Below are 143,399 nucleotides of genomic sequence, written 5' to 3' on the forward strand. Positions count from 1 at the left end.
CTAGAGGTGAGAAAACATCATTAATAATCACACTGACATTTGTTACAAAGTTATAACTACAAAAAAAAAAAAAAAGCTTCAGGCCAGTTTCAAACCAAATCCAGTGTTGTGGAGAATCGCCGCTGGATTATGCAGTGGTGTGTGGGGTGAGGGTGACAACCTTTTCTGCCCTTCTGCTCGTTTCATATGTATAATGAAGAGCTTTATTTAAAAACAGATATTTTATATGTTTTAGAGAAAACTAAAACTTAATGAAAACTAGATATAGTCCTGATAATATATTGCAAGTATATCCCCATATCCCCCCATATCCAATAAAGAGCAAGAAAGACCTGCTAACATTAGGCAAACCGTTGACAGCATCCAGCTTCCACATTGAAGTGGGAAAATTGGTCAATGATTTGCTAACTCTTCATGCTTATATACTGTAGGCAGTAGTAACAACTCACTGTTTGAGAATAGCTAAGAATTTTCTATCCTTAGTTTGCACGAGGTCACGTGTGGGCCTTGAGGCTTTGATTAAAAACAGTACGTGCCAGTTTATCTCAACACTGGTGGCCAGGGTCGAAGAGACCTATTGCTGCCTTCTTAGACATAATAGATAGCTGGCTGTTGACGTTCCAGTCTGCGTAAACAGACACCTGTGTCTCCAGACTAGAATATGTTGACAATAACACACACAACTCCATGGGTAAAGCCATGGGTAGTAGTATTTGTGGTGTTATCTTGGGGTTTAAAGTCTTCAGCAGAATGTGAGACCGACTCAGGCACTTCTGATGAACTCTGAGAGTGTCTCTAATTCTCCTTGGCCAAGCGTGAGCGCTTTCTTCCCTCCTGACCTCACCATTGACCTTTGACTTCAGCAATTTCTCCACAACACTTTCTACCTCAGCAGCCAACATAGACACTGTAAATTTGAATATCTACATTTTTATAACGAGAGAAACTCCCTCTACTTATCCTGTGATATTAGTAAAAGCTCCAGAAGAGCTACTCAATGTACCTTGTGGTGATATTGTTGATCAACTGTTTCCATGTCAAGAATGAACTTTGATCCTCAGTTTGTTTATGACAGTTTATATTATTTTCGATTCATTAAATGCAAAGTAAAAACTGCTTAAACACAATTATCACATGTACACATGGATGATTATGCAAGTGTGCACAGCACTTAATGTGTGTCGTCTCTGCTAGTGCAGTCTATTCTTCACAACAGGTCAAATTTGTGAAAGATATGAAAAATAAACATTGCTGCAGACAAATTTTCTGTTTGAAATGGGAATATTTACAGACGCAGTGTTTCCCTTAAAGACAGGCAGTTCTAAGAGCCCATTACATTCACTTGATGTTATTGTTAGCTTAAGCATCTCCGGGGTCCCTGTTGCAATAGTATTAAATTGAGCTCCCCACTGCTACCGTTTTCTGGAGGCCATTTTGCATCTCTCCTCACAAGCATTTGCTTTAATTTGAATTAGTGAGGCTGCAAAATGGCGCAAGTGGAGGCAACTCAATATGGAGGATGGAGATTTTGAACCTTAGCCCAGGGGATGTTGTTACTTACCACACATTTCCATATCTTCCCTTTTAGCCTCCATTCAAATCCTGGCAAGTGATGGTAATTGTGCAACAAGCTGGGACTAAAAAACACAGGCTGCGGGCTAGCAGGCTGCTGAAATGTCTGTATTTGAAAGCAATGAGACTTAAAGTCCCAAACCAGACACAAAGTGATAGAAACAGCCTGGCTATAACTTGCACTCGCCCAAAACGTTAAAATCAAAACCTATGTAGAGACATTAGGGCAGTAATAATGTCAGAGTCTGAGAAATAAAGAGTACACTGGAGCTCATATCCCTGGAAGCATCTTTTTAGTGTACAGTAACTTTAATCACCCGGGTACATAGCCCTATGTACTGTACTGTAGGTCCAGAAACACAGAGCATAATGTAAATATTATGGACTGCACCGCCAAGATCTAAAGAACACAAGAGCACAGAGCATAAAAATTGTTTATTGGTGTAAAATAGCTGCACTCACTCAGCCAGTGTCTTAATATTATTTGAAATCTATTATCTTTATGGCTTTGTGTGCTCTGTATGTGTGCAGTGGTAAGTCTGGATTGAGTTGTTCCTCACACAGTAATGAGGGAAACAGAGGACGTTGTGCCAACTACACACTCACACACACCCTCAGTGTAACACTCCACAAAAACATTACCACTATACTATTATATGTGCATTAGAAAAAAACACAAGAAGGACTTCTCCGCAACCTTTCTGTCTCTCTAACCTCTTTCACTCTCATGCCCACATACTCTCTCTCTCTATACATTTGCTGCACTCTGTCCCCAGCACGCAGTGTATTAAGCATTGTGGTGTGGCATGATCATAATAGTGAGCTAATAGGGGAGTAATGGACTGATGCATTAGCTGCATTCTCCTAATATTGCCACCGCACAATGTCACACACTGTTACATTGTTTCCTCGTGCTGTTGATGAATTCACGCTTATTGAATATGCTTGTAATAAAGGTCATTGTTTGTGTGTGTGTGTGTCAGCTGGACAGAGTCATCTTCTGTGTGTTCTTGCCGGCGGACAAGGAGCTGTATCTGCAGAATCTCCCGCTCTACTTCCCGGCTGGTGAGTTGTCGCACAAACATGCATACTCTTGTATACACACACAAACGCACACGCTCACACACAAACACTCGCCTATATACAGTGATGACAGCTCAGCTCAGCTCAATTTAGCTACATACACAAATAGAGACACACACAATGGTGTGATAAATACCCTGGATCATCCATTGTGTGCTATTTGCACATCCAGTACATTCACACATACTCACGACCATTAGACACATCGTACTTTGCATATGTAGCACACTTAATTGGGTTTAATGACATCATATAAACATATACTTTATTCCCTATCTCACACATACTTACATGCAGCACTTAAAAAGCCACAGTGGCTTAAAAACACAGGTATGTTTTCTCAAATGTTTTTAATGCACAAAAGCACACACAGACTTACAGACATACAGTAAATGTGACTATAGATTGTGTTTATTGAAACAGCCTTCTCCATAGCTGACTAACTGCCTTGTTATTTCATGCTTCATGAATTTATTTGATTTAATTAAATCAATTAAATATATTTGAACGCAAATTTGGTTGATTGATATGGGGTTACACATGTGGCGTGTAATTTATGGTCTGGAATAATTTCAGTCCAGGTACAAACAGAACAAACAAGACTGCATGCACAAAATATTTTCTCTGAGACACTTACTCTCCTTTTCTGGTGTGTTTATTATTTATACAATCAACATAACCAGTTTGAGGAACACAATTAGAATTGAAAACATATTCATTATCGTCAGTAGGCCGTGTTGTGATTCAAGGTGACAGTACAGTCCCCTGCGGTACTACCGTGCTGTTAACCAGCCAATCAGACACACATCCCTTCAGCCTCGCAAACTGTGGTCTGTCCGTCAGGTAGTCAGTAACCTGGGTGATTGTGGAGGTTTCCTTCCTGCATCACTGGCTGCTGGATTGTGTTAAAGGCGCTAAAGAAATTAAAGAACATGATCCTCACAGTGCTGCCAGCATTATCCAGGTGAGAGACAGAGAGAGCTGAAGCAGGTAGACTATGCATCCTCACCACCAACTGGACAACAGGATGTCTTCCACAGCACTGGGACCTTCTCCAGCAACAGGTTAAGGTTGAATAGGTGAAACCATGCATAACTGGTCTACACAGGCCATCAGGACTCTGGGGCTGATGCCATCCAGACCTTACGTTCTGGTGCACTCTCTCCAGCTGACTTTTCACCTGGCTGCTGAAAACCAAGTGGCTGAGTGAGGTGTGCGAAAGTGCTGATGGGGAAATGTCCATTGTAGGAGTCACTAGTCCTGATTACAGAAAACGTGTGAGAGAGAAGCAGCTATGAGAGCAAGGAGGATGCATGGCTAAGGGAGGGGTGAACTCAGGGTCCTGTAGGCTGTTAAAAACACATTCAGTTCATTGGCTCTGTCAAGGCTTCCCTTAGTCTGACTACTCCTCATCTTGAATCCTGTGATAGTCTGAAAGTAGAAGCTCGTCCTGAGCTGTTTCCAGGTGGTTGGGATCCTTAATGATTCTCCTAGCCTTATTTTTGCAGCCTCTGGTATAGTTTTTTTTCTTTTATCTTTTAGACAGGGTAGAGCGCCACCTATTGTACATTGAGCTGAATGAAAAACTCTTTGCAGGGCCTTGCAGTCTTGTTCAGTGCCAAAAATTTAAGGGTAAGCACAAAAAAAATACACGAAGAAGTTAACTCAACATAAGCAGATATACTTATTTACTTTCTCTTTGAGAGTCGACTGAAAAGATCAATACCAATTACATGTCTGTTTGGAGCTGGAGTCAGGCTCTCTAAATACTGGAAACTGGGCAAAACAGCAAGTTTGACAGTTTCAGACGAAATCTGGTGCTGAAAATGCTGGTTTTTCTATTCATTTGAGTTGCTGGTAGTGTGTTTTTGGATGTGATGGTAAAGCCACAGGGTGTGGTAAAGAAAAACTCAGCGATCTGCGATGGAGAAGTTGAGCCAGATTCAACGTTTGGAGAAATGCAACCAAATGTCACGCTGCGGCAGCCAACCTGAAATGTCACTAAAACTGAGGCTATCCAGGTGGATTCATGGCCTAAACTTTAATACTCTACCTGCTGGGTTCTGGCTTTGCTCATTTCATGTAGCTAGATTCTGTGCCCGTGTCTGGCTTGCAGTTTATACTGCAACATATTGACAGAACAAAGTTTCCTTTGGTTTGTGTTTGATGGTTTAAGAGAGAAAGGAAGAGAGGAAGAAATGGTTAAGTGACGTAGACAGTGAATGAGGATAAGGAAGTGCTAGTATTGAGAAAGCCAGTTAATCTGTGAAATTAAGTTATTTTCATAGTGGTAACATTCAGCACAAATAGACATACCCCCAGCACCCCACCTTAGCCGTAAAGCTCACTAAATAACCTGCGTTGTATCTCACTTGTTTAGCTTGCATATTGGCATAATTATAAATATTGCAATATTGTCTATTGGAGTTGTGCGCTGTAACTAATAAATTGCAAGCAACAGTTTATCCATCCAGCCAATACTTCTCTGCTGTATCTCCAGCTATATAGTACAGCTGCTTGATTTTGGTTTTAGTCTCAAGATTTGGCACAAACACATCACCCACGTCATGCTCAGATTGGATAGCTTTAACAAAAAAAGAAAGAAAAAAGATGAAATCTGATTAATTTTTTTTAAACCATTTGAGCATTTGCTGTATTCCAGCTGAATGTTTTTCCAGCAATGCTGAACTATTCGTTTATTACTTGTATGACTAACCCTGTTGTGAGCAGGATATGAAAAACAGAATGTGAGTCTTTGTGTATGTTCTGCATTGTCCATGTACAGTCTGGTATTTAAGGACTGAATGAGATGTTTCTTATTCAGTCATCTGTGTTTTACCCTCATTTTTTTGTCCTTTAGCCTGACCTGTGACAGCAGCTTATTGTTCAGGTAACCAGCATGGTGTGTAACAGTTTGGTGTATCAGCAGGAATAACTACATGTAGTAGTAGTAGTGTTTGAAATGTAAATGGTGTGTTCATCAAGAGAGGATTTCCTCCTCCTATCCGTCATTTTTGGGAACTAATTGGCAGTGTTTGCACCTCAGTTAAATAAAAATGTCTTTTTGTATTCTTTGCATTCCTTAATATAAGTCCTGGGCGCTGCAGCTGGTGAAATGTGTCTGATTTAAATGGAAGCAAAAGAACTTCTTTCAGTCTTGTCTCACTGGCTTTTCAAAATGGGCTAAAAGGAAAGTTGTTTGCCGTCATTGCAAATTGATCTGTATGGTTAAATGAAGTTTAGTAAATACGTAAATTTTATGTTGGCCGGGGCTGTGACATGATGACTTCACCCATTTGTTTTGATTGCGCTTGTGATTGATAGCGTTATAATGGCAAGCAGTCTGGGCTCCTAAGCATGATCAGTCATTCACTCAATTATTCAAATTAAGCATTGGTATTACAACTGCAGCCTTAACCTCTAATGTCTTGCTTTACCAGTGCTATAAATCAAACTCACCTCTCGCCTCAAAAACATCACGCTTTATGCTTTTATAAAACAGTTATTTTTTCATATGACTTGGCACACAGCAGCTGCAAAAGCCAAACTAAACAGTCAGACAGTGGCTGAGAAGAAATCCTCCAATTTCTCACATCCACATGTTTTGTTTAGCTGCTCAGTCCTGCATCTAATACAGCCTCGATTATACATTTATCTGAAGCATTCAGATGGATCAAGGTCACTTAGACTCTATATTCTTAAAAGTATTTTCCATACACAGGAAGAAGTTGCTGTTAACTGTGGGCCTGAGGAAGTGTTTTTACAACATGCCTCTCTGTGTTGCTTTTAGACCTTCCAAAGCAATTAGAATAATCTGACTTACTATTATTATTTTTCTCCTTAACAGAATCGTAAGTTAACAAATAGAGGTGATAAACAAATTGAAATGAGAAAGAGTTGACACCAAAGACAAACCTTCACTTGGCAGCATGAACAACAGAAAGCCAACACTGTGAAGCAAGGATGACACTGAAGCCAAAGCAGGGAGTGTTGTTTTCAATTTTACATGAAAGGAGAAATTTCATCATCTCAGTGGCAGTAAAGTCAAAGCAACAGAGAAATGCCTCTGGGGATTAAATGTATCACTATGCAGAAGATTAATATGCATTCTGCTCAACAGTTCAAAGCAATATATATACATTATGTATACAGTATGACATTTAATGTAATGTTTTTACCTTTATAATTCAGAGTTTTGAGACATAGCAGCACACTGCTTTACATTAAAGAACAAACACACTTAAATACATAAAGTGAATAATATTATGAACTGAGGCCTTAAGGGCTTTTACATTTATGCTCTGACGGACTTCAAGAAGAGAAAGAATGAGCAGCCTATTTAAAATAAGAGCAAAATCCAATCAACTTTGCAGCCGTATCTCTTACATAAGCTTTAAACTCAGACAAGACTCTTAATTTTTTTTAATCTTTTTTTCAGGCAGATCTAACCAGTAGAGGCTGATACCAGGAAGATTTTCTCTCACATTTCAATGAGGGCCTTGGGGAAGATCAATTGCTGAAAATAATGGGATCTCGACTACGATGCCCTTGTACTCTTCACAAAAACCTAAATATGTACTGTAGGGAGTGTTTTGTAGATAAAAATGTAGCAGTGACTAAGCAGAAATAGCACTGACACACAGTATGAGCTTAAAGGATAATGCTGGTGTTATTCTGTCTTTTTTTATTGCCAACAAATCAAATGAAATGTCAATGAATTGATCTGACTAACAAGTATTTCCTCTGTAGCCAAAGCCTGAAATATCTTATTCCCCTGTGTCATAGAGCTCCTCTGTTCTCATAAAGTATTAAAAACACATGACACTGTTGCTCTGGGGCAACGTGTTCTTTTTTCACATGATCTCAGGCACTAGTTTTTTTTTAATCAATTCAACGTACACAGTCTTACTAATCCTCACTAGAGCATCGAGTGTGTATTAATCCACCGCTGAAAGTAGTCCATAATAAATATATTGTTTCTAAAAAATGTCAGTGCCCAGCTGCTTTAGGAAATTATTTTGGCCTTAAAAAATACAACTATATATTTTTCGTGAACTGTTTTTAAAGATTTATGTCTTCTGTGGGAACCAGTGCGCTTCGGGCTGAGTGCCACAGACAGGCAAGTCTGAAAGTATTGACAGATGGACTATTGAATTGTTGGTTGTGGTGTTTTCATTAGATTTCTTGACACTAAGAAAAATATAGACCAAATTAGCTTTATTCTTTTACATCTTAGTTTGTAGCCCAACCAGAATTTGGGTAAAATAAGATGTAAAGTGTTGCAGCAGCAACACACACACACACACCTTAATAAATGAAAGAAAGACAAAGTAAGAGATCTGGTGAACGTAGTGGAGCATTCAGCAGATAATGTGCTAGATATTTCCCTCATGAGTTGGTGGAGTAAAAAAGACTGTGGATATTAGACTTGTATTCATCAGGTGGCCAAAAACTACGCTCCAAATGAATTCAATCAGTTTTATTTATAAAGCACATAACATAACATCATCACAAAAGTTATCTCATGACACTTTCCATTTAGAGCAGGTCTACACTGTACTGTACTTCATAATATTATGCACACAGACCCAATAATTCCCAGCATGAGTAAGCCCTTACCGATGGTTGCGAGGAAAAACTTCCTTTAATATGCAGAATGAAGCTCATTGGTGGGCGGGTGTAAATGTGTAAATATGGGGTTGTTTGCTAATATGTTTGCCATAATGATATTAGTGCTGTGTTTACAGTGTGTTCATCTGCCCTCAGCTGGCCACAAATCAATTAATGCTGCTTTAATGGCATATATGTAATATAAACTTTGATTTCATGGTCAACTTATTTTATATAATGAATACTGAACCCCGAGTCTGTGTGTGAGTGCTTTCTTACTTATGTAATGAGGCAAACTCTGAGCTTCCACTCCACATGCTGCAGTTTCAAACTGTGACACAGCATCAACTCTTCACTTGAAGCATGAACTCAGCACTTTCACATCTTCACACTGGGTCGGGTTGACTAAAGAGGTTATTTTCCGAAAAATGCAGGTGTGTCCCTTTAAAAAGTCTGTGCTAGCTGTTGGTGTCGTTCTCCTCTAATGGATGTGCAGCAGATTTTGTAGCAGCAGTGAGCGAGCAGTAGCGGTGCTTGGCTGGTAGATGGACCGGAACTGTCTGTCTGTGTGACAGAGCTGCTGCAGGCAGGCCTCCAACTCTCCACTATAAACCTTATGCGTCTCCAACACCTGGCACTACCCACACTGGCTGTCTGTTTGATGTGTGTGTGTGTGTGTGTGTGCGTGTGTGTGTGTGTGTGTGTGTGTTTGCATGTTTTGAGTGTGTCTTTAGCCATGTTGGACTGAAAGTGACTAATCCTCGCTAACAGATCCCTCTGAAGCAACCACACGTTTCAAAAAAAGCCCAAATGCTATTAACCGCTGCATGACCAAGGTAAAATGCCCTCCTCTCTTGTTCTACAAGTTTATATTAATTCTCTCTCTCTCTCTCTCTCTCTCTCTCTCTCTCTCTCTCTCTCTCTCTCTCTCTCTCTCTCCCTCTCTGTCTCTCTCCCAACTCCCACAGAGGCCACTGTCAAGAGTAAACTCTGAGAGACTGGATTTGTCAGATTTGGTTGCTGTGGATACACACCGCTGCGCTCAACATTCAGATTCCTCCTCCTCTTCACGGATCAAGACCTTCTCCAGCAGGAAGATAACTCCTAAATGGATAATTGCTTATTTTGAAGTGCATGCTTCTGCAGTTCCTCTATTCTTCCCACTAATGGTCTCGGTTAAGAGAGGTGTTGTGATGAAGGTGTGAGAAGATATTGATAACTTACGTGAAAAATGTATGTGTTTGTACACAGCTGCACTCTTACTTGACCTTTATTGTCTATGATCAATGGTGGCTTTGCTTCAAGCTAACAACAGCCTATGAGTTATGTGTTATTTGAATTCCGTTGTGTGCGCATGTGTGTGAGACAATGACAAGAGCTTATTAAAACGAATCACACAGGCTTCTGGTGTGTGTGAATTGATTACTTGTCGAGATGCGATATGAGTCAGTGAGCTGTGGCATCACGAGGTAGCACTTTGCATAAATATTTCCTTCTTAGTTTTCTATATGTGAAGAGAGAGCAAAAGAGACTATCTGTCAGCAGTGGTGGAAAGTAAAGTAGATTTACTTTAGTACTGTACTCATGTGAATATTTCTATTTTATATTACTTTATATTTATAGTTTACTACACTTCAGAGGATAATACTGGACTTTTTGTTGCACTATATTTATTTTATCACTATTGGTACTAGATTCAGACACCCAAAACTCCTTGTATGCTTCCAAATAATGGATTGTTGGATTAAACTACACAGCAATGTGTAAAGAATTGATAATAGTGGCATCATTAGAACTGGGTCATGTGGTTGATATCAGTATCATGATGTTTATAGTGTGTGTAGTGTTTTTCCAATAATATATCAAGTGTATGTAAATTAAAATGATACAATCAAATAGATTTTCAGTGTAAAGAACTGAAGACAAAACTGCACACCTCTAAATCAAGAACTTCAGGATGTTGTAGTAGTTTATGATTACAATTTATAAACATTAACTCAGTCCTTTTCATCACAACTTACTATAAACAGTAATAGTTTGACAAAAATATAATAATATATTACTCTCAAAGACGTAATTCTGTCACACAAGACAGGTTACTTTTGACTGCAATAACTGATTTTTTTTATTTTTCTGCTGCTACTGTGGGTGCAGCAGAAACAAGTTGTGATCACAACATAGTCATATCATCACTTTATATAGTTGATATCTAACATCCAGCAGTTACCAAGCAACAGCATCATTCATTAATTCAGATCATTTATCTCCAAGTGAAATTTTTGGTCTTTACCAAAACTATGTTCACTAGCCAACTGTGTCTGTGCTGTTTGGTAGCGTTCAGTGGGCTGCAACTGAAACCAACGCTAGGAGGGCAGTGATAGTGAACCAAAACAGTTAACCTTGACCTGAAAGTCTAGAAAAGTCTAGAAAGCTGAGGTTGGCTGCAGATTTGACCGCTTTCAGAGTCATGTGATACATTGGTAACATAAAAAAATAGCAATTCTAGACGTACATTTATAATAACATTATAACATTTATATTCTAATAATACTTATGTGCTTTTACTGAAGAAAAATTTTAATGCATATTTTTTTACTTGTATATCATCAAGGTACTACTTTTACTTAAGTAAAGGATCTGAATGTTTCTATAACCAAAAATATTGTTTTCTGGATTTTTTTTTTCATTATATAGCTGCACCTGTTAATTTTTAACAACAATTATCAGTCCTCCCTTTTTGCCTCCATGCTGTCCAAATCTCATCTACCCTGGCTGCCTGTCTGCCTGTCAGAGCACACCATATGTGTATTTATGCAAGCGCCATCATGCTTCTCCCTACAGTGCATTTGCATGAGTTTTTAATTGTTTGTTGCAGGATGTAGCCGTCACGTGTCGGCGGGACGCAGGCGGTGATTTGTGTGAGGCGAATTGAGTGTTTAGCAAGCCATCGTCCCGCCCCACGACTTTCATCTGCCAACAACCATCTTTATTGATTCCAAACAATCTGCCACGGTGGCGCAGACGCACAGGGAGGAGGGGGATGTTGGGACAAAGGGAGGAGAGGGGTAGCAGGGGAAAAAATAAACTACAAAGAATATAAACAGGAAATTAGGAAAAAGACCCCCTTTTTTTCTAAAAGCTTCATCTGTCACTGTCTTTGATTCCCACCCTGCCTGGGCCTCCATTTCTTCCCTTTCCTCCTCCTCATCTCTATTTCTTGCTGTTTCACGCTACAGGATGGTGGAAAAAATAAACAGATGGAAGAGGGAGGGATAAAGAGACAGAGAGAGGAAGGATGTAGGAGTTCAAACTGAGAGAGGGGGAGGAAAAAAGGTGAAGGGATGAGAGGATGCAGAGCCGGCGGGAGGATGGAGAGATAGAGGGAAAAGAGGGGTGGAGAGCCTGATGAACTCATCTAAAGGCGCTCTGGGTTTTTTAATAAGCAGCAGACTGTGAAGCTACTCTCCGACCAGTCACTCTGAGTAATGAGAGAGAGGGAGAGAGAGAGACAGAGGATGAAAAGACAACGCAACTCATTATCCTCCGACCAATTTTCATCACTGTCCCGTCACTAATCTCTGTCTCTCTCTTTCTCTCTTTCCCTCTTTCTTTCTCTCTGGGACTCAAACAGTCCACTGCTCTGTTTGAGATGACGGATGAAGACCAATTATGCTAACTGTTTCGTTAACTTGAAGGCTGAATCCCTGCCATCTTCCAGAACATACACAGATAATCCTGTTGGCCCTGGAAATTACTCGCTGCTCACGGCCCTCAAACACACCTGTGTGTGTGTGTGTGTGTGTGTGTAGCCTCAATACCTTCAATAGTTGAGACTTTGTGTGAAGAGTGTGTGAAGGAAAGAAGTGTGTGTTGAAAAATGTCCACTCCTTGTTTGGTTGACAGTACCCGACGGCAGTGAACTCTCAGGTGTTTGATGAAGAATTATTTCTGGCTGATGACTGCTGTTGCTGACTTTGTTCCTTGCAGTCTAATAGGTTACTGCCTTGTCAACATTTTCTTGGCACTTGGCACACATATCTGTGCGACTCTGTCTGAGTTCCTCTCAGCAGGAAAACAGAGAATAAACTTCAAAATTGTTAGTCTGTCTTTTTGTTTATTGCTTTTGCATTGTGTCATTTCAATCTAAATTGCTCTCATTCAGAAACTGTATTTCTGTTCGGCTGCACTGTTTCTGCTTTGGCTATAATGTTCTTATGGAGGGAGGAAAAGTCTGCGCTTTCGCAATTTTGCTGAATGTTTTTTTTTTATTGTAGCGAGCTCTCTATGTGGTTTCCATCATGCTGTGTCTCAGCTGTTCATTGTGTTGCAGGCCTGGGCAGTGCAGTTAATTGCAGTGTGTGTAAGCTACTTATTATCTCTATGTTTTCTCATTGCCTTTATTTCACAGGACTGCTGAAGATAGACAGGAAATGTTATGCGGCAAGGGACCACAGACTGCAGTCAGACCCGGGTTACTGCAGCAAGGACTTAGACTTTGGTACATGGGGCGCATGCGCTACAAGTTGAGCTACCAGCACACCCCTATATTGCACTTTTTATGACAAAAGAAAAGTCCGACCTGATAGCAGCCATTTCGATTATATAGGGTGGGAAGTATTTACACTTAGTATTGGAGCCTACCTTAATCACAAACACACCCAAACTGAACCCACACGTCATTTCAGTTACTTCATCAATCACTGTGCATTGTTCCATTTGTGAAATGTATACTCTTTAAAGTTAAACAAAACAAATAGTGCCATGTGTTGCGTTTTACGTGCAAGTGAATGTTCACAGGTCACGTGACTCTACAGCTCTCAGTTATGATGATGATTCATACACTAAATGTCCACTATCTATCTAAATCACTTTGTGGGGGTGCACGTACAGTATGTGCTCCATTTGATTGACATGTCACTGACCCTTCTGTTCAGCTTTGTTGAACCAAAGCTGACAGAAGAATATAAAACCGTTATTTGTACATGGAGTCAAGTGACCTTGTCTTTTTTCAGCTTAGCTCCTAAGCTGATCTCTAACGAGACAATGATTGAAAACACCAGCGTGGGTGTGCGTGAGTCAGCGATAATCTCACTGACATAAAGAACATGACATCATGTGAACATGTGCACTTTCACGTATCCTTGTTCAGACCGATTAATGAATTAATTTATTACGAGTAGCTGAATGGGGAAAAAAACATTTCAGCCTCCTGTTTGTACTTTCAGTTTGGAGATATCTGAAATATCTGATGGTGATGATGAAGGGAACTACACAAATGTCAACAAACTGTTGGCAAAATGACAGTTTTTCCATTTCTCCCATTTGGCAGATGGTGCATAAATGGCTACTCCATATAGAAGTCATGAGGTTCTCCTCTATAATGCAGTATACTGTATGTCCTAAAACACTATCTCATATATACCGTAAATATAAATAGGAATATCAACCATTACAGCATTAATAAGGGAAACAATAACAGCTGTCAACAGTCCTCCTCCAGTCCTGCAGTGCTTTGTGTGACTGCCTGTTGCAGACGTTTCTCTGGCCTTCAAGCCTCTGAATCTGCGGTTGAGGAATATTATCTCCCTGGAGGGTCTCACAAGCCTGCAGCCCGCTGGCTGGCAGTGGGTTATGGCTCCCAATGTTAAGATTCAGGTCATCACACATTCAAGGTGGATACCATTCAAACCTAAGGGCTAAGCTTTAAATGAACAGCTTTATAAAAGTGACAAGAGGAGGCATTATTTCAGCTGCAAAGTGCACTAAACCACAAAATAAATGGTGGTTTAGGGCACAATTAATCACAATTACTTAATCACACTTAATCACAATCATAAACACTGCTACAAAGGTGGCTCATATGCATTAGAAAAAATGCCAATTAGCAGTGATAATCACCACTGTGGGATGCATGGTTTTCAAGCAACGTAATAAAACTAATGGCACTCTAGAGTTTTACATGAATGTCTCAAGAAAAGGCGTGACAACATAAAAAGACAAAATTTAAACAGCTTTTTTGCACATTTTTGCATTAACTGGAGATAATGGACAGTGTCCAGTGCAACGAGTTTAAACAAATCCTGCCATTATCTGGCAATCAAACTAATATACCTTTATCTAACATGATATCTAATCCATCCTCATTTTTAATTCATAGTAAAAGTAGTTTTTAAGGAAGTGTTATTTTGCTGGCCACAGTGCGTGGAGCAAACGCTCTGTAAGCTGAAGTTGTTCTTGACCTCAACAATCTCACCACAAGCTCCATTAGGTAGCTGTTGAGGTAGGAGGTAGGTGAGATTTTAATCACATCACATGATCATGATTAACAGGTTGAGTTTGTCAGATGTTCAAATTTCCTTCTGTCTTTGGACATCTTGTCCATGTTGTCTTTAAATATGAGCTTCATTGTGGACCTTGGGAAGTTGAGAAACAGTCCTAAGACAAGCTTCATATTAACAATCTGTAACTGACTCTTCTTATCCCTAAAGATTCTTCCTGTACATCAGCACACATATACTACTATTCCTTTAATATAACACTAGTCAGTGCTCAAATAAGCGACAGTATACATACTGTGTGCAATTATTTGAACAGTGACTCATCTTTTGGCTCTGTACTGTAGCCAAGTACATTGTTCTGAAATGAAATGACTATGAAGTTTAAGGCCTCAACTTTCAATTATAAGTAAGAGTTTGTACATTCATAATGAGTCAACAATGTAGGAACTGTAACCATGAAAATCTTGCTGTGCTGTCCAAAAGTCAGGTGAATATGAGCTCTTAACTTCCTGCCTCTGTTTCACAAGTGTTCTAATATATCTTATTTTATTTGGATTGTTTAATGTGCAAGAATGTGCAGAGACAGGCTGATTTCTACAGTTTAACCCATACAGATGTGACCTTTTCAGCAACTCTTTCCTATCAAATGTTCTCATATGAAAACAAAACAACAGAAAATGTGTCGTTGTCTATAAACAGACTGCTCTCCGTATCATAGAGACCACAGCAGATGCTTCAGTTTCAGAACCGTAGTTATAGAAACCAGTAATGGCAAGTTACATTAAAATGTCAACATACTGTATAGCTTTTCCTCCAGTCTAGAGATAAATGTCAGATCTCTCAATGTTCCGTGATATGTAGTTATCTTGAAACACAGCAGCATCTCTGGGCTGCTTTTTTTACTTTGTAGCATTTCCCCCGGATTTAAATACGGCCTCATAAAAATGTCTTAGAAATCAAATTAGGAAACTGCTAACAAAGTAGTCCTACACATCTCTTTGTAGTGCTGATGTCAAACAAATAAAAGTTAAATTAGCCCTGATGTTCCTGGATTCAGACCTCTTGGAAACAAGTCAATGAGCCCTGCTGGTTGTGGAATAGCCCAGGTAAAGGATACAAATGTGTGCAATTGCAATCAGTAAGTATTAGTGAAATGTTTCAGGCCTTTCAAGGTATTTTTCTTGTAGAAAAATTGAGTCTGCAGCAAAAAGTGGGAGGAAAACAGCGGCCGGCACTCAGGGAGGATGAGAATCCAGCAGTTAGGTGAGATGGGTGATGTGTATGGATGAGGCCCTGATGGAGAGAGCGAGAGAAGAGGGAGGAGGGCGATGTTTACGGGTGGGGAGGGGGGTAGCGAGGCCAGTAAACTGCTTGTGAAATGAAAATGGCTCTTTAGCAGAATCCAGGACACTTGGGCGCTGCGCTGGATCAATGTCTCTGATTTACTGTCTGAAAGCCTGTCAGAGAGAGGCAGAGAGGGGGGAGAGACAGAGGCCGGAGGAGTGGGGGGGAGGCTGGACCAAAGAAGTTAGAGCTTAGAGGTAGAAGAGTCCTTTAATGGAAGGAGAAAGAGGAGAGACAAGGAGAGGTAGGGATAGAGAGGGAAATTGTCCATCAGAGTGACAGTGCTAGGAGGCAGAATCAGAGGGATTGCTCCTCAAGTCCTCATGGACGAGATACAAAATCAATCTGTCAAGGCAATGGGGAAGGGCAATCTTGTTTTGTGCAGGGAATTGGTGCGGCCATTTGGGGTAAAATCAATAGGGGGGACACACGGTGCTTCTTAAATCCTTACTATGCCACAGAGGCCAGCTGTATTGACTAACAGGGGAGTTTACGTAGGAGGTACTCGGATCTTTAACTTGACCTGCCTGGAAGGAATCTGTATTCTGTTGGTGGAGTCAGGTGAAGGTGGTGATTTCTGCTGTGCACTCAGGAGTTCATGCAAATGATGAGAAGACGACTTTGAGGTAGAATAAACTGTCTTCTACTGATATTGATTAAGAGTCTACAGCCATGCTAGTAGCTCTGTGAGGCTGTATTTGTGTGAAGTGAGTAGTGCTTTGAGTTAACATGAGCTAACATGCTAATGTTCGCCATTTTTCCAATTTATGGAACAGTACAGCTCAGCCAAGGAAGAATTAAAGGTTTTTACTTGATGATGTCGCTAGATTTAGGGGGCTCTGTTTACAGAATATGGCAAATATGAATACAATATTCATAACTATGTTTTCTGTAGTGTATAATCACCAAATAAATAAATAATTATGTTTTTATTACCTTAGAATGAGACTTTTATATCTACAGACAGTCCCCTTGATGGAGTCCACCATGCTGAAGCACCATGTTTCTACAGTAGCCCAGCACAGACAAACTAAACACCGACTCGGCCATCGTAGGTCCCTTAGGGGGTTTCAACAACTATCCTATTAGATGTCACTAAATCCTACACACTGATCCTTTAAAGTTAAGAGACAATCAAAGTTATTACCCCTGATCCTGAAGGGTAAATTAATGTGCATGCCAAATGTTGTACAAAACCACCCAATAGTTATTGAGACAGTTCACTCAAAATCACAAATGTCCGACGTGCTGGTGGCTTCAGAGCGATAGTCGATAGAGTGTAAGTCAGAGGAGCATCAAAGTAATTAGGATTAATCATCTAAGAACCATGAACGCTTGTCCACAGTGTGAGACTATTAATTTTGTAGTGATCAATTAGGCGGTTCATAGCTCTATCTATCTATCTATCTATCTATCTATCTATCTATCTATCTATCTATCTATCTATCTATCTATCTATCTATCTTTTGGCCGCTCACGTCAGTGTTGTTTGTCATTGTGTGTTTGTTACAGTTTGAGTGACAGAGTGTTTAAACTGTATCAGACTACACAAGTGTGTGTGTTTAAAAGGAGTGTGAGTTACTATGTCTGAGTCGGTGAAACACACACACACACACACACATACACAGGTACAGCTCTGGGGCCCAGGACGACAGGCCGAACGTCTCGACAAGAGTGTTTTCCTGCACCCACGAGACACAGGGAGTCAGGGAGGAGGAGGAGGAGGGGGGTTATTTTATTTTTATTTTGAGTGTTTAATGTATTAAAAGGGGCCGGGGTAATGAATTATAATCTTTAATGCAGAAACCGATCGATACCACCAAGAGAATAAATCAGCTTTTACTGAGAGCGTCAAAGCCCCTTAATACACTAGGGGAGAGAAAGGGAGTGCATGAGGGAGGAGGAGGAGGAGGTGGAGGAAGAGGGGGGCAGCAGGGACAAAGTGTTAGGAGAGGAAGGAAGGAACACAGAGAGAGAGAGAGAGAGAGAAAGAGAGAGAGAGAGAGAGAGAGAGAGAGAGGAGGATGAAATAGACGAGAGAGGGGAGTGTGGGCCTGCGGGGTAAAGAGGAAAGGATGGAGGGGTGGACGGAGGCAGAGGGAGGGAAGTTATAGATGAACAGACTCACCTTTAGGCTAACCTCATTGAGTAAAAGCCCGGTGAAAGCACAGAGATTTTGACAGTTTTGTGAGGAGACGAGGTTGCAGGGTCAGCCGGTGTGTGCGTGCGCATACACTTCACTTTGTTATTTTTCCACCGAGTTGTATTGTGTTCCCTGTCAATGATCCCCTCCCCGACTTCTGTTGCCTGGAGCAAAATATAATTAATTGAATTACACCACCACTTCTCGATCAAAGATCACCTCGCCGTTCTCGTCTCGGTGCCTGCCCAACCGGAGGCGTCTGCTGGGAGAAAATGCCTAACAACAGTCCGTGAATTACAACTTTTTTATCAACCCAACGTGAAGTTTCTGTGGTGTGCGCTGATTCTAAATCAGACAGACTGCAGAAATGAGCCTGGGAAGAGTCTAAAAACTTGATTTGGATTCAGTTGCTTATCACAGAGTTTCATCTTGAAGCAAGCACCAGGGCTAAACAAAAATCTAATGCACCTCGAAGTATTTAGGATGCCCAGCCTCTTCAGTTAGTGGACTAAGTGGTTTAAGCGAGGATTTTCAGTCGCTGTAGGCTCTTTAGTAAGACACAATCGTTAAAATTTGATCGCTCAGGCAAGGACTGGAGGCAGAGGTTCAGAGGGGGTTGATGAGGAAATGTATACATGGAAAACGTGAAGTGGGTTCTCTTAGAAGAAAAAGATCCCAATACCTTAATTGAGGAGGATTAAATAGAAAGTGTTCACAGAGAGAGGAGGAGGAGGAGAAAGGCTAAAAAACATTGAAAAGGAGGGATGATGTTCACTGATAGTGTTACACCCCTCAGGTGCTCAATAATTAAGCAGCTGAGCAGACTCTTGAGATCCAACTGTGATGTCAACCAAGGCAACCATCCATCATTCATCGCTTTAGGAATCAGGACAGAGATGGCACTTAATCACTCATTTTGTGCTAAGACTTACAATTTTTTTTCTCCAAGTCTTTTTTTTTTTTTGACTTATTCATGCTGCTTTCTGGAATAAAATGCTTTTTGTCAGTGAGAGATCTCTCTGAATAAACAAGGATCAAATCACATCCGTGTTTTTTAAATTCATCCTCCTTTTCAAGCGCTCATCTCATCTTTAAGAATCTTTTTGATAATACGCAGAGGTTTATAAATGACACAAAAAAAAAAACACCCCACAAACCTGTGAATGCTCTTGCTGTGTGCGTAACCAAAAGGCTCCTCCATTTAAAGCCTTACCCTTCACTTTTTGTCTGTGGGAGCTGTTTGTCTGTGTGCCTGAGGGCATGTGATTGTTGCACTGCACTCATAATAAGCCTCTGAGTGACTGGCAGAACCAATATCTTGCTATCGCGTTGCCCTGCGCTCACTCAGGCGGCTCGGTGTGCAGCCCCCGTCATGCATCTCAATTCCACAAACACAATGTTCGGAGCCGAGAGAAGGGGCCTGCTTTTTGATTAATGTCACCATGACAACTACATAATTCATGAATTGTATTAGCGATCCATTTGTCATTTGCAAATCATAATTCAGGATGTGTGTTTGGGGAGGGCTGAGAGCTACGGCCTGCCATTATCCTTAGTGTCGTCTTCTGCACACACACATACAAACACACACACACACACACACATACACACACACTCATTCACACTCGAAAAACAACCCCTACCGGAAATGCTGACATATCCTCATCCTAATCTGGGAGGCAGTGGCTCTTTGGAAGCTGCCTGTCTCATAAGAGGGCCCTTTTAGCTTCATGATGAACTCTCAGGTCTGTTCATTTGAAAAGCTGCATGCTAATTCACCCCTCTTCATCCGACTGTCTGTCTGTCTGTCTGTCTGTGTGTCTATGTGTCTGTCTGTTGGCAGCGGCCTGGTCGGCTCTACACTGACACCGTTTGGCGCAATAGTGAAAGGAGTTAAGGAGGATTCTCATTAAAGCACTAGTGCAGATCATTTGCCATTAGATCAATGACTGGATTTACACAGGAACCCTAAAATGAAAATGGGATTTTCTACCATATGTGAGCCAGATGGTGGGGTTTCTCAATGTTTATCCTGCTGTGCGCAGATCAGATCTGAGGTTTATCATTAGATTTATGTATTTATTTAGCTTTCTGCATCAATACATCGCTCAGAGTGATGCCACACACTGACTTCAGATGACATTTTCTTCTCTTTATTTAAATACTATTTCTGTGGCAGTTTTATTAGATGTGTCAATTCCAGGTATTTTTATGCATTTGATGCATTTTATTACAGCATGAATGTTCAGCACCACTGTTCACTGAATATTTTATGAGTACCTGGTATCTTACAGCTTTTTTTACCTTGAAGCATGTCTTACAAATTTTGTGATTAGTCCTTAGAGGTGATAGTCTTTTTGACTTTCAGTAAGGCAACTTAAAGAGGAGGTGATCAGAAGGAACAGCAGGAATACAGAATATTTTTAGTTAATCCTTTAAAGGTTTATGGCAGACGAGATGAAACACTCCTTTAATGCATGAGTGAAATTTGCATATGAGGGCTTAAGCTTCTACCAGTTCTGCCCCACTTGGGTTTCTACCACCAGTGACTTACATATACTGCCTTTCAAATATTGTATATGATGTTTCTAAACTTAAATCTGCTTCTGTATTCTTGATGTCTTCACTAATAATCAGTAATTTAATAATTCCATACAAGATGCAGAGCTGCTGTGGTGGGTCTCTACCGAAGCATTTACAGAGCCCTAAATCAGACAAAATGTAACAAAAGTACAGATCAATAATACAGCTGAAAACATCAATAAATAATGTTGTTAGTTAATAATTAAAATGGAGTGTGAACAGGAAAATAGATGTATACTTTTTCTTCAGCGAGTCCTTGAAGACAAGATGCTTTTCATGCCAGTAGTGTTACCTAGCTACATTTTTAAGCTTGTTTAGCTTGTTGGCTGAAATGTTTCAGATCAATAGTATATTGAAGTGAAGCAGCAGCAGTATGCAGTTCAGTATTTTATGTGGCGTGGCTGCAGTAGTTTTATGACTTAAGTTAGCTTCAGCTAGGTAACATCAGCTAAAAAGGCTGGTGTCCAGCATGTAGCTAACAGTGTCTGATGTAACCAACTAGTCCTTCAAATGAAATGATAAAATACATAGTTTGTAACACCCCTGCATAAGCAGACACATCAGCCTGTGGTTGAAAGATCATGGTTTAAAACAATATTGCATAGAAACCTTTACGATTGAGCACCCCCAGTTTGTGTGCAATCGTAAATGTGGACAGAGGTATATATTGGTGTATGTTATGATTATATTATGTATGATCAAAAACTAGCGACTCAACTTTGTCTCATCATAGCAGCCAGTAAATATTAATTACTATTCCAACAGCAAGAAGCCCAGCTCAGTGTCTCTCAGCCTGTTATTACATAAAGCCTTGCTATTTACTCTTGCTCAGTCACACTTTTCTCTTCTTAGCTTCCTCTGTCAGCGTCCTCTTTGGTCTCTTCTCCTCTGTCATTGTGTCCATCGTCAGATCCAGTCTTACCAAAATCAGTGAAATGGTTGTTGGTGTGTGACTTGACTGTGAAGCATTATGTACTTCTCACAAGTGATCCAGAGCACAAACAGATGTACAGGGCGCAAAGTGGAGATAAAAGACAAACCATTCACCTGATTACTAGTCAGTGTGGCATCAAAATGAGTTTAAACCTGTTATTTAAGAAGATGAAAATTTAAGCAATGCTGCTTTAAATTAAAATTACTAATCTGTTAAATTTTAGGGGCTCCGTTTACAGGATATGGCAGAAATGGAAAATATGCATAACTATGTTTTCATTAGTGTATCACCTGAAAATTATAATTGTTTTTGGTACCTTAAAGCAGTTTCTCTTTTAAACTAGGAAGCAGGGGTGAGGTGATGAGGTTGCAACTTTGGCACTTCAGTAGATGCCACTAAATCCTAGACACTGGTCCTTTGAGGTTAGGGTGAGTGGGTGATCGTGGTGATATGGTTAAAAGAAACTAACTTTGACCTGAGGTAGGAATGGGAAGTGAACAGTGGTGTTAATGCAAATGTTGCGTGGGGAAAACGGAATAGATAAATTATTTAATTAAGACCAAAAAAAAAGGAGGAACTGAGAAACTAGTAAAAGATAAATGTATCAAAATTAATTATAACATTCTCACAGCACTAATTCAAATTCTAATCATGTTTTACAACACACGTTTGCACACTGGAGACTTTTACAACTCCCCGGAAATCACTGATAGAAGGATTTATTCGTTCATATATTCAAAAATACTAGTAGAATATCATATTTAAAATAATCACATAAAAAGCATCAAAACAGTGCCAGGAGCACACAGTATAAAATATTTGTTTTTTAAAATGATGGTCGACTATAGCTCTTGCTCAGGCCACTGCGGTGTCATCACTGGAATGTTGATTGTCTGAAAGACAGAGAAGATAAGAGTCTAATAGGCACATGCATGTTTTATTAAAGAGAATATTAGCTGTATTTTGAGTGTTTGTAAATGTTACGACCACTCTCGGAGCACAGTTTTACTCTGCAGTCCAATTTCTATTCAGCTTGACATTTAACTTGTTACCCTGTAGACCTTTCACAATGCTGTGCACATCTTTCAAAACTACAAACACTCCTTTGGGACAATTCATTTCATCAATCATTCAATAATTTTCTTTTTCAAGATTTCTCCATTATCTTACATAATTTGCCATTACGCTTCTTTTAGGGAAAAAATGATTAATGACTCGTTAGTGTGGACATCTTCCGCATTCCACTTTCTCCTCACCTCTGCCTTCATCCTCCTCGACACTCTCCTGATTGGTCAATGGTGCATCCGCTGCCTGAGGTGCACTTGTTTCACCTCTTTCTCCCTCCCAGAGGACCGTGGAGGCGTTCTGGTTGGAGCGCAGCCGCAGGCGGGGCTGTGTTTTATGGTCACCAGGACTGAATGACTGGGAAACTCCAGAGCCTGCTCTAGCCAACCCAAGCCCCCAGCCATGACGGGATCCCAGCTTGCGACGGCCCCCAGAGCCAGAGCGCATGGCTGGAGTCCCGGGAACCGAGATGTCTGGCTCTGCTTTTCTTAAAGGAGAGGGAGAGACCGGAGCACTGCGGGGGTCTGAAACAGTATGAAATGAAATCAAGGTTATTATAATCTAAATACCATGTTCATACAAAGGCTATGGTTGTATGTAGGTGATAACATCATTCAGAGATGTGAGTATAATCAATGTAGAAGCATAATGGTTTTGGATTACTTTACAGCGCAAAAACCAGGAAGGTAGTGTCCATAAAACTTTTCTTCCATTGCAAATGCAGTTTCTGGGACTGGCAGGTGCAGAAATAAATTAAGGAAATGTGATGAGCAACACATTAAACCCCGGAAATTGCTCCTGATGGCCAGGAAGCTCTGCCAACTGTCGGTCTGTGAGTGTGTGAGAGTGTGAATGAGAGGCATTGTGAAGTGTTTTGTTCTGCTGAAGTAAGAAAACACTAAGTGCTTAACCCTATAAGCTGTATATAAACAATTAAACATACGTACTATATAATGTAGTTGAGCACATATGTTGAGTAGTAATCCATGCTTTTGTAAACTAATTCACCTGCATCAACAACTGTGTATTATTTATGATAAAAATGTAAGATAATAAGAGAAGTATAATTGCACATATGGATATATTTTAAGTGTAACATTTTCCTAGTTTAATTTTACTTTAAATGTATGGCATTTCAGATAAATATTCCCTAATGTATGAAGAAATGGACAACGAAGAAATGCTGCACACTATCAACATTAACATGATTTAAATGTGACATTTAGGACAGCACATAAATAAATAACAAAATAACACAAAAAACAACACCTTTATACTTGTGACAGTGTTGTAGTACTTGAGATTGGTCTTGAGACCATTTTTTGAAGGTCTAGGTCTCGTCTCTGATTTTTACTTGGTCTTGTCTCGGTCTAGGACTGCAATAGTGTTTACTAAGATACTGTAGCTGGAAATGTGCTCAGTGAGTTTAGTGCCTCGACTTTTGTTGCACTTGAAATGAGAATTATAATCATGACACTGAAACATTATGATGCTGAGAAAGCTACATTTTAAATGTGCCTACAAAATATATTTTTCAAGTTAGACTAGAGAGGTTAACAAGTCAGACCTGCTGCTGTGTTGTAGTTGGGGAGTTGGAACACCAGCCGTAGGCTAAAAACTGTCCTGAGACCAGTGGTTAAGGTCAAGTTAACCTGCCACAAAGCAGGTCAGTCTCAGGGTAAACGTAGGTGTTGCGGGAAATGTCACCTCAAACATAGAACATAGAAAGGAGTGAGGTTTGTGGGAAATGTCTTGGCTGGCTCAAACACAAACACTGTCTGCTACAAACAAAATAGAACGATTCAAATGCATTTTGGAAAGATTTTCTGTTTCTCTGGAGTCAGTTGAGAGATCGAGTCTCTCTTTGGGATTCAGGTACAATAAAAAAACACAGATTTTCTTGTTGAGGAGCAGACAGAGCCAAGCCTCCCAGTTGAGGTCCTGTCAAAGTTTAGGCAAGCAGGGTTTTAATGGGGAATAATAGAAAACACAATGTGAGAAGAAACTGTATTTAAATGGGGACAATGACAGCAGGTCCAAAAGAGAAGAAAAAAAAAATCATGAGTGCAGGTTGGGGCTTAAATTTTGGCTTTGAAAATGTCTGCAAAGAGAGTTTTTCTTTACCTCTCTCAGTCAGTAAATTCATTCAACATTCACGGTGCATAAAAAGAGAATAAAGCCTGAATCTTTTCCTTTCAACATGTGGTTAGCAGAGAAAGCCAGACTCAGTAAGTCTTGGCACTCTGCAGGGAGAGATCTAAGGAAAGGAGAGTGGTATCAATGCTGACCACACTTGGTAGTCATGAGATGATTTGTATGCATGCCTATAGCCCTGCTTGATGGGGTGAGCATGTGAGCATATCTTTGTGATCTTTGTCGGCTGGCGTTTCTATGTGTGTGTGTGTGTGTGTATGTGTGTGTGTGTTCTCACCAGAGTGAGGTGTTGTGTGTGTGTCTGATGTAAATTCGGTGCTGTCGGCCAGGTTTTCCACGCTGCCCGCGGCGGTGAAGAGGGCGCGTCCCTCTCTTCCTCCTCCTCCCCGGGGTTTGATTAGCTTCTTCATCCTGTCTGCAATCCAGTTAGATTTCCTACGAGGACACAGAGGACAGGGACCATTTAGAAAGAGGGATGAGCTGAGAGAGTATGTATGTGTGTGTGTGTGTGCCCTGATTTTCCAGAAAACACTAAAAGGATGCCAAGTGTCACGCAGGCTGCATTTTGTTTACAAAAATGTAATTGTGTTTGTTTCCTGACATGGAAATTCAGAACAAAATGTTCCTCAAGGTGCCAACTGTTATTTGTTATGCCAAAAAAAGCACTTTGTAACATAAATGAAAGTTGGAAATGTTATAATTAAAATGTCATCACATTAATTCATAGAGAAAATTGAAATTGAACAATTTGTACACAATACTTATCAGTCAGATTGGGTATTTTGCTAAAGTGACAACAAGTTATGGACTGAGACAGCTGCACTTCAGAAACACAAAAAAATCTTAATACTATGAGCTCAGTTGCCATTTTATTTTCTTATTCTGACTCATTTCTGTAAGTCTCTATGAGAGCACCAGAGTGGTATTCTCCTCCTTTTATAGAGCGGTACCACCCTCAGTTTTGGATACTCACATTTTAAGAAAGCAGGGCTTTAGGGATAATAGAAAACACAATAGAAGGAAAATTACATTAAATGAGGGCAAACCCATACTGAAATAGAGAGGGAGAGAGAAAAGCAGGTGCATGCAGCAACTTCTGTTGCCATAATGAACAATAATATGTTGTATAATAGAAAGTTTCAGTCACTTTTTGTTGCACTCTAAGCTCAAATCCCGCTCTAAACCCTAAACATCTTTCAGAATAAATTCTGTGTACAAAGTGCAAAAGAAGGCAGAGATCCAGAACACTGTTTGAAGCCCTACTTAACAAGAACTTTTAAACCAAAACATATTCAAACTACAAGGTGAGCCTGAGGGAGCCAAACACTAGACAAAACTAAAAAGAAAGAAAAAATAGATGTATTCTCTGTCTCTGAAACTGTCTCAAAGAAAAGCCTTCGTAGTAATGAAACATGTTTCAAGGAAAACTCTTGATTTAATCTGAATAATATCAGCAGATAGGCTACTTGTTCATACAAAATGTAACAAAGAGGGCAACGAATAATAAAATGGTAAACTGAAGGTGAACACATTGGCATTTCTTTGGATGAATTTCCTTTATTCAGATAAAAATAATCGGATAAATAATGATGCGTTTAGCTGCGGAAAGCTCATCAGGAAAGCTCATCAGGTTCATCTGTACAACAATGACGTACAATGGCAATATGCTTATATGCAATATGTTTATCATATTATACATATCAAGTTTTTGTTGGCACTGTGAAAAACGTGTTGACTTAATCTGAGGTTACAGAGGTGTTTCTAATATTTTATACATACTTATTGGAGTAAACAAAACATTACTAACATCTTTTAATATAATAAAATTAAAATCTAATTCACCTCCTCTCCAACACATAACTAAACATTACACCTATCTAGAATTTATAATTTATTGTTATATGAACTTGAAGTTATTTTTTTTATTTAAAAATTATCCATATTGCACCTTCTTGCAATAATTAATGGTTGTAAAATGTGCTGCATAAATACAGTTGTCTTTACTTTTACCTTAACTAACAGTTTATTAATAAACTGACAGCTTGGTGTGTGTGTGTGTGTGTGTGTGTGTGTGTGTGTGTGTGTGTGTGTGTGTGTGTGTGTGTGTGTGTGTGTGTGTGTGTGTCTCTACAGTACTTGGCCTTGCTGGCTGGAGGTTGCATGCTGGGCTCGAGGACTCTATACTGATCCATGATCTTCTCCACCAACTTCTGCTTCTCCCGACGGAGCTCGCTCAGCTTCTCCCTGAAGGAAAACATATGATGCATCAGAACAAAGCAGCTTAGTGGAGGATGAAGGGGAGGGTGGACTGAGTAGGAAGGTCTGTTTGATTCATTTCATGCATTCATTCTCTGTGCGAGAAGATGAGATTTCTCTGGAAATGTGTATTACATCGTGGCTGATGAATCAGCCCACTCCTATAAACACACTACTGAGAAAAAAAGCCTGCTGTGCTACTTGAACTGTATTCTCTTTAGTTTGTGGATGTTAATGTTCACGTAGAAGCAGAGGGTGAGGGGTTCTTTGAAAAATAGGCTCTATACTCTGTAAACTCCTGATTGAAAGATGGCTCAGAATAAAAATACTGTGACAGTAGGAAAAGATCAGGAAGGTTATTTAAAGATGAGCAGCAGTCAATATCAAGGCCTGTGTACATTTTTAGTCATGCCAGCAGCTTGGCTCTGAAGATGGCGATGTCAGCTGGACGGTTGTTTGGTCAGTCCACCGCTTTGACCCTGAAATATCTCTACTCAAGGATTCAATAAAATGCTATTAAATTTGTCAGGAACAGTAACAGTAACAAAGCAGGCTCGGCTCTGAGAGTGACCCTGTTGCACTACACTGATTTATAGCAGATTCATGCTTTGCTGTTGTAAAGCAGCATTCACGGAAAGCACTTAGCAGATATTGATGAATTGTTATGAATTTCTCTGATGTATCTTCAGAAACTGAAACACAGGGTCAAGAGTACAATCATGTGTTGGACGAGGAGAACAGGTCATCTTAGCACACAGCACTGGACATAAAGTATACAAAAAGCTAAAGAAATGAAATACAATACAATCAAATTTTAAGTAAAGATTGGAGTAATAGAAATAAAATATAACAAAATAGAATAAGAAGAATATGTAGGTAAGTGTACTATACACTGCAAAAGTGAAAATTTTGTGTCAAGTATATTAAAGACAAAATAAAGTATTGTAGAAGTATCACTGTATAAACTGATTAAACAATAAACTATATACTATATGACATATTACATGATTTAAAATACATAAAAATCGAGGATTGTTACTAAGAGTAAAGTGACATGTGAATACAGGTGTATCAGTCCTGTTATCGTGGCAGCTGTCATGTTTAGCAGCATTTTTACAGCCAGAGTAAGGTGACACATGTTTGCAGAAGTACTATACAGAAATATCCGGGCACAGTAGCAGCACTCAATGGTTGCAGACAGCTGTCCTATTAGATTATGAGTTATGAAGTCTGATGGCCTGGTGGTGAATACAGACTGCTGTACTTTTTGTTTAGTGTTAATTATCTAACACACTGACCTAAGATGAACATTTTACCTGCTTAGCATCCTTACGTCAGCATTTAGCTCAAAGCACCACTTTGGCTGTGTAAAGCCTCGCAGAGACTCCAGCATAGCTTTAGACTCACCATCCTGTTTTTCAGATTTCAGATCTTATTAAATGTTTTCATAATGTGGCCATCGACTCGGGTTATTTCTGTGTCCTTCAGATCTGTTCTGTATTACCACTTCAAAATCCTCCCATATCAGCCTGTGTATTAATTACAAACCAAAGTATCAAGCTTTCAGCAGAAAATATCCAATTAGATAAATATGTTTAATGAAGCACTTTTGAAGGCCACTTCTATTTAACAAAAGCTTCCTCATGTTTGATGTTTGCTCACTAAAATGTTCCCTGACATTAGTTTGGAGGGGAAATGCATTTGAATGACATGAATCTGACAATCTAAAGTGTATTTTCAACTAAAAGATTTTAAATATACTGTATACTGCCAAACACTTATTCGGGGAAAATAAAGAGATTAGATAATGAAGCCTAGATGTCTGTAAAGTGTATTTAGTCTTTAAATCTGTTTTTTTGAGGCAATTAATCTTACAACTGTATTATTTAAATGTATTATTTAAATCTAAACCAGGCTGGACATGTGATATTTGGTGCTTTTAGCATTTAGCACATCACATAGACTAATATGTAGCACATTCATTGGACTGTTATGTCATCCTGTTTGTAATTTTTATTCCCCACGAGGAACATAAATAAAAAGCTAAATATGAGCCTCAGTTTGCCTTCATTTATTTTATAATGCCTGCATTTCTAAGCAAGAGAAACACCTGGCTATGACATCCACCCGCCTCCACCCCTGGTACCTTCTTTGGACTTATCCAAATAGGATAGTATCCTGGTGTTAGTTTGGATTACATTCATTCCTGATGAACCACATCACAGTTTACTTGGCTCAGGACAGAGACCTGCCTTTCCTTCTCAAATCACCAGAACTGCAGGAATAAACACTCCAATTTAAATAAGCTGCTCTAAAAATGCACTGCTGGCTCTGAACTTAGGATGCTAATACCTCATCAGATAATTCTGAAGGGAAACGACAGATCAGAGAGTCTGAAGACGTTAAAGTACCTGTACTTGTACCAATAAACTAAATACTCATTCATGCACAAAACAGCACTTGAATGTATTTCAATATTTATGTTTTTGCATTTGGTAACAGTATTAGTGGATTGAGTGATCGAGTGAGTGAAATGGTTAGAATACAAACTTGGCAGTGACACCCTGAAGGTCACCCCTGGAGTGATACAACAGCATCTTAAGCAAGTCCTGTCTACAAATGTGTTTCATATTAGCAGCGCCTTAATGACTGAGTCACTCTGGATAATTAAATTTCGGCAGCTACCCAACGGAAACAGATTTTTAAGTAATGATGACTTTTAAACAATCACGTGTACACAAAAATAAATAATGGGTATAACGGGTTAACTTTGCAAACAGTTGCTTATTTTCACAGCAGATATGTAACCTCATTAGTAATCATGTGAAATCATCTTTCTTAATTAACACAGATTTGGCCTTATATAATAATTCTTGTGCAGAGATAGACTTTGAATTTTTTCACAAAAATGCATTGTGTGCATTCTTATGAACAAATAAATGATTTGAACCTAACTCAACTTTTACGCATAAAACATATTTTGGTGTATTTAACCACATTTACAAGCTTGAAGTCTTCATTTAACCTTTTCCTGGTGCATTGCTACATTTTGTTTGGTGTACTTTTGTGAACTACTCTGGATCAGTGAAATATATACAAACAAAATAAGAACCCATTCAACAAAACATTTCTCATAGCGCTAGTTAACCTTGAATATTACCCTAAAAATGATCATTAACTACCGTTAAAGATAAAAATCTAACATTCAGTATGCATCTCTTATTAGTCAGACACAAAGATCCATTTTTCTATCTTTACAGCACTGTTAATTTTCCTGTAGTTATATAAGTGTGAAATACATTTCTGTGGGTCTGAACAGCACATGTCTGTTAAACTGCATTTCAAATAGAGACCCACCCATGTTACAGGTGTAAGAGGCTACAGAATTCACATGACAGGGTGCTGAACTAAAATGTGCCGTGAAACAGTTTGAAATGTGAAACAGTGACAGTCTCAAAAAAGAAAAGAAAAAGTAAAACCTGTGTGGAGAAAAAATATGTCATCAAAGAATAAAGCTTAAAGTGAAGCTACAAAAAGAAATTTGGTAGCTTAAGAGAAATTTGGCTCATTAAACATAAAGGATGAAGCCACCTCTGCATGCTTAGTATTAGTTCTGGATTAATCTGTTACCACCCTATTAGTCATTTAAAAGGACGACTGCTAAGTGCTGTTGGACTGTGAAATTGTTGTCTCACAGTCTCAACCCTTTACATACACTACATGCTTTTATAAGAATACACTGTATTAATGCCTGTAAAGTTGCATTTCATACAGTTTGCTCCTGCTTTGTTGCTGTAATTTAAAGAAAAGCTTTAAGATGCTTTGGTGTGAGGAAACCTGATTTACCCTTCAATGTACTTCTGTTGTCTTGCCGGTAATTCCCAGCAAAAACAATTATCTAAATTGTGTGTGTGTGTGTGTGTGTGTGTGTGTGTGTGTGTGTGTGTGTACTCACTGGTACTCCCTCTGCTGTGAATAGTGCTGGTCACGGCGCTCCAGGCTCTGCTCCATTAAGGCCCGGTTCTCCTTTAGCAGACTCTGGTTCTGCTCCGCTAACTGACGGTTCTCCTCTTCCATGTTCCCCTTCAGCTGGGTCAACAGCTACACACACAAGATTGTAAATGTCAGTCAAATAAATTGTTTGGTAAATCAGGTCTTTTTCATCTGTATGCACACCGTGTAGCCTAATTAGTCTTTATAGTCAAGTCCAGTCAGTTTTGTTTATACAGTCCAAATTTACCTCAAGGCGCTCTTGAGGTAAATTTACAGCATACAACACCCATCCTTAGATACTGGATTTGGATAAGAAATAACTCTGCATAAATAAACCTTTAATGGGGGAAAAAAAAATCATAATTAAAAGTACAAGCATGCCTCATGATGTGAGTGTGTTAGTGCGCAAATGCATTTAAAGGGAAAAGGACAAAGTAGACAAGAACAAATGTAAAATGGAGCTGCAAGGACCTCTATACAGGTTAATTCAAATCCGGTTAAATAGCACTTGGTACCAGTATTGAATGTGTCAGCCTTGAAAAATGTGTATAAAGTGAGTGAACATACAGTGTAAGAAGATACCAAAGGCACTTGTAGTATGTAATTTCTGCTGCTAAGATGATGTTGTGAAGTGATGTGGGATCATAGGAGTTGTTGCCTTATTGATGAAACTGTATCGGACATGACTGAGGCAAAAATCATGTTCACCAGTGGAGCTGAAATTAGAGCAACTGGAGGCAAGACGCAATACAAGGACACAGATTTCTCTGAGTTTGAACATTTTTGGAAACGATTGGTTCAACTTACTTTTAGACATCTTAATGCAGAAATGTTACATATTATACCTCTACTCAAACCTGGAAAGCACAAGGTCAGCTCTCACCAACACTGACTGACTGAAAGGAACAGCTGCAAACTTACAAATTAACAAATAATTCAGTTTCATAAAGGCAGAGAGTTAACCACATCCCCACCTGATCTTTGAGGATTTTTCTACACCTAAATAGATGTTAAGCTTAGAAAACTTTCTAAATATAACTTCAAACCACAAGTTCTTTCTAAAACACGTATTATGCAAGAAGTATAATGCGAACGTATGCTCACACCTTTACTGAACATCTCTCCTAATTTCCTATTTGTGAATCTGTTTCCATTTTTTTTTCTTTTTTAGCCAGTCCAATCCAATCTAGCTCCATCAGTGAGCACTCTCCACTTGTCTATTTTCCTTCTGCAAAACAGTATAATGAGAACCTTGGGTGTCTGATTGAACTTCCTACAACAGAGCATTTTGGAGGTCTGAATGAGGCACCCAGTGAAGCAAATGGAAATGCAGATACATTTTTAGCAGTGTGTTTTGAATTAAGGTCTAACTTAAGAGGCTGAACGAATGATCCTGTAAGAAATAAGGTAAAATCACTATCACAATTACCTTTAGACACAGCCAGGCAAACTTTTTCTAGTCTTTATGTTAAGCTAAGCTAACCTGGCTCCACCTAGATATATAGACATCACAGTGTTATCCCCAAATGTCTGATTCCTTTAGTTTCAACTTAAGTGAAAACGATGCAAACAGTTGACAGTGATCCAGAAAACATGCTACTCTATATATGTCTTGAATCATTCAGTGATTTTGTCTATCTGTTCCTTTTTGTACTAGATCTCTACACACATATCAGCAGGCCAAAAGTCCTGTGCCAGCTTTTACAGGACCAGATGATTCAGGATTGGTTTCATGAGCAGCTGGATGAAACAGCAAAAGGTAACATCTGCTGGTTAGCTCAGTATAAGAAGTCAATTTCCACCTGTTTTATCCCTCAAACTACCACTGGCCACTTTCCTGCCTGAAAACCATTTTCAACATTCAGCTTCTTTGACAGCATTAGCTAATTGGTATTCATTTTCTGTTTGGAGTATTATATCTCGTTTTTTCTGATATGTCAAGATAATATTGGCTTTAAATCAAGCTATAGAAATCATCCACTAACTGTTCTCCACTGATGATGATAGTTGTTCCACAGTTATGTAAACTACTCTCTAAAACCTGCAATGAAGTCCTAATATATTTTGTTTAATTGCCCAGCAATGCTTTAAATAAATTTGTTTTTTTCATTTCGAGTGGGTAATGTATCTTAATGCCCCCACTGTGAAGCACTAAATCCCCTTTTTGCATGTCAATGGTCAGCTTGCAGTTTGAAAACAAAACAACTGCAGGTGTGTAGATACATTTCTGCGTGTGTGTCCGGTTAATACCTGGTACTGGCTGGTGAGGCGGGCGCTACTGAGATCCAGGCTCTGGTTGGTTTCCCTCAGGGCGCTGAGTTCCCCCTCCAGTCGTGTTCGCTCCAGCTGGGAAGCACTCAGCTCCCCCCTCAGCACTGAGCCCTGTGCCAGCAGCTCCGCCTGTGACGCCAACCATTCCTTCTGCTGGGCCTGCAGCCTGCAACACCGACACACATGGGCTTTACTCATCGCTGTCACTGTTGCGTGTCCTGTAAAGTGCCTTCTATCTGAAGCTCATTATTATTTTATTACACAGCATGATCAGACCTCACAAAGCCAGATAACAACCAACCGAAAAGTCCAACAAACATTACCTCAGACACAATGGTTAAAGAACATTTTATGGTTTTAGACCACTGCTTACAACATATTAGCATGATTGAGGTAAGCAATCATCTTTGTTTCATTTTGTAATGAGAACTGTAATGAGATGAGATGAAACTCTTAATGATCGCTGTGGGGGACAGTTTGTAATATTCAGTAATAAACAGCACACATTTTATGTTCCATAAATCCAGCGTGGATTCAAAGTGTTTGGGAATTAAACTTTTAGGACGAGTTTAGTTAAAACCAGTGTTCAAGCAACATTATGCAACTAAAATCAGACCTTCAAAGTTATTCTAATGTTACACTGACACTCATTTGCACTCCCTGTTCCTGTTCTTCCATTTTGTGATTTTGGTACGATCTCCCGCAAGAGGTGTGTAACACTTTATGGCAATAAATCATAAACCATCAATTATGTCACTGACTTTGGTGAAACCGGATCATATTTTATGCAGAAAAGGTTTTCTAGGCCTTTTAATGTCACACTGTTGTAACATTGTTGCGCTTAATCAAGTCTCAAAATGGTTTCAAATGATTGACTAATGTGCTGAATATATAATTTGGTTAAAATATTATATTTTGCAACAGATCTAAGAAGCATTTTTTAAATGTACTGAAAAGCTTGTTGTATATCTTAATATGGTACTTTTAGTTGTGCATCACTTCAGACAGTCAGTCAGCAATCAACTGCATCAATGTGATGATGAGACCTGGTTGATTAACTAATTATGGTATCTTATGATCATCATCATTATACCCAAAGATATCAGAAGTAATCAGAACTGTTGTAAACCTCAGATCTGGGATGAATATATTTGATATATCCAAAAGTTTTTGGATGTTTTTGGAGTTGAGCTTGTAAAAACATCTAAACAAACCTTTATTGTTGCCTGTTTTTTTATTTTCTGCGATTATGTTTCAGTCCATTAGCATCCTGTGTGTTCCTGTATGACATTTCAAACCAATTTCTGTGTTTAATACTTTATATAGAAGAATTAATGCTGTGAGAGTGGAGATAGGAGAGGTGTGAAAGGATGGTCAGATCTCATGAATGTGATGCTGAAGAAGCTGACAGGTGGCCGTATTTGTTACCTCTCGTTGTCTTCTTTCATTCTGTCCAGCTCTCGTTCTTTCTCCAGTCTCCTCTGGGCCTCTGCCTCCATTTCCTCCCTTTCCATTTTCATCTCCCGCTCTCTCTCCTCCAGCTGGGTTTTACCTTCCAGGAGCTCCTTGTACCTTGAGAGTACAAAGACAGCATTCAAAAAAAGTAAACGGATTCAGTTTTTATTGGTGGATTTGTTTTTTTTGTTTTGTTTTTTTTTGTTTTTATTGTGTATAAAAGCTGACAATGCAGTCAGTATTTGTTTGTACCTGGTCTCCAGCTCTCTGTGCTGGGCCTCCAGGCTGCGGTTGTTGCTCCTCAACTGAGAGTGTTTGTCCAGCAGCTCCTCCAGCTCCACCTCTTGCCGCTGCTGCAACACCGTCATCCGCTCGTGGTCCCGTCTCAGAGCCTCCATCCTGGCCACTGACTCCTCACGCTCCCGCGCCCACACCTTGGACTCGGCCTCCAGAGCTGCACACCTGGCCTCACTCTCGCTGCTGCGTGCCAGCACCGCTGCATGCTGGGAGCTCAGAGATGCTTGCTCTACCTGTGTGTTTTGTTTTGTTTTTGAGTATGTAGTACACACCAGAGAGATCATGTCTCTGTACATTTTATGGAAAGCCAACAACCTAATTCAGTTTACTATAGTTTTTTTTTAACCTTTTACCTAAAGTAAAACTGCTAATACTATGAAAAATGTCATTAATATGAACACATAACATATAGTATGTTGACAGATTAGACTCTTTTTAGGCATTGACACTACCATCCAGAGAGCCACAACAACAAGCAGTGGCTAGAAATATGGTGTCTCTTTACATTAAAGCAGTAACAATGAAAACTTTGTCCAAATCATTGTCTAATGATCAAAACCTCTACATTACAAGTCAGCCATAATCATGCTCTCTATCTGTGTGTTTGGTCACCTGTAGCTGGGTGTTGAGTGTCTGTAGACTAGTGCAGGACTCCTGCAGGCTGAGGGAGTGCCGACGCAGAGCCTCCAACTGCTCCTTGATGTGCTCGCAAGCCTCCTGGGACTGGGACAGTCGCGACAGCAAAGCCTCCTGGCCTGCAACCGCCACCGCTTTCTAAAGGGACATATTGAGAGTGAAGCCACGTACAGTAGCAACTGTGTCAGAGGCTGTGTTTCCTTTGGTGTCAGACAAAGCTCAAAATATCAATATATCATTTACACTTTGACTGAATCTATAGCTGACCTTTCAAAGCGCTCCCAGTCAGGTGGCAGCTTTATATGACGTGTGTGTCAATCTATAAATACAGTGTGTAACTGAGTTTTCAAAAATGCACAACATAAAAGTCCACGTGTGTTGTTTACTGCAAGATTTTACTGAGTTGCACAGGAATTTATAATCCAATCAACAAATGCGGAAATTCTTGACTATGCGATCTGCTCTGATAAATGAAGGAGTGTGTTGATTGGGCATCGTGATGGATAGGTTAGAAATTAAAAGACAATGCTGTGATTTGTTAAATTTCTGAAGGTATGAAAATTGGTGTTTTTGCGTCTGCAGAAAACAAAAACTAAGCTTCCACTGAACAATGTGAATTTATTTGAGCAATAACACATTTCATGTGTGAGTCATCTGGAGGGTCTACTGCTCAGTCTTGGTGTGTGGCAAATATATATATATATTTTTTTTTTCATTTTGGATTCTTTCACATTTCACCACCAGCGCCTGACTGAATCATACTGCTACACAGGGGAATCCTACTTTTTTCACCAGCTCTTTTAGATTTCCTGCCTTTTCTCCCTGCTCCTGTCAGTTTTGGAAAGTAACTATGTACATTTGCTCCAGTACCAGTGGTAGTATGTAACAAAGGATATTTACCCAAGTACTGGAGTACTGGAGTCTTTTGTTTTTGTGCCACTTTCTACTTCTACTCCACTATGTTTTGACAGTGAAGATTTTGACTTCACTGTAATTACCCAGTAACCCAGTATTATTTCCAAGTTTTTCCAAATTTTTGTGCAAAACATTTCCTTTAAATTATTTAAAACATTTTTACGATGCAGCATTAGTACTTTTACTTAAGTAAAGCATCTTAATACTTCCTCCCCCTCTATCCAGTACTATAGTCAACAATATATAATTGTATAAGTTTGTACTTAAGTATTTTCATTGATGCTGCTTTTAATCCACATTTCAGAGGAAAATATTGAAGTTTTTGCTCCGCTATCATTATTTTGTGTCTATATACTTATTTACATATAGATTTACATTATAAACTGTTTTACATTAATGAGAAACTTTGTTAAAGATTACACCAGTGGTTCCCAATATTTTTTGGCTTGTGACCTCTTACAAATATATATATATATATATATGTGTGTGTGTGTGTGTGTGTGTGTGTGCGTGCGTGTGCATTGATGCAGGAAGTGTTCTGAAGGGGCTGCAGCACCATTATAAAAACCATTGGTTGATAAGAAAGAAGTGTGATACAGAGAGAGAGCGTCTGAACATGTTGACATGCTATAAAAACGTGTTTGATCGTGAAGCCTAATGTTACTATGCGGCTCTGGTTTATCAGCAAAGTGTATGAACTGCGCTGCAGACTGGAGTCTTTGTTAACAGTGACAGACAGTTATATATGCTCGCCTCCTCTATGAAACGACTGCACTCACTGCAATGCATTATTATAAACTATGATGAATTGGCCGTGGCGCTCTCCATCATCTTCGTCTCATCACCTTGTTGTTGACTGTGTGGTTGTTTTGGCACACACACACACACACACACACACACACACACACACACACAGTATTCAGGTTTGCCGTCTGCTATATTGTAAAACTGTTGTAAATAGTTTTTAATAACTATTAGATATGTTATCACACACCATTTAGTATGATGTCATTTGTAGAGACTGTCTGTCTCTCGGCACCCTAAACTGTGACGACTACAGCGTCTCTGTAAATACTTTCTTTTTCTTTCATTCCTCTCACATTAGTCATCTCATGACAATCAAATTTATATTGTAACATTTGGAGTGGGATGTTTTCAACAGTGTAATATTAGTACTTTTACTAATAAATGATCTAGTACTTCTTCCAGTAATGGCCGATGTGATCAATGAGTGTGCTTGTATGTAGTACGGGTTAGGACCCAACCCTAAAGGTGTTTCTGCTGTACCATGCCTACTAAGCAATGGATTGAATAAAACCTCCAACCTTGGCAGCACTAGTGCAGCCCCCCTTTACAGCTTGATGTTAGAGTTAATGTGTGTGTCTGTATGTGTGTGTCTGAGAGCGAGAAAAGGAGTAAGAGCTACAGCACGAGAGCAGCCGAGGAGATAAGGAAGATTAACAGTAGCCGAGGTGACATTATAAAAACTGATGAGCAGAGATAAAGCAGTAGTTCTGGAAATGAAGTGCTGCACTCTGGGATGTGGCAGCGTACTGTTAGTTGATAGTCGTGAAGCATCCCTGGAGCAAGAATTTCAACATAATATAGATCATCTCCGTCATACAGAAACTGCACTGAGCCACACAGACATCCTGTAAATGAGATTCTCACACATCACCCCCACAAATATATTCAAACACACATACACACCTCTTTTTCCAGCTCTGTCAGCCTCTCACTTAGCTGCCTCTCTGTCTCTCCCGTGGCACAATCATGGGTAACAGAAAGGTCATGACCTTTGCCAGCTTCAGGGGGTTGATCCAGATGTGACGCCTCCTGGGTGTGTGTCTGACAAATGTGCGTTTTGCTTGAGGGGTCTGAATTTAAATTAGATGTAGCATCCACGTCTGTACTTGCTCTTCTCTTTTCCAGTTGGAGAAGGGATTCACTCTTCTTAAGGCTCTGGGAGAGCGACTCGATCCTCTCCTGCGATTGGTTGAGAGTAACGGTTGTTGTCTTTAGTTCAGCCTCGGCTTTTTGTAGCTTCTGGCTCAGACGTTGGACTTCAGTGGACAGTTCTTGAGAACGTGCCTGCTCATTGGATAGGTCCTGACAAGAGAGGGATAAGAGGCAATGCAATGCTCAGAGATTATAACCTGTGGAAAATCTTCATTAAGTTAAAGCTCATTCATTTTACTGGTCTATCTTTATAGGTTCACTTTAATACTATAGTCGTGGTACAACTCTGTATACTATATTAAATAGAAAACTGTGACTCTGGCTACAGCCATTTAACTTTAACTAGAAGAAAGCTAAGTGTGCTTTGAACTTGTCTTGTTTTTTTATAAATTGAGATTTTGAACACTAATCATCATTTTGTATCATCACTGACAGCTGTTGCATGCTTAAAATGCAAAGAAAAAGCCTTGTTCATGCTGTGGATTATTTTTTATGTTCTATTGTGTGAATTACTGAGTATATATTGGACACTATATAGTAAATACAGATTTTGGACACAGCTATTGTTTTCCTGGGGCTGTTTTAATTTTTAATTTCCACCTGTGAGCAGTCTCTCCATTTCCCATGTGCATTGCATTGAGAGCACAACACACTGAAAAATCCAGAAAGTTCAGTATGAAAACTGCATTTTTATAATATCCTGAATATTTGATATATTTTATTTATTAGTTTATTTAAAACAGGGGCAGTGTGATATCGATGTATTGCACCAGATATAGCACAGTTTCTGCTGTCTAGATAAGGTAAGAAGTTTACCCTCCTCTACATCCCTGCAGTGGTGATTACTGTCAGTGACTAAACTACCACGTCACACACATACACACACACACACACCTGGGACAGTGAGCTAATCTTGGCCTGAGCATCTGCGGACAGCTCCTGCAGCTGCTGTTTACCCTCCTCCATGCTGGTTAATTGACTGCGGAGCTCTTTCTCCAGGTCCTGCAGCCGAGCACAGAGCTCCTTGGACTCAGACAGCTGCTGACCCACACGTCTGCACACACACACACACACACACACACAGGTCAGACAGGTTGAATAAAGATAGAGTTGACATTATAGATAAATGCATGGTGCAGCTAAGTAGCTCTCTCTGATGCCTTGTTAAGTTAATTGCATTCCTTAGCTCGTGATTAAGGTTAAGTGTGAGAACACGAGTTTGTGTACCTATATTCAGTATCCAGAGCCCGAGCTCTCTGGTTGCTGTGCTCCAGGGCCAGGGTCGTGCTCTCCAGCTGCTGCCTCAGCCTCGCGGCCTCTCTCTCTCTCTGCCTCCCCTCCTTCCGTTGCCCGTCCAACTCCGACTGACACACCTCCTTCTCCTGTTCCAGCCTCGAGGACTCCAGCAGCGCCTGGTCTCGTGCCCGGGCCAGAGACTCAGACTCCAAGGTGGCCTCGCGGAGCTCTGACTCCAGCTCCACCTCCCGACGCCGAGAAGTCTCTAAAGTCCGACCTTGTCGTTCCAGCTCCGTTCTGAGAGTCTGAATGGTGAGCTCCAACTGGTCTCCCTGGAAAAACAGACAAGATGGATTATTAAAGCTGCCCTGTGGAGTTTTTGACCTGTAGTAGCACTATGGAGAAGTCAGCATTTTGTTTATTTCATGCATAGTAAGTATCAGCAAAATGTTTTAAATTCATTTCTTTCTAAATTGTAGTGAAGTACAACTACAGAGTGGCAAAAAATTCAATCCATTCCAAAGAACCCACACAACAACAAGGAAGCAAAAGGAAGAAAGAGGATGTAGATCAGGTGTAATTTCCTATTTGGGCTTTAATCACAACAGCAAGTGTTTCATTTAACAGACACTCCATTAATTCTTTGCTTCTCATTCTGATGGTCAGAAGAAAAATGTTTTTTGGGGAATATCATCGTGTTGAAATGAACACACTTTTATTCTGTGCTTTCTCATGTTATTTTATTAGTGTGTGGATTGTTAAAATGTTAAAATATTGTGTTTTTACTTGAACATATATAAGCACACTAAAACCATATCCAAGGTTGTTGTTGCACTTCTATTCCATGGTTGCAACTCGATGTATTAAACCCAACGTCTTTATATCTGTCTGTGATTGAACCCATTTTCACAGAACCATATAGAAAGAAAACGCAGTGACAGTTGACACCTGTCTAAACTTGAAATAGTGTGTGTATTATAAAATATGTACAGTGTTGGTTTAGTGGATGTACAGGTATGCACAATAAAGATTGGATCCTCTCTATAAAAGGAGGGCGGGTAATACGGTAGAATATTACAACATCAGAAGAAGGATTATGTACGACTCTCTCTGAATGGGAGGTATTCATGAATCCCTTTTATGGTATTTTGTTAATGCTGACTTAGCATTGCTCTTTTCCTTAGCTTGCAAATTCTCTGATGTCTTGCAATTTTACTACAAATAGCACATTAAACATGGCATTCTGCTTCACGTTTTTTGGGGGGGGGTGTTGTTCAGAAAATCTCAGACGCCTACATCCTGTAATTAAAAAAAAGTAATTTTCATCTTGTTAAAGGCCTTAAATAAGCTGTACTGAAACCTTAACCTGTGATCTCTCCTCGGGGTGTGGATGGATTTCTTGTCAATATGTGAATATCTCAGGTCAAAACAGACTCTCTCAATACAAAGTGTATGAAAACATGTTTTTTCACTGTGAGGCAGCAGCTTGAATCATCTGTTTCACTTCATGCTGTCAAATCCACCTACTGCTGGAACATAATTAGATTCCAGGTATAAATGCATATAAGGCTACAGACAGGTAGAGAACAATGAGTGTGTAATGTAACCGAGTATTATTTTTGAGAATGAGATTGTTTTATTATTTGAGAGATTACAGAGTAATAAATTAAGCTACTGGGAGTTTATCTTACATCATGAAAATACTTTTCTCTGCCCCTCGTCCATTTTTTCTAAAGTAAAATGAAATCTGCTGTGGTCATGCAATGTTTGGTGTCATAGCTACATGGTGTGTGTGTGTGTGTGTGTGTGTGTGTGTGTGTGTGTGTGTGTGTGTGTGTGTGTGTGTTGTTGCATGTGTACTCTTCAACCTTGCGTTGGGCAGTGCGCATGGTGTCCATGGTGCTGCGTAGTGTGTCCCTTTCTCTCTCCAGTGCGGCCCTCTCTCCCTCCAGGGTGGCGATGACCGTGGTCTGCATCCTGTGGAGCTCTGCTTGGCTCCGTAGGCGGCACAGCTCCTCCTCCATAGCCAGGCCCTCTGATTGAAGAGCCTGAGGAACAACGGTAGGATAATGAACTATCCGTCTATCTATTTATACAGACATCTGTATATAATGTACATGTATCAACATGATAGAAATAAACATCGCCAGCAAGCATTTCAATCCTCACTTGATTTGTACGGTTTTATTTTATGGCTCACACAGTTTCCTATAAATACTTGGGAGAGGAACTCGTATATAACTTTCACAGGAAGGTCCCTGGAGCTTATTATAGAGAAATGGAGAGAGTTGCAAAATTTAAACTTCCAGTTAATTTATTTCAATATATTCCGAGCATAAAGAGCCTCTTGGTTATGCACAGCAGGTCAGCAGAACAGGCAAACATCTGAAGTGTGTCTAAAGGCAAACGGACATCTATGTTAGCAGCTCCATGAGGCTATACTTAGGCACAGAGATGCTTTCAGCTAAATGCTAACATCAGCATGCCAACATGCTCACAATGACAATACTGACAGGCTGATGTAGCAGGTGTAATGTCTACCATCTTGGTTTGGTATGTTAGTGAGCAAATATTTGCTAATTAGCACAAAGGTCCATCTGAGACTAATGGGAATGTCATTTATCTTTTGGTCATAAATTAAAGATAATGGTGCTAGATGAACAGTCATGAGATCTCCAAAGTCGCTACAATTTCATACAAGTCCATAAGAAATTTTAGTGGATAAACTTTAATGATAAATGCAGGTCATCACCAGATCAATAGGCTTCATTGTCTGTACCATATTTAATGGCAATTCATTCAGTAATTGTTGTGGTATTTCAGTTTGAACCAAGATGCCACTGGTATGGCTTAAAACAAGTTCTTCTGTAAATACTAAATCAAATTGAATGTCTCTCTATCATTAGTGCCAAATCATTGATGTTTCTAATTTGTAAATTTTGTGGTAAAATTAATCCATGGAGTTGCTACCTCAATTATCACTTGAACGTACAAATGCAATTTACATATCATAACAGCATATTAACAACATATCATCACCTGTTCTTTCAGCATACATTCACTCAACAACTAAACATCCATGATCTTGATATCTCTATTACCAATTCACTCCACCTCCAACTTAACCACCCATCCATTGGTCTGTCTGTCTAACATCCATCCATCCATTCATCCATCCATCCATCCATCCATCCATCCATCCATCCATCCATCCATCCGTCCATTCATCCATACCTCTATCTGCCGGCGGGCTTCTACCAGGCTCTCTGCAGCTTTCTTCAGATGCTGCAGCTCGGCTTCCAGGACCACCAGCCTCTGCTCGGCCTCCCAGGTTTTTTTGCTCTGCTCTCCCAATTTGGTGCGCAGGTCTTGGGCTACCACTGCCTGTTTGTCTGCCTCCTCCTGAGCCTCCTGGAGCCGGTTTGTGAGAAGCTCCACATCAGGACCAGGCAGGCAATGTACAGCCTGGTCTGTAGCTGTGGTCTCTGTATTATCTTCTATGATGTTTGGCAGTTTTTGGATCTCAGAGTTTGTTGTAACTGCATTCTGTTCTTCCTTTGGTCCTGTTTCCTGTTTCTCTCTGTCTTTCTGCCCTCCCTCTGCCTCTCCTCTCCTTTTGGACTCAACTTCCTCATCGTATGGTTCTCCTTTTCCTCCTTGAACATGGAGAATCTCTTCTCCAACTCCTGCCTCCCTGTGGGTCCCAACGATTTCTCCTCTTCTCTCCCTCTCCTCTATCATCCTCACCCTTCCTTCCCCCTCTCCCCTGCAGGATTCAGAGCCCTGGACTCCTCTCTCCACCTTCTCTTCTTCTCTGTTTGGCTTCTCCACTTTTTCCTCCTTTCTTTTGTCTTCTAGGTGTTGCAGTTTAGTCACAAGCTGTTCCAGGCGCTGCTTTAAAGTGTCATTTTCATTCTTCATGTTTTGAAACTGAAAAGGTATAATACAAGTTTATTAGAAATACGATTTCAGTGCTTTTCAAAGCTTTTTTTGTCCTTCTACATATTGAACATGACTTCTGTTCTTGCTCACAATGCATCCAGGTTCAATACAAGGTAGTAAAAAAGTAGTAAGTAAAAAAGAAAGAATGATAAATGCCAGCAAGAAAATTAGAGATTGATTTAAATGATTTTTAGTTTGTTATAAAAGTCTTAACTCAACAAATAGCCAGCCTGAAGAGGACGACAGGCAGCAGCCATCATAAATAATCGCACACCACAGAGAATATACTTACTGTACAAAAAATATCAATCATATACCATTTGAGCAGCTGCACCATTGCTCTTGTTTTCCATTGCATAATTAACAGTGAGGTAGCTTTGATTGACAGGTGGCTGCTGTTACAGGCAGCTTGTTTGAGCAACCAGGCTTTATTCAGCCCGCCTCAAGTCCACCCACAATCCACCTCTTTGCCAATTTGTAGATTAGCTGCGAGCTGGCAGAAGCAGGACTGGCAAGATGGCAGCACTCTGAGCTCCACAACGGCTCTTCAGAAACTTTTGTGTAAAACACAGACGTCACAGATACGACATCCATGTTTTACACTGTCTATATTATGTACAGCTATGACACATACCCATGCCTGACTCCTATCCCACCCCTGGGTGGACACGACATGTTATTCTCTATGTGACTTAATGAGTTACATTAAAGCATATTTTTTAATTATTGTCTCTGCACACGGCACATAGTCTTTAGAATATTTTCTAACATAGTCTATCTTGTTTGATTCAAATACTGTACAGCAGATAATATTTGAAGTAATGAATTACTATCAATTCAGCTTGTTTCCTTTGTTTGCCAGCATTTATTATTTTATTAGTCTCAAAGATGATGTACTGATGTACCTGGTCCTATTTACATATTAATACATAAGTATGCTTAAGAAATAGCATGAGGCCTGCTGTCACTCCACAATGTGTCTGACAAAGCAGGTCTGCCTCCCAAAAACCTTTCATATTTCATTCATATCTGCTGAATTCAGCATCTTCAGCAGCCTTTTATTACCATCTCAACTCACCTCTCTGAGCGTGTTCTGGTGCTCCATCTCCAGACAAGCCAGCTCATCCTTTGCATCTGGAGAATCAGCCTGCAGCGAGAGGAGACGAATGTTAAACTCCTCCAACTGTTGCTTCCTGCTTTTCTTGGTTCATCTCTGTCTACATACTGGAAGCCCAGATAGCGAGGAGCTTCATGTCTGACTTTAGTAATGCCAATTTGATTTGAATGTGAAGGCCTATGTTTTCATTAAATATTATTGACTGAAATCGCTCCCTGCACCAAGACGTGATGATCATATCAATCCAAAGTCACTAGGGGCATGTCACGAGTGTTATTTACTTTACATATCAATGAGTGCAGACAACCACAATTATCTTCTGGTATATATGACATGCTCTAACCTTCAACCAAAGCAAACTAAACTGTTATAGATTATTTCTGTGAATCATTAGCCCTGAACCCTGACCTCCTGCTGAGCCTGTAACTCCTCAAGACGTCTTTTCAGCTCCGCGTTCTCTTGCTCGGCTCCCAGTAGCCTCAGCGTTGAAGCCTCGCCAACTTCCACGCTCAGCGGCTTCTGATCTGTTTCTGAGGAAGAAATAAAGAATAAAGCAGGAAAAAAAAGTGGAGGCAGATAGGCAGAAAAACAGAAATGTCGAAAAAGGAGAAATGGATATATGAAGAGATTCACTCAGTTATTGTTGGCTGATAACCTGTAGGCCAGTATTACCTCAACATATTTTCTCTTATCAGTTAATTAAAATGTCAAGACAAGGTGTAGAGAGGCAAGTGCTCTGACCAATCAGTTCGCTCAGCTCCTCGTCAGAGTCCAGTTCTGACTGGAGGAAACGTTGGTGAACCGGAGCGGGAATGCTGCCATGCCTCAAGTCCGCCTCGAGGCTCATGTTCATCTCCAGCAGCTCATCAACTCGCTGCCTCTCGGTGTCCCGCTCCTACAAAAACCACCCCACACACACACATTTTATTCATTCATTACAAGAAAAACAGATTTTAAAACATGCACAGATATTTTTTATTAAATGTTAACTCCATTAAAGTACATGTGCAGACTCATACCCAGATCGTAATGAAGAAAGCCATTTCCTCACATATTAAACAGACACATATGTATATCCACACAAATACAGCCAATAACACAAAAACATGTACACACTCAAACATTTAATTACACCCACTGTTTCCACGTCTATGATTCTCTGACGCAAAAGAAGATTGTCCCTCTCAAGCTCCCTTAGCGAGGAGCAGCGTGACCGAGCATCTGCCAGCTGTTCTTCCAGAAGAGCTTTGGTCTCCTGCAGTGCTCCACACAGCTGCTGCTGCTCCTGCAGGGGGCACCGTGCACAGACAGACAGACACAAGTGAAGTCGTCATGTCAAGTCAGACCTTAGGAAGGTTTGCCAAGTGAATCACATTGTTTATTTATGTGTCTTTTGCTGCTGTAGCCCTAAGAGTTTGATTTTTGACCCACATCTGTCAGCTTTGGCTTCAGCCGAGTGCAAAATCTTCAGTAAACACAGTGATTACGCACCTGTAATCTGTGAGAGGGGTTAATTGAATTTAGTTTGTTCTACTTCATTTAACCTGCTGCACTACCACACATACATTTTGATATTACCAAGTGAACCCTTAATGTTAAACATGCATTACTGTAGATAGTTCTTGATCTCCTACGTTTTATTTTTGCATTTATTTACAGCTGTACAGCTGCTTGTGCTGGTCGGTGGTTGTCACTGCAAACCCAAGCTAACTGTTTCCCCCTGCTTACACTCTTTGTGCTAAGCTAGACTAACCAGCTGCTGGCTGTAGCTTCATATGAGTGGTATCAATCTTCTAATTACGAGCTCTCAGCATGACAGTGAATTAAGAAAGTTGGTATATATACAGCCCTAGTCATGACCTGCTGTATCAACCATTATTACTTATGGCTGCTTTGCATTCTGGTCTTTTCAGAACCCTGATTCTGTTTGACCGCCACCAAAATTAAAAAAGAAAAATACAACTCCCAGCAACAAAATGGATTCCAACATATAATATATGTTTAACAGTGTTTCAAAGAACAAGTCTAAGTAACAATTTGTTTTAATAGATCTGATCAGATGTTCTCACAGTTAAAATACTAGTGCTGAAAACAGGAAACACAGCAACATTGCTATGACAAAGTCAGACAGGGCAAAAAAAAAAAACACAAGCAATCAGATGATCAGACGTGTAATAAACAATGTTGTCCTCTGGGTCATTTGGACCTCAGGACACCAGGAGGGTTAACTCAACAACAGAGAATACTTTCATGTAAACAAAGTCTATTCCAAAACAAATGGGAAAAATTGTAGTAATGGGTTGGACTGAAGTAAAACTAAAGGTGTAACACAGAATTAATTGACAATCTATACTTTATGCTATAAATAAAAGGTAAAAACCCGGCGGGGTCATTTTGACCCCAGAGGACAAAAGCTGTATGCAAATCGGGAGGACATTACAAGGATTAGGCCAGATTTGTCTGACTGTGTTTTTTGTCCCCTCAGCCGTCTTAGTGATATCTCCATGCTCCAGATCACTGCAGTTAAGTTGTTATTAACAATTAAATTAGATTGGATTGGAAACTATGCAAATAGTGTGATGTAACAGAACTAATAATTAGTGTCTACTACATGTAAATGTTCAACATGACCTTCGCTGGTTTTTAACAAGAAATTGGAAAAATGTTTTATAAACCCAAACACAAGAACAAATCGTTATAGACCGCTGGACAGCCCATCATAATTTGGGCTGTCACATGGATGCAGTGTGAAGGCAGAATAAATCAAATAAGACTGAGAAGGTGACAGTGAGGACACTGTGAGGTGTTTTACAAGGATATGAGCACATTTTCTGCCTCAGAACAGTTATACTACCTCAGAATAAATCTCATTTGGGTGTAAAAGCTCCAATAACTGAAGCCATACTCCTGCTCTTTGTCAATGAAGCAGCTCTGGGCTGTAAATCCTGATGACATCACACGGGATAATCTCATTCTCTGGCTTTGAGCTTCAGAGCTGTTCATACTCCCTCTTGATTGAAATGCTCGGGGCTGTGCAAGTGTATATATGGCTTTTCATATTAAGTGGTACTTCTTTTTTTTAAAAATAGCTACTCTCAGAGAAAGGTTAAAAAGGAAATCTTTTGAACGTGACCTGTGCAACACTCACATGAGGTCTTCATGTTGTAAAAGTGTGTGTGTGTTTGTGTGCACATATAAAAGCACTGTTAGTGTAACTTACTGCCAAAACAATTTGAATGTATTTCATGGTGCCTGTTTTCTTTCTGGTTTAAATGACTTATTCAAAAGTATGTGTAATGATTTGTGTAGTGTCTGTGTGTGTGTGTGTGTGTGTGTGTGTGTGTGTGTGTGTGTGTGTGTGTGTGTGTGTGTGTGTACCTTCAGCTGAGTGCGTGTGAGCTCCAGGCTGCGCAATCTGTGTTTACAGCTCTGAAGCTCAGTCTGGAGCTGCTCTGCCCGTGTAGCTCGCTCTCGGGCGCAGTCCAGCTCATCCCGCAGTGCACGCATGCCCCTAACCTCACCCTGCAGAGTACGGTTCTGCAGGCACATATAGACACACACACACACACATTCATGTACCAGTGGGGATGAGGTCAAAAAAGGCTGTGAACAGATCGGGGATGTGCAGCAAAGCAAATGTTGACAAAGTCTAATACAGGATGAAGGAAAGATGAGAAAATGAGAATATGAGAATGAAAGGTCTTCACAAGGATAGAAAGAAAAGGAAAGTATGTTTTATTTACATGAAGGTGCCTCCTGTATTATGTTGTGTCCCCAAATGTTGTAACCTTTGAACATTATTTGAAACACAAAAAGTGTTTGCAAGTGAATTTACCAAAAAAATTAAAAGTGATTCGAAGGAGGCTCCTTCTCTTCTTATGACCTTATGTGACCTCTGGTCATGCCTGTAGCTTTGTGGCTAGTTCAGCTGAAAAAGAAGTTTAACAGCAATATTTGTCTGGACAAAACTGTAAACTGTAACCTGAAAGGGATCAACTTATTGGCTATTAAAAGCCACCTGTGTTTTGGCTGTGCTATAATGTTTTTCAGGCCTAATATACAGTCTATTATAATCGTTGCCAAACTAGTTAAGTTTTATGTGTGATAAAGTCTTTCTCTGTATCCAAAGCGAGGATGTCTCTGGCAGTACGAGTCAGGCTGTGCGTACCTCTTTCTGAAGTTTCTTGAGCTGTTCCTCCATGGTTTGAATCTCCTGCGTATAATCCAAAATCTGATCACCTTTATCTTCCCTAAAAAAAACAAGTCAAACATAAAACCATCAGTGCCAAAAATACAATTACAATTTTTCAGAACAGTATTTTACTTTTGTTTTTATTTTGTTTCATAACATAAGAAGTAGAAGTAGTTTTTTTTTTTTTCTTTCCATTTGTACATATGTGTGTGTCTATATATGTGTTTATATGCAGCATGTATAAAATGTATTTCCTTGCCTATTCTTGTTACAAACTGTGTGTTTGTTTGGGGTGGGAATTGGTCAGGGATGTTTGGGTCTAATATCTTGATACCTTTGTTACTGCTCTACTAAAATAAAATGTGTTTTCAAAAAAAGGAAGTAGAAGTTGAAATATATGTGTATATCCAGAAATAATAATTTGCCAACAGTGACCTTTATGATATAGTCTACATTTAAATACACTGTGTGAATTGGATTATGACTCTGATTCCCTCCTTATTCACAGAGCTTCATGTATTGTGTATAAGTGTAACAAAATCATTTGCACATTTTTCATATTGACCTTTATCGCAACTTTTCTAAAGGTTCTTTTGAGTTTTTCCATCACACACACACTCACAGTTGTTGTTTAAGGCGGCGAAGCTTGGCCTTGCTGTCTGCCAGCTGGAGTGCCAGACCTTGGGGTGGCTCCTCACTGCGACCACCCAGGGGCGCCGTGGTTGCGTCAGCCTGGCCCTCCCGCTCCCGACACAGTTCTGCCATCCTCTGAGAGAGAGAGGGGGAGATGGGGGTGATGGATGTGGCAAGGGACAAAGAGGACGAAGGAAAAGAAAGATTTGGAGGGAGATACAAGATAAAGCATTACAGGAACTAAGAAACATTAACAAGTGGCAGATGCTCAAAAGCCTAACAGACAGTTTGGTATAGTAGTAACGTCTGTTAATTTTGCAGGTACAAAGTCACAGAGTTTGTACACCTCATGGGTTTCAAACGATTGTTGTTCATAATTTAGTCTCTGTGGTCTGTGCAACTTCGACACAACCGCAATACAACATTCAGTTTTTATGGAGTTACATGATTCAAACACAGGAGAGCCAGGTGAACAGCTTATATGAGTCAGTGGAAATTATTTGATCAAAACTTAATATCTTTGCTCTGATCTCTTATTAAGGTTGTAGCAGAAGGTTCAGAATATTATTCACTATTTAAAACAGGTGTTTTTTTAAGAGCTAGGATAGAGTTAAATTAAGAAAATAAGTTAATATATGGGGTAATATCTCAGGTCTTTGTGTTTCATCTGAGTATATCTCAAAACACTTTGACTATAGTCTTTTGTTCAGACAGTGGATGAAACTCCAGTCCACTGACCAATCTTTATGTTAAGCTAAGCAAACAGGCAACTAGCCTCATATTTTATCTTTATTATTTATTATCCAGCACAGACAATGTTCTCATCTAGATCTCAGCAGGAAAAGCAAACAAACATATGTTCCAAAATGTCAATTGTGTGATCGTGTGCACCTCCAGGTGTGTGTCTCTCTGTGCCAGCAGGCTTTGGATCTGTTTGGCCATGGAGCTGAACACCAGCTGTAAGTCTGCTCCATCAACCTCTACCAGCTCCTCCCACCGAAGTGGCAGCACCACGCGAGGATCCTGAGTCACCTGCAGCAAGGACAGTATCTCAACTCTCTATGATAAGATCAATGTACATCTGGGAAACATCTGACACAAAATGGCAGATCTGGGGGACAAACAATCCAGGCAGTGTGAAGGCTGTGTGAATACCAAGCAGAGAGGCATCTGTGTACAACCTGGAAATAAAATCTCACATTTGTTAGGACATGTATCTGGTAGGGAAGTGTGTCCAAAAATGCCTGACTAATGCATGCAAAACTAATGATCATGTAGACAGGTTTGAAATGTCCTCGGGTGGAAGGCATATGAACAGCAAGCAGGGGGTGCATCCATCCACGCAGGAAGAGTACCTCTCACCTCTATGATTTATGAGGCTGAGGAGCCTGGCACAAAAAAGGCTGGTGGGCAACACGCTGTTACTGTAATTCAGACACGCTGGTATGCAGCATGCTGCTTTTGTAATGCCGACAATTATTCATGGGGGGTATTTTTAAAAGAGTACAATTTGCTATTTAGGCTTTATTGGAGAGGAAAGTGGAGAATGACAGAAAATAGATGAAGGAGAGAGGATGATGTGACAGAGGTGGAGGTGGAGAGGTGGACATGAGGGGTGGAGGATCCATCCTACGGTGGCAGCAAGGGGCACCCAGAGGTCCTTCAAAGGCTGCCAGCAGAATAACAAGTAGCTCATTTTCACACTCACTTAAAGCCCCAGTAGAAGGTATAATACGTTCACTCTCTCTGTCCGCGGGCCAGACAGTGAAGAAATTCTTTGCTAAATCATATTTAGGGATAGAAATCCTGTGTCTCCCCTGGATAATAGCCCCTCACAATGACAGCCAGTCGGTAAATGCCTTTTATATTTCAAGGGATCCTTGATTTGATTAATACTTCAACATACCTCCTGGATACAGCTGGCAATGCCTGCCTGGGTCTCAATGTCCAGAGACTGGATCTGCTGAATGAATGTCTCCTTGCTTTCACACTGCAGACACAGAAAGATGAAATCTATGTATGTGTATGTGTCACAAATTTCATCTGTAACTATTTTGATAAGTGATTAATCATTTCAGTCATTTTTCCTGCTCTTTCATTGGTTTATGCCTTTGTAAAGTAAATATTGTTTTGGGCATTGTCATGTGCATCGTACATTAAACAATGATGACAAAAATGAATCAGAAAGTATATTAATACTGAAAATAATGACTAGACGCAGCCCTACAATTATCCTTTTGTTGAATATGAAAGTTAATGTTGCCAACACCCCCAACCTAAAAGCAATAACAAAGAAAAATCGAATAATAATTAATAATAATTTTCACCCTGACAAGAAGGAAAAAGCAGAAAACACAAAGTCTGTGACGCACATTGCATACCAACAAAATAGTTTTGATGGATAGACAATTAACTTTTTTAGTGGGGCAAAAAAAAAGGGTACAATTTGTCCTGAGGGTGGTGCCAGAGGAAAGTCTGCCTTGTTAACTAAATATTAAATGAGACTATAATCTTTAAAGACTCAGCTTTACAGAGTCGGACTTGGATCATCTTTTACACAGTTGATAATGGTAATAATAATAAACTATGAATGAACTATAGCTGACGTAAAATGTTAGATAGAATAAAACAAGTGAGTTGTGAGACTGTCCAGGCATCACAAAGATTTCATTTAAGTCATGACATTAGTTGAATGCTTAGCAGTGACAGATTTAAATAATGGCGGGGTGCAAGCAGTAATTGAGTTCCCACCAACTTGAACCTTGTTAGTGGAAAAGGATAAAAAAGTCAATATGCCTACTGTGAGCAATAATGAGCAGGCCAGAGTGACATAATGTTTAGCATGCTAGCAAAATACTTTTAGAGCATTCATTAGACATTTTGTCCACAGCATTCACAGTCATTTGTTTAAAGCCAATATGTGTGGAAATGTTCAACATTTGCCCCCTGTTGAAATATTAAATGCATACACTGCCTAAAATGTATTAAATCCCCATGTTTTATTGTGATACAACATTGTCACAGTTGATTTAATCTGGCTTATTTGAAACTGTCTTCACAGTGAAAGTTTTAATACTGACCTGACCAAACGTTCCAGTTGGTGCCTGAAACTACACGCAGGTGAGCTTCATTCAACTAATTATGTGACACCAACTGTCTACACTCGTGATGGATATGGTGTGTCCTGTTAAAGGGTGTGAATACATGTTTTTTTATTTTATATGATCTGTTTGCAATTCGACATTAATGCGTCTTTAACCGTTGATCAGCCACAAAAAAGACTGTAAATATATTATTTACACTGTATATTTACACTGGGATTGTCTATAGATTTTCTATAGTAATTTCCCATTACCATTAGATAATTTGAAAGATGCCATAATGAGAGATATCATGTGTGTTGGGCCTTGATGACCACACACACTAGGATGGCTAATGGTGTAAAATACTGCACATCAGGACAAAATACGGATTGCCCACAGGTCCAATAAAATAAGATGTGTGTGTGTGTGTGTGTGTGTGTGTAGGTGTGTGTGTGTGTGTGTGTGTGTGTCGTTATCGACTTTAAAAAAGTGTGACGGTCATTTGAGTGTGTGATCACCTGCACAGCACATCCTAGTATGAGCAGCAGCAGCCGCCTGAGCTCTTCCACGGCTGCCTCTGAGGACAGAAATAATTGTCATCATCATCATCATTATCATCATCATCTTCCACCACCACCATCCTCCCTATCATTATCACCTTAATGTGTTTTACAGATAGCAGAGATATGGACTCGTATATAAAGTATAATTACTTTCTTGCAGCTGGGAGACATGGCACTGATAGGATCATATTGTTATCTTGTACCTGTTAAGGGGTTCTGCCCCAGTATGGCAACATTTGGTAGAGGCATCAGGATCAACTGCTGCATGTCTTCCTAAAGAAAAGAATAAATGTTAAAGAGTTAAGTGAAAGAAAATCTCAAGTGATGGGCTGGCTCATCCTGTCTGTCTGCCCTCAGTGAGCTTGGATAAACAACAATAGAAAAACTTTCCACCAGCCTCCTGCAGTTTGTGGTGTAAACACAGAGCTCATAGACGATAATAATAACTTTTATTATGGTCTCCAATTCAAGGAGGTTTTGTACAAGTTACATATATTATATATATAGCTCATTCACTGTATTCTAAAGTAAGAAATATAAAAATAAAATCAGATGAATGAATAATAACCCTGTAACAAACTCCCTTTAGTGTTTCTATTGTTGCCCTTATGGTTAGAATAAAGGCATAATATGGGTAATGTGACAAAGATCACATTTGCCGTGACTAAAACCAACAAACCAAAGGCTGTCGCCAACAAGCTTGAGTCTGACCTGTACGTGATCATGGCCATTATAATGGATAATTTCAGCTTGTCACAGATGCCTCAGTACTGGCAGTACACAAATGGTTTGATAAAATTTAGTAACCTTACATTGTTTATCCACCACAGAGTTTATGTTTCAACTGTAAAATGTCCATCTTATCTATCTCTTCACAATTCTTTAATAACCAAATTTAAGAGGTTCAGAATATTAGTTTATAATATGTACACATTTCAAGTCTGACCAAATATTGTTCACTTGTAGCTGCCAAAAAAAGACTTCATTGCAGATGCTTAGTTCAAGTTAAAAAAGCAAATATATATATATATTTTTTCACTGGTGATAATAATAAAATTAATGTCTGAATTCACACAGGGTCATTTAAATAGAACAGAGTTTTATTAGTACCTGTGATTTTCCTCCTATTACAAGTCAAGATGTCTCCAATGAAAAGGACCTTTTGGCCAATTGATATCTGATTTTTGTGACTAAGCTTTATAACTTAGTCACATTTTTTATTTAAAGGCTTAATCTCAGCAAACATGCTTAAACCTGGACCAGCTTAGAACAGATTTACTGAAGCTTTTGCTAAATTTTCACTCTTCTGTGGACCTGAGCTGTCATGTATAATATTTCATAATATAATGTATGACCAGTTTTACCTTATCATTAATTCAGTCAACTTGTTATAAAATGTTTAAGTATCTAATATTAATCTGATCATTCAGGCTATATTGGTTTACTGTAGTTGTGTCAATAAAATGTTAGTTTGTTTAATACAGTGGTTTTGATGATAGTAATTTTGAATGCTCCATTTAAATAAATATCACGTAAAGTTATTATACAAACACAGTTTTAGCTGGCATTGTTGGTTATAGTCACGTAGTCACTGATCTCACCTGAGGGTTTGTGTTTAATACAAAAAAGCTGTTTTGTTTCCAAATTAAAACATAATTTAAATATTTACTAAAGCTATTCTTCTCAAAGATGAGAGGGCACATAACCTTTCAAGCTAAATGGACTAAAACGGTCCAATATCCTCTAAATAAGCTCTTAACTGGATATTTTTTTGTGTGTGGTTCTGTGCTGAAAAAGCATTTATAATATGTTAAGGAGGGATTTGGGTGATTCAGGAGCAGCAGAAGGCTTACCAACACTGTGGTCAGTTTGTTTTAGCAAGTTGTAATTTACATTTTGTGATTTTGGACAGATCTTCTGGCTGGATTATAAATGAAGATGAATACGCCTCAGACGTTCCGTGTCCAGAAACCTGGCTTTACAACAACAACATTTGTCATGTGGACCTGCAGTGCGTTGCTCCTCAAGTCACGTGCCTGATGCTTTATTAATTTACTTACTTAAACTCAGAAAAAGACCAGAACAACATCCCTGTTAATTAAAAATGTTTCTGTCAAAGAGCCACACACTGACGTTGTTGGACAGCTCCTTCAACCAACTGCTCTGAAAGCCTGTCCACATCCTCCTGCGATCCACTAATGCAAAACCACCAGAGCATGCGCATGTAGCAAGTCACAACTGACAGCTCTCTCTGCTGCTTACTGTAATTTATAGACTGTACAGTGAAAGAGGAAATGTAATAAGAGGCAGGCACTCTTTTCAGTAACCCCATCACCTGAAGTTTCTGTTTAGGATATTAGCTTTGTGTTGGTCAATGTACAGCTCGTGGTTCATGATGCCAAACAGACTGCTGCAAGAGATTAGCCTTGAGAGCAATTATATAGAAGCTGCTTGTTATTGTTGGAACACTCACTTCCTCTCCTCAACAATTCCCCCTGTAGCATCGCACAGCCAAAATACATATCGGGTGGTGTTTGCTCAAATCCTTCCAGTGCTATATTTTGTACATCATCATTTGGTACAATTATATACCGTGCTTAAGTAAGAGCTTAACAATATGAGTAATACATGGTGCAATCATCTGTGCTATGCTATGATTTCCAGGCCAGTTCCTCTTCAGATTTATTTCTAGAGGACGACAACTTTTTCCAGTGAGTGATATTTTAGAGAAAAACAGAGAATTAGCCTTATATCCCTCAGTGAGTCTGCCTCTGAAAACAATCTAGTATTGTTAACAGTACTCCTGAATTTGAAGTAACATTTTTCATCACACTGCTAGCTGCAGTGGTGAAGAGGATTAAAATCCATCTGCAACATTATCCTTTCTGTCAATAATCCCACTTTATGTTGTTAGGATTGGTGCTGGTTTCCATTTTACCCACAGAAAAAAAAAACCTGTGTCTTTATGTACGTGCATGCGTAGACCAGCTTTAATCTGAAGATTTTTATGTTAATTCAAACATCATTTATTTAATGTAGAGTAGCCTTAAAAATATCACGGTTCACTGAGGACAGACATCTTTACATGAGGAGGAGGTCAATAAATTAGTGGGCAGGAGAAATTAACATTTAAGATCCCATTAACAGAAGACTACTGTAGGTGTCACCATTAAGAGGCATTAAAGGCTTTTAGGGGGATAGAATAGAATAGAATAGAATAGAATAGAATAGAATAGAATAGAATAGAAAAAAGGAAGGACAAGAGAACAAACATAGAAGAACCGAACAGGACAGAATAGAATAAACACGATGGGATAGAAGACCAAAGAAGGGAACAAAAATAGAAGAAGCAGAAAACAATAGAATATAAAACTAGATTAGACAAAACTATACGATGCAGACAACAGAAAATATTTGAACCTAACTCACCCTTCAATCCCACCACCAAGTGAACAAGTAAAATAAGGTGAAACCATACAACCACACCCCTTGTGCCAATTACCAGAAATTAAAGTGATCCAGCTACATACACACCGAGTCGGAACCGGGTCGCTGCAGTAAAGATTTAGCTTTTCATATGTGGGACTCTAAGGCACCCCCATTTATGAGTATTTTCTTATCCACCTTTTATATTGTGAATTTCCCCAGTGTGGGATCAACAAAGTTGATCTCATCTCATCTCATTTTATCTTATTCTATCTTATCTTAAGAAACGAGAAGAAACATAGACTAGAATCACACAAATGGAATATAACACAGAATATAATAGAATAACCTAACTCTATAATACAACTGAACAAACAATAGAATACAACTGAGTGGAGTTCAACTGAAGCAATATACAGAATAGAATAAAATAGAACAAGGACACATGCAGAACAGACTGGAATAGCAGCAAAGAAACACAATAGAAGAGAGAAGAACAAACAGGATACAATAGAAGAAAAGAAACACAATACTAAGTGACACTAGTGCTTTGAGATGAGACTACAGGATAGATGAGTGTGCACTGTAAATAGAAGACTGTTGCTGTGGCTTACACTCACCACACACACTATCAATGAACACACACACACACAAACACACACACTCACACATACATACACTCACAGAAACACATACACAGCAAAACCATGTTAAAAAAAATACAGTGAGAAGTAAAAATAAGTAAAACTGTTTAAACCAACATGGAACTAAACGTCCACAGCGACAGTGGAGTCTATTCTGAGAGCACCGGGTGAAAGTCTAGTGTAACGCCGACTGATAGAGTCTCCCAATTATCGCCAGTGTTTTTTGTGCTGTTTTGAGCTTTCAAGGGACATCAGTGATTCACTGAAAATTAGGAAGTGAAACCTTGTAGACTCGTGTTCTGTTATGCTGTGTGACAAGCAAAGTAAAGCATGTTCAGTCCACCTGACTGCAGCTTGGGGAGGTTGTCTTTGCTGAGAACAGAGGCTTCTGAATCATCCTCCAGGGAAAGAATTGTGTCATTTCCTTTAATGCCACAGGCGCCCGCAATGCACATTATGAAATGCATGATACTGCTATTTGATAGATTTTTATTCACGTTCCTTCCTCGAGCCCCTAGCCACAAATGTAGCTAAAAAATTCAGCTCACCACTCCTCTGCTTTCTCTCACCCCATTTGGCTGATAATAAGCAGGGACACGTCTTCTGAGGATGGAAACATTTTTTGTGTTTCAGCTCCTCTTTTGTGCAAATGCTCTGCACCCCCTGCATACACTTTAAACTTTCTACAATATCCTCAGGCAAAATATTTCTGTGTTGAGACTGATGGTTAAGGTTTTTTTTTTTACTACGTTATAGCAAGACAACAGCTTCTCCAGCCATCCTTCATCACCACCTCTCCATCACCATTTGTTGTGGCCCTGAGTTATGTTTTAGGTAGGGTTTTTTTTCAAGATGTTTTTATTTATAATGAGCTGCAAGTCATTTCAGTTAATCCCCCCAAAAAACCTATTACACCAGTGTTTTGTGGAACTATTTAAAACTATGCAAGACTTTTTACAGCTCAATCCAGAGTCAGATATTTTCCAAATGATTGCGTAGTCTGTGTCAGAGGTTTGCCTCAGTAGTTTACCTCTCTGTGTAATGAGTTTGCCTTACTGCTGAGGGCTTGTTCAGGTCTTACTTACAGAGACAAAACTACAATAAACATGGCTCAAAGGAATAGAATATCAGATGAGAAACTTAACATTACTCTCACATCTGTAGACTAGGGTAAAGCTAGCAACTTAGCATAAAGGCGGAAAACAGCAAGCCTATTAAACGCTCACTAACTAACACATTGCACCTTGTTAAAAATGTAAAAAAAAAAATTTAAAAGTTGTAGCATTTATAGCTTGTTGCTATTTTCTGTACTCTGACTCCAGAAAACAAAATATAGTGTGTTAATTAGTGAACCCCAAAGGTGCTGGTAGAAGGTAACTGTGCTGTGCTATGGTAGCCAACTGCTGGTTGTAGCGTCATAACTTCTTTCTGCAAGAAAGTGATTAAGCATATATTCCAAAACACTGAAAGTACACGTGAATGCTGAGTGTGCCTGACTGGATCACAGACCTCCTGCCTACCAGAGGCAGGATGTAAAGCTGGGGAAACATGCCTGTCAGCACCGCACCCCCCACGGGCAGTGTCCCTTCCCCTCTGCTCTTCTCCCTGTATACCAACAGCTGCACCCCAAGTCATCCGTCTATTAAACTCCTGAGGTTGGTGGATCAGACCACCACCACTGGGCTCACCTAGGATGAGAAATGAGAGTCTGCCAACTCAGACTGACTGTTTGGTGACTTGGTGCATTCACAGCAACTTGGTGCTCGACACTCTAAAGGCAGTGGCAATTGTTGTGGACTTCAGAAAGAACCCAGTCTCTTTCCCCTTCACCTTATATGACTCCCCAATCAACACTGTGGAGTATTTCTACTCTGGGAATACGTCTGGGCAGCATCATTATCCAGGATCACAAATTGGAGCCAAACATCAGCACCCTCATCAAGGAAGCTCAGCAGAGGATGTACTTCCTGCGGCAGCTAAAGAAAATCAATCTGCCGAAGACAATGAAGACTTCTACACCTCCATCATTAAGTCCATCTTCACCTGCTTCATCACCATCTGGTGCGTTGCTGCCACTGCCAAGGACAAGGCCAGACTGCAGCATTTCATTTGCTATGCTGAGAAGGTGCTACAATCTTCCATCTCTTTAGAACCTGTATGCCTCCAGGAGCCTGGTGCGTGCAGAAAAAACTGTGGCTGACCCCTCCTAGCCTGGACAACCTCACACCAAAAGAGTTTTTTCTCGACTGCAGCTGGCTTCATCAACAAGGCCCAGGGCCCCCTCTGACTCTGAACTGCACCCCCTTATAGGGTAGTACACATTATATTAAAAAATAAAAAAAAGTATTTGCATATTTATGAACATCCTAATCCAGAGATTTCTCTGCTCAAACATACACATCACACCTACTACTGCCTGTGAGCACTGTTGCACTGTTATGGCAGAATAGCCATGAAGCATGTATGGGAATGAATACAAAACAATTCAGTATAGGACAGTATAATATATACATTTAGCCTTTTCCCTGATGGTGTGAGTATGTTGCTAAAGTTAGTTGTATTTAGAAATGAATGAATGGCTATATATAAGCTAATACGCAACTGCTATAAACAAACAAAAACATCACACTGAAAAGCTCTAATGGTCTGAGGGTTAGGGTTAGGGTTGCAAAGTTGGCTGAGAATTCTCCATGGGTGCAACACCTTTCACATTACACGTATCCGTTAGTATAAAAATACTGCCTAAAATAAAATATGTAAAAACTGCACAAGAAGGCGTTTAAAAAGAGATCAAGGTTAACAGGAAATTTTTGTTACATCCATTGTACTCATAAACTCATAAACAAATTCTATCTCAATAATTAATAACAGTGAGCAAATAGGCTGAAAGCTCCTTATATTACCAATGTGTTTCATCCATTTTACAGTGGAAATGTTTAAAACTATTCAAACCTGTGCATGTTCTATTGACTCTCACACCACTCCTGATTTCCCTCCTTTTGATCTGATGTAACAGCTCAAAAATCATCCTCCTCCCCCTCTAATGACAATCCCTTACCTGGTAAAAGGCTCTGAGGTGTCGATTTAATATAGAAAAATTCTGGACTCTCGGCATGGGATCATCTCTTTCACTGTCGTACAGCCGCTCCATCTTGGGGTTGGGGTCTCTGAGATGAATGCACAAAAAAAAAAGAACTGCGGTGAATTTACTGCAGCTTGATCAAACAGCCAAGCACCACATCTCATCAGATGAGAAATCCTTATGCAACAGTGCATTTAAGCAGAGAGTGAATAAAATTTTAATGAGCCTGAGAAGCAGGCAGTGTGAATCCACATGCAATTATTTGTTGAAATAACGTGGCTTAGGTCAGGCCAAATCAATCAGCTGTTCAGCAAATACTGACTAAGATCTTGTCTTGCCAGTTGAGAGAGAAAAGTTTTTATCCTGCTGAAATTTGAACATGAAGATAATGAATTCATTAAAGATGATTAACAGGCTGGCACATATGCAGAAACCCATTTCATGATTCACTGGAAATTAGTGCAAATCTGAATGAGTCATATATTTATACCATCCTTTCACACAGGCTGCAAAAAGCGGGGTTACAAAAGGGATGTAATGAATGTCACATCAAATTTTATTCAAGCATCAAAAACAATTCTGTAGCCATGCAATGACAATAACAATGCTAACATGCCACTGTGAAGAAGGTATGTTTACCATGTCTACCATCTTAGTTTGACATGTTAGTATGCTAACATTTGTTTTTTGTTATCAGAAATGTTAGGCTATCAGGGGATCACCAAAGTAAAGGCAATCAATCATACAGCTGTCGAGACATTTTGTTAGAAAGTGCAAACTTATGTTAGAGGTTAATAGAAAAGTAGGATAGTAGTAGGGTTTATCCTCTGAGGACCATGAATATCTGTACAAGATTTCACGGCAATCCATCCAACAGCTGATTTTTCGATGGATCAGACTGGCATCCCCAAAAGCACTCTGCTCTATGGCTAAAATGTCATTGCCACTTAGACTCTAGTTGACATAAGTCACTTTTTTTGACAACTTGCAATTTGGCTTAACAGAAAATACATGGCTTAAGACTCGACTTGGACTTTCTGACAGACTCAAACATGAAACTTTTGTTGTTTGGTTCTATGTCTGTGAGGCCTGATGTTAGCTAACATGAGCCAGATACAATCTAATGTCTCATAGCTCTGTAGCTAACTAATCTTGGCCTGATAACGAGTGATAAAAAAGTGACCCCAATGAAGCACTCGACTTGTCTTGACTTTACTTGCCCAAGAAATAAAATGACTTGGTATTTGCTTAGAAAATGGGCCAAATGAATTCTGCTAAAAACCAAGTCATACCAAAAATTGGTATTTTAGTTTAATTTGAGAATGGGCTGTGGGCTCATTGCCCAATTTTGATTTTCCACATTTAATTTTTCCACAATTGACTGAAAGTTATTCATTAATAATTAGTTAGATTTCAATAAAAAGGGAAATGTCCTGACATTTTGTTCATCACATTAGTTCTTTCCCTTGTCCAGTCGCACTGCTGCAAGTCAATGAAGCCAGAAAATGTTGATCAATCTTACATGACCCTCATGACCTCATTGAGGAAAATTCCATTGGTCAGCCTCATGTAGCCATCCCGGGCACTCTGGGAAGTTGAGTTTACTTCCATGTATTGGCTGTAAAGTGGGATGCCGTCCTCCCTCTCCACCATCTTCTCAAACAGCTGAACCTGTGAGAGACAGCAAGGGATTATGTTGTGTATGGATTGAGTGTGTAGCAGGAGGTGGACACAGACTAGGTAGACAGACACGGGAAAAGAAAGTAGGTACAAGACAAGATAGAGGGAGATGGAGAGATGCAAACATTTTCACACAGGAAGCCGCTTGAGTCGGCCCACCTGTCTGGACAGGTGGGATCTGTGCTCTCACACTGGGAAGCACTTCACAGTGACAGGCAGCCAAGCAGGACCGCAGCCAAGGTCTCTCTCTGCTAAGAAGAGCTGTGCCAATGTAAACTGCAATATAATGAGGTTTATTCCCACCTGCACCTTCTAAAAACTGCACTGTCGGTAAACAGAGTAACAAGCCGAGTTGGTTCAGCTGATAAGGTGAAGCAAAGCACTTGGAGACCCTGGGTGACAGGGTAAACACAGAGAGCGGGTACAGTGGATGTCCTTCAGCATTGTGTAAAGCAGGGTGAAAGTTCTCGCATCAGTGAATAACCACCCTGCTCAAGTGCCCTTCAGCAAATGCTAACCTCTGGCAGATGCAGGCTGACTGTTGTACCTGACCTCTGACCCCCCCCCTTGCAGGAGGGCTACAATAAAGAGATTTACCCCTTTAAATACATGATCACATTATATCATTAATACTGTTCATTGACCAGAAGGGGGAAAAAACAATCCCCTTGGGCTGATTGGTTTCCCATGTGGAAAACCCAGCTGGAAATCCAGTCTGTTACAAACCCAACAAATCTCGAACAGATTTCACTGACTCTATTCTGTTGAACACACACAGTAGATAACTTTGTATTATTTTCAAGTCAGAGACAGCCCAAGGACACGGAAGTTTCAAGGCTAGGAGAGAAAAAAAAAAAGCTGGTCATTAAGTGACGAGGGAAGCTGCCAAAAGGAGAAGTGGGGTGTTTGTGTTGCTGAACACAATAGCAAGAAAATGGTATCTAGGCTGTTATTTCAGTGTGTTTTCAACTCCTGCTTTTATATTTATTTGAGTGAATAGTAGACTGCTGTAAAGGATGCCGTGTCATAATTATTTGTGACTGGAAATATTACTGCAAAACTGATCCAATCCAATGCAGATTTCTTCACATTTTCAACAAAATCTGCCGGTTTTCTTCTCCCTTCTCTCTCTTTCTCTTTCTCTCTGTCTCTAGAAATGATGACCTTTTCTCTAACTGAAAGTGATAAATGATAAATGACGTACCCATTGCGCCAACGCACTTTCCATGAATTCCTCTATTATCTCCATAATGTTAGAGTCCATTGTTGTGTTAGGAGAGGTGTGAAACACTACAGAAGACAGCTAATTAAAAGTATTATCAACGCTATGGGTAAAATGAATCAAAGAGAGAGAATCCATCTTGTGTCAAAGTGAAGTAGTTTGACATTTCTGTGGCCCTTCCCCTCCCTCCACCTCTCTTGTCTTCTTCCTCTCTCGTGTGTGTCAGTTAGTTTCATTGCAAAACCACACCGGAATTTTCAAAACGCACATTGTCTCTCTCTCTCTTTACATAATCACACGCCCTCCACACGTCGGTTGCACACAGAAGTAACACATACAGCGTGACTACAACTATAGAAAAACTGACTCCAAAGATATATCACCACAGGACTCAGTATGACAAGTCATCTATATGTTTAAAGGCTGCCTGGACATGCTTTTATCTTCCATTGCAGACACATGTTGCATGTGTGAATTGTATGTTTCAAACAGCATGTTATCTACATGAACCCTCCTCATTATTATAGTTGTCAGCGCTGTCACTGTTGCTCCAGGTCCTCATTAAATCCAATTCACTGTGCAATAGCGACCTCTGCTGGTTCACACTTTAAGTTCCTGTTTATTTAAAAATGCATGACATCATTTTCCAAAAATCACTGAGGGGAAGTGTAAACAGCCCCCGCTCGTATTTTTGGTCACTTCACATCCTGTGACGAGAACACGATTTTAAGATATGATGTCTGTTTCTGTAGATTGAATGTGAGTTTATAGTTGTATACCATTATTTGTTTTTATTTTTATGTACCCATTCGTGAACCCAGATGGTCAATAGATGTCTTCTTTCACTTAATTAGTAAATCATTTTAAAACCAATACTGAAAAATGTGTCGGCAGATGTATCTTTTTTTAATTTGTGTTTGATATTCATTTTTGTTCTGTTTTTAAATTAAGAAACCATATGTATTACTGTAATATTAATCATAAAATGTTAATAGGTAATCTGTATGAAGGATGTGCAGCCTGAATTCAAATGTTCAACCTCACCCCTCTGAAAACATTTTTTAATTAAAGAAACCGCTGAAATCTGCTAGTTATGAATAAAATAAAACATTCATTGACCTTATTCTGTGATAGAGTTTTATTCAAGAAGAATGAGCACACATTGGAGATACCTGTAGCTAGGACAGATCACCATGATATAGTCTTTGCAAATAAAAAGCATTTAAAAACTGTTTTGCTTTATAAAATAACCTCCAACATGTTGTGTCAGTGTGCTGTTGAGTGCGTTCCTGTGTGCTGTCAGTATGGCTGATATTGCTTGTGCAGCAGTCCATGGATTAACTATTCCAGGATTATCAGATTGTTTCAGAGCTGCCAGAATAGACAGGATGACAGCTTCATATAGGGCATCACACTCTCTCACACACACACACACATACAAACACACACACTTAATCCAACCCTGCTTACTGAACTTAGGTAACCCATACTTTGAATTTGCTCCTCTAAAATGTTGCATGTACAAAAAAAGGCAGACTCTTCTTAGCAGTTAAAAACTTCTACTTTTAATATATGATTAATGTGCGTTGCCATTCTCAACAAGTTCCTAAGCATTTCATTGCAGTTTAGTACAAACTCTACAGTTGGGAGATGAATAATACAAATGCAAAAGGGATGAACATCGAGCATTGTTACCAAATTTGAGCCAAATGTCAAAACATTTTTACTGTTTACAACAAAAAGTACTACGTATACATCTCCTGAACAGGTTCTCTGATGGTTATAAATTCATGACGCCATGCACTGAGGAGATGTTTGTTTTGTTGTCTGTGCAGGGTCTGATAAAATCCCCTATGTGTTGCCTTGTTTTGGCCATGTGGCTGCTGCATTGGTGGAGTGTAAATCAAGCCTAAACTCAACAGGTGTTCTCCCAGCCACCAATCAACTCACACAACCAAGAAACTTTGAAGACACACCCCCCACCCCCTGCATTCATTCCTCCATTGCTTATATTCCAATAATTTCCCCCTCTAGCTGGCAGGAGTTGGGGAAGCAGCCTTCTCAGTGTTATCAGTTGTTTCTGCAGCCTGGTCAACCTGCCCGAACTTAAGCAGGGTGAGGATGTTGGTTTTGATTTCCTCAAAGGTTTCCTTCACACCCTTCTCCAGGAGATAACCCTCAGTGTCTTCCTCTGGGTTCTCCAGAGCCATGGCTGCTTCCACAGCTGTCTGCAGGTACCTCAGGCTCAGAAACACTGATATCTGGACAGAAAGATACAAAAAAGATGCTGTAAAAAACTGCATCTAAAATCAGTCAGCGTGCAGTGTGTGTCATCAAATCAGATGGTCAAAAGGATGTGACAGGCTCATAAAAAACTAAAGAGAAGCAGACCGATATCATGTAAAGGAAGTCTTGATGATTTCCTGCCACAAATGTATTTAGGTCATGATTGTTATGACCTTGATCACTAAGTTATAAAGTGTACATTGCTAGCCTTTGTGTACTTTGTGAACCACAAAGACACATTTCCATTGCCTTGCAACAACAAAGATATTTTCTGATTTGAATTCAGTAGTGATGTTGACTTTCGCCATGATCACATCTATAATTTCATTTTTCTGCAAGATTGCATGCATGAAGATAAGTCAGTTTGCTAAAAATATACTACAATATTCATATAATATATGAATATTATTGCATGTGTGGGGGCTGTCAGTGAAGGGAAAGTGTGCACTATTTATTTATTTATTTATGGGGCTGTTGTTTTTTTGTAGAAAATGGTGTGTGAGATTATTTTTCCATCAACATATTCATGTTAAATGTTAGGGTTAAAGTTAGGCTACACCATTTTAAGATGTGTTTTTTCTAAACAAAAAGGAAAAATAAGGGTCCAATCCACCATCCCAACCCCAATTATTTTCATACAGTCCCTTACATAAAATAGGTTCACATCCCCAAACAATAAAGATGAACACTGCTGCAGTTCAAATAAAAACAAATAAATTGGTTTTGAGACAATCATTGTTGTATAACTTCATTTCATTCGTCTTGTTTCTTCTTTTGTTTGGCTCCATGATTCAAAGCAGGTTTTGGCTTTTGCTTGAAAATCCTAGACCTTACAGCTCGGCTTGAGGTCTTGTTAACTCTTCACATGGTAACCATAAAAAAAACACCATACTGAGCTGCAAGTATAGGATGTGTGATGAGCTGTAGGCGGTGTGTAATGATGCACTGTTAAACATGTGTATGAGTGTCCTGTTCCAGCCTGAGGTCTTGTTTGTTATTTTGGAGAGAATGTGCCATCAATAGTGTTATTTGACAAAGGACTGAATGTGCATGGCCATTGATTAGAAAGACAGAAATCAATGTGTCAGTCAGGGTTTCATCTGTGCGCCTGTAGACAACATTTATTTGAAATACTGGGGATTTTGTCAAAAATTTTCCACAGCAGGTGCCTGGAGGAGCAAACATCACAGAATTTGAAATATTCAGACCAATCAATGCCCTTACCTACCCTATTTTACAGTGCTCATCATATATCCTACCTGTATTAAGATGACTGACAGCACACCAGGACCAGTTGAATTCATCAATTCCATGTAGTAGTCGATCAGAGCCTGCCTGCAGCCGCGCTTGTGCAGGTTGAGTTCCTCTGATTGGTAATCATAGCTGTGGTGGGCGCTGTTATCCGTCAAGTGGTACTGCAGACAGGGACGGGGGGAGGCCGGGTTACAGCAGCTGAAAGGAACTGCGTCCAAGAGGTAACGACCATCCACATTACTCCGGATACGACTAGAGACAGAAGAGGGAAAGGATAGCAAGAAAAGAGACGAAACGGATTAGAAATGGGTGAGGAGTAAGAAGACAGACAAAGAAATGAAATAAAGAAGAGAAGATAGAAAGTGAGTACATTTTACTGAAGATAAAGCACAGAAAATATTATTTTCAGACAGGTTAAAGGCCTGACTTTTTCTCAACACACACTTAACATTTGTGAGAAATGAGCCGTGCCTCTACCCAAGTGTCATCATGTCATAACCCTTCTGTTTTCTCATTCCTTTTCACTTATTTAATCTTTGACCAACCTTTCTTTGCGTGCTTTATAACCAACCTTTCCATCCATTTCTGTCATTCTATTCAAAAGTAAAGGCCAGATCTATTTTTAATACACTCCACCTCTACCTTCACATCATTCTTTGTCTCCCAGTGTCTCTCCATTCTTCCTCTATAACATATCACTTGACCTTTTTGGATGTGAAGTCTACTTATCTGTCATTCATCTTGACCTCTCTTTTCTTTCCTGTACCATAAAGCTCCCATCAAGTATAATTTCTTCTCTTTCTAGTTCATCATCTCATAATCTGCTCATCACTCACTCCTTGACTTCCTTGGAGGTGAAGTCCAGGTATCTGTTGCTGACCCACTGAACTTCAAACCAATCCTTGAAGTTGTTATTTCCACAACACTGAAACTCCATCTGCAGACTGTCGATGGTCTCTTTCTGAAAACAGCGGCCAGGTACATCTGTGTCCTTGTAGAATCGAATACCATTCCTCAGACCCACCTGACAATGGAGAGAGAGATGACAAGAGGAAGAAGATGTGACAGCAGATGTTTTGAAGAAAGGTTTTACTGCACTGTATGTCAGAAATCAGATGTTTAGTCTAATTTGTGAACTATTTTAATCAAATAATGTCTGATTAGTTTGGTCTAATTCCTATATATTGTAAATTAATTAATTGAGAACCTTTAAAGATTTACAAACGTTTGATTTTGAGGGCTGGTTTTATTGCACTATTTAAAGAAAGTGAGAGCTCCAATCCTCACTGTATTGTTGGTTAAATGTTTTTTGAAATACATTTAAAAGAGTGTTTGTTTAAAGACAACAGAACATAGTGAATGTTTCTAACAAATGCACACATTTTATTCTTATCTGCACCCAAAGAAAAACAGAGCAAACCCTTTCTCTCTCGTCCAAGCCCCCTAAACTCTTTCATTTAGACAGCTGGCTGGTTATCTCAACCACAGCAACTTAGGAAGGAGCAGGTTTCGGTTTGTGTTTTGCTTGAGGATCTGAAAACACCATCCTGATAAGAGACATATCTCTTTAACACACTGCAGTACTGAAACCTACTCTACCATTTGACTTGTCACACTCTATTCAGTACCCAACTTAGTGACCCCACCTTCAGTGACTCCTCCAGGCTTCCTTGCAGGGCATAGCTGAGCACCACAACGGTGATGAGCAGAAGACATATCAGTACCGCTACCGCAAACCAAGCCAACAGGAGAACCTTCCAGCGGGGGAAGCGACTTGCATCCAAAGAGTCCTGACACACGCGTGTGGCAACCCAATTTGTGCCGATGGAGGCCAGGCCCACCATCATCAGGATGTTGGGTACCACATGGACCTCTGTGTTGTCCATTACCTCAAAAAAAAAAAAAAAAGAAGAGCACAATCAAAGATGATAGCAGCCACATGAGCAGCAGCCAACTGCAGTCATTTCCTCTACCCACTTTAGTCATAATAATCCTGTATTCAATTAGCCTCTATCTATTCTACAAATGACCTTGGCAGCCAAGTGATTCAATTAGCTGCTGATATACTGGATGCAATGACTAGTATGGAAATATGATGAGCAATTTATTTTAATGTCTCGGTAACAGCAAAAGTCAATTAAGGACTGAGTTTATTATTGGCTGAAGATTCAAAAGCATGCCGGTCATAAAAAACACCTTTGCCCCATTGTTGTTTTAAAATGACCATTAAAAAGACTCGTTGTGTGATATCTAACCAGCCAAATGTAGATTAAGACAAATAATTTAATAAATTTCTCGTTGAGAAGAAATAATTTCTGCTCTGTGTAGAGTAATCTGTTATCAACTATTTGTACAAGTTAAGTAAGAAGTTATAGGTCTGCCTAACAACTATACAAGAGGGTGCTGAGATAGAATGACTATACTCTCCACTCCTGTGAATCAATCTGTACGATCCTTTAGCTTCCTGACACGCAACTCTACACTAACTCAATAACACTTTGCTACACAATTAAGAGATTGCAGAATCTGGTTCTCTCACTGCAGATCAATAAATATCTAAAGGCATGTGTCCATGGCCTGCAGCTTTCCTGTGCAGCACTCTGAATATCAATGCATCTGATCTATCCAAATCAATCAGTGATCAATCCAACCCAGTGACTGGTTGGGTTGAACAAATGTACCAACCAGTCTTGTAAAGGTCATGACCTTCACCTGTTGGTCACGTTACCTAAATTCAATACATACACACCACATTGACTTTGGAAAAAAATGTTGATTTAAATACACAACATTCTCATGACTGAACACACATGAGTCACTGTGTATGTTTACATTAGTATTTTGTGTGCTGGGTGTTTGTATTTGTAAGCTGTTAGGCTAAGTTTGCATAAAAATCACTGATAAGCAACGGGCGGCAGAGCAAACTCGGTAAACAACCACGAGCAAAGGCAAAAGTCTGAGCATACAAACAGTGTTTTTAGACTTGGCCCTCCAGTCTTTATAGTAACATTGCATTCATTTGTTTGTTTGTGTGTATGTGAGTGTTTTTCTCTCTCTCTTTCTACCTCGGCCCTGCGGACCAGCTCTGTCTTAAGGTAAACCCCCAGACAAAAGACGAAGGTCCCAGACATCACTGCAACCCAGGACAGCAGCCACAGGCCCTGGGCCAAACGCACCCGCTGCTGTAAGGTGAAATTCTTCTTCAACAGCACCATGGTTCACTACGTTGCACCGATCAACACAAATATGCGAGAGAAAAGCAAGAGAAAGAGAGCAGAGGGAAGAGAGAAGAGGGATTCAGTAAATTCTCAAAAATGTGTTAAATCCAGAGGAGGCAAGCAGCTTGTAAAGAAACAAACCCTACAGAGGTCAGAGGTGGTTTCAATGTTGCAGAAACACAGTGGTCAGTGAAGGCCTTGCTCGTGTTATTTAGTGAGTTATTAGCAGGTTGAGCTCATCAAAGTTGTTCCAGGTGGAGGGGATAAGCAGGTAGATCCCTTAGATGGTGAAAGGACAGTCGACCTCAGAGGATAATCCAAAAGCTTTCACTTGAATGCAAAACTTGTCCCAAAAAGAAGTCTTATAATCCAAATCAGGGCAGCAAAACCAGTGGAAAATGTGAGAAAGTTGTCAAATAATGAAGTAAGGAAGAAAACTGATATTCCTTTTTCCAGAGATGGCAGGTTTTCCCCTCAAGTTGATCAATCGCACCACTGTAGCCCCCCCTTCAAGCTGATATTAATGATTTCTTCCTCTTAATGTGATGCTGTCTTTTGATGGCACCCCTATGGGTCTGTGCATGTGCGGCGCCCCCCTAAACCCCTGCACCCATGGTTGGAGGACACAGAGACTGGCCAAAGTCGAGAGTCTGGAACCGTAATCCCCCAACAGAGTCTCTGGGATCCTATTAATGTCCAGGGGCCAATGGGAAAGCAGGCCAGTGTCTGATCAGCAAACTTGTTTTGATAGACACTTAGTATGGGAGGGACTGTTGAACTATTTTGACAGGTGGACTTACCTGAACAGTGATCAGCACAGGCTGAGCACTATGGTTGCCTCTAGACACAGTTAGCAGAGGCTAAATGGTAGCATGAGATATGGGAGTGGGGGCAATAAGCAAGCAAATATATTTTATCGTCAGTAATATTAAATGTTTTGTCATATAATAAGGCAAAGATACAAAACAGGTAAAAAAAAATTAAGGAAAGATGAGACAAGATAACAAATGTAGATCCTTCCGCTCGTGCACTACTTGATACTGTCAATCAAATGATATACAATCATGCTCTGTGGCATGTATAGAAATGTTGGTTTATAACAAGAGGAAAAGATTTACATGAGTTTGAAAGAGGGTTTATTGCTGGTGCACAGTTGGCATGAGCTTTAATCATGAAGACTGTTCAGTTGGTTATGTTTCAATAGGAGCAGTGACTGAAGTAACATCTGCATAGATATATGGGAAAGACGTCAGTAAATAAGGTCGGACATTGTTGTCGACCCTGTGCCATATGTAAGGACAAAGAAAAGCAACTCTATCTCAGGTGACTGAGAATATCAGTACAGGCCAAGAGCTAAAACAGTCTGGTGATAATTACACAGAGAACATATTATAATAGGGTTGCAGTGCATAAACCCCTCATTACAAATGGGAATGCTCATTTGAAGCACTGGTCTACAGAGGTGTGGACGCAAGTGATATGTTCAGATGAGTCATCCTTCACCATATATTTAAGAAGTGGGCGAGTGCATGTGTGTCGTACACCAAGAGAACAGTACAGGCCTAAATAGTTGACCTATAAATGAGGGGCTCTGTTATGCTGTGAGGGGTATTTTTCTGGCATGATTTGGGTCGACTTGTCCCCTTAGAGGAAAAGGTCACTGCAAATTCAATACAGAGTTGTTCCGATTGATTATCTTTATCCTGTTAAAAAACATTTCTATCATAATGATACTGGTCTCTTCTAGGATGACAATGGCTCTATCTATAAGGCATGATTGAGTATGAAAATTATGTGGATATAGGAGATTCTGTAAGCAACGTGTTAGACAACGCTCTTCACCACCATTATCAAATTCGTTTGAAAGAATGGTTTATCACTGAAGATGTGCTGGTGGTGAAGAAGTGTTAAAGTCTCATCTCTTTGCACAGAGGGGAGTCATTATACAGTGTAATGGCAGCGGGCAGGAGTGCGTTCCTTTTTAACAGAGATTCCACTGTAAAATGCCTTCACATCACTCTGTGACACATCTCAAGAAGGTAGATAATAGGTATAATGGACTTATAATAGTTAACTGGACTGTTTCTTCAATAAGAATAAACAAACTGCACAGATGTATGTGTAAATACTTTTGTTTTGGTTTGTTTGTTTGTTTTGTACATTTTCCTTTTCTTAGTGTTTTTTTAAATTCTATTTATACTGCAACTTAAACTTATCTACCTCATGTCTTTATATATACTATAGTAGTTGTGTATGCGTGTGTGTATTAATGGATAGTTTTGCCTCCTTGCACCTTGAACGGGTATTTATATAAAATCAACTGAGAAGTGTGGAGGATAAATGTCTCTTTGGTGAACTGCTAATAACTAAATACTTAACTATGCTTATCAAATATATGTAGTGTAAAAAATACAGAAGAAATTGCACTTCCCCCTGAATGTAGTAGAGTAGTATACGATGGAAATAAATTAAGTACAAGTACCTCAAAGCTGCACTTAAGTACTGTTAGCGCAGTGTAGTACTGGACTGTACTTATTATTATTATGTACTTGTACTAAATGAGTCAGCTCCAACTAACCAAAAAGGAAACCCTACAATGACACTCATCTGTATATGTGACTGTATGAATAACTGACAAAAAGAGAAATGAAGGTATCTCTGGTTTATTTCTTGCAAATTGAGTACATCACACGATGATGATTAACTTTAAGACAGCCCACATATTCAATGATTCATTGACTGACTTGAATTATGTGAATATTGTCCCTTGAAATATTTCTTGTGGAGGACAGTTAAGCAGATCATGTAAAGTGAAAGTATGACAAGGGAGATGATAGTAATGCTTGTATGGGATTATGAATACAGTGCATTAGGGAGGGCGGTCGGTGGGGCTGCATCAATAGGATTAAACTGTTATGAGTATTTATGACAGCTTGAGTCTGAGCTATAGTTAGGATGAAGCCAGTCTTGTGTCACCAGCTCTTATAATACACCAACAGGAAGCTAAATCAAACTTTCATCTCATGCACTTGTAAAAATTGTCTATCAGTGTTCTTTCGCCACGCCAGCTTTAATCACATTTCCTGTTATTTCTGGAAGGATTTGCTCATATTGACATATTGACCAAACTTGGTTGCCCTCTAGTGGCAGAGATGTTGGTACCGGTAAATTGATCTGTCTATCCATCCATCCATTTTCTGTAACTGCTTATCCTCATCAGGGTCGCGCTGGGGCTGGAGCCTTTCCCATCTCTGTCTATCCAACATTTTGCTAGGAGAAAGATGTCTTAACAACTACAACAAAATGGATATTCAAGGCCTTCAGAGAATTTTGGAGGTCATAAAATTTCTTACTTGCACCAAATTAAGGTTAAATATTACATCTTTAGCATAGCTAAGAACAGCAAAATCACAAATAATGAACAGACATCTGTCATCAGAGATGTTACATTAATTTAAAATGATTATTTTATTGGTAAAAGAGCTGAAATGACACAGTTACATGTTGAATTGATGCAGACGAGGAGTATTCATAATTGTATAATACAGAGTAGTGTACGTTGATGGGAAATGGGGGCTATAAAGATTAAAATAACATTGTTATGTTGCTGCTGCACTGTATCCGGTCTACATTGTCACAGTGCTTTCACATAAACTTCACGTCTGTTAACTGTACATTTTGGTTGTGCCGACTTCATCAGCTTAAAACATCAATCCCATAACATTTCAGAACAAAGGGAATTTATCATATATACACACATACACAGTCAATAAATATTTACACAAAGTAATACATTTCACATGCTCAGTTCAGTTCACATAATCATATCAGTAAATCACTTTTAATATTTCCCTTCACAGTTTAAGGTTCTTCACAAATCAGAATCAGAAATACTTAAATAATCCAAGGGGGAAATTATTTATGATATACAAATATTGAAAATTATTAATGTAAGGAAACATAAATAAAATCATGTCTGTATAAAAAATCCAAGAGGTATTTCTGCCAGGTTGATTTATTGTTAATAAAAGTAGAAATAAACTTTTCACTGTTGAATGATCGCCATGAACTCACTGAAGCGTGTCAGAGCAGATGCACTGCTTCAAGAGGTAAGTGAGACCCACTTACCTCAGCACTGAAAAGGTTTTTTAGTTTCATTCTTCCAGTAACATCAAACTTTACTGTTAAATGGCCATTGAATACTGAACATACTGAATCATACCAATGGACAGCATGGGCATCTCTCATGAAAATCCAGTTTAAAAGAAAAACTGCTGTGACACAAGGCCACGATTGTTGAATAATATATGCTGAACTCAAACTTGTATTTTCTAAGCACACAACTGACAGAAGTTTTTGAGATCTCCTACTTTAAACCTCTTTCATTGTACAAATAGGTCTAAAGGTTCACTATAAATGAACGGCAGCTTCTATCGAAAAAAAAAGATTCATTTATCTCAAAAGAGACTTTTTTAAAAGATCATTCTTTACATCTTTAAGCTGGTTTCTGCCTGTTGAAGGTTTTTTACTCGCCACAATCGCCATGTGCTTGCTTGTGGTGGGAATTGTTTGGTCTCTTCAAAATAATATTATAGAATTAAGAATCTACAGTCTAGACAAGCTCTAATCACTTCTGGCACTTAATTAAACACAGAAGCCATTTTGATTCTCATTAATGTAACAGTGACAATAGAGACTTTGTATGCAGATGTGATGCTCTGTTACAGGCTGAAAGGGTTAAGAAATATACAAAGTGAATGACACATTATTAAAATGACCACTTAATGGAAATATACACTGAACAGCCACTGCATACACTTAAATGCCTCCCTAATACTTCAATACTTAAGTTTTTGTTAACACTGTAAACTACTTGGAAATAGTCTGCTATAAATCTATTTATCTTCTCTATTTATTTATATATATATATATATATATATTGTTTTTCATGCATTCACTGCACGATTAAAAGTGTTTTTCTGTTTTTGAGAGTAAACTGGTTTCCCAATATGGTTATTGTGTGTGTGGTTGTGTACATCTAATTTTGGCTCAATATCAAATTTTCTTCCTTTTCCTCTGTGAATTCTTGTTTCTAAAATCATTGGAGTCCCTAAAAGTACATTATATACAAGCTAAAAAAAACTTATTTCTCCAGCTTCAACTGAACTGAAATCTTGGGGATACAAAGTTTGCACTGACAGCAATGACATATATGAATAAATACCTATTTCAGTGCCATAAGTTGAGAATATAGGTTAATCCATTCATGTGTTTGGGTGACATTTTCAGTCGGCCAATTTGCCTCTATGTTCCGCTCCACCCACCCACTCATGCCCACCCTGCTGCTCCTTCCCTCCACCCGCCTCCTTATGGGGCTGCAGCTGCTGCAGGAACTCATCCAGGATCTGCTGGGCTGACATGGAAGTCACATCCACAACGTCCTGCTCCAAAAGCGTTACCTTTACCTCTCCTTTCCCACCCCAGCTGTCACCACCCACATGAGTGTCCTGAAGGTTCGGAGGGTTGTCAGCTTGGTTAATGCCCTGGGGAGGCTGCTTCTGTTGGCTTTGGGGATAGAGAGGCTGTGGTCTGGCAGCATAACTGGCAGCCATTTTTTTATAGATAGCAGTGCTGATGTCAGCTGCAGATAAAGGAGGGCTGTGCCTGGACTCATTCTGGCCTGTGAAACTGCCTTCAGTATCTGCTGTCGACCCCCCTTGTTTAAACGGTATGAAGGCTGTGGCCCTCTGTGGACGTGCGTCTGATTTAATCAACCAATCATGTGCTGCTTCCTCCATTTTGGGAACGTGGGACTCACTGTGTGCTTGTGAAGAGGTGGCAGAATGGCTGATCGGAGCAGGAGTCATCAGAAATTTCTGTATGGCCTCAGCTGAATTAAAATGCTTTTCCAATAATTCCTTTATCAAGCATGGCACCTGAAGTTGAGACACCAAACACAGAGCATTAAATCTATAAAAAAAAAGGAACATAGCTCTGCCCTGTATCATTCATGGTTGCTCTTGATCTTTTTAGCAACATTAGCCTTAATGTTAATCTGCAAAGGTTAACCACATGTAATTTGCTGCTGCCCATTACGTCATATGACAGTCTTGTAAGAGACAACACAAATTAATTTAAGCCAGTGGTTCTTTACCAGTTCTACTTCAGAGACCCATGAAAAGTCATGTGGTTCAATTTATCAAATATTTCATAAAATGGAGAAATGACAGATGATTTTCATTTTAACTTCTGGTTTTCTCTTCTTTTCAACCAGCCAGACATGGATCAGTATTAACAGTCTAATAATATATAATATATAATAATATATAATTCACATACATTTTACTGCAGGTACTTTTAGTTCAGTACAATTTTGAATGTACTCACTGTAATGAATTATGCTTTCATATTTCTACTTTTAATTAAGTAAAGTAGCACTGACCACTACACTACACACTACACAGAGTTAGTATCTTTAGTACTTGACAGTTCTCTTTCCAAATATTATGCAAAATAATATAGGGTACTTTACAAGATACGTGAAAAAAAATGCAAATATATATATTTTTTAGAGCTAGTTCTAATTTTCCAGTAAGTATATTTAAATTATTTACTCATTTTTGTCTTATGGTAGCTTAAGTGAGCTACAACTATACGTTAATATTGGAAATCAGAAGATCAGGAAAAGACCCAGACCCAATATTAGAACGTACTCAATGATCAGAACAACCCTTCTTTTGACTGAGCTCTTTAACTTTCCTATGAGAATGTTAATAATCTCTGATACCAGACACTTAAAACAGCCTTTAGGGGTCACACAAATGCTTGTGCCCAGTAGGCGTCTTCAGTAATTAATTCATGCTTTCAATCAACAAAAACAAACATTGTCTTAACTTGAGTATGATAATGCTCAAATTGTTAGGAGGAGCAGTGCAAAGGCAGGATTCAACACATACTAGATTTGTGTAGTTTCATACTTTTGAATTTCAAATATTACCACGAATTAAAGAAGACCAATCCATCCCAAAACATATATATTAAGTACAACGTGTGCTATCTGTTGTTGTCTACTGTATGTTGAAGTGTGCATGGATGTCCAGTAGATGGCACTATGCTCACATTGATGTTCTCCATAGCTGCTATGGTCCTGTGGGCGTCCTCCAACTCTGAGCTCAGCTGGGACACACGGCCTAGTAGGAACTTCCTCTCACTGCTCAGGCTCTCTGACTGCACATACACATGCAAAGACATACAATAAGGTGACAGTAACATGACAGTAGCGTGTGGATTGTGAATGCAGTGAGACAAAATCTCCTTTCCCCATCTTTTCTCCATGCTGGTTTTCTCACCGCTATATGCAGGTGTTCCCCGAGCAGGTTATTTGTCTGCTTGGTCCCAGTGTGGGTCTCAAGAAGGCTACAAGACAAAGACCATAAAACATTATTCATACACACACCACTCTATCACCATGTTATTGTCTTTTACACAGGGTTAAAGACAGTTGCTTGTCAGGACAAGTGGCAGCCACAAACTCTCCTCATGAATAATGTAACAACTGACACCAAAATGGAGTCTAGTGTGAGGCGACCATTCATTCCAGTTGCTGTAGTTTGTTGAAGGAGGTATGGTATGTGACTGTGGGGGAGCAGCTGTTGTTTAAATACAGGCTTGACAGGGTTCAGATCACAGCAGGACTCTCACTGGTCAGTGTGAAGAGACAGAACAGATGCCTTGTCTCACTTGGTCAGGGGAAATGGATCACACCCACAGATATAAACAGGCTTCATGCAGTATGTTCCATGGATCAATTAATCTATATAAAATGTTATGTAAAGCTATAGGTTGGCTTAATGAATTGTTATTGATCTGATTTGGTTTTGCAGTCAATACGTGTGCACATATCACAACATGTCACTATGTGTAGGAGCATGTCCTTTATGTATTGCATCATCATACTTGCCCTGTTCATGATCACAAACCTTTTATATTTCTCCTTAACATGGCTGAGCTCGTCTCTGGTTCTCTGCAACTCCGCCTCCAGGCTCTCGATGCAAACCACAGTCTGCAACAAGTTCTGGTGGAGATCAGCATTCTCCTCCTGCAGCGCACTGAACACAGAGGGATGATGAAATCACACTTAATTACTAAACCTAAGCCAAAATTATATAAATATCTCATGAACAAGAGCACAAAATAGTCAAGAATCAACAAGATCAAATTGACTGTAACAATCTACAAGACTGTATTAGAAGCATAGTCTACATTACACATATTACATATAGGTTTAAATGCTAATGTTATTTTGTCCTACTTCCCTTTAGTTTAGTTGTCACAGATACTTATTGGTAACAAATCTCACAACTGCATCTCTTCCTGTTAAAACAGGAGTGGAAGTTCATTAGTGTGATCAATAATGGATCCCTCAAAATATAGACACAGAGAGGAATATACGGAAAGCTGTACACTAAAGTGAGCAGATAAAAATATACAGTATGTCAACAGACTTACTTAAGGTGATCAGCATCACATGGTGTGTCCTACAAACAGAATAAAAGACAGGTAAGATACAGGAGACCTTAGGATATAATAATTGCGTAAAGCGCAGGGAGGCATGTTATGCAAAGTATTTGAACAGTCTTGTTTTGACACTGTACTCCAGCACATTGAATTGAAAATGAAACAATGACGTACAGCTTGAATTCGAGGGTGTTTACATCCACATTCGATAACCTGTCTAAATCTACAAAGGTATTCGTGGTCCTTTTCGTGTAATGGGCAACAAGTTGTTGTGTGGTCACCCAATATGAATGTGAACCTCATAGTCATGAATTCCAGTGTGCTGTAGTCAACAAAGCGAAACACGTCACTGTCCAAATATAACGTGCACTGCAGATATTGCGGACTGGAACTTTCAAACAAAGCCATTTAAAGTCACAGAGTATGTTAATCTGCAGCAATATTAGTAGTTCAGGGCTGATTCCAGGCTCTGTGCTGCAGGCAAGAAAGCACCAATGAAGACATTATTTCCATGATACCATCCAATATTTCTTTATAGAGATTAGTTATGCTTTAGGGTTATGGGAGCAGGAGCATGGTGCTGCATGTGTAAAAAAAAAAAAAAAACTACACCGATGATGGGTTGTCAGTCCATTACTGAAGACATGCCGGATTCCATGGAATATTGAGTTATGTCAGACCTAACAACAGATACTCTTGTGTACTTTCTAAGTACACAAGAGTGTAAGCCTGAGCAGATTCTTACATAAGAGCAACGTGATACTTGCTCTTATCCAACCAGCTCACAGTCACATTTTGCTTCATGCTGGATGCTACTGTGAGATCATGTGAAAGCTTTGTCTCAGCTTTGTGTGATGTGTATTGTTACTTTGTCTGTGTGCCTACAGTCTATTCATAGAACATACAGCAGCTCAAGGCTGATCCTTGAAAATAAAAAAAACAGTACACCATTTAAATTGATAAACCAGGTGCTTTCAAATGGAGTTTCCCTTAAAAGCACAGGCCTATCATCTGCTGCATTGCTGAAGAATGACTCAGCTTGCAATGCGTGGTGTTCAACACATCCCACACAGCCTGTGACTCAGCTATACTTCCTCTGCAAGAGAGCAGCAACACTCCATTTGCTATGCTCATCCTGTTCTTTCTACAGAGTCATCTTACCTTCAGTGCAGTGTTATGCCTTTAGCAACTTAATTACAGACAAATTTTACAATTAGACTGATGAGTCATCTTACGCACAGGATTTCTTTCTCTGGAATCTGACTCATGATACCACGCAGATACATTATACACAGACTATAAGCATTAAGGTTGCATAAATTTGGTATATGTGACAATATTCTTACACATGGCTCATCCCCTTGTTCAAATGTATTGGTTTTATTTGTAGAACATTTCAATATTACCACTACAATTAATATAATTAATATTATTTGTCACTTATTATGACTTATTGCTTTGATCCTCAAACACTGGCAAATGATGGTAGAGAAACAAGTTTATTAAATCAAACTATATACATTTATATAAACATGTATCAATCTTTATAAATCATTCCTGCCATTAAAGGTTGTGAATTTCTGTAGAGAAGTTTATAACACTATAATAATCACAAGTGCATGTGTGTTTAAAGCATTTTAATTATCAACCAAAACATGTTTTCATTCATATTTGTTTTACTTTTATAAACTCAAATAAGGTTTGTGCGCATTTCATTTATAGATTCATCATCTGAAACCTCCTTCACTCCTGTTTGTTCTGTCTCATATCTCTGTATCCTCATAAAAATAGCAGAAATACTATTAAAGTAAACTCACCTTGTGTTGTTTAGAGTGCCCTACATGCTGTGAATGGTGTCGACCACCCTGCTCTGAGCTGTGACTGGTAGCTGTAGAGGCCCCTGCGTCTCTGACCCTGGATGAATCTGATTTTGTGGATGAATATTCAGATCCAAGTCCTGGTTCTACAGCAGGTCCAGGGTGCACCTGTTGAGGCTGATGCTGAGGGACGGGCTGGGTATGTTGACTGTAGGAGGCAGCGGGCTGCTGTTTGCGGTGGTGACGTTGTTTAGGTTGGCTAGGCTCAGAACTGGTGCTGGTGCTATCTGTGAGGTGAGGGCCACATCTACCATATCTGTCCCCTGACATAGAGCCCCCTGTGGGTGACATCTTTCTGTCCTTACGGCTGCTTCCATGGTGAGTATTGTGGCTGGGAGAGTAGGGGTATTGATGAGGGGGTGGGCTACCATGGTGGTTCTTAGCCGTATATGAGATCAGGTTATCAGGGTTGGAGCTGTCTGAATGTTTCCGTGAGCTGCTGTGAGCTGATTTCTCATGTCTGCTGTGCTGTTTTGGGTGCTGGTCTCTCTCCTCCCCGAAGCTTTCTCTATGCTTTTTGGGTGGGAGTTGAGGCTTAATTGGGACAGGTGTTTGGACTGAGGAAGATGTCTTCCCAGTAGTTTTATCATTGTTCACACCCAAGATGTTGAGAGCTGACGGACTTATAACCTGTTTTGTAATCTCATCTAGGAAGGCTGAGAATTGCACCTTTCCTTGCACAAAATTTGCCTTGGCTTGTTCTATCTCAACTTGAGTGATCCCTTTTCCCTTCTGTCCACTGGGATCTTGTCCTTTGGAAACTCTTGGGGACAGCGCCTCCATCGACCTAGCCTTGCGAATGTCAATATGAGGTTTCTTGTTTTTGAGAATGCCTTTGGTGGGTAGCTGACTGGAGGACACTGCTCTCTTGGGGCCATTGGGGACCCCTAACACAATGTCCGCCTCACTAAAAACCAGGCTTCGATTTAGGCTAGCTGTCTTACACAGAGGTCCATAGCTCATGTGCGGTACCCTGGATTGTTCCCCTCCAAGATCACTTTCATTGCCCTGCAGAAGGCCTTCATCGCTTCTGCTGTGACTTCGGTCAAGAGAAGAAAAAACATGCTTTCCCTTCTTTTGTGAGTTGCCATGTGTCTCACTACAAACACTTCTGTTTTTGCCCTGTTTGATGGTGGCAAAGACAATGGGCTCACTGCTGTCCAATTCCCTAAAGCCTCTGCGCGCATCTGCAATGTTGGAGCATGACAGGGAATGCTGTGGGTGTGCAGCATGATGAAGAGAGAAGGGATCATTTGAACTTGCGTCCGTATACCAGGAAGAAAAAGAGGTAGTGGAGGAGGAGGAAGAAAGGGAAGAAGAAGAGGCCCTGGAGAGAGTTACAAGTGTTTCATGGTCGTAAAGTAACTCGTCTTCTTCGCTGTGATGAAACTGTTGTGTTTGATGGCGATGGTGGGCATTGTGTTGAGGGTTGTCATGGAGATAGTGACCATGCTGCTGATGATGGTGGGGCCCTTGGCTTTCATCTGTATTTCTGTCAGTGTCATCAGACATTGTGTACCTACAACACAAGGACATAGGAACATGATTTCTTTGTATCCATCAGTCTTACATGTGCACATACATAACTACTTTAAACAATTATCATCTGTATGTATCAGATGTAGATGTTGCTCAGTATATTCAAATTTCAGGATGCATGTGGCTTTTATTTTTTAATACCTCTTCCATTAGACCTAAACACATCCCTGGTAGACTGTTACGAACCATCCTACCTGTGTGACTGAGGTTCTTGGTGATGGTGATGATGGTGGTGGTGCTTCCGCACCTTGATCTCGTCTGGTCCACAAGGGCTGTGGACAGGCTTAAAAAACTTCTCCATCACCTGTCTCCTCTCTGGTGATGTGTGGATGCCGTCCTGGTTACGTTGACTATACAAGAGGGCACTGGTGGTGGGTACTTAGCTGTCTCCTCTAGCTACAACCTGTCTGTTGATGTCAGCTGCACCAGACGTACTGCTGAAATAGGTACAACATGTGGTGAAATATTCTGAAAAATAAATTACATTCTTAACTAGTTAATAAAAAGTCCATTGCCCAAAAAGTTTGCTCACAATACAGAAAATAAATCCCCAGGTGTTTTTAGTGATGTATCCAGTTGCTGGATTGTTTCTACCTATAATAAAGTATCTCTCTCATAAGAATAAGTTTGTCTCTCTCAGTGGCTGGCTACAGACTAATGGAAACACTGCTCGTGAGCAGGAATGTATAAATTCCTGCATGGTGGCTTGATTTTGCATCACGCCTGATGTAACAGCTGGGCGCTTATTGAACCAGCTGAAAGAGCAAGACCTTTGTCCTCATACAGGAGGCAATCGAATTAAGCCCTCTGGGACAGGATCTATACCAGTGTTCATCTAACCCACTGATTTGACCAGCAAAAGTGGGGTTTGCCCGTATGTTTCTGCTGCCTTGCACTTCAACCTCATTTCTACATTCTTGTGTAACATTTTTGTTTACTTTGCTTTCATCACTTTTATTAAAACGCAAGTATGAGCATCAACCAAAGATATTGAACTGCCCACAGCTGACCCATTGATTTTAAGATTTTTCCTGTTACCATCTGGCTTAGACCTACATAATTACATTTACAAGGGGTGGGAGATATGACGATATATACCATGGGACACCATGACATCTAAATTTGTCATTTATAATTTGCCATCAGAGACTATTTCATATGATTTGTGCTGTGGCAGCTATTCCTTTAGTGTCTCTGGTTGTATCCAGTCATTTTTGGGATTGATGCAAATCAACAACACTGCTTATAGTCATATTTTTGTACAAATGTGATTCATTTATCAGGTGTTTAGTTTGTTGGGTTTAATATAGCCATCATTTTGTATTGCCCAAAACCTCTCAGTTATTAAGCCTATCACAGTTTAATATGTCTCACAACTTCCAACAAGCCCTGTGTCACTCAGTGCAACCTGAGAACAACTCCATAATGACTTTGATTAGCAAGTAAACAGAGGTCTTGATTAGTCTCTATAGCATAGAAGACAAAGGTGTGGCATCATTATCATATGAAAGAAGATGATTCTTTTCTAGTGAATGTGTGGCTGACTATATCCTATCTAATAACCATGACAAATATCAATTCATTGAGGTTGGGAGGGGCTGAAACTCATGGCAGAGGAAAACAATCCACACCCTGTTGTTGATGATCAATTGCATGGAGCTTTCATGAGAATGGTTACATAAGGGAAGTTGCCCAGACATGCCCGGGATACTGTAATCAATGTTGAAAACCTAGTTCAGGAGATGAAAACACACATGGGGGGGAAGGGATAGAGAAGATTTCATGAATTCACAGACGTGACTAATGGCATGTATTTTCACTGCACCCTCTGCTGGTGAACAAATGTACTTCTCACTTTTGACCTTCTGTGCTGGTAATTTTCCACCTCGTCACAGCAACACACTTTTTGACGCTGTATTTTCTGGATATTTCTAGTTTTTTTTAAATCACGTACTCTGTCCACACAACACTAACAAAGTGCTTAAAGCCTAGACTAACAAGATGAAGGCTTGTAAAACGGGTCAACCACACGATACCATGATATATGTGATAATATAAGTAGTACATGCACAAGCAGCTTTTACAGCAGCTACTAAGAATGATACCAAAAGGAAAAACGCATTATTGAACATAGGCCATGCAAGTTAAATGAGATGAGTTGGCTGTTTTCTATTGTTGGTCAATCACAAACAGAATATCATTGCGGTACAGGGGAAGTAGATCCGGCAATTCAACCGTATTCTAGTTTGATCCGGTTTGTCGGGCCGTCTAACACACAAGTAAAGATCAATCCGCGCCGACCGTTCCCGTGACGTCAGCTGTTCTGGCTGGTTTTCATGGGTGTAATATGTCGAAAATGTGTCTTTTTTATGTGTTTTACCTCACTGTTTTATGGTCATAAATGTTCAAATAGTGAATATAACTAACAGTAACAACACAGACACTCTTTGCTCACTCACTATCTCACCGCGCCCACTTTTAATCATGAAATACCCCTGCAAGAATTAGTGCTGTGTTAAAGTGTGCAACATTAATCGTTTCCCCTCATATTGACTCGTTTATTGACTTTCTGTGTTGAGCTAAATCCTAAAGCCAAAATCGGCATTTCTAATGGTCATCTGAAAGTGGGACTGCTTTTCCTCGGATGAATAACGCCCCTTGCTGTAGCCGAATCACTCAAACAGTATAAATACCGCCAGGGACGCCATTTCAACTCACACAGCACCGATTTCGTCGTGATTAGGAGGCGTCGCAGGTTATATCGAGCTTATTTTTCTTTGTTTTAAACCTTCGAGATTTGATCTTTATTGATGAAGATATGTAGACTTGTACTACCTTACTTGATATTTGTTATTTATTCCAGTTTAACGTGCTTTAAACAGAGTCAGTGAGCGTTAGGCTCTGTCTCAAACGAGAGTAGCTTTGATATCAAGATACGCAGTTAACCTGCTCTTGTCTTTTTCTTTTTCTGGAAGACTTTTTGTTATCAAACCTTTTTGTTTTATTAATAACGTTTCATCGGCAAAACTCAGCGAGCCTTGATCGTTATTTTTTTTGTCGACCCTAGTTAGCTGTCGAGCTAAAGACAGGCTAAGTGAGCCAGACATACGGTCAAGATAAAAAAAGCAGTCGTTATCTCAACGTCCGTCGTTTTTTAAACTAAGACTTAAAATAACTTGAATATCAACAGATCAAGAACGTTATGTGTTTTTTACTGAACCGAGTCCAGTTTGTTGTTTTTCATGCCCATAACGGTAGTTGGCCCAAGATGGGAGCCGTGACGTAGCAGCCTGCAAATGTTGGCTATTGGTTGATTTTTGAATAAAAACGCGTGACGTAGCAAGACGCGTTGGAAAAGGGCGTGGCCAGGCTTTTATTAGCCGCTAGGCTAGCACCGTGCACGGGGCTGTACCAAGCCACCGAGAAGTATGACGTTATCCTTTATAACAGACGTTATAAGACAAATAACAAACATTTAATGTACTGTTAATTTACTATTGTAAACAGTAGATGTTATTTTGAAGTCAAGAAGGCAGTAAAGAGACGCTGACGACGCAGACCAGAGTCAACTGACGTGGTCTTGACGCAGTCTCCTAATAAACAGGTCAGACAGCAACTAAAGCAGCTGTTACACTAAAGACCGACTCAGGAGTTAAAATTAAATCAAACCGACCCTTTTAATGTAAGAAACTTGTTCGTTTAAAAAAAAAAAAAACTTAGTTTGAGCACAGACAGACTCTAATTAGAGCCTAACTAAAGTATAAGCCAAACTAAAAGAGCATTAAAAATTAAGTCTGATTTTAAAAAAAAAAAAAAAACTAAAGTCTTTAAAGTGACTTTTCAGCTAAAAAAAAAAAAAGCCTAGGCTGTGTTTGCAAACCAAAGAAGCAATCGAGAGAATTATTTTTTATGTTTTGAAGATTACATTATTTGAAACGCAGTTATAATTTGTTTTGGTATTCTCTGTACTCGACTCATTCTATTAAGTGTTTTTTTGTACTACTGACTTATATTGAGTAGTAGTTTCCTTAAACTATACTTAAAAAAAAAAAAAACTACAGTTTTTAAAAGTAGCTTGATTTTTATTTTACCAGAGCTTTAGCTCAAGGAATCACAACAGATCACAAGCTCAGTTGATTTTCTAGAAGGACCTTTTGTTTCCAGTTATCCACTTCAACTTTTTTTTTTAATTTCTTAGAAGATTTTTTTTTTTTTTTCGGGGGGAAAATGGACTGAGTAATCGAGGGGAGGAATGGACTTAGTTATTGTGAGGAAGAATGGACTTAGTTATTAGAGGAAGATCGCAGGACCAGCGTGGAACGAGGCCGTGGGACACGGGGAGGACCAGTGTGGAGCCAGGCAGGACAGGACCAGAGGGCGTGGGCGCACCAGTGTGGAGCCAGGCAGGACAGGACCAGAGGGCATGGAGGGAAAAGCAGAGGGGTCCCAAATGAGCAGCAGCTGTCGACGAGTATACACCAGAGGGAGCCAGAGGCGCAGGGGCAGGGTAGCAGCACAGAGTGGTCATCGCTGAAGCAGTGGCAGCAGCTCCAGAGCAAGCAAGCAAGCCAGCCAGCCAGCCAGTGATGAGGGTGGGGAAAGGGCGCACAAGTGTCTTCTAGCTTCACAAGTCCAGTTTAAGAAGGGCATTGGTTTGTATGTTGGGTAGAGGTATCTCTAACATTCTCAGGAATTTAGTTTACAAACCACTTTAATAGCAACAATTGTTGTAGAACACAATTTCTCGCACAGCTCTCTCTTCCTCTTTTCAGGCAAGCCGTGTAAAGCGTTTTGTACCGTGGTCGCCCCTCCTGTTGTGCGCTGACATGAGTGTGGTGGTGTCTGCTGTGATCATGATGAATGCCTTGGTAGTGTGCTGGCGAGAGGAACATCTTATCGGACGTCTCTACCCACTGCAATCAGAAGTAGTTCCCCCAGCCGGAGGGAGAGGCAGTCCATTTGTTGTTCGATAGGTCTTCCCCCAAGAAGTTTTCAGCATTGGAGTGTGAGAGTGGATGGTCTCCTGTGCGGCCGCTTGATGTGTATATACAGCAACCCTTCAGTGCTTCATCCGCGCCTCAATGGTACAGATCAGCTACATCTACCTCTTAACCCGAGCAGTGAGTTAATGCATGAAATGTACATGTGGGTGTAACTATCCTGTACATGAACTCATCATTGCCTGTCTAGTATACAGTCATTTTTACAATCAAAATTGTGTTCATCATGGCTAGTAAAGATTTATTGGGCTAAGGGGAGGGGGTGGGGGTATTTAAAACGTGTTTCGAGTTCTTCTTTTCACAGGCCCGGCCCCCTTAAGCTGATCAACGAAAGAATCCCCCTGTGCTAGCCGCTCGGTACATGTTGAGCTCATCTTATTTACTATAGTGCTTTGGATCGGGATCATGTGAATCCACTACGGTTTAAAGGAATGTAGGAAGGTATTTGTTGTTGTTCAATAAATCCACTGGATTGTGTTTATTCATTCTATACCATTTGGAACGTGTTGTAAATGGGATTTCATGCACTTTATTATTTTTTGGGGGTAATGGGAAGGGTGGGATGTGGGGCGTTAATCAGTCTTTTCCTAGACTTCACAGCTCCGTACTACCAGCACAAAATGGCTTCAATAGGCAACATCCAGGCGCAACCCCCCCAACAAGATTCAAGTGGACACTTGGATAGGCCTCGCAGGATAGCAACTTCAAAACTAGTCACCTGATGTAGCAAGAAGCTCTGTTTTCCCAGGGAGTGTGGTAACAAGTCTCTTTACTAGAAGTCATTGTAATTCTGAACAGGCTTCAAGTTGCTTTGTTGGGGTTGGGTTGGGGCTATGTATTTGTGACTCTTGCAGATTAAGTTGTATGGCCCACCCTTCAAAAAATCTACATTCAAGCCCACGTCTACAGTTCATAAGGATGGAATCCTTCGCGCTCAGTCTTGCGGTATTTAAAACGCTTCTTCTGGAAATTAGTTCATCTTTGTATTGTATTCAGTCATACAGCTGTGTCCTTACTAAGGCAGTATTGTAATGCCATACTTGTCTTGTAGTTCTGTACTGCTTTGGATGGGTATTGTGGGGGGAGAGGCTTTTTTCTTTGCATTTTTTCAGTGTGCTGTGTCCTGTGCGCTTTCCAATACCCCGAGACCATCAGGAATTCTCCTAACTCATTGTATGTACACGTTTCCTTGCGCATCGAGCATCACGTAAGGTCACTAAATGTGTCACATTTCTCTTTAACATTCATTGTCTGGCTAAATTCCTCCATTGCAATTCCTTTGCAATTAGTTACTATACTTTGTATTGACAATACAATGAGTGAACTATCTGTAAAGGATTTTCTTATTGCATAATAAATGCATAGCTTGTTGTGATTGAATACAGTTTTGGTATGCATTTGTTCTTTTTGGGGGCTTGTGTGGGGGGAGCTTTTCTTGTGCTTTTTCAGGTATGACTAAAGCTTGGAGCTTTGTAGAGCACGGATGTGACCTGCGCTCGAATGACATCCTTTTCAAAGTGGAAATTGAAGGCAGATAAGTTGAATCCATCAAATATTGATGTTGGAAAGCAGAAAATTTCTCAACCCTAGAGGGGTTGCTTATCTTGAAATGGGCACAACTGCCCTTCATTGTTCTTGAAATGAAAGCAACTTGCTATACTTGACTGTAGAAATAGCACTGCCGTGCTTTCTTAACAAGTCTCTTGTGATAACGGGAAGATTTGATGGACCCTCATTGATTCTGACGTTATCTGCAGTAAAGCATTTGGGTAAGGATAACAATAGTCAGTTCTACGATACTGTGAGGGGGGGGGCGTAGGGGTGTTTCTTCTCTGCCTCTTTGATCTTTCAGAACAGTCCAAAGGAAGAAAGCAGTTCACCTAGGACAACACAGGAATCATCCTGCCCTTTGAAATCAACCAGCACGCAGTTTGAACATGTGGAGTCAGGTTGCTTTTGATGTGTTTATCGATTTAGAGCAGTTAGCCCTCAGCTGCTGGCCATTGCGCAACTGTGCAAGTGGCAGACTGGTCACAATAAATTTCTCGCAATCGCGCAACTGTGCGAAGTTAACTAAATTCAGTAGCTGGGGAAAAGCTGTGCATGGTGCAGCTTAAAATTTGGTCTGAAATGCAGCGCAACTGTGTTGCTTTAGTTTATGTTGTGCATTGGTTTTGGTTGGGTGTATCCCTACACTTCTTTTCACAGATCAGAGTGCAAGACTGGTTCAAGCACGAGCGAAGTCCTCTAACCTGGAGCATGTAGTAAGATGTTGTAACCTGTCAAATCAACTTCTGCAATGTTGTAGTTGACATCTTGGAACTGGCTTTATGTTAACCTCAAATCATCAGTAACAACAATGCTTTACTAGCATATTCCTCTTTGGCCACAGGGCCCTATTGCTTTGCATCTTAAAACCATAAGATGAGTACAACTCGAATCTTTGAGTATTGTGTGGTGGGTGTGTTGTGTAGATCACTCTTTGTTTCAGATCATTCTCGTCTGTCCACTCCGATCTCGCCTGCCTCTGAATGCAAAGCCATCTGTGGAAGCTGTCAGCGAATATGAGTGTGGCCCCCTGAATGAAGTATCAACCCCCCCTGTGCGCTTGAGCTTAAATCTGAACCCCCGACGTCCTTCGCAGAAGCCCCGCTCTCTGTGTTTGTGTGTGCCTTTCTTTTCCCTTTTTGGTTTCTCAGGTCAAATTACCTAGAAATTCTTAATTTGTCATCTGGGATGGCCTAACCTGTGATGGAACACTGAGAATCCAGTCACATTAAGATCAAGAGCTGCAAGCTTGTCTCGCTAATACTGCATCACTTCAGTCTCATGGGTGCTAAGTTAAGTAATTTCGGTTCCCTTGATTCCTCTTTAACATATCATGGCTTTAATGTGTAACTCCACTTGTTGCATGTACATCAGCTCTGCATAACATTTTATTTGTAAAACAACATAATGTTCGTGAAGTTGATGTGAAACATTGCAGCAGTATTTGGTCCAGGGGTTTTTTTTTTTGGGGGGGGGGGGGGACAACACCTCTTCTCTCTTCCTTTCAGATTTCTCGTTCAGCTTAACTTGATACTGAGCCAGGCGACTTAAACCTCTGCAGTCATTGGATGACTTGGTACAGCGCGCCTCTAGGGTACAATCTCTTATACTTTGAAGAATTGAGCATCACTGAGGAAGCATAGCCGTGGTATATTCTGCTACGCCAGTCGCGGTAAACGATAACCATATTGACATTTGGCATTTTTGGATGAGTATTGGTACAAGTGTTGGGTTAATGTGGGAGGGGGGTGGGGAGGCTTAAATTGTCTGTCTTTTTTCCATTACAGCTGTAAACTTCACTGTCCGTTTTGACCTGCAAGTCCTGCTGAATTGCAATGGGAAACGGCTTTGAGTATCGCCAGGGACGCTGGTATTGTGGCTTTAATGTGGATAAAAGGATATCGTGGAATCAGTCATGCCAATACAGTGTCGTGGGGGAATGCTGGGGATTGGGGAAACCAGTTGTCTCTTTCTTCTAGTTTCAGCCTCGTGACCAAGAGAAATCCCCATGTGGTGACAAAATAGCAGCCAGGTGTTCAGGGGTTTTCTTTTCCTGGAGGAACAAACTTCAGGTTTTGTTCCTCCAGGTTTTGCTTTTGCCCTTCTAACAGCAACAACAAAAAGCAAAAGACTCCGGTGGTGGCACTCCTGACTCTGTCGGGACAGGGTTCAATCCCCTGCGGTGTCTTGCTTTTTTTTTTTAAAGTGTGCTGCTTTAGGAAAAACTGGCATTAAGTTACACATGGGTTCCACAGCCATTGTCCCATTTTGAATATCTCAGGCCTAAAGGTGATGGTTATTGAATGTTGGGATATTAAGCTAGCATGTGTACAACTCTACTTTGAAGTTCAATATCTAAGATGGTGACTGTGCTAGACACTGACAGTACAGTTGAAGGTAACACTGTTATGTTTGGAAAATAATCCTTTATAACATTTGTTAGAATATAATAAACTCTTCTACCCTCCTGTTACCCTGACTTGTTTTTTTACTCAATCACAATACTGCTTGTTTCACTTGTATGTAAGGAAAATTCACTTGTACTCTACAGGCAAAGCTGTTACTGACATTAGCAGTAGAAATGCTTCATCAACAGGATCTAATAAGCCAAAGTGAAGAAGGAAGGATCCAACAGATTGAAGTATCTGGGTTACCTGCAGGTCATAGTCTTAAAGTGTTATTTCAGTTCCCTAAAACAAGCTTTGGGAAGTATTTACGTCTAAAATTCAATTCATGCCACAAGTAACACTTGCTCATTGTTGGGAGTGAGTAAACTGCAGATTAGACCAGGTTGTGCATGCAGCAGGCTGCTAAATGTGTGGCCTTCATTCAGACATGTAGAAAGCTCTGCCAGCCACAGTAACAGGAACCTTATCTAATAAGTGTTTATTTTAGCTAAGACTACAAGTCTTTTCTAACTGGATCAATGCAATAATTTTCTGATGCTAGTCTGTGTCTAAGTCACATTTATTGATAATTACCTATTAGTATATAACTAGAAATTGTTATATACAGCTGGGAAGTACTGGCAATAAGTACCTATAAATGTGTGTACTTAAATGATTTTGGTCCATATATATTTTCTTGAACAGTATGAATGTGAAGAGCATTAAATCACATTTAATGTCTCATTTTGGTGAATATATATCCTGATACTGTACTTTGTAGTTTTTAAGAAGCAGTTGTCAGTGTTTGTAGTAGTAAAACAACTAAATAGTGTTAGATGCAAACTGACACACATAATGTGGGCATGTGGGTACAGTAAATAGCAAATAATTATGAAAATAAAAATAGGACAGTGGGCACATTTTCATCCAGCCTCCTCCCTTTCAACCTCCTGCTGCAAGACAAGGCAGTATCCAGATGAGAATCAGTACAGACCATCATGGGCGACGCCAGGAATTTTGGGCCCCATGACAAAAAAATCAAATTGGGCCCCCTCTGTTGTCACCACATCTCTCGGACTTAACTATCCCATCAAAAGCTTTACATAACTCTAATCAAAGGCTTGCAACTGTTTTGCGTCCTGTAGTTCAACACTAGTACTAGCACAATATTTACTGCTGGTGATTTGTACATGCATGCAAGTCTGCATTCAGTATGCAGTGCAGTTCACTATTTGATGCAAGATTAAAAGCCACAGTAAAAATGTGCTAAAGGCCATTTCAATTTAACTTTTACTGCCCAAAACACGTAAAAAACAAAGATATAATTAATTTCATTATTATATTTGAAATATATATACTCAATGATGATGGTTTAACAATTTTATATTGGTGTTTACCTATTTTTTGGGGCCCCTGTCAGACGTGGGCCCTTGAAATTGTCTTAACTTTTCCCCCCTATATTTCGCCCCTGCAGAGAATACAAACATAGCTACATAGCTACAAGGTGCCTGTTAGATAGTGAACAAAGTCACAAAGGCAGGCTAGCCTGATCTGATCTGGGAAATCCATGAAGCAAGGAGGATGGATGACAGCGTGGGCCCAATATGCTGAAAGTAAGAGTCTCAGACCTTATAGAAAGCATCTATTTTGGAGTGAAGCATGCACGCCATGTATTCACTAGGAATGCAGTCCATAACAATGTTGTGCCATGACTTTTTTGTTAGAGCAAAAACATTTTCGGTCCAGAAAAGCAGAATGTTCTTTCTCAGCAGCAAAAGTGAGTATATTGAAGAAGAATTTTTAAATAAAAACAAAACAAAAAGATTCTTATTTTCAGGTGATTAAACATGCATGAAATTATACTTATGAATATTATATACCATGACTGCCTTATTCTGAAAATAAAGGGCCTCAAATCTTACACACTGGACCTTTAAAAAATAATAATCGCGGAACCAATGTGCAGAAGGAACTTTTACACGGAGCCATTTGACGTCCGTGTTCGTAGCTATCTCGGTTAGCTTCTTCTCGCCGCCTGTGCAGTCCTCCTGTTTGATGAGGTGTGGAGGAAAGAGGAGATGTGGTCCTTTTTTGCCAGGGATCCTGTCAAAGACTTCGCTTATGAGATTCTGCCAGACACCCAGGAGAAGTCTGGAATATGGACTCTCCATCGGGGGAAGCGAAAGGTAAAAGAGGCAGCCGGCGAACGTCACTGATCCTCGGCTAGCGGTGCGAGTTGGCCCCGCTCCGTCCTGGAGGCCTGTCAGTGTTTGCTCGGCGCTTTGATTCAGCCTTCAGGCACCACGTCCTCCAACATGTCGCTGTTGTCAGTGTCTTTCTCATCTTTCTCGGTGTTTAAATGTCACTCTCTTTATTTATTTTTCTCCCCCTGTGTCGTTAATTGTCGCTAACAGGGCGAACTGTGGCTTTGTTTACTCCGAGAAACAGACACGTATTTCTCGCCACGTCACCCCGTTTTAGCCGCGTTGACAGCTTTTATTATAAACGTGTTCAAGCTTCATCACGTTCATAAAGCTTCAGCCCCTCATCACTAACGGGATCCCACATAACCAGCTGTCCTCTTTATTATCACTGAAACAGCCTCAAAGCAGACAGTGTCATCACTACAGGGCCGGATAATGACAAGCAGGCACCAGCCTCCTGTTTTCATCATGTTAATGTGTTTAAATCCTGTTTGGTGATTTGATATTTATGTGTTTGACTCATCAACTCTTTGGTTATTCGATTACAGAGCGGATAGCATGGTAATGGTTTAAATTAAAAGTCAAGTAAAGGGGTTTTGTTAGTGCACAGTGTTTCACCGAGGACCATAAAACATAGTGCAGACAGTAAAGTGCACACACATTACAACACAAAGTGCAGAATACATTTAGACAAAAAACAACAGACCCTCCCTAACAGGATGTGTATGTATGTTTGCATGACTACATATGGATGTCTACAGTACGGCTGTGTTGGGTATATGCAGTAGAGAGAGGTAGATATTGAATAAAATTTGAGTAGTGGCAGATAAAAGGTGTAAGCGTGCATGGATATAGGTTAAAATTTACATTTTATTGTTGTTTAACTGTCTGTGGGAATAAACTCTTCCCCATCCTGGCAGTGTTGGTCCTTTTAAACTGTGCAGCCCAGAGACGAGTACATGGGAGGGGTGTGTTGGATCATCCACGGTACTTCTGGATTTGCGCAAGCATGTTGTAGATGTCCGTGACAGAGGAGGGAGATACCCCCGATGGTCTTTTCAGCCTTCCTCACAATCCGCTGTAGGGCCTTTGCGGTCAGAGATGGTTCACTTGCCAAACCCTTGCCGTGATGACCCCTCCTCTCAATAGTGCCTCTGTAGAAAGTGGTCAGAATCTAATCACGTGTCAATTTATATGAGTGAATTATTTCACCCCATCCTGTCTCCTCAGACCAATGCAGAGCCAGTGTCGGTGTTTGTGTACGAGGTAGCACAAGGAACAGAGCTGCAAACTCAGCTAGCCAAGGCTGCCTTCAAACGTATGAAGACCCTGCGTCACCCTAACATCCTGGCTTATGTTGACGGATTGGAGGTGAGTGATTTGTGCACCCGTCTTTAGCTCTACACACACTGCCACTGTTAACAATGTTGAAAGGAACATAAGTGAGTGATCATGAGTGTGTGTCGTGTAACTAACATATAATTAGTGTCTCATCCCCCACCATCTGCTTTCCTCTGCATGTTTACGTTCAGATAGAGGTGAGTGTGAATATGGCACTGTTATAGTGAGTAGTGCACTACATAATGTAAGCTGATTCTTACAGTGTTTTCTCAGTTTTGTGTGTGCAACGACATTGATAGTCCAGTTATGCTGTATGCTATTACTACTGTTATACACAGTGAAATACATCAAGAGAAATCTTAAAGATCATTACTGGACAATATGCATTCATAGTTTTCCTCCTTGTTCATGTTTGTTGGTCATATATTCATAATTTTCTACAAATTTTCATCATCCCTGAAACTGAGCAACACTGGTAAAGTTGCCAAACTCCTTATCTCAATATAATTTCTAACAAATCCCTTTAAAATGATAGTGTGTAGGTCTGGGTGATCATTCATTATTTACATTTATTGCCTTTTAATAGAATTTTGTGCTGATACAACTATACTGTTTATTATAAAATGTTGTTAAAAACAACAACACGCACATAAAGTAACGGTTGTTTTTTATTTGGGGTTGCTTCACAGACAGAAAAGAGTCTGTATCTGGTTACTGAGCAGGTGACACCCCTGTCAGTCCACCTGAAGGCCCAGGCAGACAAAGGTGGAGCTGGGGACCTGGAGGTCTCCTGGGGACTGCATCAGATAGTGGTAAGCATAAGAGCCATCTGATACTATCAGGGGAGCCATAGTTTTGTCACCTGTCCTCTGTAAGCTCTTATTCCATGTCTGCCATTTTCCTCCTCTCACAGAAAGCTCTGAGTTTCCTGGTCAATGACTGCCACCTGCTCCATAACAACTTGGGTCTGTGGTCTGTTTTTGTGGATCGAGCCGGGGAGTGGAAGCTCGGGGGCCTCGAACATGTAGCCCCTGAGCAGGGTGACCCAAGCGGGGTCTCACTTCCTGCCCCCAAGACTGTTTACCCAGACATGGAGAAATATGACCCACCAGAGATGTCCAATAGCAGTGGAGAGAAATGGTAAGAGAAACCGAGAGAAGCAAGTCAGAATAATAATAATATGTAACAGGATGAAAGGGTGGTACCTGAGTAAGGTGTTGATGTGATATTAAACTTGGCCTTTTGTTGGAACCTTTGTGTTAAGCTGTGTGCTTATTTGTTGCAGGGCAGGGGAGGTGTGGAGGCTAGGCTGCCTGATCTGGGAGGTGTTCAACGGGCCGCTACCTCGCACGTCCTCCCTTCGTTCACTTGGAAAGGTGCGACAAATATATATGATATTATGATTATTTTGTTGTTTATTTTACATTAAAGAGCAGAGGTTTCACTCATGTAAAGAAGAATCAATGTGAGAATCAGACTCATATATTCAGGTTCAGTGACACTTTGTTTGTGACATGGGAAAGTGATGTTCATAGAGCTGTGTCCTCTTTGTGCCCACAGATCCCCAAGGCCCTGGTCCCTCATTACTGTGAGCTGGTGGGGGCTAACCCCCGAGCTCGGCCCAACCCGGCCCGCTTTCTCCAGAACTGTAGAGCCCCCGGAGGGTTCCTCAGCGGCAGCTTTGTGGAGAGCAACCTTTTCCTGGAGGAGATACAGGTCCACAGACTTGCATAAATATCCATCTTTATTATGTATAATAATAGTGTTTGTATCAGTGCCAACATCAAGATAGAAACTGATCAAGTTCTAATGAACTGTCCTGTCACACACATAGTTTAATTTGATGAAGCATGTCCCTAGAACCCATGGGTTAGTATAAGAGCTAATTGATAATAATAATAATAATAATAATAATAATAATAATAATAATAATAATAATAATTCAAACTTTCTCTCCAGATCAAGGAGCCAGCTGAGAAGCAGCAGTTCTTCCAGGATCTGAGTGACAATCTGGACTCCTTCCCTGAAGACTTCTGCAAACACAAGGTCCTGCCCCAGCTGCTGACTGCCTTCGAGTTTGGCAATGCAGGAGCTGTAGTCCTCACACCACTCTTCAAGGTGAATCTTTACTGCCCTGGGCAAGTTTCACACATAGTTTAATATCACACAGTATACTGCAGCCTCTCCAACCATCTCTGCAACACATAAACATACTCTGTCCTACTCTACATACTTTGTCCAAGCAGGACATGGTGACACTGGTATTAATATCATCTGTCTGTCTGCCAGGTGGGGAAGTTCTTGTCAGCAGAAGAGTACCAACAGAAGATCATCCCTGTAATTGTGAAGATGTTTTCCTCCACAGACAGAGCCATGAGGATACGACTGCTGCAGCAGGTAGGTGTGACAAGACCTTAAATGCTCTTAAAGGGTCAGAAAAACATCAGTTGCTGTTTGTTCTAACGTTGTTTCTCCGTCTCTCTGTCTCAGATGGAGCAGTTCATTCAGTATCTGAATGAGGCAGCAGTCAATTCCCAGATTTTCCCTCACGTTGTTCACGGCTTCACAGACACCAACCCCGCCATCAGAGAACAGACTGTTAAGGTAGTCATCATGCTTAAACACAACCCTAAAACCAGGAGAAGTTATTAAATATTACTTGTGCACCGGATGATGAACTCTTCCCTGTTTTCCTCCTCCAGTCTATGTTGCTGCTCGCTCCCAAGCTGAATGAGACGAACCTGAACCAGGAGCTGATGCGTCACTTTGCCCGGCTGCAAGCCAGAGACGAACAAGGCCCGATCCGATGCAACACCACAGTCTGTCTGGGCAAGATCGCATCCTACCTCAACGCCGGGGTAAAGTACACACCTATACCACTTAATGTCAACGTTTAATTCATTAATGCAAAAAACACAAAAAACGCTTAAACCAAAGTTTTGCAAAGAATCCGTTTAAATGAAAGAATTTTGTCATTTCTTTCTTCAGACTCGACAACGTGTTCTGATTTCTGCCTTCTCACGAGCCACTAAAGACCCTTTCCCAGCTTCACGCTCTGCTGGTGTGCTGGGCTTCGCCGCCACGCATAACTACTACAGTGTAACAGAGATCGCCGCACGCATCCTGCCCACCCTCTGTGTCATCACGGTTGACCCCGATAAGGGCGTCAGGGACCAGGTACACATGACTGATGGAGATCTGTGACAACATGGTGATGTAGTTGCTCAATATGTAATGTAACTACATCAAGGAGTATTTAGATTGTTATTTATTAGCAGCCATATCAAGATGTCAAGATACAGTCATTTGATATGACTACTCTTATGTGTTACCGTTTGTTTGGCTCATGAATTCAGCTTTGTGTACGTATGTTTAACTTCTGTAGACCTTTTTTTTGTTATCTCTGGAATATGCTGATGTATTTCTGCTTAGGTTATCCTCTCCTGTTTTTTCTCTCAGGCATTCAAAGCCATCAAGAGTTTCCTTTCCAAGCTTGAGACTGTGTCAGAAGACCCCACCAAGCTGGCTGATATAGGTATGTAACACACTGCACTGAGCCGCTGTCTGCTCAATTTTCTCCATTTCTGGGGAAAAGAAAACAAACACTGACTAAAAAATTGAGAAAACTTGAAATCCTCTCTCCTGTCGCCTCTGCAGAGAAAGACGTAGCATCATGTGCTCAGCCTGCAGGGGCCTCTTCCAGCTGGGCCGGCTGGGCTGTGACTGGCATGTCCTCGCTGACGTCTAAGCTGATCCGCAACGCTCCAGGGACAGAGGGGAGTGCAGGAGCTGACGGCACCGGGCCTGCCAGCGACACCAGCCCTACCAGTGCCACGGACGAAGCACCTGCACCTGGTAGGGTTATCACAGTTGATTTGCTTGGCTCCTATAATATTGTTGGAGGATGAACAGTTTTAAAAGAGCATCAGAATCGAAGACGACATTCTCTGGAGGCATTTTTCAGACTTGAGTCCTGCCCAAAACATGCAGTAATCTCCTTTACAAAGTCCTAAATATGCCATCACAGCCTTTTCTGTTTTTTTTTTAAAATCACAGGTGATGAAAATAAAACTCCTCAAGCCCCTCTGACTCACCATGCTGCCTCTAGTCGTGCCAACAAATCACAGGCTCTTGAAGTTACAGACAACGACGACGAGCCGATAGGAGACCGCTGGGATGACGAGGAGGACTGGGGACGCTTGGAGGTAGGATTTCACGACTTTTTAATGAAAGAGAAAAATGCCAAAGTGAGAGTGAGAAATATGTATATGTGAGATTATACTGTGACATAAATGTCATTTCTAATCTCATAAATTGTTGACTCTCTCTCTCATGTAGGATCCAGAGAAAACTCACACAGAGACAGATGACTGGAACAGTGACTGGTCAGGAATGGCATCATCCAAAAAGAAGGCCAGTGACAGAGCAGTATGAGCCCTTTAATGTGTACCCATTACACAGTACTACCTTTAGTGCTAATACTACTATTTCTAATGCACCACTGATATTCTTTAACGCTACTACTGTGAGTAATAGTGTCTCTACATAACAACACCCATGTATAGTATTGACAGCAAATGCAAACAAAGCACAGCAGATTCGTTTTCTGTGTTAAGAGAACCAAAACCAAAGAAATCTGTAGTTTTTTTTGTTTTTTTTTAGCCTTTTATATGATTTGAATCCTTCTCTGTTTTTAAAGCATTTATCATCTCTCTGATATCTAGGTGGGCCGGTCCTCTGCAGCGGTGAAAAAGCAGAGCTCTGACTGGAGCAGCTCAGGCTGGGACGCCGACGACAGTTGGTCAAACGAGAAAGAAGGCCAGGGTCAGAGCTCTGCGGGCGAAGAAGGCTGGGGCAATGACTGGGGAGAGGAGGACACAGACACAACGTTGACCAACACGACACTCCCTCTGCCCGAAGGGGTGCGATTAGCCAGCGATTACAACTGGGAAACAAGCTCAGCCAAAGCGGCCAATCAGAATGATCTGTTCGCCAGCGTGTCCCAGAGAAACACAACCAGCACTACTGCCACCACGGTGAGGACGGAAAGAGGCAAAAACATAGAAGAGCAGAGATAGACTGATTAAATTAATGTTAATTATATTTGAAATTAAAAAAATGTCAAAAAATGTGAATCCTGACAGTAATGAAAACTTAATATTAATAGGAATAACACATTTTACATCAAATTGTACATCAACTGTAGACTTAAGTAATCATCAGATGTACAAATGGAGGTAGAGGGATAAGGGAGGAGGGAAACGTCGATGCTGTCGTATTTTAAATTTGACTAAAGGTCAAGAAGACATGAGTGTGAAATGAGAGAAATAGTCATGATGTGTGTTGTGATTTCTCCTCGTCAGGCTGGAGATGGCTGGGCTGCAGAGGCAACAGGAGAGTGGGGGGCCGAGGAGAGCTGGGAGTCAGTGGAAGGAAACCAGGGGGGTAAGTGTCTCACCAGCCCCTCATATCAGAAATATGAACCTTTTATTTGCTCCAAATAGTGCAAATATAATGATACTTTATTATACATACTCTGGTGTTTAATAAAGATCCAAGCTTCTGTGCATGTGTAATGCTATGTTACTTCAGTGTATTCCCACTAAAGCTGTTCCTGTGCATTGAATTGTCTTTTATTGTCTTCCAGGTCTCAGCAAAGCTGAGCTGTCCAAGAAGAAGCGTGAGGAGAGGAGGAAAGAGCTGGAAGCCAAACGGGCAGAGCGCAAAGCTGCTAAAGGTCCTCTTAAATTGGGCGCACGGAAGCTGGATTGAGCGGGGACGCAAGGATTTGAGGATTTAAGGGCGGGGATGGAGAGTGAGGAACATGGACCACAGTGACTGGACCCGGAGCAGTGGTTGGAGGATTGACATTCCACATACTTAAGGACCAGAGAAGAAGTGTTAGCAGTGAAGAAATGACCGTGAACAGCAATCACAATGAAGGCTTCTTGCTGGTTCAGCTGAGGAAAATGTTGCTGTTGGTCAGACGGTGACTCTCTGCTTCTCACAGATGCAACAGTCCAGTGCTTTACGGATAGAGAGGAGACAGAGACAGAAAAGAAAGACATGAAGCAGCACTCCATGCAGCAGAGTTCACACAAAACGTCCCTCCCCACCTTTTTTTTTTTTTTTTTTTTTTAAATACATAATTCATAAAGGTTCAGTTGTAAAGTCAATGTATATAAATGTTGCATCTTGTCTTAAAGTGACATGAAGAAGACACTTTTTAAAAAATCACAAGTATATACAACAGAATTCAAACATGTATTATTGTATTGAATGATTCTCGGTACACACACACACACACACACACACACACACACACACACTCTTACAGTGGATATGAATGTTTTAGTTCAGCTGTCACTAACTTACAGATTTAAGACTTAAAATCGATCCATGCATGCACTTGTGTATTTGTGTGGCCTAACAAAAGCTTTCGTGGCAAAGTACTACAACCGTGTTGAGTCTACTTTGCACATACAACACTGTACTGAACTGGCTGGAGAGCTGACACATTTGACTGGTTTCAGATCTGTTATTGTGTTAATATGCACTGCAGACACATGACGAGAACACGAGTAGTGCAATTGAGGCTGGAGAACTGGTTTAAGTGTATGGGTTGTACATGCCTTTGTCATATGTGGGGTAGTGCTGGGGTGGTGGAGGGGTTCTCGTCGGTCCAGGGTAAAGAAATTCCCTAAAAGTTTCTTTTACTCTTTTTATTTGTGCCTTTTATTTGTCGGATCACTTTCAAGGTTTATGAGAACATTTTAAAAAGTGGACCTGAAATGTCTCCCACCAGTAGATCCCTGTCTTCATGATGATCCTCCTGTCTGTGTTGGATGTGGCATTGCTTGGTTTGTTGTAAGATGCTGCATAGATGAAAAGCTGACACAATCAACAGCCATCACCACTGGAGCTAATGTCCTGCTATGGGGTGGTCAAGTCAGGTGAAGAACTATGCTGTGTTGGTGGTAAACTGAGGGAGAGTAGATGCAACCTTTTACAGTAAATCCAAATCATGTAGCATGTGAGCTATTCTAAAAAAAATAAATCTAATTAAAATACTTGTATGTTTCTTCTTTAAATTAAAAAGATGTCGTCATATTCCTCCTCAGCACACGTATGAGCCAATGATTCACCCTATTTCTCCATCTAAAGCACTCAAGATAGACTTTAATGATCCCATTTATCTTTCATCCCTTGATCCCTCAGCCCTTCATCCCTCGTCCCACCTACAGTACACCATCTTGGTTCATTTTCATCCACAATATGTAATATACCTGTCTAAATCTATATCCAAATTGGTGTGCTCTTAAATATTTTTTCATGACAAATGGTTTTGTGGCCTCTTCCTAATTTGGCACGACATCTGTTCAGTTGCTGTAGAGAGACAGAGCCAGTGTCTCACTCCTAAAGTGAGAGATGGGTATATGACCAGGCCTTCAGCATGTTTAATACCTTGTGCACCCTGAGAAGATCATAGGTGTCACATTCAGAGAAGTTGCAGAGACGGAAAGAGCATTGTGTTTGAGGTTTCAAAGTGAAAGTATTAGTTCCTTCGTTTTTCTCAGAATTCAGTAACAGAAGCAGGAAGTCAAACCAGATGAGACCAGATTACGTACTTTACGTTGCAGCCTCATTCGACTACAAGTTGGTTAGGGCTTAAGGACAGAGTATTTTCAGTGATCAATACGTTAAATAGCCTTGTTTTTTTGTTTAAAATATAAAGATGGATGATAGGATATCTATCATTTTCCTAATATTACAGCTCATTGTTGATACTCCGTTCATGAATTCAATGGAAGACCCACGATGGACACATGGACGACGGGCCACGGTATGATGCACTTTTGTATTTACAATTCTTACAAGAGACACACACAATATAACTTTGTTTTAATTTCTGACTTCAGGGTGTGAACGAGCATGAAAATCTGCTGGAAAGATCATGCCAAGGGGAGGAGTATTTTCAAGACCTGAAAAAGAAGGTATGTTATTCAGGGTTTAAACGACAACAGTGATAATAATAAGCAAGTAAACATCAGATTCTTCCCTAAAGCTGAAAGATATATTATTTTTAGGAAACAACTGATCAACCTGTGCTCAGTACCATTTTTCTCATAATGTACACTTTTACCACAGTCTGTAGAGTTGCTAATACACATGCTGTGTACAACATATCTTTGTTATAAAAATTAGGATTGTACTGGGCTGCAGGTGTTTTAACTCTTAGTGTATGTGTGTTTTGTCTTTTTACATATCTTGTGTACTCCCCTTATCTAGCATGTGTTTGTTGAAGCTACCTGGGAAAGGAAATTTAAAAAAATGTTCAAAGACATGAGAAACAGACTAAGGGAAGTGTCATTTTGGACAAGGAGCATAATGTTCATTACTAAGGGGAAAGATGTGGGATTAGTGGGAAGATGTTCGAGACAGTCCATTTTGAATGAATTGTATAAAAACCACCTGACAGAGCTCCACAGGGAGCCTTTTTCTGTGTAACCCTCTTGTGTGTTGCACTGTTAAATGCTCCTTCTTGTACAAGAATGTTAAATTCAACTTAAACTTTGGTACTTTGAATCCAGTCCTCCTTATTCAAAGGTTCTTCTTAAAAATTCTCATGACAATCTTCATCCAATAAATCTGATTCATCCAGTTTGCACACGTTCATAGAGCAATGACAGAGATTTCAAGATCTCCATGCAACCTGTCAAGATGGGGGAGGGATATTAGCGATACTACAGCAAAACCTGCAACTGCAATATGTAATAAAGCTGGCTGGTTTTACCTGCAAGCTTAACTGAGAGCTGCCATCTTACATTTCGGATGTAAAATTTCAAAAGTTAGAATGCTAAATTATCCTCAACTGTAGGCTTCATTCATTCATCACAGATCAAGTTCATTATCAAATCAAAAGATTACATTTTACTGTGATCAACTCTATTTCTATTTATTGTTGTTTTTATTATGATGTTTTTAGCTCCAGATGTTGTGAGGAACAATGTTCTGCTTGCTGATACACTTACAGGTGAAACGACGAATGTTGTCGAAGTCTTGTCCCAACATCCCGTCAGAACTCGATGACTCTGACTTGAATCCTTTGAATGAAAAGTGGAAGAGCATGGATATTAGACGAGACTTGAAGAAGGAGTCTTTCGAAGACGTAAGTGAAATGTTGGACAAAGATCCTAATTTTCTTGACACGTTGTACAAACGCTTCATGAAAAAAAAAAGAAAGACCCCTGCACTACTTATCTTATCTTCATTCCTCTGCATCAACGTCATGGATCATGTCTCCTTTTGATTTAAGAGACTTCATGTTTAATGTATAATGAATAATGATGTTATCACTATTAATTTTCACAGGAGTGACAGTCTGTTGTCTAGGTTATAGACTCCCTTTAGCACATCATTTTCCAACAGGATGTCACACGTGTTAACCACAACTGCCTAAAACAACACACTCCCCCATCAACACAGCCTTTAGGATTGTCTTGTCTTGATTGTCAGGGCTGCTCCATTACTGTTTGATAGAGCTGAGGTCAAGTTTTATTTGAAATTGAATTTTTCTTTAATATCACTAAACAAATAACTGTTTGCACAGAACACTGACCATCATCTCAGTGGTCTGTTCATTTTGTTGGTACCCTTTAAGATCTGAAGTTGATACCATCAATGCAGTGTATAATCATCACTCATTAATCTTGTAATTCTTCCTGAAGGTCCTCATCTGGGAAACAGGCCATCCACACTGGAATCAGACTCACTCGAGGATTCAACATTCAAAAGTATGTTACAAACATGCTCTATTGCTAAAATATAAGTTTTCTTTGTTTTGTTGTTGCTATTGGACGAGCCCATGGTCAGATAATTTCCAATTATTGTAAATACTGGATTCACTCAGCATGGCCGTCATACCATCTGTGCCTCTGTATTGTGGCATGCTGAGGTATGGCAGCATGTTATAATTTAATATTTCAGGTTTATAGCCTACATTTAATTTAGGTTTTAGATAATTTTGAAGACCAGATCATATTCACATGCAGGGCTACACTAAATGTACTACAGGCTGTGTAATCTTGTAATTGGCCTTATTATTATTATTATTATTATTATTATTATTATTATTATTATTAGTAGTAGTAGTAGTAGTAGTAGTAGTAGTAGTAGTAGTAGTAGTAGTAGTATGACAGATGCAAGGCCCTGTGTGGTCGCCCATGCAGTGGTTCTGCATTCAGATCACAAATGTCCACAATGAATGTGTGAATCTTCAAAAAACATATTTATAAATTATAAGGATTATAACAAATTATATAATAAATATTCATAGAAGACAAAAAGGCAATCTCCATGCAGCCTGTCAAGACGGGGGAGGGATATTAGGATACAACAGCAAAAATTAGAAAACCTGCAAGCCAAACTGAGAGCTGCCATCTTACATGTAGGATGTAAAATTTCAAAGGTTAGAATGCTAAATTAGTCTCAACTGTAGGCTTCATTTAAATGAATGACTATCTTTCAACACAGTGATGCTCACTGTTTATCACTAAAGTTTGAATTTGTGTGAGATTGTGTCCTTTGAGGTTAAAAGAACCTTCGTCTACAGTATGTCTGTTAGTCCCAGAAGTTGTAAGGGACAATGTTACAAACAATCTGTATTCTGTATTGTAGACAGACTTGTATTTTAAATTTGAAATGAATGAATGAATGAAATTTTAGACAACAATGTGAATTTTCTTGACACATTGCACATTCGCCTCATTGACAAAAAGAGAAAAAACTGATGCCCGACTGATCTTTTTTATTCCTCCGCATCGACGTCAGCAGATACATCCTGGTCATGGGCACCAAATCCCAGCTGAAGTCCTCCATGCTAATTCTAGGGTGCGAGACCAGACCTTATATCTGGGTCTTCATCCAATAAATCTGATTCATTCATGGCAACAGAGTCCAAAGTAGGATTTCTTAAAGGAGAGCTTCACAATTTGGAGAGCATGCACCAAGTCTGCACACCAATTGATTTTGGAGTGTTTATGGAGCCCAGCTAATTTTACTGAATTCAATGACCAAACCAAATATCAATATACCTGGTCATACATGCCACCTTTAAGGTTAAAAATATTATAAAATATATTATATATAAGATTTTCTTTTTTTGCCATATCATAGGATGGTCAAGAGAGCTCAACATGCTATAGACAAATATGAATCAAAAGACAAAATAATGCACTACGCTCTTGTTTCACTGCAGAGTGTCGATCATTTTCTCCTTGGCATTAACACTTGACATGTTTACGTTGCTTTGTGACAGAAAGAAATGTGCTGCCAATGCAGACCATACAACCAAACAGTGAAACATTGCAAGTTGTACAAAACATTCCTGTATTTGATTGTTTTTTATATTTGCAGCTCATTTCTTTATGATGTGTGTGTATCAACGTCAAATTTGCAAAGTTGTCTTCTAATTTATGTTTTCTTTATTTCTTCATTATTTAACACCATACTTTATAAATCAAACAAAACAAACAGAAAACAAATGTATTATGAGAATAAAGCTTATTCTTTCTTTCTTTTCTTTTTCAAAAGAACGACAATGGAATCAGACGTTCTGCAAGCTCTGCACAACCGCACCCTAAGTCCCAGTGTGTCCAGTCCAGTGGAAAAAGTCCATCTTTTTCTGCAGCCCACATCCGTACGGGATATATGTGACAATGACTTCCAGAAAACAAATTCACATGAGTCTCTATATGTAAAGTTTATTCACATGTACATGTGATTTCTTTCTATAAGGATAACCTTATCGATTTACCAAAGTAACACAAACGACCTCTCAAGTTGGGTTGGTAATCGAGGTCAGGTAAAAAACAAGAACAAATCTGCAATAGCTGCTATTCTGAGTTGCTGTTTTTTAACAGAAATAATGTCCTCATATTATAATTCAGGAGTCTCCAATGTTTTTGACAAAGGATGCATATTATAGGCTTATAATAGCGTGTATGGTTCTAGCTCACATGATTGCATGAGCATTCATGGATAGGCTATCATCAATGTTATTATTTTTCATAAGGGCAGAAACAGCATCAACATCTAATAGTGTGTTGGATCCATGTTAATGTAAATTTTCACACATCAGTGCTGGAGAGAGAGATGATGAAGGGAGGCAGGGAACAGAGTGACTGGTGGTGGTGTGGTGTGGAAACTCGTGGGCAGGCAGGTACAAAGAGACGAGGGTTAACAATCTGAGCAGATTTAACAAACAGCAGATAACTCAGGTCTGTTTAGCTGACTGATTGTTAATATGTAATAAAGCTGGCGATGTTTTATTCTTTTTATTTTTTATAATTTATTTTTATCTTCTTTAGATACAGAGAAGCTTAATGTTTGTGTCTAGAAAAGCAGGTGCTATTCTGATCATTACTATGGTAACCAAGGTCAGAGGATGGTGATGACACAATGGATATGTACATAACGGTTTATGGATGAATTTGATTAATTTAGATTTTCTTAATTTAAACAATGATGTAGCAATGCTGTAAAACTAGTAATGCTGTATTCTAACTTGTATGAACCATTTTCAAGAAAAGCATGTGTCTGGCTCGAGGCTTAGTTTCTCTATTTTTAAATTAAATTAGTTCTTTTTTATACTTTTTTAGAGAATCTTTGGTCTTTTGGATTTGCCTGGAAACTGCATTCACTTAATTGTGACTGTAAAACATTATTGCTTTACTTTTTTTTCCACTTTCAATATATGTTTACTTTGATTTGTTTTAAGCTTTTGTCCTTTCACTTTTGCTAAATAAACTGTGTAAAAATGTGCACCAGTTTAGCCTCTGAGCCTGCATTTGTGTCCTATTTGTCTCTATCTCTAGAAAAATGCCCCTTAACCTTTTAAATTATAAAAAAGACATGCAGGTTAAAGAATGAAAAACGAACCATCAAATAATGAATACAGAATAATCAAATATGAATCAAGAACATTTATTCTTACAAATAGGTGAGAACATTTATACAATTAAATACTGTATTTGAATGTACTTTATAATATGAAAGTAATGATTGAAAGTTATGAATTACTCCTTGAAATCATATCTACTATGATTCATATTGACCATCAGTTGACAGAAATAGATGCCAAATTGGAAAAGCTCTTGTTTCACTGCAGGTTGTTGATCATCTTCTCTTTGACGTTGACACTTGACATGTTTACACTGCTTCGTGACAGAAAGAAATGTGCTGCTAGTGCAGACCATACAACCGTATACAAAAGTGAAACACTGCAAGTTGTACAAAACATTCCTGTATTTGATTATGTTTTCTAAAATTTCAGCTAATTTCTTTATGGCGCTGGTGATATTTGTGATGCCAAATTGGTTACAATGTTTTCTTTATTTGCTCATGTTTTGTTAAGTTGCAATGTATTAAGCTCTCACGACTGTTGTGGAGAAATTGGTGAAGTCAAAGGTCAACGGTGAGGTCAGGAAGGAAGAAAGTGTTCAGGAGCCTCTGGTGTCTTATGCTGTATTATTTATTGATGCTTGATCAAGGAGAATTAGAGACACTTTCATGGTGCATCAGAAGTGCCTGAGTCTTTCTCACATTCTGCTGAACTCGTGCTGGTAGATAGGCTTCAAACCCCAAGATAACACCCCAAATACTACACGCCAAGAATTAGTCAAAGAGAATGTTTTTATTCATGTTAGTGTTACTGTCAGCATATTCTAGTCTGGAGACACAGATGTTTGTTTACGCAGATTGGACCGTCAATGGGAAGCTATCTATTATGTCTAGGAAGGCAACAATAGGTCTCTTTGACCCTGACCACCACAGTGTTGAGATAGAGTGGCACCTACTGTTCGCAATCAAAGCCAAACAACTAACACTGCTGAGGACCTCAAGGCCTACACTTGACCTTGTGCAACCTAAGGATAGAAAATTTCATAACAATCCCCTTTTATTGATCATAATATCAACACTAATTATTGAATACTAATAATTACCACATTTAGAGACCACCAGGGAATACAGTCAGAATGGGATCAACACAAACATTATAAAACATTTGTAATCACACAGAAATCAAGAGTATTGAGATCAAAATTATTCTAAAAGGACATCAATGGAAATTATCTTCCAAACAAAGAGGTCGGTTTAGATTAATTCATACAATCATTGAGAAACTTTAAGAACCCCTCCTATGTACCCCCTCATCCCAATCCCATGATGTGTGAGTTCCACTTTCAGGTCAACAAGGGCCTTTAAGCTAGCAAAGATCCCCTACAACACCAATGTGTTAAAGAAGTTCATCAGGGAGGTCACAGATCATGTGCAAATATGCCACTGGGAGAGGAGAAAGATCAAATGTATTATTTCACCTAGTAGATAAAACCCTAGCAATTAGAAGGGGTTCTATAAAAACAATTGATTTAATATTGTAGAATAAATTTCTTCTCTCTTTTTAAATCAATCACAACAATCATCGTTGAAATCAAGATATTGCAAAATCTTCAACCCATGTACATTATGTACAGTCGAGGGTCACCACCATGGAGAGGTTACTAGCACATACGATGCATGGTAGCGTGGAATCCATCTTCGTAGAATATTTCCATCAGTTGCATATCATCATAACATAATTGTAACTTTGAACTTTAAGCATGTATTACATTACTGTGAAAATCATCATTGAAAATAGATTTTAAACTGATTCATAAAATAGAAATTTCTATATGATTAAAAAATCACATCTTTTAGAACACTAAACAACCAGTAAAGCCAGAATCATCACATAAAGCTAAACTAAAATGGAACACAGGGGTAACAGAAGACTGATTTTATTTCCAAAGATAGAAAATATTTCTTCTCAACTTTATTTATTTTTATTCATCCACTCAACCCCCTGTTGTTCCATATATTCATTTACAGACCATAAGTCTCCTCTTCATCATTTTCGTCAAGAGAAAGATCATCCAGGCCAAAGCCTTGAATCCTTTCCTCAAAACCTTCAAAATCATAATACCTCTTACCCACTGGATTCGCAGCCTCTGGGCGTATACACACCTGGGGTACCTGAACCACTGACCTTGTGGTCTTCTTCACCATCAGTTTAATCAATGAAGAATAAGAAGAAAGAATAAGGAGACCACCCACAAATAGAGTAGTCAAAAATTTAACTAGCCCTGATCCCTATGACCTCAATGTACCAGAAAAATCCCCAAAGTTAAACCCATGTTTATCATGTAACTTTTGATACCTTGAACTGTGTCATGCGCCATATCCATGACCTCAGCAGTCACATCGGAGACGTAGGAGCAACATTCAGTACCTATAATTTTACAAGTTCCTCCCTGTGCTGAGAACAGGAGAAGACGAGACGGGAGACGTGTATATGAATTATGCGGAAAGTATAGTATAATTTAAAACCACTCTGTAGGTACTGTTCATTGACTGTCTTAGCAACGTATAAGGCAATTTCAGAATTACATGGAGACTTTGCAGAATGTACAGAGTAGGCTTCATCTTCAAATCTTGTGGCCAAATTATTCCAATTGAACATTTCATAATCCGCTCTAATGAATGGAATTGGATGAGACATTGGTGAGTGTATGGACGAAGGCATATTTTGACATAGCCAACAGCTACTGAGATTACGATTGGGAGCATAATCAATCATGAGACTGAGGACCGAATTTGTTTTTTGCACTAAAGTTTGAGAAACTTCACCTGTAACTCTATCACGCCTTGTTGATTTAGGTTTGGCTACCTTGAGTGTATTTATGGAAGAAAAATTACCATTCTGGAGAAACCTATCACAATTTACAATCTAGGTAATTTTCCAAATGCAGTTTGGTTAAGCGTCACAGCTCCAGAGGTTCAATCATAGATACTGTAGGTGTGAATGTTACCTTCATTAACCTGGATGCACTCAACTCCATCTTAATCAGAGCTTTATCATGCGTTTTCCACGACCATTTACCTTGGGAGAAAATCAAGGGGTAAGCAACATAACAACCATTCTCATCACATCTGTCAATTGGACATTCAAACACAATAGGATTAACAGTTCGTTTAGTTCGTAAGAGAGCAGGAAATGCAAATTTATCAGTCCTTTCAGGCACTTTTCCTTTAGGTTCTCTTATAGCAACATCGTCAATTTGTGTTTTATGTCCGGACTCACGTTGCTGCAGCTTCGACGGGAACCTGACAAACTGTTCTCACGTTCAGGTCGAGCTCAGTGTTCGCCTTTCCAAGAACACTCAGCAAAGAACGCCCCTTCTTTTGGGGTGAGGGGTCAATGACACCGACTGTGTCCTGAGCAGGAAAGCCTCCCTGCTCTTTGCTTTGTGGAGTTGGAGAGCCGTCCTGCTCTCCATGGTCTGGAAAGCCCTGATCAGCTCCTTGTCCAAGCCTGGACAGTAGGAGGAAGATGAAAAGTAACCTCCCGGTTACTCGCCAGGGTTCAGCAGCCTTTCATCTTGTAGTGTGAACCCATTCTGCTCTGCCCTCGACTTTTAGGGCAGTTCTAGTTGTCAGCAATACCTGGTAGGGACCTTTCCACCTGGGAGACAAAGACACTTTTTCCAGACATTTGATTAATACAAAATCTCCTTCCTTAAAAGGATGAATTGGCTCTTCTGAGGGCTTTGTGAGCCTGTCAGCCACCTTCTCCATTTCAGTTAGTCTTTTTACATATTCAGTCATAAACTCATCCGTCCAAAGCAGAGAAGTTTTGTGTGGTGTCAAAGGGGAACTTATACCTATGGACGATGGTCTCCCCATTAACACCTCATGAGGACTTAGTCCTGTTGTTGTGCTTGGTGCGCTTCGGATGGAATATAACACAATAGGCAGTGCATCAGGACATTTTAGGCCCGTTGTCAGCACTGTTTTGGTTAACCGATCTTTGATAGTTGCGTTTATGCCACTTGAACCCTAAGATATCTGACAGACCTTGGGTGATATAAAAGCTGGACCTTTGTCACTATCTATTCCCTGTGGCACTCCAAACCTGAGGATCACCTCTTTTAGCAGACACTTAACAACTGTTGTAGCGTCTTCTCTTCTTGTTGTGAAAGCCTCAACCCACTTTGAGAATCAATCTGTCACAACTAACAAATATTTGTAGCCTTGACAACTTGGCATATATACAAAGTCTATTTGCAAATTTACAAAAGGACCTGTTGGAGGTTCCAGATGGTCATGCTTCACTTCTTTTTGGTCTGTTGACACGTTATACAACTGTCTACAAGCATTTGTGAGACTTGTAATGCCTGGTGCAAACCATTGTGAACGAATAACATAATTTATCACCCCTCTTTCGACATATGTTGGTCCATGTGTCACACGTGCCAACACATGTAGGAGAGCTCTTGGGCAAACTGGTCGACCATCCGGGTGGAGCCACAAGCCAGATGCTGAGTCAACTGCACAACTTTTGCGCAACCAAAGACTTCTCTCCCTGTCATCAGCATGATTTTGCATTTTCACAACATCATTAGCGGAAGGTACTAGAATTGGATTGATGGGGTTGTGTGGAGATATATTGATGGACCATGGAGGAGGAGGAAAGTGCGGCTTGTTTGACTGCAGTATCAGCCATTGCATTTCCTCGTGAAACAGGATAATTTCCTTTAGTGTGGGCTGCACATTTTACAATCGCGAGCTGAGACGGGTAAAAAATAGCCTCTAATAGATAATTTACCAACACGTGATGCTGTAATGGCTTACCAGAGGATGAGACATAACCTCTCATTTTCCATAATTGTCCAAAGTCATGTGCAGCACCGAATGCATATCGTGAGTCAGTGTAGATAGTGGCAACTTTACCAGAAGCAAGTATGCAGGCTCTAATAAAAGCATATAGCTCAGCTGCTTGGGCCGAAGTTCCATACAACAATTTCCCAGTCATTTACTACTGCCAGATGTACTGTATGTTATCAGATGGTTTGCTAGCCGAACCATCAGTATAAAGAACCATATCAGAATTTGGTATCGGTGTTTGCAGCAGATCTGGTCTCGGAGATGTGCACATTTCAATAATGATGATACATTCATGCTCATCATCTGTATCAATCAGTGGTAGCAGAGTAGCTGGATTTATTGGAGGTGAGCGCTTTAAAGTTATGTGGGGACTTGAAACAATTATTGCTTCGTAACCTGAGCGACGTGCTGCCGCCATGTGTTGTGTTGCGGATGTGTTAAAAATGTGTAATACTGCATGTGGAACGTGTACGTGTGTACATGTACACAGTCATGAGCCAGTACAATGGAAGAAGATTTGTCGATTAAAATGGCAACAGCGGCCACTGCTCTTAGACAACTTGGCATACCGAGAACTACAGGGCTCAGTCGAGAGGAGTAGTACGCAACAGGACGATAATGAGAACCATGTTTCTGTACCAGAATGCCAGTGGTGAAGCCATCTCTCTCATGCACATGTAGATGGAACGGCTGATGATAGTCCAGCAAACCCAACACTGAAGCCATTGTGAGACAATTTTTCAGATCTTGAAAGGCTTTTTACATTTCTTCAGTCCACTGTACCACGGATGGAGCTGATTGCACTGTGACGGCTCGCAAAACAGAGTCCATAGTTGCATATTCAAAAATCCAGTGTCTGCAGTAATTAGCCATCCCCAGAAAAGAGAGCATCTGTTTCTTGGTTGTGGTGGGAGGCATGTTAGCTAGCAGTTTCACCCTGTCCGGTGACAAAAGGCGCTGTCCATCCTTCAAAACATGACCCAAACATGTCACCTCAGGTCGACAGAATTGCAACTTTCCCAGCGACGCTCTGTGACCACACTCGGCCAGTCTCTGTAGCAGCGAGATAGAGTCTGTGTGGCAAGCTTCTTTTGATGGAGAAGCTATTAGGAAGTCATCAGCGTACCGCAAGAGAGTGGAGCCCCCTGGCAGGTGGAGCCCATCTAGATCTCTTTTTACCGCTGCTGCATACACCACGGGACTCTCGACAAAACCCTGCGGCAACCGTCGCCAAGTGTATTGCTTACCTTTGAATTTGAATGCAAACAGATACTGGCTATCTGGATGCAACGGTATCGAGAAAAATGCAGAACTTAGATCAACGACTGTGTAGTGCGTGGAATTAGGTGGTAAAGAAGCTAAAATCGAATTGGTGTCAGGGACAATTGGAGCTGCAGGTACCACTATATTATTAATCACTTGCAGGTCCTGCATGAACCGCCATTTATCAGGGCGATTTGCTTTGGGAATTGGTAAAATGGGAGTGTTACATGGGCTGGTGGTTTGAACTAGCAGGTCTTTATCCAATGGAGACTTGAATGACACTTTCAATTCCTGAGACGGCTTTGTGAGGCAAATTGTATTGTCTAATCATAGGTAGCTTAGCATTAGCCTTAAGTGTGACTTCATGTGGTGGAGCTGAATTTACAAAACCCACATGATTTTTATGTTTAGCCCACAAAATAGGTGGAACCTCAGACAATTCAGAGGGAGGTGCATACTGTATGGGAAGAGGCGGCTGATGAGTAACAAATGTAGACATTGGTAACTGCATATGTTCACTTAAAGACAACATATACAGTTCCTCCCCTAAATATGGTACTGTTTGGTGTTGAGAAGCTGGCACAATCTCTGCTGTTCACTAGATAGTTGGACTGGTATGGCACATCCCTGCGGACCAACAAACAAACATTGTTTTTTACATTTAAACCCTTCTTGTTTATTTAAAAACTCAATTCAACTCACCAATTGTTTATACTGCTCAGAAAGGTTAAATGCTGCAGTACAATGACAATGCAAAAGATGCTTCATTGTAGACATCAATGTTGCACATGCTGGAGATGATTTGGCAATTTTCTGAATATCTGAAACAGGAAAGCATATTAAAACCTATCAATTCCCAACAATACAAACTGTCCACCGTACTCTGCAAAAACTGAAAAGCTAGAGCGGCTTTTTCATCAGGGAGGGTCAAAAACAATCCATCCGGGGTGCACTGAATAGTAGCATGCCGTTTACAAAGTAGATCCCTCCCCATGAGATTAATTGGGCTTTTATCCGATATCAGAAAAGAATGCATCACTTCAGAGCCTTCAACAGTTATTTTAGTTTTCTGAGATAATGGTTCCACACCAGAAACGTGGATGGATGTGCACACATGCTCTGCAGTCTTTACAGTAGAAATAGTTGCTCCACTATCTACAAAAATACAAAATGCTATTTCCATTGACTTGAACGGGCATTATCGGGTCTTCGGTGGGATTATTAGAAAATTGAATAGTTACAGCTTAAATATGAAATGGTTGTTCTGATCCCGCCCCTCCATGGCCTCCCTATGCGTGATTGTAATATGTTGGCTGCCTGTAAGCAGTTTGTGTGGGTGGCGCTGGAAGAGCAGGAAATGATGTAACTGCCTGTTCCTGGTTCTGGTTAATGGATTTATTCCAGCGACGACCGCTCTTGCACTCTTTAGCCCAATGTCCCGCCTTGCCGCATTTGTGACAATTTCCGTGTTTCAGTTTGTCCCTGTTTTCGTTATTATTTTGACCACCCTGCTGTTGTACATCCTGTTTTCGTTATTATTTTGACCACCCTGCTGTTGTACATGCTGCATCTTTTGTTTTGAGCTGGAAGCATTATTATTGATGGAGAAAACATCGTTCCTATGCATAGCCATTATTTTATTTATAGTTTACTTCCAGTCGTTGGTGCTCCAGTCAATAACTGACAATTTGTAAGCAGCTGCAACGTTTGGTCTTAGATTTTGCACAAAAGTTTGCACCGTGAGACATTCATGTTCATCTCGCTTTATTCCAGCATTAATATCCCATATTTGTATGAATCTCTGAATGAATTCCGGCACTGACTCTCTTGCTTCTTGAACGCAGTGAATTACCTTTGAAAAGTCAGCACGTTTTCGTGCACATTTGGTTATTGCATTTTTTGCTTCAACATTTAACCAATCAGTCAAGGTCTTGGTCAGGGGCCACTGGCCACCCTCAACAGCTTCAGGGAAAACAAACTCATCTTTACACATGATCCATTCAGTTTTGTATGTAAATCGGACCAATTGTTGAACATCAGGTATCAGACAGCTGTAAACCGTACATACTTGTTCTAGCCATATCCAATACTCATCTGGGCTTGTAATTGGATTGGGAGCTCTGCTTGTCATATCCATGATTTCAAAAGGAGTCCATGGTTTACAGACTGCAATCATTATTTTAGGAGCATTTATTGGAGAAGCTTGTGACTCTTCTGAGATAAGGGTCTCTGATGTACCTCTCCCTCGTCTCTTGTGTGTTCCAGAAAGAGCCTGCTTTGTTTTTGGTTTCACAGCCTGAACCTCCTCGTCACTAGGGTCTGTGTTAGGCTCCTCCTCCCTGGGCCTGGCTCTTTCTCCTTCCGAGTCTGATTCACTTGACTGTCTGCTGTCTTTCTTCTGCTGTCTCTGTCTGACCGTGACTAGTTTTTCTAATTCTGCTATCTTTCTGTCCTTCTCAGCGTCATCTCTGTCTCTCTTTTCTTGCCTGATTCTCTCCTTCTCTCTGAGCTGTCTCTCCATCTCTTCCTGTTGCTTTCTCGCCCTATTTTCGGCTGCCTGAGCCTGTCTTGCCCTCTCTTCAGCAGCCTGTCTAACCCTGCTCTCCTCTAGGGCGGCCTGCCTCTGTCTGTTCCTTTGTTCAGTGGCCTGTCTGACCCTTTCTTCTTCTACTGCAGCTGCTAGTAGGAAAAATTTATCCGCTGCCTTAGTTTGTGATGTGCTTAGTTGTTCATCTATGTCAGCATTGCAAGAGGGCCTTGTATTTAAAAGTTGCGGAAAGGCAGCGAGCGCCTTTTCATTGTTTGGTTGTTCCGGCAGTGTTATCCCAACCTCGGCTAAAATATTCAACAAATCATGGGGAGCAGGAATCTTGGCTTGGCGCTTTGCCCAGCCATACATCATAGCTTTTGCACAATTTTCCAAATTATCAACATGTCGCTGCTTTATCTTAGCCATTTCTAAAGGTCTAGTTTGCAACATAGCTTCTAGTACAGGCATATGAGAGGCAGTAACACATTTGGCAGTCAGATCAATCATCTTTTTTAAGTCATCCGATCCAGTCTCGCAGCTTTTGTCACACACTCTCACACCACATCTTTCACGGGCCACAGTCAACCACACTTGCATACACTCATTCATGTCTCTGAAATCCCAGGATGGATTTCCAACATTAGAGTTAACATTCATCTCAGCCATTTGCAGCTTTTCTCTCTCAAATGTTCCCTCATACGGCCACATGCCATTCGTCCATTCACACATAAGAGAAGTGAACGGAAACACGAAATCCCATCCTTTCAGTCTACCGATGAGTCCAGCCGGCACGTGTGGCGAAAACATTGCTTTGAATTGTGATATCTGGTCAGATGTGTGTTTGTCTGTGTCTGCTTCGGCATGCTGCGTATCAATGACAGGTTGACCATCTAAATTCACATAGGTTCTTTGATCTTTTACAGAAAGATGTTTTGTTTTTGACTTAGCTTTTCCCCAGTCATTCTGTCTGTTTTCAGATTTCCAGTTGTCTACTGCTTTGGACAGATCGTTACCCATTTTCACTTGCGCATTAAGACATTACACATACAGACAAACAGATTTCAATCCACAATACAGCAGCATCAAAGGTCTGTCTCTACACTTTTCTAACTACGGCAGCGGTGATCTGAGGTGAAAGGACGAAAAACTCTCTCAGTTTTTTACACCATTGTCAGATTTCTTGAGTTCTCACTTTTAATCAATATGCCAATTTAACATCTAACTGTGAAGTTTGTATGGCACATACGTTCCAAAAAACGGCAGAGGTTTCAGAGCCAGGACATTGGCCCCAAGACACTGAAGCTCCTGACCCCCCTGGTGGGTCTTAGATGTTTCTATATTTCAGGCAAATTAAATGAGCACATAGTTTTTTATGATTTGGTCAAACGCAAACATGGTAAGGCATAGTAATAAAACTTTGCACTTACCACATCTTTGTTTTGTTGAAATCCTGTTTGTGATGCCAATTGTTGTGGAGAAAGTGCTGAAGTCAAAGGTCAATGGTGAGGTCAGGAAGGAAGAAAGTGTTCAGGAGCCTCTGATGTCTTATGCTGTATTATTTATTGACACTTGATCAAGGAGAATTAGAGACACTCGAGCTGGTGTATAGACTTTAAACCCCAAGATAACATCACAAATACTGTACGCCCAGAATTTGCCAAAGAGAATGTTTTTACCCATGGAGGTGTTATTGTCAGCATATTCTAGTCTGGAGACACAGATGTCTGTTTATGCAGATTGGAACGTTGACAATAAGCTATCTATTATGTCTAGGAAGGCAGCAACAGGTCTCTTTGACCCTGGCCACCACAGTGTTGAGACAGACTGGCACCTGCTGTTCCCAACCAAAGCCAAACAACTAATACTGCTGAGGACCTCAAGGCCCACATGTGACCTCGTGTTACCTGAGGATAGAAAATTCCATAACAACGACCACCATAACGTTGTGTACAAAATAACAGCAGGCACCATTAACATTTGCATCATGGCATCAAAATAATAATAGGTAATAGCTTTTGCTGATTTCAGTTGATCTTCTGCAGTGGCCTAAAACATCCAAAATGGTACTGAGGAGGTTTCAGTCTTAACAGTATTATTCTTACTAGTTTTTGTTTGTTATTGTTTGCACATTAATATGGATACTGCTCCATTTTTATTCAAAGTAAGTTAAGTTATTTATTTTTTACTGTTTTAGATTGGTGGGGATGTTTTTATGTTATGTCATCCTGTTTTCAAAGTTTCCGATAAACAATTAATGTACTCTAGCCTGCTTTCCTCTTAAAATGTGACAGACTTTTGCATTGCTACAGATCACCTGAAAGGGTTAAAAAATCTCTCCCTCAGAGTATGACAAAAGAGGGTCCCCAAACAGCTAGAAACCATCCTGAATGTACTGACAGACAAACACTATTTTATGAATCAAACAAAACAAACAGAAAACAGAAAGAATAAGGCTTATTCTTTCTTTCTTTCTTTCTTTCTTTCTTTCTTTCTTTCTTTCTTTCTTTCTTTCTTTCTTTCTTTCTTTCTTTCTTTCTTTTTTAAAGGCTCTGCTTCAAAATAATTGTGCAAAAAAACAACTCCATTTGGACAGCAACAAACCAGACACAACCATCACAGGTAGGATTTCTTAAAGGACACGTTCACAGTTTTTCAAGTCTGTCTCTAAACAATAGTCAGATGCCCATGTGGACATTGGAGCAAGTTGTTGTTGGAGGACATCTTAGTCTTACATTACATTTTACTAGTCTCATATTTTTTCCAGTTTTTGCTTCATTGTTCCATTTTTCCAACAGATAATGCAAAGAAAGACAGAGAGACATGATAAAGAATATTTAATTTCATTGTTCTTCCCTTGCTAAAAATTATACATTTCCCAGTGTCTAAAGTTAATATGAGGCTTCATTGTTCCAGATTATAAAGTGGACATGTGTCAATCTTACAGTTTTTTTTGTACCTCAACAACACTGTCCAGGGAAACACAAAAATGTTTATGAATTGTATACTATAAAGCTGTATGATTAACTCAGACTGATGAACCTTCATATTAACTTCAGATAAACAATTGAGTACTGTACATTCTTCCACAAAAAGAGGACTGTATTTTAACCCCATCCATAATTGTAAGTATAAGGCATATTCTTTCTTTCTTTTCTTTTTCAAAAGAATGACAATGGAATCAGACGTTCTGCAAGCTCTGCACAACCGGACTGTGATTCAAACAGTCCCAGAGTGAAGAAGGCAAAGCAGGACTAGGTGTTTACCACAGCACCCTGTCAAGTCCTGTGGCAGCCCATCTTTCTCTGAGACCAACATCTGCACAGCTATATATAAGACAATGACTGCCATCTGTGCAACAATTTTCATGCCAGTTTACTTTTAGTGATTTTGGACAGATTACACTTCCATAAAAAATACACAAATTTCACATGCAAGTCTGCACATGTGAAATTCATTTACATGTACATGTAATTATTCTGTGAGGGTAACCCAGTCAATTTGGTAGCACAAACGATCAAGACTGGTGGCTAATTGAGGTCTTTGTCTTTGTCTTCTCCCACTCCATTTAAGTCAGGTCACGCGGGCAGCAGCTTCAGCAGGGAAGCCCAGACTTCCCTCTCCCGGCCACTTCGTCCAGCTCTTCCAGGGGAAGGTAAAAAACAAAGAAAACAACAGCTGCAATCATTTATGTACAGGTATATTTTGTATAATTTACTTTCACAGCACTATATCCATCAGTACAACAATGGTGTCAAGTTCTAATCACCACTCTGCTGTTCTGAGTTTCTGTTTTTTAACAGAAATAATCTTTTCATATTAAAATTCTTTTATTTTATTTTATGGGCTTATAATAGCGTGTATGCTTCTGGCTCACATGATTACAGGATCATTCATGGCTCTAACTGGTTATCATTTCTTCTTTGCCAGACTAAATTCTTCCTGATGTCTTTTTTATTTTTATTTGAAGGGAACGGGGCGGTGGAGAGAGAGATGATGAAGGGAGGCAGGGAACAGAGTGACCGGTGGTGGTGTGGTGTGGAAACTGGTGAGCAGGCAGGTACAAAGAGACGAGGGTTAACAATCTGAGCAGATTTAACAAACAGTAGATAACTCAGGTCTGTTTAGCTGATTGATTGTTAATATGTAATAAAGCTGGTGATGTTTTATTGTGTAATTTCTGGCTTACACAGAGTGAAGCATAAATCTTGACACTGTAGGGATAATGTTTAATCTTATATTGACTTCTCGAGATACAGCTTTATGTTTGTGCTTAGGAAAGCAGACGCCGTTCTGATAATTACTATAGTAACCAAGGTCAGGGGATAGGGCTATTCATTAAGATTTTCTTGATTTAGGCGCTGATGTAGCAATGCTGTAAAACTAACGTGTATTCTACACTGTATGAACCATTTTGAGAGAAGGCCATGTCTTTGTTCGTCACACAACCACAAAAACCAAGCGGGAGTGTCTTTATGTCTTATGTTTTATAACATAAGACATAAAGACATGTGGCTCCAGGCTGTGTGGTGAAGAAAAAAAAAACTATTTTGAAGAGAAGAAAGGAAATTACAACTACAGAAGACAAAATCTATGAAATAACTGAAAGTAGCAAAGGGACAGAAAGAGGTTGACTTTTTCTCTATTTTCACATTACTCTCACCGCTTTGAATCAGAAATCTTTGCTCTTTTTCAGGCGTTGCCTGGAAACTACATCCACTTAATTTGTCTGAACATTATTATTCACTTTTTATACTTACTTTTGTACCTTCACTCTTAATAAATAAGTCATTAATTTGTCCCAGTTCAGCCTCTGAGTCTGTCCTACTGTATTTGTTGTGTTCCTGGTTAACCTGCCTGAACTGTGACAATTATGTCATGAGCAAAGCTCAGTCCCTTGTCACCTTGATTCATGTTTGTTGTGTTTGCATGTGCTGTTTGTGGAAAATAAGAAATACATGGCCTTCATCCCAAACCAACCGGCCCTGCCTTGTTATTCAAACTAAAGAAGACGTGAGGGACGGATGGAGGATATTTCTCACTGAATCACAGTTTACATGTAGATTAGACAGTGCTTTCTGTGAGGGATCATGTTAAGAACCAGTTAGGCTGTCCACTGTGAACTCAAACTCCAGTATGAGTAGTGATAACTAGGTGTCAACCTGTGTGTAAGTCTTCAGCAAATGAGGTGGGATCAGTTACTACGGATATTTGGGTTTTGGGTCACATCCAGTGTTTTGTCTTGTTGAAAAGCTTATCTTGTGTTCAAGTGGCTTCCTGTATTTGAATCTTTCCTTGTCATTCTTAACTTTACTGCTTATTAGTTAAGCGAAACCTAGTTCTGCTTTAAGGGCTTTCTGTTTGTCCCTAAAATAAATTGTGGTGGGTGACCCAAGGTTTGGAGATTTCTGGAGTCTTTACAGGTGTGGTTGTGGAAATGCAGAACTTGATGTGATCTGTAGTAATGAAAACACTCTCATTAAAGTTGCAATCAAAAATGTGCCAGGCAACAAAATAATTATTCAGCGATATCATGAAAATTGTCAGAGGAACTTCTCATGAAGGTTGTACACAGATGTAGTGTAGAATTATTTTAAACAGAAACAGAGTTCAAAGTATTTTAGTCTTCAACACTAATACAGTATTCTACTTCAAATTAAAATGCTTAGAAATTCAAGAATTAATTTTAAACTGAAGCTAAACAGATCAGGGCCCGCATGGTTTCAAGAACTGCAATCCAATGTGAGGGGCAGGAAAAAAAAACACTACCATTGAGAATCACAAATTATTTTTTATTTATAACAATTACAAGTAAAATGTCAGAAGACGACGAAACCTTTAAAACCCAGTAAAGGTGACGTCATGAGCAAAGTGCAGGAGTGTTAAATTATTTCAATCTATATCTCCTTTCAGCCCTGGACACTCCACTAAATGAAAGTTCAAAGTGCATATGACATTACAGAGCTATTATGTGAGACACAGTCACAATATCTTCATATTCATAGCTTATTTTGGTTATATATAATATTCTAAGATTAAGCATTAGTTCACAGGAATACAAATTTTGTTGTTTAGAGGGGTTTAGATTTGATACAAGTATAGAATAACAGAAAAAGACCCCTCAACCCTGTGAATCTCATAGCAATCACAATCCAGAAAATATCTACAAATCATCTTCAAAAAGTTCATATTAAAACACATTGAACCGTGGCACCTTAGTTAATTTGTGAAAATGTGATTTGTTGTGCTATCTGTAGAAATTTGTAGAAAGTGTTAAAAATACAGAGTCTTGATCACAAACCAACCAGCCCTGCATTGTTACTGTTATCAAGCCAAAGAAGGCGTGAAGGACAGATGGAGGATACGTCTCGCTAAGTCACATGCATACATATAAATCAGACAGCGTTTTCTAGAAGAGAACATGGTAAGATCCAGTTAGGCTTTGCTGGTGATCTGTTAATGAAGTCCCGAACAGATGACCTGGGACTTGAATCACTCCGTGTTCTTGTTTTCTTTTTTGCTGCCTCCAAACAGAGCACCTACCAGAGCAAAAACTCCTAGACCCACTGCTGCTGCCACACCTGCCACCATAACTACTTCTCCTGCCTTACGCACCTGCAGATGGAAACAAACATCTTTTAGTTAGTGAGCAGAGACATGATGAGCAGAGGCTTGACATTCAAAACTCCATTAGAATTATACACAATTGTAGGAAATGCATCACTCACACTTCAGGACATGTAACAGCTTATTTTTGTACTCAGCTCTTTGTATTATCAACATTCCCTTTACTATTATAATGTGATGGAAAGCTGAACTGTAGATTATGCGGACGAAGACAACAGATTTATTCTCTAAACTTTTTGGAAGGAGAAGAGTTGTGTGTCATATTTTAATTTGATCCTTTATTTTCTGTCTTTTTAAAGGTCCAACTGTTCTCACTGGACCATCCCGGAAAATGAATGTTGAATGAATGAACGAAACTCACTGTGTGTGCAGATCAGAAAAATACAACTAAATCACAGTACAGACCATCACAGACCACAGTATGGACTCCCCCCCCCCTTTTTAACTTGGACTCCACTGGCTACACACCATGTCTAAGGTTTATCCTTTCCTGTTTCCTGTTTTTACCCAAGCCACAGTAAGAGTCTTGCATGTAGAGACTAAAATATGTCCACTGACCTGCCGGGACTCTGCTTTTCCATACCGCAGCTCGTTTGCAAAGTGCTCACAGTTGCCCCTGAAGACACAGTACGGCAGATTTGCATTCACCAGTGCGCAAGCCTCCCTCACTATTAGGTGAACTGGACGGGGCTCGTACTCATTGTCCAGGGCGTTGTTGATTTTCCACTGGTTGGTTCCCACCACGTCCCACAGCTCCTCTTTCTTCACTATGGCCTTCTCAGCTAGGACAGACATCATGCTGTTGACACCTGCACCTGGGACCTCAGCTATGAAGAAAAGGTTTGCAGGTTTATGCACCAAATATTTCAGTAGTTTGTTCATTATGAATCGGCTCAAACAAACACGTAACCAAAGTTGATATTCTGGTCTTAAAAACTGCCTGTGCCAGTGAATGTGGGCTGTCATTATTGTCCCAGACTGAGACGGGTTTGGATTCCAAGTCGAGACAGTTGTGTGTGTATGTGCGGACTCACAGGGTGGTGCCAAGTGAACAACGAAGCCATCTCCAACATACACAGCCCAGTGCTGATAGGATCCCCGGAAGATTTCTATCAAGTCCCCAGGCTGTGGTTTCTCATCATACTTGGATTAGAACAGAGAGAGAATAAAACTGTTTGCAACAGGACTGAGTTTAGCAACAACTGCAGCACATTTGACCCAACCAGACTGACATAATCTGGGTCAAAGGAAAATTCAGAACAAATGACATGAAATACCCGAGCCACAGCCTGTTCACCGTGCTGCTGTGTGTCAAGTGATTCAAAGGCTGGCCTGCTGCCATACCACCAGACCACAGAGCAGCTTCTTTCCTCAGGCTGAGACGCCTCAATTCATACTCAACACTCCATCTTTAGTGGTTTATTTCTATGGACTAATTATTTATTTTATCCATTTAAATAACTGAGCATTTCATGATACCACCAAAATATTCAAATACTGATTAAGAGAGAGAGTTTACTAACCAGTGTGGGGGCCATGTCGGGGTTTGTTCAAGATGACTTTTAGTACCTGTGGGAACATGGGAACATATTTTAAAGATCTATATTAGGACACAGCATGAAAAGAAAAATGAAACTTACAGGTGAGCTTTGAAAAAAAATAGGCTGGACATTGTCATGGAAAAGTTTTTTTAAGGTATGAATGTACCCAATCCGGTTCAACAGCTATGGCAAATACTTTTCACTTGTATTTTTATTATTATTTTTTAATTTTGAGATAGATATCTGTAAAACAATTCATGTATTTTCACATGAAAAGTTTAATTTCAACCAATCAAACCTGACTTACAGATATTTTGAAATGAAAAGAGTGTTGAATTAGTGACTAGTGGTGCAGCACCTACTGTAATACATAAACACATTGGCAGGAGTCGGTTCAGTAACTGACTAGATAAACTCACAGGTTTTAAGCTTTAACAAACACAACAAGCGACGAAGCATCAAAGTAGCCGATCGCTAACGAGGCGTTTAGCATCAATGGGGTCTGTGTTTACGTCACCCTGCTGTGTTTACTCACCAACAGCTGACACACAACGTCAGCTATAAAACACCGAGCCATCGAGAAAACATCACAGCTCAGTTAGTGTAGTTAGATGTTAAAAAACAATCCGTGGTCTTACCTTTTATCAAATAACCTCCACAAGTCGTTTAAATGTCCGAGTCGAGACCAAAACTCAGCTGACAGAGATCAGTCATGGACTGCGCGTGTGCGTCACCTTCAAAATAAAAGCATCAAACAAAGCAAAACAAGCGTCAGCAGCCACCGGTATATATTTACACACTGTTCTGTATTTCTTACTCGAAAACATGCTCTCAAACCAATGTTGAAAAAACAAACAAACAAACAAACATAAAAAAATCAGTTACTAAAACGTTATTTCCAGCTGTGATCAACAGCTGTGGGGTCCTTAAACATCTCAGACTGCTACTCCCACCATGTAAGAAGGAGCTCTACCACAGGTCCTTCATTCCAACAGCTGTGCATGACGTCTTGACTTTATCTATATATTTCTAATCTATGAGTCATTTATTATCAGGCTACTGTATACGACCTGCTGTGACAAGTGACTTTCCCTGGGGTGGGATCATTAAAGTCTATCTTATCTCTTATCTCAGTAAAAACGTTTTAGATGTGTACGCACGTGCTAAGATCTTTACAAAGAGAAAACGTAAGAAAAGTAAAAAATATATATAAATAGTTTTAACACTATAATTTAAACTTTTGAAGATCGACATAAAGGTTTTTACCATTGTAAATACTACTACTACTAATACTACTGATAATAATAATCAGGGCTGTTTCTGTTTGGGGGCCCTATGCAAGATGCCTTTTGGGGCCCCCTATTTTGTCAAACTATGAGGCAGAGATTCCTAACCTTTTCAGATGATCTGTGACGATGCAACAGTCTGTTACATTTGATGTTTCAGGTAGTAAGAAACATTCACACGTAAGACTGCAACCCCTGATTGTGGTACGTATAACCACAAGTCTGACAGGAATCAGCAAAAGCTATTACCTTGAATAAAAAATACATGAAACCAGCAGCACCTACTTTAACGTACAAACAAGGAAAACAAACCAACAATAAGAATAACAGTTATGCTGTAGTTTAAAAGGAATAATATGTAAGTGTACAACATGATCGCACTACTTTGTGTTCATGATCTGTATGATCACAGTCTTATGTTAAAAGACAGGTACTTTTAATTCTCTCAAAATTTATTGAGGCTGAACTTGCAATTTGGAGGCCCTCCTGGTGGCTGTGGGGCCATACTATGCACTATGCAAGCGCATAGTCCGCATATAAAAAGAAACTTTTTTTTTTAAATTATTATTTTTATTAAGCAAAATACCAAAATTGAATACAAACTCTCAAAGAGGACAATATTATCAGCAATACAGACCATAAGGCCGCACTATTAAGAATCTTGTCTACTTTGTTATTCATTTTTTTTTTTGTTGTTTTGTTGTTTTTCATTTCCGCCCTGATTGTAAAGCACTTTGGGTCAACTTCTGTTGTTTTTAAAGTGCTCTATAAATAAAATTGACTGACTTGACTATAAGAAGAAACTGATAATAACACGAAGAAGAGAAGAAGAAGAAGCGCCACTACAAAATTTCATATTCACAAAGTAAATTACTCGAAGAAAAACCATCTTTGTTGCCTTTCACGGTGAGCTCAACAGTACGTCGCTTCCATTAAGTTTTCTAATGACACAAAAGCTATTAAAACGCTTATATATATGTGAACATTAAATATATTTATGTAAACTCTTTCTCGACCCGCGTCGAATATACATGAATGTTTTTGTAATGTTTTGTATAGATCTGTGTTCCTTTGTTTGTGAAACAAAGTTCTAATAATAAATAAATAAAATAATAAATAAATAAATAAAATAAAGAAGAAGCGCCACTAGAGGTCGTCAGTGACGTCAGCGTTGTATGACGGCTTGCCTTTTTTTTTGTACCGACGAAGAAGTCCTGACTTCCGGCTTCGGGGCGCCCTTTCGCTGTGTTTGTGTCCTGACAGTGGACAGACAACAACAGAGGAGACAACACGACGCTTCATACTCGGCCACCGAGCGAGTCCCGCAGACCACAGGAGGATTTGATGAGACGCTTTCATGTTAAAGGACCAAACGATGTCTGTGGTGTTTAACGGGAGTCCGCTGAAAGCGATGCAGAGCTCACACACTCACACGCCGCAGACTGCCCTGAGGTGAGACACTGACAGGACAAGTACGTCCACACCGCAAACTCTGAATTAACGCGTCTTTTATTTTATCTTTAAGTCGACTGGACAAATATTACCCCGTCAGCGGTGCTCCTCTTTTCAACAGAGCCGGCTCATGCTGAAAGTTAGTGGATTAACAACAGACTGACTACTTCAGAGTTAATCGATTATTCATGTGTCGATTAAAGGTTAAATAAAGATATTATGCTCACTTGTGCTGACCGACACGCTTCATACTTTCAATTAGAACAAAGATAGCATTTGTAAAGAAATGTTTTGCGTTTTCTTTAGTTTACCAAGATTTAAATGTATGAATTTTATTTGAAAAACATATATTTTAGCGCTGTAATGCAACTAAGGGTTATTTAAATTATTTTATTTTTTTGTTAAGGTAAAAATAATAAAACCACAATATGGTAATTTATTAAATGTTAAGAAAAAGTTGCAAAAATGCCTGACATTATCCAGTTTCAGCTTCTTAATTGTGAGGATTTGCTGTTTGTCTTATGTGATAGTATTTTTTAAAAATTTCATAAGCTGGATACAGCATGTGTCAGTTTAATAAATGATTCCAAACTGTGGGTGATTTCCTGGTGAAGATATTATGCAACAATGAGTTAAATACTCTTTGAAAGAAAGTTAATCTGCAACTATTGAAATATTAAACAAATTATATTTGCTGCTTTACTTTCCTCATATTTCATGTAAGACTAAACAGCAGATATATATCTTTCTCCTTCTTGTCAGGTACACGCCCTCTGTGAATTCCCTTTCCTCATTCATTTTCTGCTCCTGCTAAATGTCCCCCATCATTTCCTCATGTCCACCTTTCTCCTCTAGTGCCCAGGAACTGTCCCAGGAGATCAAGTCCTTCATCAAAGGCGTTGACACGGTTCAGGGCAGAAAGCTCAGTGTCAGGGAGCACGCACGTTGTGCTGTGCGTCTGCTGAGATCGGTCCCGGCCTGCCGGGGAGCGGTTCTGGAGCATCTGAGGGGCGTTTACGATGAACACGTCTCCGCCTTCCTGCACAACCTGGAGACAGAGGGTGATGCCAGCTCCGTGGTCAGCTCCAACCTGGAGGACATCATACAGGTGACCAACATAGGACATCTTAGAAATTGAGTATTTTATTTAAAATCATGAAGTGATGTAAATATTGAAAAGGTAATTGAGATTTGAACTTTACAGGACATTGTCTTTAACTATTTTGATGATCATCTTTTAAGCAGAAATGCTAAATATTTGCTTCTCAGTGAAGTGATTTGAAGATGTCACCTATAATATTTTTTGCCTTGAATTAAACTAAAGTTTTAGTTTTCTATTCTGGAAGGGCATCAAAACCAAGACACACATTTGAGATTGCTTGTCTTCTTGTGTTCATAAAAACATGATAATGTTTGGGAAGTTCCAAGAAAATGGTCTTTAAAATTTCTCTTTGTCTGTAGGAGGTTCATGGCGTGCTGTCAGAGTTCATCCGTCTCAACCCTCGGGCCTGGGCCCCTCTGGTATCCGCTTGGGCTGTGGACTTGTTGGGCCAGCTGAGCAGCAAGCATGCCGGCCGCAGGGTGGCCCCTCACTCTTCCAGCCTCAACGAGCTGCTCCAGCTCTGGATGTCCTGCGCTGCCACTCGGTCACTCATGGAGGCCTACTCCCAGTGTTTGGCCGCCATGCTGGCCTGGTGTCCTGACGCCTGTGTGGATGCGTTGTTGGACACGTCAGTCCAACACTCCCCGCATTTTGATTGGGTGGTCGCTCACATCGGCTCTGCCTTTCCAGGTACTATTATCAGCAGAGTCTTGGCATGTGGACTCAAGGACTTTTGCTCTCATGGCGCTAAGGACCAAGGGCTGATGGTGATGGGAGTGGATAAAGGCAGCAGAGTGCCAAAGATTGGCTCAGTGGTGGGAATCCTTGGACATCTTGCAGCACATCACTCAGACAGCATCAGGAAGGAGCTGCTCAGGATGTTTCAGGAAAGCCTGACTCCATCAAGCCCCCTATCACCCACTTCGTCCTCAACATCTTGGGAGAGTTCCCCTCAACTCCGCCGTGCCGCTGTGCCGTTTCTGCTGCAGCTTGCTGCGATGTCCCCCAACCTGTTTGGTGCGGTGTCTGCAGAGCTGGTAGAGCTGCTGCGCCCTCCTGTCCTGCTTCAACTGCAGGCCCTGCTACAGGGTCTCCCCAGAGAGGAACTGGATAACATGCTGGGGCTGGCTGTCCACCTTATTAGCCAGAGCCCCTCAGGAGGTGCTCGGGTTCTTCGTTTTCTGGCAGACACAGCAACCCCAGCCTCGGTCATCATCTCTGGCCCTACACCCTCCCCTCATGAGGGAGTCCGAGAAGGTTGTGATCGTCTTCTCCAGATGCTGCTTCTTCATCTTCACAAACTGGTCTTCAACCGCACAGATGGAGTTGAGGTCAATCCCCATCACTCTGCTCCCTCTCAGCCCCAGAGGGTTATCCCCTTCTTAGAGGAGCTACAGTCTCACATAGGTGAGCTCTGTGCCGAGACACTGCGACTGGAGAGGAAGCGTCACCTCTGGTTGCACCAGTTGCTGTGCCTGCTGTCTGTGTATGGTGGTCCCAGCGTGGCCACTGAGGCCTTCTGCCAGCTACTCACCCAGGCCCGCAACCCGGAGGAGCTGGCTCTGGCCTGGCAGCTCCACACCACACTGTCCTCTTGCATGGCGGGGCTCATTCCTGCCGCTGTAGCTCGCTGTGTGGCCCAGATCCATACACACACTCTGGGGCCCCGGCAGCTGAGGCAGCTGCTGCTTAACCTGGCTGCTGCCATCCAGAGTCAGGACGAGGAGAGAAGAGGAGCAGCAGGTGTTCAGTCCTCCATGGCCATCCAGGTGGGCTCAGCAGTCTCTGGACACCTCCATGATTTTGGCCCGCTCCTTCTCCACGGGGACCCAGCTGTATCTCACGCTGCAGTGCGCCTCCTATCCTGTAGCCCACTCCCTCGCACCTCCTCCCCAGCACACCTGCTCCTCCTCTCCCGTGCTGCCGTCACTCATTTCTTTCTGGCGCTGCGGAGAAGAGGTGAAGGGGGAAAGGTGGGGAGAGATGCAGGACAAGCAGGCGAGGCGGTGAACTGTTCGGTCCTGCTCCTGTCCCGCTTCGCAGCCTATTCTCCGCTCACTCTCAAGGCAGTACTTCAGCAGCTGGTTGAGGGAGCGCTACATAAAGGCAATGCTGACCTGTTTGGAGGGCAGCTCGCAGACATGTCTGGTGCCCCTCTGACTTCCCCATCTGTGTCCCCTGACATCGGAGCCTCTTTGCTGGATATCAACTGTCGGTTCGGCACCACCGTCAACTTTTCTGGCAGCGTGTGGTCTGTGTTTCACGCTGGGGTGATTGGCAAGGGGCTGAAGGTCCGCACTGCCACACAGCTGCCTGACCCATCTGGGGTCATCCAGGTGAGTTGCACAATTTCTGAACTTATTTTGTATTTTCTGTTTTATGTGCTGCAGCAGAAATGTTTGAAAATGTGTCACCATCACTTTCTTCTCTCTACAGAACAGCCAAACTCTGCTGGCTGTCGTCGTCCAGTGTTGCAGTTCCTCTGGTCTCAACGGCTCTATCAATGGTTCACGACCACCATCTGACGCTGACGAGCCGGCACCCATCAACGCAGAGGCAGCCAAGGTTGTTGCAGTCACATTGGTGGAAAACGTCTGTCCGGATGTGGCCAATGGTGAGCTGTCCTGGCCTCCAGAAGAGCATGCCCGCACCACTGTGGAGCGAGACATCCACATTCGGCGTTGCTTCGAGGCCCACCCGGTGCTCTTCCCTCTGCTTCAGGTGGTGGCAGCTGGACGTCCGGCTCTCTGCTACTGCTCAGCTGTGCTCAGAGGGCTCCTGGCCACTCTGCTGTCCCACTGGGAGGCGTCCCGTGAAATGTTGTCCACAGACTCTCCGTGGCACCTCCAGGCCTCCTGCCTCCTGGTGTCCTGCATGGGAGAGGGCCAGCTCCTGCCTCCTGTGCTTGCCAATGTCCATGAAGCCTTCCCTCACCTCACTCCCTTTGAGGTGAGGCTGCTGCTCCTGGCTGTGTGGGAGTACATGAGGGGCAATGGCCCAATGCCCCAGAAGTTTGTCTTCAGCTCAGAGAAGGGCCTCTTCTGCAGGGATTTCTCACGGGATGGTGACGTGGCAAGATACGTGGCACCAATTCACAGCGTCCTGCATAAAAACATAGATCGATTGGGACACCTATGCTGGCGGTTCCAGCTCTAGTGGGGAGCAAACTGTGAGGAGCAGATAATGGGGAATAAACAGACTATACAATGATGGAATACTGTGTTACGTTGCTCCAAGAGTGGACTGCAAAGTTGCTATCACTATACTTTGGTTTCATACAAGTATAACTGTGTGCATGTGTGTTTACCTTTTGTACCATATTTTTAGACTTCATACATTTGTAACTAGTCGTTTCAGTGAGAAAGACAAGTGGACAAGACATGTAATTTATGTTAATGCAGATTTTTCTCCACACAAAACACAGCCTTAATGTGTCATTTCAGATAGAAAATACAACTTAACTCTGCTGAACTGTTTATAGATTGTTTTGTATCATTTTCAGATTGTCCATGTTCAAAGATTGTGACTACAGACATGCCTTGCATTTCTTGTTACATGCGTAGAACTGTTGATTCAACCACTTTACAAAAAATAAAACTTCATTTGGCCCTGGAACTTGTCTTGAATTGTGCGTCCATGTTGAGGCTGAGATATGTTATCACAGGACTCTCTTTGTGATTAAAGTGATCAAAGTCTTACCATGTGGTTTACTTCCTGGAAATCCTCTAAGCCAGTGATTTGCAGCCTCTTCTGTTACCTCTTAATACTAACCACAGTGAAAGGGAAGAGGTGGTTTCATTTAAATAATTTTTAGAGGTTAAATGAGCTTTGCTTTGGGTTTTAAATCATAATAATTATCCTTCCATGCCTTATGGGAGTCCTAACCCCAGTTTGTAAACTACTAATAGAACAAAAACAGTACGTTACAATGGAACGTAAGTTATTTATGTCGTTATCTTGAAAAACAAATGTTATTCCGAGATAACAGGAGAATTCTCTTGGGATCTTGATAGATAGATAAAGAAACATTCGAGATAACGACATAATTAATCCAAGATTTTGAGAAAACAAAAGGATAGTATGTTAGATCGTTGCAGGAAATGTCATTCAGTGTAGCAGTGTCAAAGGAGCAGTCAGCATGGCATGACGTCACGTGTGATAGAAATCTCAGGCCTATCATATTTGATACATTATTATGAGATTTCAAATGTATTATCTTGGGAAAACAGTCTTGTAATCTCAAGATCTCAAGAAAATGATCCTCTTATCTCAGGAATCTCAGAAATAACATTTGTTATTTTGAGATAAGTGAATAACTTTTCTTGAGAAAACATAGGAAAATGCATGAATGTGTGACCGGTTAGGGCTTCTGTATAATCCAGTAGCCCTGCCCTTGTTTGTGTTTAAGGAGGAGAAACAATAGATTCAACACAATACATCACCAAAAACTGTAGTCTTTAAAGTCATCACAGAGCTGAATCAATAACTTTTTAATGCAGCTCCTAATGCTTTTCCCCCATGTGTCCTCTTTAAAGTAATGTGATAGATGTCTTTATCACATCTTGTGGTTCATCCAGGTAGGGAAGTCCTAAGTGTTCATGCATTCATACATTTTATTTCCTCCAGTTTCTCATGATAACGTGTTAATTTCATTTGTTTTCTCGAGATTTCATGTTCGGGCAGCACAGGGGAGATGCCATCCTCGTCCCAAAATATGTACTGACTTTAGGGTTAACTTAATTTTACTTCCCACAACAGTGAAATGACACACGGGAGCTCCAGAGTTGACTTTGAGACACAGTAGCCTTGTATTTAATCGTGTGTTGCAACATACACTGTACATTTCTTTCTAACTAAACTTCTCCCGCTAACGTGCTTTGTTGCTCCACCATACACACACACACATCCATTATCTCAAATTTCTTATTTTGAGATGATGACATAAAAAAACTCAAATCTCGAGAAAAGAAATGAAATCGACTCATTATCACAAGAAAATGGAGGAAATAAATAAATGTAAGACCACTTGGGGCTTCCGTATAATCCTAATCTTGGGGGTGGCAGTAGCTCAATCTGTAGGGATTTGTCTTGGAGGCAAAGTGGTGGGGGGCTGGTTCAAGTCCAGCATGGACCAAAGTATGGCGCATGGACTGGTAGCTGGAGAGGTGCCAGCTCACCTCATAGGCACTGCCAAGGTCCCCCTGAGCAAGGCATCGCACCCCTAACTGGTCCCAGGTTGCCGTCTCTCCCACCTCTATTGTATTGTAATCCAGTAGCCCTGCCCTTGTTTGTTTAAGGGTGAGTAACAATACATTCATACATGATTCAGCACCACAAACTGTAGCCAGCTTTAAAGTCACCATAGAGCCAAATCATCATCTTATACTTCTTAATGCAGCTCCCACACTTTTGTCCCCTTGTGGCCCCTTTAAAGTAATGTGATAGACGTCTAAATCACATCTTGTGATTCCCTTATGCATATACAGGTCAGGGACACTGTTTTTAAAAATGTAAACATTATTCTTATTTTTAATAATATATCATAATAATTGTTTTTTAGTTAAAGTGTATTACAGGGCTGCTTTTTGAGGGGATTGTAGTATATTTATTACACGTGTTGCTACAGAGTACGTTGCATTGGCTGGAGATCAATCCAAGTCCAACAGTGTGTGTGTGTGTGTGTGTGTGTGTGTGTGTGTGTGTGTGCGTGTGTGTGTGTGTGTGTGTGCAGCCTGACGATGACGTGTCCGAGCCTGAGAGGATAAATATTCATACCAAGTTCAAAGACATCCTCCATTTATCGTCAATTTTTAACCAAAATAATAATAATTTAAAAAAGCTCTATACAGTATATGTTTTATTTAAACATTTTAATCCAGTCTGTCGGTTTTAAAAATAAAATAAATAAACATTTTATCACTTTTTTTAACGGTCTTCGTTGCGGAGTGAAATGGGCGGGGACTAACGGTCGCATAGTCAAGATGGCCGCCTTCACTGAGAGGTAAGACAAAGCGGCTCCGCCGCAGCTCCACCGTCAAATTATCACTTGTTTCATGTATTACCGCTGTGTGTGTGTTTGAAAGGGGCCGGGAGACTATCTACTGCTTAATAAGCGTGTAAACACACCGACACGGTTCACGGTTTCACGGCCGACAGCGGCGAATAAAAAGATGACAGCAGAAAAGTCGAGACCCTCTGAATTGAATTAGACAGGCTGGCTGCATCAAGGTTAGCGCGATATCCTGAGCCCCACAGGTCATTAACACACTAATGCTGCCGGACATCCATCTGTTAGCCCGTCTGTCAGGACGGTATTGTGTCTAAACTCAGAAGCTGGGCTCGTTTTCTCACGAACTTCCCGGATTTCCGATTGAATGCTAGCTCACTTTAGCCCGCTTTAGCTGGTGCGTTAGCTTTCAAAGCTCAGCTCAGACAGAGACACGAGGACTGAGTCTTTACACGCAGGCTTTCAGTGTAATGTGAGTAATGTGAGTAATGTTTTAATGAGTGAAGACACGGAGAGCGTGTGTGGCTGCAGCAGGATGAGGAAATGGTTTTAGCTGCCTGTGACTGGCGGTGCTTTTTTTCTGTCTCTCTCTGGAGGACAGACAGAGATCAAAGTCCGGGTTTGTCTTTGTGTGTTTTATATAAGTTAGCTCCTGTATATGAGCTCCAGTTGGACTTGGGGTCCTCTTGTGTAATCACTTGCTCAGCTCACATTAGGTTGAGCAATGAATGAGTTGGACATTTGATTGTCAGTAGTAAGTTTTCGGGGTCTTTGATCTTCTTCTGTAGGATGGCCCCTGTCTTGCTGCTGTGGCTGGCCGTGTCCCTCAGCGGGACGTGGGCTGTGGACAAGGGCAACTTCAAGACCTGTGACCAGAGTGCCTTCTGCAAGTGAGTGCAAAGAAATCATAAATTTTAAAAAGCGAGCGACACGAAGATAAGACACAGATTTATGGTGACGTTTTTCTGTTGGACAGGCGTCAGAGAGCGCTGAAGGCTGGTGAGTCTCCCTATCGAGCCCTGCTGGAGACCATGGAGCTGACCAACACCAGGCTCACCCTGCAGCTCATCAATGACAACAATAAGGTAAATCGCGCACACAGAGAAGCACACTGCTTTAAAAACTGTGGTCTGATGTTGAGCCTGTTTCCAGATCGGCCTCTCTGCAAATTGTTCATGATGTCATGAAAACCCGAGTTATCAGTTTGCCTAATATAGAAAACAACGTGTACTGCTGAATAAACTGTCCCTTGGCTCAACCCATCTGTCGACCTCTACGGCTCCTTTACTTCTTCTCTCTTTCTCCCTCTCATCCTCTCTGTGTTTGTCTCTCAGGTGCGTCTGCTGCTCGAGCTCTACCGTCTCCAGGGAAACATAACGAGGGTGAAGATTAACGAGCTGAAGCCTCTGAAGCCTCGCTATGAGGTCCCAGACGTGCTCATCAGGGAGCCACCTACCGAGCCGTAAGTCTCTAAAGGGTGTTGCTGACTGTGCGGTGTGGGCGGGTGAAGATTTTGATACTCAACCAAAACTGAAAAGGCAGAATTAATATCTTTTAGTCCTGCGAAATCATAAGTATCTCATATTTGGATAGGATGTAACATCAAAAGAGAGTGAAAGGTAGCAGGAATGTTGGTGAATAAAAAATGCTTCCGAATGAAAACGAGTCCTCTTGAAAAAGAGCCAGGCCTTTTCAAATAATTGGATTCTCATTTCAAATCTTCAACCTTGAAGTTTAGTTTGGCTTCACAAGGATTTAATAAGAGAAAGATTTCTGCATTTCTAAGTTTGGAACAGATAGACAGTGAGTAGATGATAATTGAGCTCTTGAGATCATGTTTCTTTTTTAAACCAAATCCTCTCTTTTCTTCCTCTCACCTTCCTCTCTCTCTCTGCCTCAGCCTGTCTCTCCTGTCTCAGGATGAGAACGGGGTGGTCCTGTCCCTGGGAGCGGAGACTCAGAGGGTCATCGTAAGTGCCCGACCCTTCCGGTTGGACATCATGGAAGGGCGAGACGTGCTGATGTCGCTGAACTCTCGCGGCCTGCTGGCCTTCGAGCACCTGAGGATGCGCAAGGACACGTGAGAACCCGCGCATGCACACATGTTTACAAATGCCAAAACCGTCTCTTTTTAATCCACATCCTCACTCAGTGGATGATTTCTATTTTTGTTCCCATGAAATGGTTTGTTTTATGAGTATTGTCTCTGACTCGTTGTTCTGTCCTCTTCTCCCTATCATCCTAGTTTCTCCTATAAAGTAACTAGCACAGTGGCTAGCGTGTGGGATAATATCAAGAGGGTATTCTCTAGGTAAAGACCCTTAAAGTGTGTGTGTATTCTGTTCCTTGTGCTAATGCTGCCAATAGTGACAAGGTGTAGGGACTCCCATCACACCAAGTAAAGTGTTGACCCTCAAATAATTGTGATTGACAGCGAGAGAGGGGTGTTGGTGAGTGTGTGCATGTCTGTGTTTTTAATTTGAACCAGAATGATGGGGTCAATCCAGCTCCCTGGTATCATCCTCATGTTTTTAAAGGATCATTTAAACAATAGCCACTTAGGGCGTTTGATTGTTTTTGTCTTATTTCATGAAACAAAGAAAAAATCATCCAGATAATGAAAAAAACATCCACCTGAATGATGTAGGGTCTTCACTGCCCCGCTGTCTCGTCAGATCAGTGTCTGATTAACTTGATCATCTTCGTAGTGTGTCCCTCGAGCAGATCTAACACTGCAACTGCATGACTGACTGCTTCCTGACCAGTTATGATGTTGTCGTAGTACTGAAATGATTTGTCACGCTTGCTCAGTACGTGGTCAAAGCTAACTGCGGTAGATGATACAATAATGCTAGTGGCAGCAGGTGTTGACCAGTTTAGCTGCCTTCGCACACATGTAGTCTGTGTCTCAGCAGATAGTTTGTCTTTTTTTTTTTTAGATAATGCAGCCTAGTTCCCAACAGCAACCTCTCTCTTTGTGGTTATGCTTCAGTTTGCATTTCAGGTTCAGGGGTAATAATCTCTAAATTGGGACATTTTCTGCAGTTTTTCTGGGACAGTGCCTCCTTTTGAGCTCTAAAGCCGTACTCTCATTATTGCGGAAAAACAGCTTTTTGCAGGAGCTTTCCTCATTGTTGTGTTTATATTGTGCACTGACGTATGAGGAGTGGCTGCAATTTAAGATGGAGGCCTAATAATCGATTAGTGTTACTGAGTGAAACTGTACAATCAGAAATCATCACAAAAAACTCAGTACTTAATTAACTACTGATAATTACTGTTAACCACTTTCTTGGAGTACTACCACATATGTCAACAAAATTGAAGTTGTGTAACGCCTTTTGTGGCTTCAGAGGAAGACATGCAAAATCTGGTAAATTTCCTCAAGTGAGTCAGCGTAGTCTGTGGCTGAAGAAGATTAAAAATGACAAAAAAAATCTGAAGGGGTGGAGTTAGAAAGAGGTCTTATTATCTCTGCTTCAGGCGAGCAGCTTGTGGCTACAGTAGCCACTGCCAGCATAATGACAAACAAGACTGTGTGGAATTGGAAAAAAAGATACCATCTCTGGTCCTGCAGCAGCATTTTAATCTTTAAAAAAAATGTTTTATTTAAACTCCTCACCATTCATCATGTGTCTGTTAAAGTTCTAGTAGTGCAGAGCTAAATGAGTAGAGTATGTAGAAATTAATTATTTACAAGTTTGCCTGTAAGTAAGCTTGAACAGAGTCCTAATTCATCCCAAGATTCCTGTGCAGAGCGACACAACAGCCTGAATTTTTTTTTTTTTTTTCCGCTGTAACGTGAATAGGCTTTCAGAACCCATTTTGGCACCGCTGCTGCAGATCATGCACCTCCACAGCTGTGTGTGACTACCAAATTTTCAAGCAGTTCAAATCTTGTTCGAAGGAGTCTTTGGTGCAGTGCGATGCCCTCAATTACACCATGGTATAAGGGGGATCCACTGGGTACCAGCTGCTACTGTAAGGACCCTTGTGGGTGTTACATGTCGCAACCTCTAGAGGTCCTGTCACATAATGCCTAGCTTGAAATAGCCACAAGGTAGGGAGCTGCTCGGTCCCCTTTGTCATTAAAGTAATATGAGACCTTGTAGAGTATTTGTTAGTTTATGGAGTCAGGGAGCTTTCACCAACCTCCCTGTTTGTATGTCCTTTTCCTTTTATCATAGATTAATTATACTCCCCTTATATTGTTACTCGTCACAAGATAGCATGACTTTGCTAAAGTGAAACCTCTTTCTTTCTCCTATATCGGCTTCCTCACCCCTCCCTCCGTTCCTTGTGTCCATGGAGCAGTCAGGCAGACCCAGAGGCCGAGAAGAAAGAGGAGACTGATCCGGCAAATCAGGCCGAGGTACTACACCCTGAAATACATTTTCTCTTTCCCTCTTCCTCTATGCTGTATCTCAGCCTAGATCTTTTCTCGTAAATTACATTTCTGTTCTCTCTGTTTGGCTGCCAGACGGCGAAAGAAGAGGAAGAGAAAGTAGAAGATGGGATGTGGGAGGAAACGTTTAAATCGCACTCAGACGGCAAACCTAACGGTACTTTTCGGTTATAGTCAATTTAAACTGAACTGTTAATGTGTGTTTTGGTATTATATCTGAAATAAGTGTGAAAATGGTGATGATGTTTTTTGTGTTAACTCACTTTCCCCTCCTACTTTGCCTCCTCTAATTAACTGGTTACTCTCGCCTTTACAGGTCCATCTGCTATTAGTTTAGACTTCTCCTTGCCAGGTGTTGAGCACGTCTATGGCATCCCGGAACACGCAGAGACCCTCAGACTCAAAACCACAGAGTGAGTGTCAACAACAAATATTATTTTTATTATTACATACAAAATAAAGATGGAGTCTGAGACTTTTTGTTCTTCTGTTTCAGTAATGGAGATCCATATCGGCTCTACAACCTGGATGTGTTCCAATACGAGCTGTATAACCCGATGGCTCTTTACGGCTCTGTTCCAGTCATGTTGGCCCACAGTGCCCAGCGGACAACAGGCATCTTCTGGCTCAATGCCGCTGAGACCTGGGTGGATATCAGCTCCAACACAGCTGGAAAGGTATTTCCCCTTTTACTTTCACACTGTTTGCTGGGACTGGGTTTTTTTGGTCAGAAATGTCTGGTAGGCACAAAAGCCCAGTGCCTTACTCACATACTCTCTTTTCTCTCTCCAGACTGTGTTCGGGAAAATGCTGGATTATGTGCAGGGCTCCAGTGAAACACCACAGACTGATGTGCGTTGGATCTCTGAAAGCGGCATCATTGATGTCTTCATTATGCTTGGACCAACACCCAAAGATATCTTCTCTCAGTATGCCTCCCTCACAGGTAGGAAGACGGACACAAAAGTATTTACAGTTATGGTTTTGTCCTAATAGATTACCAAATATAGTCGAGATAAAGTTTGTGTTACTCCCTGAAACCTGCAACCTGCATATCTGTGTAGCCCAGTTTGAGGGGCTTCTTCGGCTCACTTTCTCTCCTCATGTCCTCATCAGGCACCCAGGCCTTCCCTCCTCTATCTTCTCTGGCTTACCACCAGTGCCGCTGGAACTACAACGACCAGGAAGACGTGCAGACAGTGGATGCGGGCTTCGACGAGCACGACATCCCCTATGACTTCATCTGGCTGGACATCGAGCACACAGATGGCAAGCGTTACTTCACCTGGGATCCACACAAGTTTGCAACACCAAAGGAAATGCTGCAGGGTCTCGTGGACAAGAAACGCAAGGTACAGCTGACTAATAATCCAACATTGCTCTCTATTCTTACTCAGTGTTAGAATCTACAATTTTAATCCTTGTACTGTTCTGCTTTCCATCTCGCGTCACCTGAAATTTCAGTAAAGTAAATTACCTGCAAGCTGCCTTTTTATACGACTTTCTGCTCTTTTCTTTAATAGATGGTTGCCATTGTGGACCCTCATATCAAAGTAGACAGCAACTACAAGATCCATAATGAAATCCGCTCTCGCAATTTCTATATCAAGAATAAAGATGGTGGAGACTACGAGGGCTGGTGCTGGCCTGGTAAGAGACTGACGACATCAATTACCAAAGCAAAGATCGTCATTATTAAAATGAATGTTTCTCTCTGACTGTATTCTCTCGCTCTCTCTCCGTGTGACTCATGGTGTTTTTTTAGGAAGTGCCGGCTATCCAGACTTCACCCGTGCAGACATGAGGGACTGGTGGGCCAGCATGTTCGCTTATGATCAGTATGAGGTGAGTCTCGAGGACACTACACGTGCATGTGTCTTTCTGTAACGCAGGACAATAACTGAAGAACCCTTACACTGATGAGTATGACTTCAGATACTTTGTTTAACTGGGAAAATGTCACCTGGCATCATTAGTGTATTCTCATACGAGAGCTGCCAACTACAGCCCCAGTTTTCTGCTATCGGCCACTTCACATTCGTGATTTCTGTGCCCAGCTTTAGCGAATCTATTTTGGATTGGCCTAAAGTCTTACATCCACAATCTCTGTCTGTCTCCAGGGTTCCATGGAGAACCTGTATACATGGAACGACATGAATGAGCCGTCCGTCTTCAACGGGCCAGAAGTCACCATGCACAAGGACGCCATGCACGGAGCCTGGGAGCACCGTGACGTGCACAACCTGTATGGCTTCTATGTGGTGAGTCCGCACAGTTCTGTAAAATATTTACCCAAGTTCTGTTTTAATGTTGATATTGATGTAACTACTGTCACGTGGAGAAAATGATTTTAACTTAATTACAAATTAATTGGCAAAATCAAATGGCCCACAGCCATTCAACTTTGGCAGCTTTGGACATCTTGATGTTCTGCCACCATTTTCCAGCAGTTGGAATGAAATGATTGTGGTGATTTATGATTTTAAAATAATCTTAGTGACATGATTTGAAAAAGAACCAAAATGAGATGATGACACAAACGCCCTCTGCTCCACTGATTATCCTGTGTACAACCTGCAGCAAATGGCCACGGCGGAGGGTCTGATCCAGAGGTCAGGAGGAGTCGAGCGACCATTTGTCCTGACCAGAGCCTTCTTTGCCGGGTCACAGCGCTACGGTAAGCCCCCTTTTTTTTAGTTCTCAAATGAAACTAGATTTTAACCAGAAAACTAAAGCCAGCACACTGTAGCCAAAGATTGAATATTGATGAGAACCCTCTAACCCTGTTGGCTTATGTGCTAGAAAACTTTTAGCACAGGAACTCGAGTGTTTAAAGTGTCTGTGTGTGCCTGTAGGAGCTGTGTGGACAGGAGATAATGCTGCTGAGTGGGACCATCTGAAGATCTCAATCCCGATGTGCCTGAGCCTCGGACTGGTTGGAATCTCATTCTGTGGTGGTGAGTAGTATCGAGCTCTACAGTCTGCTGTTACACGCCTAGTTTGTCGCTACATAAAATGACAAACTTAGTCAGTACAAAATATTCAGTGAACTGATGAAAAGTTGTCTGACTTTTAAATCTGTTTTGTTTTTTATATTCATACAATGCCTCATTACCCTCATTAACATGTTTTGCCCGACACTCAAAATCATCGCCCACAGAGTCACAAGTTTAAATGCAACAGTGAAGTAGGGCTGTCATACTTCCTGAAGGAAGTAATTGCATCCGTCAGTATTCTGAGTGTTAACGTTGTCATGGAAATGTGCACTGATAAACTGCATGAGGTGTTACCATGGTGAGAACACAAGTTCCCTGGGTAATCACAGCTATATATATAACAGTTGTGTAATACATATGAAGCTTGTACTCATGATAACATGAAGTGTTTTATTTCAGTGCACCAGCGTTAAAAAAGCACACACTTAATCCTCCACTTCTGTCTGTCTGTCTCATAGCTGACGTTGGTGGCTTCTTCAAGTCTCCAAGCACTGAGCTGCTGGTGCGTTGGTACCAGACGGGGGCATACCAGCCATTCTTTAGGGCCCACGCCCACCTGGACACACCTCGCCGTGAGCCTTGGCTGTTTGGACCTGAAAACACAGCACTGATCCGTGAGGCGGTGCGCCAGCGCTACACCCTCCTGCCTTACTGGTACCAACAGTTCTACCACACACACCAGACCGGAGAGCCCGTCATGAGGTGAGGGTTGGGCAGGAAACTTTGTATATGATGTTTTCATGTTATGTTGCCAGTAGTGGTGAGTTTATTATCACCAGAATGACATGAATTTAGTTTAATCCATCAAATGCAGACATCACTACCTATTTATCTTGGGTGTCTAACTAGAGATCATTTTCTTCTGGCTTTTTTGAAGTAGTCAAACCAAACCGCTGTGTGTTTTTAAAAATAAGTGTACACTTGCCTTTGCGAAAAATCCTGAGCTATAATTGTTCCAGTAAATTATTTATAAACAAAGTAATGACCCAGAACGTGTACCAGCCTCAATTAGAAAATGAAATGCAGCAGCCTCCTAAATTTTTAATTCTATAATTACAAATCAGTCTGACAGTGTGGAGCATTGTCAGTACTGCAGTATACTAAAGAACAGACAGGAAAAATGTGAAAAATCTGAATATTAATTAACCAAATGAACAAAACTACATTCCTTTGAATTCAGTAATGTTCTTTAATGCAGATGAAAGTATCATAGAAACATGCTACTCAGCTGACGAGTCTCTCTCTGTCACAGACCACTGTGGGTGGAGTATCCTCAGGATCCTGCTACTTTCGCTCTGGATGATGAGTTCTTGATCGGTGAGACACAGAACTCTAAAACTTGTTCTTCTGTCAACTGGTTTAAATGTTGAACCTCAATCATCCGTATCTGAGCACACTGATAACCGTGTACTGCTGCTATTGTCATACGTAATGATGGCATGTGTTGGGTGTGAATGACTTCTGTTGAGCGCGAGAGCAGCTGAGGTACAAGAGGACAAACTGGAATGAAGACTTGCAGTCAGTCACAGTAAGACAGACGTGGTTTTATCAGGTCCACTGACGTTATTCAACGTGTGCTGCAGGGAGAGACTTGTTGGTGCACCCAGTTACTGAGGAGGGAGCCAGAGGAGTCACCGCCTACCTACCTGGAAAAGATGAAGTAAGAGGACACAGCTGTATCTTTCTGGCTTTTTTTTTTATAGGACATGGTGTCAGTGACGTGAATGTAGTCCTGCACCTTGCAGAAACTTTGTCTTAACCTGTGTGTGTGTGTCCGTGTCCCTCAGGTTTGGTTTGATGTCAACAGCTTCCAGAAGCACAACGGAGCCCAGAACCTTTACATCCCTGTCACCATGAGCTCTGTAAGACACACAAACATCCACATTTCACT

General features: G+C 40.5%; 8 protein-coding genes across 14 annotated transcripts in view; 4 read left to right on the forward strand and 4 right to left on the reverse strand.

Moving 5' to 3' along the window:
- Positions 1 to 9,666, forward strand: part of macrod1 (mono-ADP ribosylhydrolase 1) — a 109,777-nt gene extending 100,111 nt beyond the window's left edge. For 3 of the 4 annotated variants that reach the window (XM_027285616.1, XM_027285573.1, XM_010739172.3), the window contains 2 exons: positions 2,556 to 2,637; positions 9,234 to 9,666. In XM_027285616.1, the coding sequence (XP_027141417.1) occupies positions 2,556 to 2,637; positions 9,234 to 9,259 (108 nt within the window). In that variant the 3' untranslated portion in view covers positions 9,260 to 9,666. Of the gene's footprint in view, positions 1 to 2,555; positions 2,638 to 5,515; positions 5,546 to 9,233 lie in introns of all 4 variants that reach the window. The other variant, XM_010739173.3, reaches the window with a different exon arrangement.
- A 12,584-nt stretch (positions 9,667 to 22,250) lies between these two features.
- ccdc88b (coiled-coil domain containing 88B) lies at positions 22,251 to 63,582 on the reverse strand. The gene is made up of 28 exons (XM_027283157.1): positions 63,351 to 63,582; positions 61,989 to 62,137; positions 60,443 to 60,551; positions 53,518 to 53,587; positions 53,270 to 53,328; positions 51,575 to 51,658; positions 50,560 to 50,700; positions 49,658 to 49,803; positions 49,012 to 49,093; positions 48,222 to 48,380; positions 45,982 to 46,128; positions 45,585 to 45,738; positions 45,252 to 45,373; positions 44,805 to 44,873; positions 43,019 to 43,714; positions 41,653 to 41,832; positions 39,776 to 40,116; positions 39,443 to 39,602; positions 38,300 to 38,698; positions 35,651 to 35,812; positions 34,994 to 35,271; positions 34,715 to 34,858; positions 33,266 to 33,452; positions 30,978 to 31,123; positions 26,903 to 27,010; positions 25,044 to 25,201; positions 22,804 to 23,136; positions 22,251 to 22,440 (listed from the first exon to the last, which is right to left on the reverse strand). The coding sequence occupies exons 1-28, from the start codon at positions 63,408 to 63,410 to the stop codon at positions 22,403 to 22,405; spliced, it is 4,881 nt and encodes a 1,626-aa protein (XP_027138958.1). The 5' UTR covers positions 63,411 to 63,582; the 3' UTR covers positions 22,251 to 22,402.
- A 974-nt stretch (positions 63,583 to 64,556) lies between these two features.
- Positions 64,557 to 70,767, reverse strand: rom1b (retinal outer segment membrane protein 1b). Its single transcript, XM_010739171.3, has 6 exons — positions 70,273 to 70,767; positions 69,974 to 70,129; positions 68,555 to 68,797; positions 67,745 to 67,932; positions 66,914 to 67,160; positions 64,557 to 65,629 (listed from the first exon to the last, which is right to left on the reverse strand). The coding sequence occupies exons 2-6, from the start codon at positions 70,121 to 70,123 to the stop codon at positions 65,399 to 65,401; spliced, it is 1,059 nt and encodes a 352-aa protein (XP_010737473.1). The 5' UTR covers positions 70,124 to 70,129; positions 70,273 to 70,767; the 3' UTR covers positions 64,557 to 65,398.
- Positions 70,768 to 74,107: 3,340 nt separating this feature from the next.
- LOC109136863 (uncharacterized) lies at positions 74,108 to 83,152 on the reverse strand. The gene is made up of 7 exons (XM_019253493.2): positions 82,254 to 83,152; positions 80,461 to 82,039; positions 78,635 to 78,663; positions 78,106 to 78,234; positions 77,476 to 77,542; positions 77,246 to 77,353; positions 74,108 to 76,062 (listed from the first exon to the last, which is right to left on the reverse strand). The coding sequence occupies exons 1-7, from the start codon at positions 82,358 to 82,360 to the stop codon at positions 75,412 to 75,414; spliced, it is 2,670 nt and encodes an 889-aa protein (XP_019109038.2). The 5' UTR covers positions 82,361 to 83,152; the 3' UTR covers positions 74,108 to 75,411.
- A 9,812-nt stretch (positions 83,153 to 92,964) lies between these two features.
- Positions 92,965 to 101,609, forward strand: scyl1 (SCY1-like, kinase-like 1). 2 transcript variants are annotated; one of them, XM_019253545.2, is made up of 18 exons: positions 92,965 to 93,180; positions 94,429 to 94,569; positions 95,229 to 95,351; positions 95,453 to 95,679; positions 95,825 to 95,915; positions 96,100 to 96,255; positions 96,499 to 96,657; positions 96,829 to 96,936; positions 97,030 to 97,143; positions 97,242 to 97,397; positions 97,528 to 97,716; positions 97,999 to 98,074; positions 98,197 to 98,394; positions 98,596 to 98,744; positions 98,878 to 98,952; positions 99,264 to 99,575; positions 99,903 to 99,984; positions 100,187 to 101,609. In XM_019253545.2, the coding sequence occupies exons 1-18, from the start codon at positions 93,073 to 93,075 to the stop codon at positions 100,309 to 100,311; spliced, it is 2,589 nt and encodes an 862-aa protein (XP_019109090.1). In that variant the 5' UTR covers positions 92,965 to 93,072; the 3' UTR covers positions 100,312 to 101,609. The 2 variants fall into 2 exon arrangements, with proteins under 2 accessions (XP_019109090.1, XP_010737506.2); XM_010739204.3 differs by having other exon boundaries at positions 92,966 to 93,180; positions 98,878 to 98,967.
- Positions 101,610 to 121,863: 20,254 nt separating this feature from the next.
- On the reverse strand, positions 121,864 to 125,007 carry LOC104934088 (HRAS-like suppressor 3). Its single transcript, XM_019253479.2, has 5 exons — positions 124,899 to 125,007; positions 124,243 to 124,288; positions 123,754 to 123,862; positions 123,278 to 123,546; positions 121,864 to 122,707 (listed from the first exon to the last, which is right to left on the reverse strand). Exons 2-5 carry the CDS (start codon positions 124,255 to 124,257, stop codon positions 122,585 to 122,587), a joined length of 516 nt encoding a protein of 171 aa, XP_019109024.1. The 5' UTR covers positions 124,258 to 124,288; positions 124,899 to 125,007; the 3' UTR covers positions 121,864 to 122,584.
- Positions 125,008 to 126,727: 1,720 nt separating this feature from the next.
- Positions 126,728 to 131,715, forward strand: ints5 (integrator complex subunit 5). The gene is made up of 4 exons (XM_019253524.2): positions 126,728 to 126,998; positions 127,854 to 128,106; positions 128,460 to 130,436; positions 130,537 to 131,715. The coding sequence occupies exons 1-4, from the start codon at positions 126,904 to 126,906 to the stop codon at positions 131,254 to 131,256; spliced, it is 3,045 nt and encodes a 1,014-aa protein (XP_019109069.1). The 5' UTR covers positions 126,728 to 126,903; the 3' UTR covers positions 131,257 to 131,715.
- Positions 131,716 to 134,007: 2,292 nt separating this feature from the next.
- ganabb (glucosidase II alpha subunit b) overlaps positions 134,008 to 143,399 on the forward strand; it is a 12,321-nt gene continuing 2,929 nt past the window's right edge. Inside the window, exons 1-21 of one of the 3 annotated variants that reach the window (XM_027281570.1) lie at positions 134,008 to 134,101; positions 134,896 to 134,997; positions 135,084 to 135,192; positions 135,442 to 135,569; positions 136,008 to 136,187; positions 136,353 to 136,418; positions 138,422 to 138,479; positions 138,588 to 138,669; positions 138,829 to 138,925; positions 139,009 to 139,189; positions 139,305 to 139,458; positions 139,629 to 139,864; positions 140,036 to 140,162; positions 140,278 to 140,357; positions 140,633 to 140,773; positions 141,093 to 141,189; positions 141,368 to 141,469; positions 141,967 to 142,210; positions 142,761 to 142,825; positions 143,092 to 143,168; positions 143,296 to 143,370. In XM_027281570.1, the coding sequence (XP_027137371.1) occupies positions 134,082 to 134,101; positions 134,896 to 134,997; positions 135,084 to 135,192; positions 135,442 to 135,569; positions 136,008 to 136,187; positions 136,353 to 136,418; positions 138,422 to 138,479; positions 138,588 to 138,669; positions 138,829 to 138,925; positions 139,009 to 139,189; positions 139,305 to 139,458; positions 139,629 to 139,864; positions 140,036 to 140,162; positions 140,278 to 140,357; positions 140,633 to 140,773; positions 141,093 to 141,189; positions 141,368 to 141,469; positions 141,967 to 142,210; positions 142,761 to 142,825; positions 143,092 to 143,168; positions 143,296 to 143,370 (2,421 nt within the window). In that variant the 5' untranslated portion in view covers positions 134,008 to 134,081. Of the gene's footprint in view, positions 134,102 to 134,125; positions 134,329 to 134,895; positions 134,998 to 135,083; positions 135,193 to 135,441; positions 135,570 to 136,007; positions 136,188 to 136,352; positions 136,419 to 138,421; positions 138,480 to 138,587; positions 138,670 to 138,828; positions 138,926 to 139,008; positions 139,190 to 139,304; positions 139,459 to 139,628; positions 139,865 to 140,035; positions 140,163 to 140,277; positions 140,358 to 140,632; positions 140,774 to 141,092; positions 141,190 to 141,367; positions 141,470 to 141,966; positions 142,211 to 142,760; positions 142,826 to 143,091; positions 143,169 to 143,295; positions 143,371 to 143,399 lie in introns of those variants that run through there. The other 2 variants (XM_027281583.1, XM_027281572.1) reach the window with 2 other exon arrangements.

This window comes from Larimichthys crocea, chromosome I (genome assembly GCF_000972845.2).
Source record: "Larimichthys crocea isolate SSNF chromosome I, L_crocea_2.0, whole genome shotgun sequence".
NCBI classification, from domain to species: domain Eukaryota; kingdom Metazoa; phylum Chordata; class Actinopteri; family Sciaenidae; genus Larimichthys; species Larimichthys crocea.

Coding starts and splice junctions, on each gene's coding strand:
- ints5 (XM_019253524.2), top strand. CDS start 126,904: ATGTTAAAGGACCAAACGATGTCTGTGGTGTTTAACGGGAGTCCGCTG. Junction 126,999..127,853: donor ACGCCGCAGACTGCCCTGAG/GTGAGACACTGA, acceptor TTTCTCCTCTAG/TGCCCAGGAACTGTCCCAGG. Junction 130,437..130,536: donor ACCCATCTGGGGTCATCCAG/GTGAGTTGCACA, acceptor TTCTCTCTACAG/AACAGCCAAACTCTGCTGGC.
- LOC104934088 (XM_019253479.2), bottom strand. Junction 123,547..123,753: donor TGTTCACTTGGCACCACCCT/GTGAGTCCGCAC, acceptor TTTTCTTCATAG/CTGAGGTCCCAGGTGCAGGT. Junction 122,708..123,277: donor GAAAAGCAGAGTCCCGGCAG/GTCAGTGGACAT, acceptor TTCCATCTGCAG/GTGCGTAAGGCAGGAGAAGT.
- rom1b (XM_010739171.3), bottom strand. CDS start 70,123: ATGGTGCTGTTGAAGAAGAATTTCACCTTACAGCAGCGGGTGCGTTTG. Junction 68,798..69,973: donor AGCTGGTCCGCAGGGCCGAG/GTAGAAAGAGAG, acceptor TTTTTTTTTGAG/GTAATGGACAACACAGAGGT. Junction 67,933..68,554: donor GCCTGGAGGAGTCACTGAAG/GTGGGGTCACTA, acceptor CTCCATTGTCAG/GTGGGTCTGAGGAATGGTAT.
- scyl1 (XM_010739204.3), top strand. CDS start 93,073: ATGTGGTCCTTTTTTGCCAGGGATCCTGTCAAAGACTTCGCTTATGAG. Junction 95,916..96,099: donor CCCTTCGTTCACTTGGAAAG/GTGCGACAAATA, acceptor TTGTGCCCACAG/ATCCCCAAGGCCCTGGTCCC. Junction 97,144..97,241: donor TCAGAGAACAGACTGTTAAG/GTAGTCATCATG, acceptor TTCCTCCTCCAG/TCTATGTTGCTGCTCGCTCC.
- ccdc88b (XM_027283157.1), bottom strand. CDS start 63,410: ATGGACTCTAACATTATGGAGATAATAGAGGAATTCATGGAAAGTGCG. Junction 62,138..63,350: donor AAAGTGCGTTGGCGCAATGG/GTACGTCATTTA, acceptor TGTCTCTCACAG/GTTCAGCTGTTTGAGAAGAT. Junction 45,374..45,584: donor GGAGCTGAGCGAACTGATTG/GTCAGAGCACTT, acceptor TTTCTTCCTCAG/AAACAGATCAGAAGCCGCTG.
- LOC109136863 (XM_019253493.2), bottom strand. CDS start 82,360: ATGGAGAAGTTTTTTAAGCCTGTCCACAGCCCTTGTGGACCAGACGAG. Junction 78,235..78,634: donor TGTGATGCTGATCACCTTAA/GTAAGTCTGTTG, acceptor CTCTGTGTTCAG/TGCGCTGCAGGAGGAGAATG. Junction 76,063..77,245: donor CAGCTATGGAGAACATCAAT/GTGAGCATAGTG, acceptor TCTCAACTTCAG/GTGCCATGCTTGATAAAGGA.